The sequence below is a fragment of the Lichenostomus cassidix genome, chromosome 12 (assembly GCF_008360975.1).
Source record: "Lichenostomus cassidix isolate B80296 chromosome 12, HeHo_3.0, whole genome shotgun sequence".
Lineage (NCBI taxonomy): Eukaryota > Metazoa > Chordata > Aves > Passeriformes > Meliphagidae > Lichenostomus > Lichenostomus cassidix.
The window spans coordinates 11653377-11766428 of record NC_139493.1 but is presented as its reverse complement, the minus strand read 5'-3'; the positions used below and the strand labels follow the sequence as shown (position 1 = coordinate 11766428).

General features: G+C 45.9%; 1 protein-coding gene across 5 annotated transcripts; it reads left to right on the top strand.

The window, feature by feature from the left end:
• Window positions 1-23410: 23410 nt before the first annotated feature.
• Window positions 23411-110081, top strand: FLNB (filamin B). Of its 5 annotated transcripts, XM_085072648.1 has the most exons (49): window positions 23411-23486; window positions 37462-37564; window positions 38662-39069; window positions 62291-62539; window positions 63553-63650; window positions 64542-64689; window positions 67805-67923; window positions 68659-68736; window positions 69533-69695; window positions 70972-71169; window positions 72867-73004; window positions 74140-74266; window positions 74807-74943; window positions 75319-75512; window positions 75833-75946; window positions 76458-76601; window positions 76936-77059; window positions 77312-77472; window positions 78015-78105; window positions 78337-78506; window positions 80665-80782; window positions 81482-81744; window positions 82361-82958; window positions 83184-83357; window positions 83737-83899; window positions 84273-84433; window positions 85234-85401; window positions 85948-86037; window positions 86856-86979; window positions 87251-87407; window positions 88949-89138; window positions 90970-91217; window positions 92971-93045; window positions 93753-93855; window positions 94748-94888; window positions 96413-96541; window positions 97021-97194; window positions 97348-97506; window positions 97882-98085; window positions 98702-98854; window positions 99168-99290; window positions 99880-100146; window positions 100381-100518; window positions 100609-100724; window positions 102523-102655; window positions 103674-103850; window positions 106226-106444; window positions 107385-107588; window positions 108296-110081. In XM_085072648.1, exons 3-49 carry the CDS (start codon window positions 38721-38723, stop codon window positions 108481-108483), a joined length of 7959 nt encoding a protein of 2652 aa, XP_084928774.1. In that variant the 5' UTR covers window positions 23411-23486; window positions 37462-37564; window positions 38662-38720; the 3' UTR covers window positions 108484-110081. The 5 variants fall into 5 exon arrangements, with proteins under 5 accessions (XP_084928774.1, XP_084928778.1, XP_084928775.1 ...); XM_085072652.1 differs by lacking the exon at window positions 106226-106444; XM_085072649.1 differs by lacking the exon at window positions 92971-93045 and having other exon boundaries at window positions 23413-23486.
• The last annotated feature ends 2971 nt before the right edge of the window (window positions 110082-113052 follow it).

Genomic DNA, 113052 nt, shown 5'->3' with positions numbered 1-113052 from the left:
GCTTCTGGATATTAATCTTGTGAACCAAATCAGTGTATTCCTCGCATCACCCCAGTACGAGGTGCACCCTGTGGTATCTGACTTTGCAATATTATTTGGTAAAAAACCACTGTAGGCAGCAGGCCCAGGCAGCAACCTGTTCCCATGGCTGTTCAGCACAGCATTAAAAGATTTTTTTTTCCCCTCCAGGTTTTATAGGGATGACTGCTGAAGCTTTATTCTTGACTATTGATAATACACTGTTGAACGGTAGTAAGACAAAAACAGATCCCTGAAGCACAATGGGGAAAATATTCACAGCATAATTCCTTCACTTAGTTTTTACAAACTGACAGCTTTCTCTAACCTGCATTTTTAGTTACAGTGATAGTAGTGTAGTGATCACTTTTATTGGAATGTCATGATTTACAGAAGTCTTCGTTTAATAACACCAATAAACTCATTTTTTAAAACAACTTTGAAAAGGGGAATTTTATTTTGTAAATGCTTTGACAGGTATGAATTATTTTTCCATTCTTACAATTATTAGTGCATTCTTGAATTTTTTGCTGACTGCTTCCAATAGCTTGTTCTGTGATTTGCTTACATCTTGGAGTGAAGCAAAGCCAGTCCTTTGCCCAGGATCAGGCATTTCACTCTTCCCTCAGTCCCACCATGCTGTTTGCACATTGCACATAAATTCCTTCTCTAAGGCATTTCAAATTCAGGGTTGTTCACATAGCCGAATTCTCTGGTGTGCCCAGAGTGGCTCTGATCATTGCCAGAGGTGGATGTGTCTTAGCTCCAAGGCACGAGGGATGTGGATGTGTGTCTGTGCTGTTCTGGGGTTGTGCTTGCATGTGGTGAAACAGGACATGGGCACTGCTGTTCAGTGGCCGTGAGAGAGAGTGGGGATGTAATTGACATTCTTGGGTAAATGGTTCTCAACTGTGGGAATGGGAGATGTTGTCAGGGAGAAGTAATTCTTGTATGATGTCAGGTGAGACATTGAAAATGCCAATGTGCTGCCAAAGCGTGTCATCCCTTCATCGTGTCTGATGAATAAATCCAAAGCCTGGGTTAAACTAAAAGCAATGTTTTATTACCTGATCATATTAGTCAGTAACTTGAGACAAAAGGGTGAAATCATCAATTCATTCTGTTCTATTGGAATAAAATTTAACCAAAAGCTTACCCATATTTGTTTCAGTACCCACTGTTGGGACATGAATTTTTTTTTAGAAACACATACTATGAGTGGTGAAGTACTGCCTTCAGTATGGAATGGATTTACTATTTTAATCTTTTCATGCTAGATCATTTATGACGTTTATATTCTATTTCTATTTCTTGTAAGGAGTTCTTGCTCTGGAAAATAATTTTATTGAGTATGTCATCAGTTTTGATGTGACAAAACTACTTCTTGTCTTGAATACAGTGGCTCTTACTTAAAAAATGTTCCAAATATGCAATATGTCTTTTGGGATGAATAAATGGTAAAAATTATGAGAATAAATTTACATCACAACAGAAAGCTGATATGTATTGTACATAGTCTTTCATTCAGCCTAACTCCAAATTTCAGCACTCCACACCTTCTGAACCTGCTACACTCTACTGCTATAGAAGACAAGTTAATAATTAATGAATCAATTAAAACTTACTTTAAAATTGGAATCTATTTACCTGTTTACTTTGTGCAAATGGGATTTGCAGCCACATGACCTTCCCTCCTCTTTGTGACATGATAAAGCTGGGCTCCACCAGGTCTGAACCCAGGGAGAGAAGGGCTGGAACACGGGGTAGGAATGCAGCCTTGGTTTGTGCAAGAGTTACAGGGGTTTAGTGGTGAGACATCCTCAGGGGATCAGTCATGGATCATCCTTTAAGAAAACCAACAGTCCTACAGTCTTTTATCTGTACTGTAAATCAGATTAAATTCTGGAGCTCTGTTTCTGTGCTGACTCAAGAGAAGGACATTCACTGAGTCACTCACATAGTTTTCACCAAGTTTGAGGAAGGAAAGTCTCCTCCCTGTTTGGAGACTGTGTGGTTTGGATCCACCCCAGGGCGCAGTTTAAGTACACATGGTTGCATTCTGGGCAACCACTAAGTCCTGGTGTAAGACCCAGGTAACTTGTCTTGTGTATTTCTCTGTTTAAAAAGTTCAAGTCAGAGTTAGCATTAAAACATTCTTCCAGATGCAGTTGATGTTTGGGGGTAGGGAGGGGAAGGAAGCTGAGAAAGGTGATAAATATTCTGCTACTCTTCATGGGACACTGTTGGTAGCACTTAATGTGTTGTAACTTTGTCTTGAATTCCTGTCTCCCAACACCACTCTTCCTTAGACCCAGAATGAGTTAATTTCTGAGTATTACTACAGGTACAAGGTTGTGATAAGATTTGCTCATTTTTAAAGGTTCAGTGTCAGTATTGCAGGCTCATTAGGTGTGATATTCAAGGTGTTTGGTGGTGTAAGTGTAGCAGCCACAGCTGACTGTCAGTTTTTCTGTTGCAGAACCTGACTGGAATCCAACTGTAGCTGGCCATTGTAAGAGACGTTTATTGCCCTTTCTTTTTTTCCACTTCATAATTATTGCAGTGGCACATAAGCAAAGACTTAGCCTGCAGCAACTTCACAGTCATTTTTTAATTGCACTTGCAGCCTTGGGTTGGCCAGGTGTTGGTGTGTCTGTGCTACATGTTGCAGCAATAGTATGTCCTTCCCCTGCAGACTTCTCTGAACTGTAATTCTTTTTTAGAAGAATTATGTTCCAGCCAATAATTATTAAAAGTCTCTCTTGTTATTACTTTACATGATGGCCTTTGCAGCAAGCAAGGATATTCCTTGGCACATCCATGTCCCTGTTCAGGAGGACATTTAGTAGACAAATACCAAAAAAATTTTTGGTGTCTTATATGGTGTGTCTCATTTCAAATCTAGAGAGAGTGGTAAAAAATTATTTGCCCCAAACTGATGTTTCTTCCAGTAATTGAAAAACAAATACTGGAATAATTCCATCAGAATGAGTACTTCTGGGATGTTTCTTTAGTGAGAACTGAATTGCTTTGTCAGATGTGTAGGATGTTGCATCTGCTTGGAATGTGAGTCTGTGAGACATCCCTGCTACTGAATGACTGCCTTAGATGGGCAGGGAAATGTGTCAGGGAAACCTTTGTTGGAAAGTTTGTCAGGATGGAAGATGGGCCACAGTGCTGGCAGAGATCATCTTCAGCTGAGGCACCTCAGTTCTGCTCGTGTGCACGTGCACTCATTAACAGTGGTGTTCATTTGCTTCATTTAATGTAAATTGTTTCCAGTTCCCATGAAATATATTTCACTGGAGATTAATCGAACATGGTAAGTTTTCCATTGTAAAATGGAGAACAATAATTACATATTTAGTCATATTCTGCAGCTGTGTGGGTTAATGTTTTCATTTCTTGGACTCTAAGTAAGACCTCAGTGAGATCCTGCTGGCTCAGATACTTCATCAGAAAACTGCTGTATTATTCTTTAGATATTGGCACATACTGGAGTTTTTCAGTCCTTTGGGTGTGAAAATCTCTGAAAATATCAAGTTCTAACAGTGTGATGTGAAGGTGGCTTCCTGCAGCCTCTGAAGTGCAAGCTTGGGAAGCAGGGGTTTGTCCTGATGAGTATGACCATAGGTGTCCATGATCCAGGTGTGAGCAGCCATCTCCACTTCAGGAGAAAGAGGATGATGACTCAGGGCAGAGTCATATCCTGTTCACTCTGCCTGGGAACACTACCACTTCACTCTTCCTGCTTCTCACTAATGAAAGCTGAAAAAGAAACCCCTTCAAGTGTGAGAAAGGCCAATCCTTCACTTATCTATACAGTCTCTTGTAGTGGGATGAAGCTTTGTGCTTCTCATGCAGTTTTAATGGGTAGAGGTTTCGATAAAGCTATTCTAAGCTTTTAAAATTCAGTGTGTTAGAAGGGTGAAGTTGGATCTGCAATTTGAGATGTGTTCTGTGTGCACAGATCTCTGCTGAGACATCTTAGTTTGAAAGAGGGCGTTTAAAAATCTTCCCCAAATATATTGGCTGCCTCCCAATAACTTTTAAACTGGCATTGAAGCTGGACAGGATTTTTTCTTTTGTTTCTGTGCTGCATTGCTTAACACATGCAAAACTGACTGGTTTAAGTGAGGAGCTTCTACTAACAGCTTGAGATGTCAAATCACAAATTTCAAATACATTTCAAAGCATGTTTCTTGATGGAAAATACTTCCCCTACAGCCTTTTGGAAGAGTCCTTACTGGTAGTTTGCTGCTTCTGTTTTTCCTCAAATATGTCAGGCTGGTTTTGCTGAAATAAATTGTCATCCTCAGTCCGTAAAAGCCCTCGTAGCTGTGTTGTCTCTGAGCGTGTCACCCCAGCAGCCCCACGCTGGATATTTGGTTGTTTTGGTTTCCTGGACAATAAGCTGGTGGCCTGGGAAGCCTGGCCTGGCCTGTATCACCATGAGGGGTGGCAGGAGCCTGCAGGAGGAAGTTCCAGGTGTCTTGAGAGGAAGGAAATGAGGGGAAAACAGTGTGTTTTGGGGAACGTTCGCACACAATGCAAGGGAGAGGCATGGGTTAGGGGCACATCAGGAAGGGAAGGGTCAGATGGGTGTGGGAAGGATGTTCCTGGGTTTTACCACAGAGGGGAAAAGTACCCTTCCAGCCTTGAGAGAGCATCCCCATCCTCTGTTGGTGTCTGCTGCCTGCCTCCCTGAGCCAGCATGGTGGTGGAGAGCTCCAGCTGCTGCCCGGGGCAGGGAGAGCTGTCCTGTGTGACCTCGGGAGCACAACAGGGAAGGTGCTGTTTAATGTTTAAAGCACTGTGCAAGAGAGGGGCCTCAGAGACAATATCTGCCTTCCTGCCCTATGCCTGAACCCCGTGGGAAGCCAGCTCCATTCTTATCCCCTTCCTGGCATTGACCCGGGGGTCTGGTGTGACCTGAGGCTTCCTCTCACCCGTGCAGGGCCAGCACCATCCACTGCCACTGGAGAGCCAGGTCCACGGGCTTCCCTTTCCCTGAATGCAGAAGATTTCTCCTGCTTTTTGCAACAGGGAGCTGATCTGGAGCTGTGTTTGCAGCATTAAGCAGGTGAACAATAAAATAGCTGCCAGGGGATTTTAACTGGAGCCACCCTTCAAGTCACTACAGTTTCCAGGAAGCAAAGTCTTTGGTCTGGGCAGTCACAGCTGCAGGAATGTGGTGGGATGGGATTTAGTGGAGATCATGTTGCAGAATGCAGCTGGGTACCCTGCTGTGGGGGCACAGTGCCACTGCAGGGTGGGCACAGCCCCTGGTGAGAGCAGCTCTGCTGGCCAAGGGTCAGCACTTGTGTAGGGCATGTGGAGGGTGCACCTGTGCCTGGCTGCATCAGGAGAAGGTAAGGTCTGGGAAATACCTTTTCTGCTGTAGCAAGACTGATGTTGGTGCCAGCACTTCCCCTGCGTGGTCTGAGCCTTGCCTTGGCTAAACTGTGTATTACAAGTGAGATGCCTTTGATGCATCTGTTGCCTCATTCATTGCCTCATCCACAGAGCTTGGCTTGAGCCATCCTTATGGCTGAGAGACAAAGATCCTTTTAAAACTTAAAAGAATCTTTGTTCTAGTTTTGTTTTGTCTAATTCTCACTTGTATATAATAATGTACATAATATATATGGAAAAAATTATCTTCATTTAAATGTTTTGTTCTCTATACACATGCCAGTGGAAAATGCTTCATCGATACTTCCTGTGATCCTGTAGACCCAGACAATGCAGTTCACAGGACTGTTTCAATCTACATTTACTGACAAATAAAATAGTTTGTTAATTTTACCAGGAGCAGATGTCAGCTTTCTAGACTCAAAGCAAAAAAACCACGAACCAACAAAGGCCCCAAAACAAAAGGAAAAAAATCCTTTAGACTCCGTGTGTGGCCTAAATGCAGCCATCCCTATGCCTGTGCTGCTAATTGGGCCCTGCCTGTCACCCTCGTTAGCCCTTGGGCTTTCAGGCACTGCTGAGAAGGAACAGCCCCATTTCCAGAGCATTGCAAGAGCTGTTACACCATGTCTCTCTGTGGGAAGAAAAATTCAGTTCACACCCTGTAAGTCCAAACTATAAGGTAAAAATAATCCCTTTCTATTCTCTCCTAAACAGAACTGCTCCTGGAAAGCAGAAACAAACCCTAGTAATTGCTCTCTGTCCCTGGAGTCCTTAACAGAGCATCTGCAGACATGACAGGAACAAGACCTGCTCCGGGATCCCTGCAGTTTTCCGCAATGGCAGAGATCAGTTCATGCGTTACTGTTTCGGTGCTCTGTGTGTGCTCAGTGCTGTGGCATTACAAAGAAGATGACTTTATTTTCCTGCTGCAAGGAGGTTGAAATCTTAACATCCTGAACATATGGAAGGAGAGTTTTCTCTGACTGTCCAAAATCTCATAAAATGTAAGCTGGGGGGAGAGGGGAGGCCATGTGCATGCTCTGTATTCAAGAAAAAGCTATTTGTGCTCAGTGTAATGGCAATATTTTTCAGTTGCAACTCTCCTGTGCAGAAGTTTAATCTACCTAATATGGACAAAGTGAGAGCAATGAGAGTTACACCACTTATAACACGGCCAGTTTTCTAAGAACAAAAGAAATCTGTGTCAAGGATGTGATTTGGGTCACTTTTGCACCTTTATTTTGTGTGTGCTTCTATTTATGCCCTGGCCAGTTCTTACACTCCCCAGCGTTGTAAGAAGATAAACATGGTTACTAAACTTTAAGAGGGAAGAAACTGGTTTCCTAGATCTGATCTGAGCACCATTGCCTTTATTTATGTAAACAGTGACATTATCTTCTATTGCGGAACGGGAACCATAAACAGTTACGGGAGAGCAAATTTTAGGAAGTGTCCTTATGAGACGTGTGTGATTCATCTTTAAGTGTGTATATTTAAGAAAGATTCTGTATCCTGAGTCAGATCAGTTCTGTGAATCTGACTTTACTCCGTTTCAAACTGTAATTTACTAGCAAAAATTATTCACTTTTTTTTTTGTTCTTTTAAACTGTGTGAAAATTGGTGCTTGCAGCCTGCTGAGGAGTGTGAAGAGCAGCAGAGCCAGCTCTTTTGTCCCCTTTCAGCCTTCTCCAGAAATCTGCTTTTGCACTCCTCCAAAAGCCTTTTGTAAGTGATGCCTGACCCATCCAGTGACGGTAAGGGCTGCCTTGTTCCCGGGGTTCAGTGTTAGTCAGCCAGGGGATGATGTTCAGGGCACTGATGAACTGCCAGTAAAGCACTTGGTGTCCTACTGGGGGAGTTTGCTGATGCCTATTAGAAAGTATCACCACAGTCAGGTTCAGTCTCTCTTCCATCACACAGCGTGGAGGAAATGCACATCCTTTTTGGCTAGACCTGAAAAAGCAAAACCATACACCACAGTATGGCTGAGTTGCTGCCAAGGGTGAACATCTGCTCTACAGCTTGTCATTCAGCCTTTAAAGATAGCCTGTGAGCAGCCAAGAGCACTGGCCTGGCTGGGTTCTTGCATCTGTTTTGTACCTGAATGGGAAATCACTCTCTCCAAAGGGGAGAGCCACAGACGGGCAGACTCCACCTCTGTGCCAGCTGCACACTAACAGCAACACACAAACCTGCCTGCTGGAGAGAAAAAACCCTATTTTCTCCTCACTTAGATTTTCTGTGCCATATTTACTGAGTAGAACTGCTCTGTGGTGAATTGCTGTGAGGAAAGTCGATGAAGGCTCCCCATTCCCTAGCACCTGTCTTGCTGCAGGGACATGTCTCTGTGCTTCTTCTTGCTGTCAGGAAGTGACTTCATCTGTGCTGGTCAGGCAGGGACAGAAAGCTGAAAGTTGTTTGAGTTGGTTTGTTTGTTTAAAAAAATTAGCAAGTAAGCATTAGTGATTGTTTTTAGTGAGTTTGCTTTCAAACCTGGCCTCATGCCATGAGAAGGGCTGGGGTTAAGTGCTGTTGGACAGCTGGGGGTGCCATGGCCTAGTGTCCTCCAGCCATGTCCTAAACCTCAGAACCTTCTGTCCTCTCTGAATTGTTTCCTCTGTGAATGAAGGCAGATGTTGCATTATACCAGGGGCAGAACAGCATTTCCCCAACCTTCCTTGTGTGGTGGCTGTTGCCACTTTCCCTTGGCTTTAAGCCAAGGCTGGCTCAGCAAACCTTTGGGTCAGAATCCTGATTTCTCTCATCTGGTAGCTGCCTTTTCCTGTTGCCTCTGGCAGCACTGCCAAGCTGTCAGCTGGACTGGGAGAAGTGCTCATGGACTGGTGCTTACCATCAGCCTGGGCTGCCCTGGGAAGGGTCCAGTGCTGCTTTGGGAGAGGTCACCAACTTGCTTTTCGTGGCTCCTGCCAGCTTTCACCTGCTCTAATGCCTGTGTTTCACCCTTAAACCTGAGGAAGATCACATCTGAAGGTGTTCTGTCTTTCCAGCTCCCTGTGGGAAGGTAACTCCCTGATGGCACTTTGTGCATTATTTTGAGCATACCAAGTGTCTTCACCCTCATCTCAAAACAGCAGCTTTATAAAAGCAGATGAACCCAGCTGGCATGAGGGCAGAAGTGAGGTGGTTTGGGGCATCTCACAAACACCAGCTCCTCAGTGGGTCCAGGATTACAGCAGTGTCCCAAACAGATCCTCAGAGTGCCCCTCATTGCCGTGGTTCTGCCCAGGGCTAAGGGCTGCTGTCCTGCCTAACATGTAGGGCAAGAAGCAGTTTTCACTCCTCCTGCTTCCAGGAAGGTGAGGAAATTTGGACCAGTTTTGGAGATGCTGGTCCTTGTTTGGAGAAGATTTGGGATGCCACCTTCATGTGACAATTCTCAGGAGTAGCCTTGAGATACCATTTATCCAGAAGATTTGCTGTGCCTGGCAACTTTAGGGATGTGTGTTTCTTCCCTGGTGTTACTAAGATCCTGGTGAGCCATCTGGAAATTTCATCCTATGATTATTCCAGAATCTGGAAGACCTTTTGTAACTACTAATCCCAGAAACAGATTTTTCCTTCATCCTGTCTGTCAACGCAGCCTTTAACTTATTTTTATGGGCTTCAGCACATGTTTGAAGCATCACTGCCTTAGGATACAATCTATTTTTTCTGGACTATTTCAGTGCTCCTTATATCTACTTATAGCACTTTCTGAGGAGGGGCTATTTGGTGGGTATTTAGTAGGATCTTCTGTGTCCTTCAAAACTTGACACATCTCCATTTGTGCACCTAGAACAGAAATAGGTGTGACTTAGCATGCCATGAGCATGAGATCCTAGGAAATTAGGTTTTGTGGTGCCACTTATTTTGCTGCAATGGAATTGAGTAATGTTTTCATTAGTGAGATGTGGTAAATACTGCATCAAAAATATTGATCCAATTAGAACAAGGTAGTAAAGCAAAAAGACTAATCTAAGCTAACTTGTGTCATGCTAGATTCTTGATATTTTGCTCTTTTTTATAGTGTCTTGCCCTCTGGCTCTTGTTCACCCACCAAGAACTTGTGTATGAAGTTTGCTGTACGTGTCTTAACTGCTTTTGGGAGGGAGCAGGATATGGCTGGCAGGAATCCTGTGTGCAGGAAAAGCTGTTTGATAGAGTGCCATCGGCACTGGGGCAGTTTGGGAAGGTCTGTGTTGTCACCCTGCCTGGAGCCATGCCCCTGTGTTCCTGCAAGAGCATAAGGCCCCAGGCAGAGGTTCAGAGGAGCTTCCTGGAGGAGCCTGCAGGACATGTTTGCCATGGCTGGAGCATGGCAGTGTGATGAGAGGCAGGAATGCTGTGTGTGCACACAGACCCAGTGAGGGGCTCCCTGCAAATCCCCAGGTTTGTTGTGTGGCTGTGTAGGAGTGGGCCCTGGAGCACTTGTGCTCCTTGTGCACTTGCAGAGCATCGTGTAAAGCCACCCTCTGCAAGTCAGGAGCCACGTAGGGAGAGCTGCCTCCTTTTTCTCTCTTGTTAAGGAAGAATTCTCAAGAAATATTTCTACATTTCTCGGGAACAACAGAAAAGCTTGACCTAATTGCTGTTCTAAATGTATGCCCATGGCTTCTGAAAGGCCCAGCAGGATATAAAACCACCAGTTACCAGTTCTGATTTTTGCCAGAACTTCAAAGCGTTTCCTTTTATGCAGTAATCTTAAAACTAGTCCAAGAAAACACTCACGCCATTACTTAGATATTCCAGCTATGCCACCAATATGGAAACTTAAATTATTATATTTTCCACAGGCAAAGCTTCCATCGTTAGTTAAACTTGATGGTCTTCTGCTTGCTTGTAGGGAAGATACAACCTCCTTCCCATGGTCTGAAAAATGGTTGCAGCTCAAAGCTGAGCCAAGAGTGATGACTGAGACTAAGAAAATAGGACCTTAACATAGTAACCAAAGTCCTATTTAGACTTTAAATATTTTTTAATCATTGTCATATCCTTCTCTGGAAAAGAAGCTTCTCATGGACCAGCCAGTACTCATTTAATAAACACTTTGTTATTTTAGTGTTTGAGAGTACAATTCCCATCTTTATCACTTGTGCATCGTGCCCAGACTTTATCAGCAGAGATAAAAGCTTGTGTACCTCCACTGATTAAAAGCAAAATTAGCCAGGTAGGACTCTGTCCTATCCCCTAAGTCTTAGTCACTTCTTGAAAGCACTGTAAGCTGTGGTTCACCTGCCTGTGCCAGCATGGCCCTGTGTGATCTGGCAATGTGTTTGTTTTGTGAGCAAGGCCATTGCACAGGGTTCATTCATGTGTGCTCAACAAACCATGGCTGCTCTGCTCCAGAGATTAGAGCTACATAGTATCAGTACATTATAAAATTGAGAGGGACAAGGGGTTTTTTGATCAGGTTGTTTTGGGACTTTCTTGATAAGTGCAGTTATGTGAACAGGGTGTGAGTGTTTAATTTTTTCTGCTGGAGTGACCTCACAGTAGCACTTGAGCTTGCAGTCAAGCCAAGGTAGGTTTGTCCCTTGGCTGCTGGGCCCAGGGGAGCCCCAGCAGATGCACCAGGTTCTGGGCAGGAGGAAGTCCTGGAATGCCAAACAACAGCCACTGGGGCCAGCAGAGCTCCATCATACACTAAGTGTTTTCAGTGACTACAGGATGTGTGGTCAGAAATGAAGAGATTGTTCAAGAATCATTTAGATGTAGAGAATTCCTCCTGGTTAAGGAAATATCCTGCTGAGTTTCTCCTGGAAAATAATTCGACGTGTAAAGCTGTATCTTTTCCAGATTATGAGGGATGGGATATAAGAGAGAAGTGTCTAATTCTCCAAACTTAGAAAGCATGTGGGCCTCAAACTCTTTTCCCTGTTGGAAAATTTGCTGTTAAGAAAAGGAAATAGATTTTATAAGCAATATTTAATTCAAGCATTTGGCTAATTCTCCTGCTGCAAAGTTTTTAGGTCAAATTCTGATTCATTGATGTGGATCTGGAATGAAAGGGATTAGGAGAGGAAGTAGACTCTGAAGTTAGGAAAACTTTGGTTCCTTGTTCACTTTTTCCTACTCATCAAACGTATATTTGACCTATGTTTCTATTTTAAGTGTTGTAGGGAAACTTACTCCTACGCGTCTGCATTTGCTCTTTTTCTGCCCATTGTCATCAGCTCTGCCATGGGTGTGTTCCATTTTACTGTTGCCAAAAGGGATCCTGATCATTCTGGACATGACATTGTTGTACAAATGCTGGGAATCTCTACATTTATTCCATTAGGTTAGAGAATGGAAAAATGGGTGGTTTATTATTCTTATTACTCATTAAAAGTATGTGTTAAAACAGTGCCCTTTTCACAATGGGATGTTCTGCAGTGGCTCAGGCCCTGAGGGAAGCCAGGGCCAGTACCTTCCTTTTGTTGCTGTGTGTGTGTATTCCCAGAAGTGTGTGCTGTGTTCAGGATTCCTACACGGATCACTTTGGAGATCCATCTGAAAACTTTTCATCTGGCATTACAGTCAGTCTCCCCCTGTCTGTCCTTGCCATGTCTCTGCTGTGTGTGTGACCCTCAGCTCCTGTTGTCCACAATCCCACTCTCTCCCAGTTTCCAAAACCTTCTCATTTCCCGTTGTGAGTACTCTCATTCCTAGGTCTCAGAGACCTGGCAGTCATCAATCCAATGTCACTTACAGTATCCCATAACACCATGAATGATGGTTGTGAGTGCTTTTTGCTTGCTGTGTTCATAAAGCAGCTACAAAGAGACTGCTGGAGGAGCCAGATCTGCATCCCACCCCGGCTCTGTTACTGTGGAGTTGTGATGGATTTACTGCTTTCACAAATGCAGCAAACAGCATTGCCAAACCCAGTGGTTTATCTGGGGCCACCCATGTGCTCTGGAAAAAATAGCTCATCCTGGGAGAAAATAATGATGGGGGGTTTCCCTGAGTTTCCAGTAATTACTTTGAGAGTAATTATGTTGCTCAAAAGAGAGAGCTGCTGCTTGTCTTGTGAGAAAAAGGAGATAAGAACAAGGGGGGTTAAATGTGACAACTCTGGTATACCTGCCCTGCCGGTGCTCTGGAGAGTGGAGAGCACATTGGTGATGAGCCAAATTCACCTTGGGGGCCAGTAATTAGTCAGGTGGGAGTTTCCCACTAGGTTGAGGGTGTCCTGGGAGGTCTCCTGGAATAGGGACAAAAAAGGGGGCTTGGCAGTGCAGAGGACCTTGTAATTTTTCTCCCAGTTTTCACCATGTAATTCATGCTTTGCTCTGTAAAGCACTGTGATATAGTTTGTATACATTATGTAAAATAAGTTGTATTCTATTATATTGAAGAAATACAAATATAAAATAAAGACAAAGGATGGAGTAAAGTAGCTGTGTGGTAACTGGACCCTCAGCCCCCAGTTGCACTGGTTGTCCCATTCCCCAAGGCTGCAGTTGCAGGTCTCTGCCGTGCCTGGAGTGATTTAGGTGTTTTCCACATGACGATACAATGTTAAATACATACTGTCCTGGATGAAAAGGGAAACACAGATCGAATTCTGTTGCACATTGCTCTCCAGGAGAGCCTGTCTCCACCATCCCCGGCTCTTCTGCTGTTTGTGGTACTGTGCAGCTCTTCTGTCTCAGGAGTGTTAAGAAACAACTTCAACAATTTTTAAGGTTGGGAAACCTTAAAAGGCTTTTTCAGGGTTGGGAAAGCTCTAATACATCTCCAGGCACAATTGATACGTGGGCCCTTTAGGGTTAGTGCCTGTTGGTAATGGGACAGCATGTGGCAATTTGTAATCTAGGGAAAGCAAAACCCCGAATTTCCAGAGTTTGGGGGTGGGAGTGAGGCCAGGAGGGAGGTGAGAATGGCTCTGAGCACTTCAGATGGGCAACTTGCTATGGCAAAGGCGGAATCTGCCCAAGAATGCCAAGGGGAACCTTTTATGAGAAGAGAGATGCGGCTGTGAGCTGCCCGGCAGCAGGGCGAGCCCCTGCTGCTGCATTTCATCGCCGAGGCATGAGTCGCATCCCGAGGCAGCGTCACCCGGCAGGCGCTGCGGGACCTGCAGCCTCCAGGGCGGCCGGCAGGAAGAGCCTAAATCCCAGCGGCTGCCGAGCTCGGCTGCTGGCGCGGAGGAGTGAGTCGGACTTTTGGCTCTGCGAGGGCTGCCAAGGAGGTCAGCACAGGGGGCTCCCGGCACAAATCCTTCTGCTCTGTGGGAATTTCCCTCTTGAGCGACTGCTGCCCTTTTTAACCCGAAGATTAATGGGAGGGGGCCGCGGCAAGGGCCGCAGTGCCGGGTATTAGTTCATTAGTCTCCAAGCAAGCATGCAGCCGGTGAGTCACCAGCAGCGCTTCCTGCACGCTGATGCTGTGCCTGGAGCTCTCCCAGCGATCCGCCCAGCCCTGCGAAGGCTGGGAACTCGCGGGACCAGAGCACCGCATGCTGCGACTGCGGGCTGTTAATGCTATAAAATAAAAACTAATCTAGATTAATTACACTGCACATGTTATTCATCTATAATCCTGCGCCTTGGCCTCTTTCCCTTCCTGCATAGCTCCCCATTGTTTTCTGTTCCTCTCTTCAGGTGTCCTTGACTTCCTTTGGGTTTCTCCATTTTTTCCAAGGGCTGGGAAGACAAAGGTGCCTGGCTGGCAGCAGTGCCTGCTCTGCCCACTCGCCTGGGGCAGATCCACGTCTGAGTACGTGGAGGCATAAAGAGCCAGTCAGAGCTATCATTTGGCTTTGGTGGGTCACCAGCAGTGGCTTATGATGGCAGTGAGGTTCTGCAGCACAGCAGGGTGGGTGGCTGGAAGTGCTCCTGGTCATAGGATCATAGAATATCACGACTTGGAAGGGACTTATTGAGTCCAATGCTTGGCCCTGCACAGGACAACCTCAAGGCACCAGAAGTGAAGGTCCTGCTAGGGGATGCACACAGGATATGTCTATTTCCATGATGCTACAAAGATTTGTTCCTACATCCTACAGATATTGGTTGAAAATTAAATTCAGCCATGCAAGGGAGCAGCTGCAACCAGTTCTAACTCTGAAACAGAGCATTGTGTCCAACCAGTTGTCTTCCTCACACGGAAGTGGTGGTGCTGATGTGCAAACTTGTGGTCAGCCCTGGCTGCAGCACTTTGGGCTGAGGCAGCCCCTCACTGCACTGCAAGGGCCTGGAAGGAGAGCAGGAAAGTACGGCCAAAATGCCAGATTTTTCATTCCTAGAACAGATCTCTCACCTGCACTGCTGACCCATGGCCAGGGAAGAGAGCCTCAACCACAGGTCCAGGCCTGGAGGGCTGGGGACATCCAGCTGGCTCCTCCAGCTCATCCTCCACCCAAAGGGATCCTGGGACAGGTTTCTTTAGCAGCAGGTCTGGGGGTTGAGCTCCAGGGACCCACAGCCATCGTGACTGAGCGTCATTGCCTGCCTGTGCAGCTGCCTCTGCTCTGTCTGGAGACTGCCCAGCTCTGGTAAATCTATTGCTGCTGTAGGTACTGGGAAATTAAAAGGTGTCAGCTCGACAGGGCAGCCTGTAGGGTAAGGTCTGGTTGCTGTCTGGAGCCTGTGGCAGCAATCCCAATGACTCGAGTGGGAGAAGCACCAAGTCCCTGATCCCCTGAGATGATAAAGATCTAAGACTTACTAAATCTGGACAAAATAAGCTGTACTTTTGTTTTGCTGTGAGTTGTTTCATGCAAGAAGGGACTTTGAACTTTATACCTCACTGAGGATTGTTGCACTTTCATGTGATGCCAGTGGGATCAGTGGATGCTCTGGTGGGGTTCCTGGGTACATTGCCTAGAAGTCTCCAGTCTCCTCAGCTGCAGTGGTGGATCATGGGCCTCATTCAGGTATTTTCCAAAATGTTCTGAACTGTTTTTTTCTGCAGTCACTTCCAGCAGGTGTTTTTAAATGTGGTGACCATTTGTTCTTTCTCCAGCCTTTGTTTTTCTTCCCTGTTCACCTGTTTGAACACTGTTGCTACAGGGGAATGGATTCAGTTCAGCCACTGACCGGAACTTTTCTCCTTTTATTCTTCACCTTTTCTTTTTTGTTTTTTTATGGCTGCATTTTTTAATGGCACGTTTGTAAGTGTGGACCTCATTTTCAAAATGAAGTGTCTCACTAACTTTGCAAACAGCTGTTGCAAAGGAGAGCTCAGACCAGAGACCTTTCACATCTGTATCTTTGTGTCCCTGCAAAAGTGGTGTTAGCACAGAAGGTTCTGGGGTAGGTACAGGAGGGGCTCATGATCCCCACAGGGCAGTAAACCACTATTTTGAACTCTTGGTCTATCCTGGTGTCCTCTCAAGCTCTTCCACCAGCTCAGGCATCCCAAGCACTACTCTTCCTTGAGAAAATATGCAATTTCTTAAGTGGTTTAAATACAGTAAAGTGGGGAATCTGCATGTTGGTGAAACAGACCTTGCCCACACCTGAACCCCTTCCCCCTGCACCTGCTCCCCACAAGCACTAGCCTTGGGATGTGGTGGCATTTACCAGCAGAACCAACATGTCTGTGGCTATGTTTTCAGTGGCACTTTGTGCATCTGCTTTTGATTGCTTTAAATTACAGCAAGGGGCCAGCTATGTTTAAATGGACTCAGAGGTGAGACCAAAGAAATGAGGCTTAAAATTCAAAGCAATCCGACCTGCCCTGCCATGGCGTAATGCTCTGAGTAAGGCACTGGCACAGAGCCATCTCCCTGACTCCTGGGAGAGATGCTTTAAAAGCTCCTCACATGGGCAGTTCAAATGATGTACACATGGGGGAAAAGAAAATAGTGCTTAATTGAAACTCTGCACATGTATATATGTTTTTAGCATAAACAAAACAGATTGGGCAAATATTTACTTCTGCCCCTACTGCTACAAAGCAAACTTTCCCACAGCTTTTGACAGAGATAATCTGTTTTTTAGCCATGATGGTGAATTTGTAATGACAAGGTTTCATTCTGAATGTTTCAGGATTTCCTGATTGGTTCTCATGCAATTATTTTGATTAACAATGAGGTTTTCAGACCAACTTGAAAGGGTCTCAGAGCCTTAAGAATAACCTGGCTTTTGGTTATTCCTCTCACTGGGATTATTTTATGCAGCTTTCTAGCACTGGAATCAAATTCTTTGGAAATCAAAGAAAACTACATCTTAAAAATATTTCATATCTCCACCCCCCTCTGAGAAGGGCTTTTTAAGTTTAGAAAAACGTTTGTACCCATGTCAACCCTCCCCCCCCAAAAAACCCAAACATAGAACTGGAATAAGAATGAAATCCTGATGTAATTTTTTAATGAAAATGTATATTTTTAATAATGAATGCTTTAGGTGGTAATTTCTGTGAGAAGGCAACATCTGAAAACAAACTGAGAAGTATTCAGGGCATTTCTGATTAAAAATAGAAATGAGATCCCATACTAGAAACCTCTGGATGTTTAATTTATAAACATAGGAGGGATCTTAAGGAATTAGGAAACATCAATTAGTGCTGTTGCTCAGATTTCATTGTTCTGTTCTTATCACTTAGATTTTTTAATTATTTTTTTAAGATGATGTGGAAATCTCAGACTGGCTTTAGAATGTTCATGCCAGCAAATCCCCTCTGCACTGCCTGTCTCTCTACTGCAGGCAATGGCATCTTTCTGCAGATGGGAACAGTCCTCAGAAGTTCCCATTCCAGGCAGAAAATGCCATCAATAGCAAGTATCCTTAAGTAAAAGCAATGTATAACATGCTTGGACCCAGTGCATCCCGGGCAGGGTCCAAATCAGTGGGGATTGCACCTCCTTGAAATGTCCCCACAGCTGCCCACAGCGCACTGGGCTCCTGCTCATGGGCAGGTGAGAAATGAGACCGGCCTCCTGCTCACAAGAGATGCGGTGGGTAACCAACCCTCTCTATTTTCAGCTGGGAACTCGCCAGCGTTTAATGCAGCTGCTTAGCTGCCATCAGGGAGGGCTGCGGCCGCAGTGCTGGAGCTGCCTTGCCCCAGAGGCAGGGCAGAGTCCCTCCGGCGGCTCCACACTGCCCATCCCGGCACTGCCACCCCTCACTGAACTGTCGGGGAAGATGCAAGGCTGATGTCAACCAGGTGAGCCCGAACATTTGTGATGTAATGCTGTGAGATGTCTGCTGCGACAGGTCTTGCATTCGCCATCCATGTCCTAGTTTAATTTGTCACCTTGTAATGGTTTAATAGAATAGTGAATTTAAGCATCGTAGGCAGAACTCAGTGAGGATTGAGAGGGGTGGTTTTGATACAAGCTGGGAAGCCTGTAAACAGAAAAAACCCCCGGTTTTTGCTTTCTGTGAAAGTGAAGCTTTCTGAGTTCAAGCAGTTACCCAACCAAACTGTCCAAGCTTAGCAAACACACCAGTTAAAGGTAAGTACGTGTAGCAGGGTATTTTCTTTCACACTGCCGAAAGTGGAAACATAAGCCATGTGTCTGATGTCATCTCCATACAGATGGGTTTGAAACGCTGGCTCCCATCTGAAACATCATTACTTTTACAGTGGACTTTTTAAAACTCTATTATTGCTGCTAATATTATGTGTATGTATTTTAAAAGTAATTTCCCCGGACTCCAATAAAATGTTCTAACAGAGTTTTGTTCTCTAAACAATTTTAACCTGTGTTTCGCCTTTTGGGGAGTACTTTTGGCCCCCAGGCAACACAGAAGAAAAATTGCTGGCTAAGTAACACCAGATGCAGGAGAGACTGCTGGCCGCTAGAGAGCTCCCAGATGAGAAGGCCTTTCAGGTTGAAATACAAATATGTTTTGTAATGAAAGCAGAAACCCTCTTTTACTTCAGGGCACAGGGACCAGCCATGAAACACAGAAAGGTTTCTTGCTTGGGTTACAGCAAGAGACATCATTATCCATAATTACATTTTTCATACTTGAAATCAAAAGCCCCAAAGCTGCTCTCCCTCCAGAGTAAGGTTTGGAAAATTATCTTAAATGTTGGGTTTTGCTGATCTCAGGGATGAATGAAAAGCTGCTGCAGCCCCTTGATAAGGGTGTCTGCACGGGGATTATGTGTCAGCCACCATCTCCTGCCCCATCAATGGTACAGCCTCAGGGATGCTATGTGTCACCTGGAGTTACAGCACTGCAGTCACAGCCTCCTGCTCTGGGGACAAAAGGCAGGGGGGCACCTCTCCCCTCCCTCTTCCTTACTCAGGCTCCTATTACTGGGGACAAAAGTCATCTTTTGCATAACTCACAGTGCCTGGAAGCTGAAGGGGTCTGGCTGTGGCATGCTTCGATTGTCATTTGGGAATCACCTGGACAGGAAGAGACTCTGACAGGTATGGGGCTGGCTGAGGGTCCTGTTATTTATATTGGCTAAAAGCACTGAATTGACTCAAGGGTCTCAGCAAAGCCTGTGCCTGGAGTGCTCACAAGTGAAGCCCAGCCATAGGGTGAAGGGTGGGATGTGCTGGTATCAGAGCTGTGAGTCACAGGAGCCTCGTGTTGGTTGTTTGCTTTGAGTACTTTATCACCAGTGATGGCCACCTGTGTGGATTCCCGTGGATGCATGGGCTGGTGCACTGGAAAGGACCAGAGGTTGAGCAGGGGTGGGCAGCTGCTGAGCTCAGCACAATGAGAGCCAGTGCACCTGGGCCAGCGAGCACTGTGCCCACAGGGCACTGCAACACCCTGGGTAGAAAACCTCTAATGCAGCTTGGCCCTGCTGCCTGAAATGCTCCTGTCCCTGCCATGTATGGCCTTCCCTGTGACGTCCTGCCCACCTGGCACATCCTCCTTTGGAGGAGGACGGTAAGTTCACACCTGTCCCTTTCCTGCAAGTGCCAGCGCAGCCAGGGAGAGGGCAGCCTGTGGGTGGCAGTGAGAGTGGGCTTTTGTACTGAGCCATGATTTCATGCCTAACAAGTGGTGTTAGAAGAAGCCTTACATGGGGCCAGATTTAGTTTGGTTTCCTGCAGGGCAGGAACCTAAAAATTCCTATCTGCCAGCTCTGAACAGGCTGCAGAGGACAGTGTGGTAGCTGAGGGTGAGAGGGAGCCCACAGCTGGGGATGGGGGACAGGATGCAGCGCCTTGAAACCCAGAATGTGTTTCCATTGCTCAACAGTCACACAGCAGAGGAGTGCAGGAGGAACATGGAGGTCAGGGTTGACATCATCATGTAACCATTTTAAACATCTTGCTGGAAATAGTAGCATTTTGAGTTCCTGATGGCTGCCACTATTCTGTCCAATGCATTTTGGTAGTACCACATGCAGGGGCCAGGGCTGGTGTGCAGAGAGCTAGAAACCCAGTGGGCTGTGAGGGTGAAGCAGAGACACCTTCTTCCCTGTGCTCTTGCACAGGCATGAGAACCACAAAATCCCATCCCCACCACCAGGAACCTCTCTCTGATCAAAGCAAGGAGGAAGGTGAATGCCCAGGGATGGGCATGGCCAGATTATGCCTGGCTGGGATTTCCTGGCAGCAGAGTTTGGACTGGGTTTTTTTGGGGCCCTTTCCCAGCGTGCCCTTGCAGATCTGGGTTTCTCCTCTGCCAGAAGCAATTTCCACCCTGTTCAATTTCCCAGGGGCTTGGTGAGAAAGCAAAAAAAGTGCTGTCAAAGGTTTTCCCCTTCCCTTCCAAAGTGTAAGTCCCTGGGGTCCCCGTCAGGGATTTGGAAGCCACAGGAATGCGTGGGAATACAGGAGACTTTGGGACAGGGCTTAGGGGTGTACATTGTTAAGAGGAGTATTTCATCACGGACTTCTCTGCATCATACTCACCCCCAAGTCTCAGAGCAAAACTGCCCATGCCGACCCCCCACATCCTGGTTGCTCTCAGGTGCGTGTCCTTGTTCTCAGCAGCCTGGAACAAGGTGTGCTCAGCGTCCCTAGCAAAGGACGAGCACAGCGCTGCAGTATTTGCTGATATTTTGCCTTTCAGGGCGTGAAGGAGTTAAACTTTTCAGATGGAAAGCGAACTGAAGATCAGACCAGCAGCCTGGTGACCTCCCGCTGCTGGGACAGCAGCAGCTCCCAGCCAAGCCCGGCAGTTGCATCCATCCATCGGCGCGGTGGGGCGGCGGGAGCGGCGGACGGTAGGTGCGAGGGGCGGCGCGGCTGGGCACCGTGCGGGACCTGCCCTGCGCTCTGGCGGGACCCCGGCGCTGCGGCCGGAGCGCCATGGCAGCGGCTGAGCGTCCGTGGGATGGACGGAGAGCCCGGAGGGCTGCCGCTGTTCTGCTTTCAGAACGCGGGTCGCTCAAAGTGAGCTTGTCCTGACACTGCCTGGGGAGATGTGATTTCTTGCCTTTTGGGACACCCAGTCGGCAGATACCGAGAGTTTGGGAAAAGCATAGTTTTGTAATTGAACTCCTTGCATGCAGCAAGGGAGGATACTGTGGATTTATTTCTCCCTGATGAGGAAGGAATGACGGCCGCATTATTTAATCCTGTCCTCTGATGATGGCCAGCTAATTACCAATAAATGCAAAAAGCAGCAGATATCAGTTTACAGTTTCTAAACAATGAAAGATTTTGATGTAAGTGGAAATTGGGCTTTTTTTCCCTTAAACTGAAAAGATTGTGGTCTGATTCTAAGTAGTATCAGGCATAGCCTGTTGTGCTAAGTTGTCTCCCTGGCTCTTCAGTTTATTGAGCGAGAGCAAAAATTCTCTCGTTCAAAGACAAAATGTCAGTAACCTGAATGTTTATTTTGCAGCAATAAAGTGGCATTGTTTCATGTAAGGATTTACATAAATATTTATCATATAATTTACATTGTAAAATGTAAAAATTTTGCATTATAGAAACAATTCTCTTGTTCAGAAATCATGGCTAAATCAAAAGTCATGATAATTTCTGGTGAAGAAACAAGGCTTACTTAACATAGTTAAAAGAAAAACAAGTAGAACCACAACCCTATAAAATTAAAACCAAAGTAGTATATTGTTCCCCTCACCGCAAAGCATATCCTCAACCTTACGGCATTATATGTTTTTCCTTAAAAAGAAAACAGAAAACATATTTCCCTAAATTTTGAGACTTTTTTTTTAAACTGAAATGCTCTTGGGATGGTGTTTGAAGGAGGTTGCCACGCTGCTAAGCAGTAGTTTTGCCCAGGCAAATGGAACTGCGATCACCACATTTCAGAGTCAGAAAAGCTCAAATTGCTCTTTACTGGCCTCCCAGTCACTAGAACTCAATTCCCCCAAGGTAGTTTCTGGCCAGAGATGAGGGTCTTGATTACAGAAATGCAGGTCTCCTGGTAATTGCACTTGATTTATTCTTCCGTATCACGGAGAACAAGTCAGTGTTATTCTTTGGAAGTATGAACTCTTCCAAATGCTAATGTGTGGGGAGAAAGAAAACAGCAATTTTTATTATCTTCTTAACAACAGCCCACAGGAATGTGCTTTGCAGTGAGTGCAGCTTACGAGTCCTCCTGCCTCAGTTCTGGCCTTTCCTGGGGGCTGTCAGCACAGCCAGGGACCCCTCTGCCGACTGGCCAAAAATCCAGCAGGGGAAGCAATAATCCGAGAGGGGAGAAAAAAGGCCATGGGATACGTTAAGAAAGGAGATCTGAAAAGTCATTAATAGAAATGCAGTGGGGAGCCCCACTCCTGAGGGCACCCCAGAAACAGCTCAGTAAGATCCATGGGGGATCTGGAGCATCTCCTGGGGCCACGCAGCACCTGATGTAGGTGACATCACATGGTTCCCTGGTGATCTGTCTCTTAGAACTGCTGGGAAGGGATGCTGGATGCTATGGCTTTTGTCATTGACTCAGTGCCTTCCCACAATGGTGAGGTTTGCCCTGCAAACATCCCCATCTGCCTCTCTATAATTGATGTCACAGCGAAAATGTCCTTAGGCAGGTGGTTATTTGTCCAAGGGGAGCAGAACCTCCCCACACTGATGGGGTTTATTCAGCAGGGACTTGATACTACTCCCATTCAAGCGGATAATAAAACTCCCATTGATGCTTTTCAATCACTTATGACTTTCTATGGACTTTTGATTACCACTGCCGCCATGCCCAGAGTGTGTGAGTGTGCGGGGGGTGCACAGCGCAGAGGAGTCTGCTGTATCCTGTTTTTGTAAAGGGCTTTTCCTCTTAGTAGTTGTAGTGAAAACAAACATGTGGGAGAACAATGGGACATTTTTTCTGTTTTCCTCTAGATTTTTAAATACAACAAAAAGCCTATTAGAATTAAATGAAGTGTGTTAACAAAAAAGGGATTCCTATATGTTAATGAGGAAAAAAAGCGTAACTATGTGAACATACAATCACAAGCACAAAGGTCATTTTTCTTCTTGATCTCAGCCTGTGTTTTTGCAGTTGAAAGCCTATTCATTAAATACCTTGTGAAAACACTGGTAAAGCAGAACAATGCCTGTGTCATAAAGCTGTTATCTGTAATAGAGGAGGGTCAGCTTCACACCCCAGAGAAACACCCTTGCATGCTGCTGGGCACTCTGCAGGCTTTGGAGTTTGCAACTCAGCAGGGACCAAAGGGGAGTCCGCAGAAAGGATTTCCTTTCTTCAGATAAACCCAGAGGTATTGTATTTGTTGTGTCTAAAATATTTTTCAATGAGTAACCAAGGATAATTCTAGCTGCCGTAAAAATTGAAGTAATACTAAGATGTTAATACTTTCTAGGAGTAAAACTTGGAATCACTGTTCATAGGATGAATTGGTCCCAGGAAACATGGACTAGGATGACGTACAATATGTAAGGTGGGACAACCACCTTCAACTGTTCCTATTTAAATTATGTGTGTTTTAGAGAAACATCTGACATGTGAGAAGTGGAGGATCTACTGTGAGATAGTTAAGGGTACAGTTAGTTGTTCATAAGGTCAAGTTACTCCTGTTTGAATGTATATTTCCCTAGTGCGTGGCTGCTCAGCTGCAGCTTTCTGCCATGAGTCACTTTTCCCCTGGGAAGTGGAAACCCCTTGCCTCTGACATTGCTCTCTCCATGCAGGTGCTGCAGCTCGTGACCACATCTGGCCTTGACCCTCTCAGCAGCAGATCAGGCTCCCAAAGCCCTTCACTAAAAGGTGAGTTTCCCGTGCCATACTCATAATCCTCCTTGCTGCTCTCCTTTTTCTTGCCTTTTCTGAGTGGCAAATACGATACTGGGATGCAGTTTTAAAATGCGTTTATCTGGAATGAGATTATTCATGCGACGGACAAAGTCCAATACTCTTCTGACAGAATAACTTGCACTTGAATTTTAGAAGACACCATATCCAGGGCTCTCCAGATATCACAGACTTTGGTTCACTTTATCACCAGTTTAATAAACTAGAGTCACTGGTTTATTAAAGAAGGGCTGCTTGTCTTTGTTGCTTGAAGTGCAGCTGTGTGTGGACACCAAGGTGGGGACATCTTCCAGACCCCATCCATCAGTGAGCAGGTGAGAAGGGCTGAGGAGATATTGGTAGGACCAGATTTCATCCCAGTGTGTTTTGTTTCTGTTGAGATCAAAGTGCTTTGTGGAAATTATATGAATTTGAAGGGATTATTTTAAGAGTGAGAGAAAGGGATAAGGTGCAATAATATCAAAGTACACCATTCAACATTATTTGGAGTGTAAGATTTTGGATTTTTTTTGAAACAACATATCCTTTCAAGAATTAGTTTGCTTTTATTCAGTTCTAACACATAATACAAAGTCAAAATGAACAGTTTAGAAGTGCCTGAAACTGAGGGGAGCAGCTTTTTGCTATCATTCTCCTGAGAACTGTATGCATCAGGGTCTTGGCTCCAAGTCATAGTGATGCTAAATTTAAAAATCCTTTCAAAACAGGGCTCAACCTTTCTCACAACTCTCTTCATAAAAAGCTCAATGTTGAAGTGATAATGTTCAGAACAAAGAACACTTAGTATAAACATTTAACTTGTACTAAATAAATTACACTTGGTCTTACAGTCACGTTACTGGTGACAGCTTGTACAGCCTGCACCCTTCCCCTGTAATGCACTAGAATGAAGCAAATATACATTGTTGGGAAAAATTTCTTGACTTTTGTCAAAGAGCCCAACTGCTGTCAGCAAACATATTGTGGGAATATGAATCTGGAAACAAACAGATCATTAGAGGGTGAGTTAAGGTTTTGTGATTTAATTCTAAACATGTTGAGTGAGCAAACCAGAGATGTGCAGTGCCAGAAAAACTGCACACCAAAAGGGTTTTTTTCTTTAATGAAAGCTGGTATTTTTATTGAATACAAAGTGCTTTGGGTGACAAAGATGGTTACATATGGAAAATATGAAGTTTTGCTTGTTCTGGAGAATTATGAAGATCATTTGATTAGAAGTAATGTTGTGCCAATGCAAGTTTAACATTCTTTCCTTTGTGGAAATTATTCATCCATTTACAGAACTTTATTAAAGTACAATAATTCTCCAATGTTAAAAAGAAAATATATACAGAGGGTCTCTGCTTCAATGGCAAGTAGTGACCTGGGCTTGTGCAGTCACATCTCTGATGGGATATCATCCATGCTTTGCCCTACTACAACAGTACCAGGGTTGAGAAAATAAAACAGCTTCTCTGATCAGAGCATCCTTTTAGGGAAAAGCCTGAGCTGGAGTTGTGGTACTGCTCAGCCTGCTCTGACTGCCAGAGTCACTTGGGTCAAGGACCATCAGGAAGGCAGGGAGCCAGAGGAGCTCTTTGGAGGTCTCCTGAGAGGACTTGTAAATCATCTGTGGAATCCTGAGAGGGCACAACCGTTCTCAGCCTTTTAGAGAAATGCAGTCATGTGGGGGCAGGAAGGAGGAAGGGAGCCAGGCCCCATTCCCCAGCATGAGACCCTGCATCCCTTGGGATGGACCGAGTGCCTGTGACCAGGCTTGGGCCTCTTCTGGGCTTTCATTCTTGTGACACATCTCAAAGCCCTCCCCCATATCTGGACACATCACTGCAGAACGGATATCCCCATCTGCCCCAGCCCCTGCTCTGCAGGGACTGCCACAAGGCGGTCTGTGTCCTTGTGTACTTTGGCAGATGCTGGAGCTTTGCTCTCTCAGGGAAAAGCTGCTTTGGTCTCTTCCCTTCCTATAGCCAGACAGCTACTGTCTTGGCCTCACCACTATCCGAAAGGCAGCCTGAGCTGCTCTGCTGTACTTGAGAGGAGAAGGCTATGGTGAGGGAGCAGCAGGACATCTCCACTTCAGAGTGCATCCCCAAGCCAATGCAGGCCTGGAAGTCTTCAAAAGAAGCTTGTCTGTCAGGCACCTATCCCTGAAGCACTTCCTTCAGAAAATAGCAGCTGTGCCATTAATTGTTACCTGCACAGTGTCAGTCTAATGAAAAGAGAATATCTTCTGAGACTGTCAACCTTGTCTACCCTGTAGCACATCCAACTACATCCTGGGTTTCCCTAAAATTCAAGGATTTGCTTCCTGTGATCTCCTTTGTATCCCACTGGCACCATTAATCTGAGTACCAATAGGAAATTATAAGACATTTCCCAGAGTCTTTGACAAGATAGCAGAACATTTCCCTTTCTCAGGAGCAGAAAGAAGTTTTTATTGGAGTAAATGCCCCTGCAAAACTGGCTGCAGCCTCACCAGCTGCTTGTGACTGGGGAGACCCTCCCTGTAGGGGGGCAATGAGCTCAAACTTGGAGGTGGCATCAGCTGCCCCTGCTGCAGAAGGATCCTTTCATGACCACGTGCCAGAATCTTTCTCAGTGCCATCAACATGCCTTCTTTTGCCTGGCTCTTCTGCTGGGCTGTCTGCAGTGTGGTCAGAATTCCAGTTATTTCAATACTGCTTTTTATATGCTGTTAATTTTATAACAAGGTAGAGGTTGATCAATACTTTCTGCTATTTTCTGCCTTTTCGCACAACACTGGTTCAAATAGTTATTAAAAAATCAAAACCCCCAGCTAGCTCTGTGAATCCAGCCCAGCACTCAGGGTATGGTTATGGGGAATGCACAGGATGTACCAATGCTCATCTCAGGGTGAAGGAGCAGCTTTTTGCTGCCCTTCATTTCCCTCTGGTTGAGAGCACTGATGCAGGAGCAGGCTGCAAGAACATGGGAGCACTGCCTGGAGATTTTGAGCTGTCGCGAGAAGATACCAGATGATAGTTTCAGAAAATCTGCCCATTGGGATCTGAGGTTCAGAAGTGCTAATGGCTGGGATAATGTGTTGTTTATTGCAAACAGGCATGTGCAGTGGCCTCAAAGGCCTGGATGTCCGACTGCCCTGCTGCATGCATCAAAACCCCTCTTAAGAGTCTCAGTCACAAATTCAGCCTCCAAAGCCAAACGGTGATGGTATCACATTCGCTTTTCATTTCTGTGTTATTTTTTCATAACACAGCTGAGTCTGATTTTCATATAGTTCATTGTTTACTTATGACTTACTATAAAGTTGAGCTTGTCTTATTTATGAGCAGCCATGAAGATATGGGATTTCATCCGCTGGGTGATGACTCATTCATTGGGTTGGACTCTTTAGCTCCTAATACGTGACATATTTTGGACTATTGGATGAACAGCATTTCTGCATGAGCCCAAATTAAATGAGGTGAATGGAAATAATTAGTTGTTTGTTTTTAAAATCATGTTTGTAGCTGGGTTTGTGCTGGTTCAGCTCCCGGCTTGTTCTACCGATGTGCACAAGGGCAGGATGAGTTGCTGTATGCTATGGTGGAGAGGTGATGAACAGCATTTCAGAGTCAGGTGTCTAAACATGCCAGGGGCAACTTTGCTTTGTTTCTGTTGCACAAGGAAAAGCTTTGCGGTGATGGAGCATTTGATACTTTCTATGAACTTTAATGACTGCAACATTTCTTGGGCTGCTGCAAACAATTTGAGAAACTAATTTGTAAAATCACTCATAAAAATCTCATGTACTTTCTGTAATAATAAAGCTCCTCGGCTGGAAAAAGAAATACAAATCCTCAGAAAGAGCAGCTCAGCAGGAGCGTACTTCAGCCGCTCTTGTCTCGGGCATGCTCTCCCCTCCTGTGGGTGCGTCATGCCCCATGAGTTCAGCAGGAAGGATTCATGCACAGTCAGAAATATCGCCCCCAGTAACGCTCAACTACATAAGGCAAATGAAAAGTTTTAAAAACCTTTTCCCCCTCTTCCTGCCCCCAGCTCTGAGGGACAGGACTGGGACCATGGGAAATGTCGGAGTAACTTTGTCGCAGTGAACGGTTGTTACGGCTTATAAGTTTTCACAGCCAGCAGCCCTGCCAGCAGAAATTTATGCCTCCATTTCAGCAGTAACGATGCTTCCCAGAGCTGTCGGCCGGCGGCCGGCTGGGAGGCAGCGGCGGGGCGTGTGGGGGACTCGCCATGACATAACCACATTCTTGCGGCATGAGGAGATACTCCCAGGCCACAGCAGGGGCAGCACAGCCCCTTCCCTGCTCCCACCCCACCACTGCACTTCTCAAGGCCTGAGGAGTGCGAATGAACCCATTGGCTGCGTAAGCTTTGGGTGATTTTGGGGCAGAGTGGCTGGAAAGTTGCCCATTGGAAAAGGACCCAGGGGTGTTGGTTGACAGCAGCTGAACATGAGCCAGGGTGTGCCCAGGTGGCCAAGACGGCCAGTGGCATCCTGGCTGTATCAGCAATAGTGTGGCCAGCAGGACCAGGGCAGTGATTGTCCCCCTGTACTGGGCACTGGTGAGGCCACAGCTCAAATCCTGGGTTCAGTTTTGGGCCCCTCATGACAAGACACATTGAGGGGCTGGAGTGTGTCCAGAGAAGGGCAGTGGAGCTGGGGAAGGGGCTGGAGCACAGGTCTGAGGAGGAGCAGCTGAGGGAGCTCGGGGTGTTTAGCCTGGAGAAAAGGAGGCTCCGCGGGGACCTTATCACTCTACAACACCTGAAAGGAGATTGTAGCCAGGGGGGTCAGTTTCTTCTCCCAGGGAACAAGTAAGAGGACAAGAGGAAACAGCCTCAAGTTGTGCCTGGGAAAGTTTAGATTGGATTTTAAGGAAAACTTCTTCACCAAAATCACTGTCAAGCACTGGAAGGGGCTGCCCAGGTCAGTGGTGGAATCACCATCCCTGTAGGTATGTAAAAGCTGTGTAGTTGTGGCACAGAGGGATATGGGTTAGTGGTAGCTTGGCAGTGCTGGGTTAATGGCTGGACTTGGTGATCTTAGAGGGACTTTCCAGCCTAAGCGATTCTATGGCTCTATGATTTCACCGCCGCGGGTTCTTTTTTTTTTTTTTTTACGGGGATTTTTATTAAATTAAAGCAGTAAGGCATTTTGCTGGGGCTTGTCCGGCGCCGGGAGCGGCGGGGCCGCCGTGAGGGCCGGGCCAGGCGGGGCCCGCGGGCCGGCAGGGGGCAGCAGCGCCAAGGGCTCTGTGGGGGCGGATCGCCCTGAGGGCACGGCGGGCATGGAGCCGGGCTGTGACCGCAGGGACCCCCGGGCTGTGCCCGCAGGGACCCCTGCCCGCTTCATCAGCGCTCCTAGGAGCTGCCAGAGTGGCTGGATCTGCCGGGAAGGGAAACCGACCCGCCCCACCTCAGACAACGAAGCCGTTTTCCAGTTTGCAACTGCTTCATCACCACCCCGCCGCTTCGCTGCTGGAAATTTACTGCTGTCAAGGAACCTGGGAGAGGACTTCTGCTTTGCAGAAGGAAAATTTGCAGTTGCTGTGAGAACCACAGGAAACTCAGCACACCTCTGCCAAGGCTGGCTGCTGAGGGGCCAAACCAGCCAGTCACGGGACAGGGAGTGGCTCATCCGTCCGTACGGAGCTCCCAGGCTCCGGGCTGTGGCTGTGCCATGGTGCCTGTGCCACAGTATCCATGCCAGCTGAGCACCAGCAACACCAGTGTGTTAACAGACAGATTGGTGCTTTTCCCACAGGACCGAAGCCTCTCACTGCGGAGTCTTCCCACCTACTGCTCCCAGAGAGAGTGGGATAACACAGGTGTGCTGGCATGTGCCCTGCTCAGCCCCATGTTTTAAGACACAGTCATAGCAGCTGCTTGCCAGCCAGCGATGGCTGTGCCAAAGGGACTAAAGTCCGTGCAGAACAGATGAAGAGTTTTACATACAAAGTTCAACGAAGAGGAGATACATCCAGAAGACAGCTGCTGTGCAGAAAGCAGGAGAAGGAGACTTCTTATGGGTGCACCTGGCCCTCCTGATGCATCTTGCAAGCCGGGGGCTGTTTCTGGTCCCTAAAGACGCTGCTGCCATCTCCCTCCCCAGGCTCGAGCTTCAGAGAAGTCAAAAGCAAACAAGGGCCCCCAGAGGCACCTGGGCGGCCACCGTGCTGAGCCTGTGCAAACAGCCAGTGCCTCTGAGAGGGCAGTGGTGATAACCTAGAGCTTTGCAGAGCTCCTGCAGCCCTGCCCTGGCATTGGTGACATCCTCACTGCCAGGCCCTCATGGGGCTCCCACATAGCAGAGCTAACCCCAGCTGGATCAGATCACCTCTGTCCTGCTGCATACCATGTGATCACCAGGGCTGTAAAGATAAAACCATTTACCTGGGGCTGCTCTATCTATAACCCACTTTCCTCTCCCCTCCCCCTTCTCTAACACGACTATTGCAGCAATGGGGCAGCTGGAACTCAGGCACAGTGGCCACCCACAAAAGAGGGTCTCAAGCCATGCCCCAACCCTTTCCCCTGTTACATCTGGCTCTTGCTCACTCTGATTAGTAGGACTGGGTTTGGTGGGGCTCTGTTTTTCCCTTGTATATCATACAAGGCTCTTGGTTGGTTTTTTAACGTGTAGGGAAGTGGCAATGCTTACAAAGTTCCTTGCTGGGAGCGCTGTACCAGATGGCTGATGTGAAGTGCAGTGCCAACTGCTGTACTGGCTGAATTGCCCTTTGAAATACACAGTTCTTTGATTGAAAATGGTCTATTTTTACTTTTTGGTCCTTTTCAATTAGACAGCTTGTGACTGGGCTTGTTCTCAATATTATCTCCCATTTCAGGACTGTCAGGCACACAAGGAGCAAGAGGTGGCAGCTGCCCACCAAGCTCCACTAGTAACACCTTTCTGATGGCATCTTATCCCATTTGCATACCTTCTATTCAGGGTTTTTTTGTGGGTTTTTGTTTGGTTTTGTTTGGTTTTGGTTTTTTTTGTTTTTGAGCTGATGATTTTGGGCCTGCTTCGCAAAATCCAGGAATCATCATTTTGAGAAAAGAGGAACCTGGGAATTGCAGGTTTTGTCCTATAAGCCAAAGGTCAAGCCAGAGCAGAGCGAGGATCCCCCCAAGGGAATCTCACATTTTTTTTAGGGAATGTATACACCCAGAGAAGATCCTAGGAATTGGTAAGGCATTGATAGTGCCATTGGGTGAGTGATTTACTCAGCTTTCTTCCTGCCCTTCTTTCTTCCATCTGAGAACTCCGGTTTCTTAGGAAAAACCCTTGCTGAGCTGTCCCTGGACACCCAGCTCCCTAGTTTCTGCTGGGGGCTTTGCCAGCACATACAGCCCAGGGTTTTTCAAACTGCCACCTTCCTCCTGCCTGCCCCGGGGTGGTGTCTTCCATTTGTTCTGGGACAGTGGCAACACCCTGCCCTTTTCCCCTGGCTGGTGCTTCTTGCACCCACACACCCACCCGCCTTTCCTCCTTGAGGGTGTTGCTGGGCAGAGCTCAGCTCCAGGACATTTTTATGCTGCAATATACTTAGTAATAGCAGAACTGACTAACAACTGTGCAGGGGGAAGGGTGGCTTGAGGTTGATGACTGCTAGCCAGGTCCAAGTGCTTTTCTTCTGCCTTTTATTATTCCTAATTCTCGCCCAAATCTATGTGATGCTGTCCACAGAGGCCTCTGCCGTTCCTTCTGCTTCTGCAACATGTTTAAAATGTTAGATTCCTTACGAGTAGAGGAATGGCCCCAAACACATGGCCTCACACGTACAAGCATTTATGGAGGAAGTTAAATTCTCTAATTGCTTGGCTGGATCAAGCCCAGGCTGCCAGCACTGCACTGAGCTGAGCAGCAGAACAATGCACAGCCCTTGTGTCCTTATGCACCAGGCAAGGCTTATCAGCCCATGTAGGGGCTAATAAAGCAGCTTTCAAATGAGTCAGTAGACTTAAGACTTCTTTTATGCAAGATTTCTGTCTGGGAATACTTTTGTGAGAATGTTTAAAAAAGAGAAAGGAGCATGACTTCAGCCTTTCGCAGAAAGCAAATCTACTTAAAGTGCTTTTGGGGTTGGTTATTCACCATCATGAGAACACTGCAAAGGGGATGGTAGAAGCGAGCACTGCAGTGCCATGCCTTTCCTCTGAAATAGGTGGGATGTTGTGTTTTCACTCGCTCTGTGCACTGGCATTCTCACCCCACTGCTGCATCCTAGGGTGTGTGCCAGGAGAGCCAAACAACCTCCCCCTTTGGCTGGACATAGGTCAACAATTTTGTTTATGTCACACAGAAGAGTTTTGGTTTGTTTAAAAAATGTACACTGTTCCCCTGGAAAGTGTTCCTTCCTACGATACATCCAGCTGTTCCAAGGAGGAGCTTGGCTGCTCCTCTGCCGTCAAACACAAGTATTCATCTGTATCTCAGGTTAAAACAGCTCCTGAAGAGTAACTGGGGAACACTTGGAATTCTGTGCAGTCCATGAGCTCTGACAGATGTGAGATGTTTAATTCCAACTTTACACCGTCACTCATGCAAACTCCAACTCATGGAGTAAAAGCATAAGAAAAGAAATTCAAACCCTGAGAAAAATGGGTGTATCATCTTAGGAAGAGAGCTCTGGTTACTCTGAGTGCAAACACAAGCAATAGGTAAGGTTGGAAATAAGCACAGAAAATGTCTAATGAGGCCCGTCCCTGCAGTATCTGCTAGGGGCAGGAAGCCCTGATTAGCTGCACACTGGAGCATTGTGTGGGTTTATATAGGATCTGACTTCCCAGGTCATGAAATCAGATCCTGAGTTATTTTAAAAATGAGCTGCTTTTTCAAATTATTTTTCAACTTCATGTTTGATATGTCAAGTCACATTTATTTGGGTAAGCTATGTTTCGCTCGGACACCCACAGCGCAGCCATCGCCGCATTCCTGGTGCTCAGTGGGGGTTCTGGCTGAGAGCAGGCACTGCTGTGGGGACATTTGCACAGCCAGGCATTGTCCTCAGGTACCAACACAACTTTGTTTGGATTTTGGAAAGAGAGATGCTTATATGTGGCTGTGAGTATATGTTTTTTCATTTAAAATCAACTTCATAAATCAGAAGTAAAATAAAAAACCCTGCAGTAGTTTATCAGTCAGAAAAATAGATGAACCAAGAAAAAGAGATGACCTTCACAACATTTCCATGGGAACAAGCAGCAAGGGCATTCTGGACAAATAAATTAGGTGAATTCCTGCATGAGACACTCCCAGGGAATGCCCTGTCCTTGCTCTTCCAGTGTGTGCTAGATGGATTTCAGTTTGTCTCCTCTGATTTCAGAATAGCAAAAAGCACAAGCAGCCTTGTTCTTGGGCTGTTTACAGCCTGTGTCAAAACCAGAGCTTTAAATTCCAGCTGCGAGTCTCCCTAGGACCCAAGGCAAGAGCAGCACTGTAAGTTCTGGTAAAACACTGTGTTTGCCAGATGGATGGCTGCTTTTGGCATGAGTTTCAGCTTCTGGATACATACATAGTGCAGCAAGACATATATATACACATATATAATGCAGCAAGAACTCTGTGCAGAAAAAAAACAATACTCTTCCAGACACGGAGAGATGAAAAAATGCCCCCACACAACTGCTACTACAAACAACTGTTGCCTGAACAGAATTTTAAATTATAAATTTCAATACAAATTCCAGAACAAGTTATATTTTTCAGCATATTTCTAGAGATTTCTCTGCCTAAAGACATCCCTCTGTCCAATTTGGACTGAACTGCTGCTGCAGGCTCTCGTATTGCTGTCTTTCTTGGATAACAGAGGAGCAAAGAGAAGATGGAAAAACTCAGGACAAGTTGTATCAAAGGTCCTAGCCAATATCTATATAATGCAGAGCTTCTTTGCCTTCCATAGAGCTGCTGAATAAGGAAAATGCAATCCATATGACGACATCCACTTGATTCATGCTTTGACTTGAACAGCTTTTCTCGGTTTGGCTTTGCTTGGTAGAGATCATGGTAATGAAAGGAGAGGCTTAATGACTACTTCATCAATTGAGACGAAACACTTCTATTGTCTTTCAGAATCCAGTAAATAGGTAACGGGTGAAGAAAATGTGTGGTGTGTTTGGAAACCTTTGACGTGAGAGGCTGGGAGGACCCGGCTGTGATGCTGAGCCAGGCTCGGTGCTGCCAAGTGCGCGGCAATGCCATTTATGGTCACTTAGTCATGAAATCCCATCGAGTTACGGTGCCTGCGGCTTCTGAAAAAGCAAACCTTTAACTACTGTGAGCCTCAGCTGCTGGATCTTTAGTGTTAGTGGCTGGGTGCTGGGTTAGTGGATGAGCTGCCCCACGGGGATGTGAGGATTAGCATCTGCACACTGGTTTGAATGTGCTACAATTTATTTTATGGCATTTGTTATGCATGGATTTTGTTTTAATGCACAATGCTGTCCTGTGTTTGGATAAGGCTATTATGTGCCAAAAAATTATAAATATTTAAAATCTCCTGATAAATTTCTAAAGCTACCCGGGTGTTATAGCCTGTGGCCTGGTTATTCTTTTTCCAAGCCATTGCCCTGACAACTCACAAGTTTTGACAGCCCCAGGGTACAAACCCTCAGTGTGCTGCGGCTTTGACAGAAACCTTTGGAAAAGATGGAGGCATCCTGCTGGCTTTTCACCACACATTTCTCCTGAGACATGATGCATCTTCAAAGTAATTTGTGTGGGGTTGGTTGTAGTGTAGGGGGAAAAAAATCGTTGCTCTTTGTGTATTAGCAGCACTGGAATATTTAGAAGATGACATTGCTGGTTGCACAGATCCTCAGAGAGGTGATAACCAAATCACGACCTGCCAGGGGCAGAGAAAAGTACTTCTACCTGCAAAGACTCAGCCTGAATGCTCAGCCATGGCCCATTCCTCCTCTAAGCAAAGTGTGCAGGTGTTGGATTAACAGTTGAGATTAATTCTGATTCTTGTCCCCTTACAAGCAAAGCAAGCTGTTGCTGAACAGTGCGTCAAGCAGAGAGCATGTATAGTGTCCCAAATGGCCCAGATCTCTCATGTATGGCCCATGACTTGGAGGAATCCAAGAACATATCATCACATGAGACTGTGATAAGTTGATTACCCTGAAACAGACCTGACTTCATTAGTCACCCCATCATGTGCTGCCTGTTCACTGATGTCAGCGAGGGCCCGCGCCGCTGCTCCCCACACCCTTCTGCTTTTGCAAGATCAGGCTTCAACAGACCTTTCCTCAATGAAACAGCCGGTGTTAGAGCTGCCATTTCCCTCTGCTGTTAGTATGGTCAAAAAAACTAATGGCCGATTTCCACTGTGGAGTCCCATGGTCCCATTCCAGGGCCCCCAAGGATATGATAAATTACATTGAATTTCCATTAAGGATTGTCAATGATATGAAAAAGAGCAGCAACAGACCTGCAAAGGCCAGCCAACTTTTATTTACCTTTACAGTTTAAACTGTGCTCCTAATTTTTTTTTATTCCTGCCAGCAATGCAACCCCCTCTAAATTCAGAGAGCTTGACGCCATATTCTGGTTTGAGGAACATTCTGCAGTGACTTTTTGCTAAAAATAGAGCATGCCATAATGAATTGCCCTTACAATTTATTCCATTTGTCAAGGCTGTATTTTCAAACACAAAATATTCTGAGCAGTTCCACGATAAAACAGTGAGTATGAGGCAGTGGAAGCCCTCTGCTGCTGAATTAGACAGGGTCTTTTTAAATTCAGCCTTGCAGTGAATTACCATAGAGGAAGAGTATTTTTAAAACAGTGGAAAAAATCATTGCTGTGTTTTTATGACTGCTTAAAGAGAACCAAGAAAGCAATGACAGTGTTCCTCCTTCCTTGTATTTGCATCTAGCAAGTAAAGGAAGAGTGGGATGGAAAGACCGTTGTCACACAGGGCAAATCAAAAGAAAAAAGTATCCACCCCAGAGCACAGAGTTGAAATCTCCCTCCCTTTCTACCTATATGCATAGATCCACGCAAGCATCTACCCATATAAATATGCACATAAGGTATTTCTGCGAGGCATACATTCGTTCATTTGTAATAATATACAGTACCAAGATGGTATTCCAGCAAGTGCAGATTCATGGGTTAGCTTGTTTTTACTTCTCTGACTCCTAATGGAACTTGGAACACGTGTTCACTTGTGTTAAAGTGTCTTCCAACTTCATTTCAAAGGAAACACAGTTTTTCAGGTCAGATGTGACCCCAAGAAGAATCCAATCACAGAGCAGTACAGAGGGACTCTCTCATCGGTAGATGAGACAAGGCATTGATGCTGAGCCCTGCAGTTGCTGCCACAGCTGGATATCACTCTTGTGGCCAGGCAGGTCCCAGACAGGGCACCTCTCCTGATCTCAGACACCCGTGCAGGCGATGGGGTGCATGTAGGGGCTGCTCCTCTCCGCTGCCCGTCAACCAAAAATGTTGATCAGACCATAGCTGCGAGGGTCATCTGTGACTGAGAAGAAAGGAACGAAACAAGATCTGTTTCTCAGAGCAGAAATTATTTTGCTTTTTTTCATTCTCTTCCCATAAAGCAGTCTTTGTTTCCCAATAATCATGAAAGCAGCCAGGATGCAAAAGGCTGAATTCTGATCAAAAGCCCTGTGATGTGCAGGGAAGGGCAGCTGCAACATGGGCTGCTGCATCCAGACCACCAGCACCCCCCCAACCCTGCGTGGTCCCAACAGCAGCAGCCCCGACCGTGCCACTGCCCTTGTACCATGTCTGATGGGGTGAGTTGGGCTTCCATGTCTGTGCCAGAGCTTTGCTGAGCACTTCACATCTGGGTTTGTGCCTCAGTGCTTCTGATGAGATGGATGGATGGATGGATGGATGGATGGATGGATAGATGGATGGATGGAGTGGTGCAAAACAACTCAAAGAAACTGCTGTCCTTATGTGTGCAGAGCATGTCATTTCACAGTATGTCACTGGGATGAAAATTTTCTTTGCTGGATCTATGGAAAAAATTACTGTTATTGAAAATTTTAACTATATATGTAAGATAAAAAGAGAGGTCCTAATACTAATTCTGTCTTTTTCCTGTGTAATTCCTATTCACTGTCTTTGTTACAGAAAAAAAAGTCTGAAGCTTCAACTTTCAGTATGGCATGGGCACAAAATTATATTAAAGAGTGTGCATTACTAGGTGTGGGAGTGAAAAGGAACGGAAATTAAAATATTATAAGCAATCAACTAATCCGGATGTGGAACGGTTGCTAAGGAGTCCCAACTCAGGCCAAAGTCAATAAGCAATTAGTATCTATTAAAAGATGAAGTACAGGATGATGGGAGAAAAGCCCTTGAGAAAAGGCTCAGCTCCATGATTCCAGGCTGGGCTGGACCAGCCTGTGCTTACAGCAGAGACAGCCTGTGCTCATAGAGGCACAACCTGCCCTGGCTGCAGCATCTCTATGCCCTGTCACTGGTTTGTTCTGTAAATGAAATCCCTCAGTTAAAGTAAATTTTTATTTGAATCCCTCCTGCTTGGCTCAGTAATTTGAGGAAAGGGCAGTGGCTGCTGTGCTGAGATACACCTCAACATTTAGGTGTAGTAAATCTGATCTCTGATTTTTTTTGATAGTTTTAGAACACGAGGCAATGCTGATTGGGGAACAATGAAAGTTTAGATGTAACTCCCACTTTACCTCACCTTCATATTTGCTTCTTTCTTAATTTATTGTCAACAAATGCATCTAATATAACTTAGTCTGGGGGAAGGATCTATTAGGTCACTGGAGAAAAACCACAGTGTGATGGTTTAGTGGAGGCATTAGAAAAAAACCCTTGAAAGAAAATAATTTTAAATCTGTATCCTAATTTTCTAGCTGAGAGTGGCTATAGTAATTTAATAACACTTTATTGATTATATTTTATTGTATTTGTTTTTTCTGACAGACTCCTGCACTTTCCAGTGTGGCAGCCTTGATGTAAATAAGTAGACACACACACACACTTCGCTTGAATTGGTGGAGCAGCTCCTGGTAGCAAAGCCAAGACCGTAAGTGTGTGCAGGATCGGATCCAAGGGGGAGGGTGAGCGAGTGGGCACAGGCTTGCCTCGGGGTAGGGACAAGCAGGGACACCTCAGCGCAGCTTTCATTGACCCAGTAAGTGTCATGAGATATCTCAGCGACCTGCAAAAATACAGCAGACAGCAAGGCAGCTGGAGTTCTGTTGACTCTGCTGTCGTCGAATGAGTCAGCCGCAAGTCACAGTCTTGTATGTCAGCTGGGAGTGGCGCGCCAGGAAGTCAGTCGCAAAAGTGGGGGAGAAAGCAAAGAACCCCCCCAAGAATTAGAACTTTAATTGACTGCTTTTAGAAGTTTGTGTTATCTGTTAAATGGCGGATGAAATCGTGTGTCGGCACAGAGGTTGTTGCCCCTTTGCCACATCGCATCTGGTGTGAGCACCCTCGGCCTCTCCCTGCGCGGGCTGTGCGGAACCGAATCCCCCCAATCCGGAGCCCGGGCTCTGCCGTCCCCTCCGCACAGCTCTGCAGGCCCAGCGAGGGGTCACCCACTCCTGGCTTATCTATCCCAGGCCGCCACCAGGCTGGCGGCCTGACTTGTGCCGCCTGAGTGGGGCTGTGGTGGGTTATGCGGGTGGGTCGGGGGCTGCGCTCCTGTTCCTTCTGCGGGTTTCATTTATCTGTGGGGCGAGGGGGCTGCACCCCGACCGAGCATTAGCGCCGGGCCAGCTGCGCTCCTGCCCGTGTCCCGGTGCGAGAAGCCCTCGCTCCAGCCCGTGCCTCGGGGCCACGCCCCGGCCCTGTCCGGCACCTCAGCCAGGTGAGTGTCGGCCCAGCGTGGCCCCCGTTCTGGCAGGGGCTCTGCCAGCCCAGCCCAGTCCAGCCCGGCCCCCGCGAGCCGGTGCGGCGGGGCGCGGGGTTGATTCGGCGGAGGGCGTGCCGCTCCCGGCGGATAAAGGCCGGGCGGCGGCGCGGGGCCGTGCAGAGCCGGGAAGGAGAGGCGCAGAGCGGGCGGGTCGGGGCAGCGGGGGAGGCAGAAGCAGCAGGAGGAGCGGGCGCAACATCAGGAAAAGGAGCACAGCCGCCGCTGAGCGCCGCGCTCTTCACTCTCTCCCTCCCTCCCCTCAGGCGGCCGGGCGGGGCGCGGGCGGAGCGCAGCGGATCGAGGAGGCGGAGCGGGGCTGGCCATGAGCACGCAGGCGCGGGGTCAGGGCGCGCGGAGAGCGGCCGATCCCGACGGCGAGATGCCGGCCACCGAGAAGGACCTGGCGGAGGACGCGCCTTGGAAGCGGATCCAGCAAAACACCTTCACCCGCTGGTGCAATGAGCACCTGCGCTGTGTTAACAAGCGCATCGGCAACCTGCAGCATGACCTGAGCGACGGGCTGCGGCTGATCGCGCTGCTGGAGGTACTCAGCCAGAAGCGCATGTACCGCAAGTACCACCAGCGGCCCACCTTCCGCCAGATGCAGCTGGAGAACGTCTCGGTGGCCCTCGAGTTCCTGGAGCGGGAGAGCATCAAGCTGGTCTCCATCGGTGAGTGCGTCTCCGGCGGGCGGTTTTGTTGTTTTCTCATTTCATTGTGTATTTTCCTGCGCTGGACCTTTGCCTGGTGGAACCGTGACGGGCTCAGGGCAGTGGGGGCTGCGGGCTCCGAAACTGAGGGGCTTCTGCTGCTTCTGTTTTTAAAGAGCTGTGTGTGCCGGGGGCTGCCCCATAGCCCGGCTGTTGGGGTTGGCAGTGAGGTCCTGTCCTCCTCAGCGTCCCTCTTGGTCACTACTTCATAGGTGAGGCTTTGCTTTCAGGTCTTTCCTGAATAAACGTAGTGCCAGAGCGTTCTCTCGCTGTGTAGCCAGTTCCCCCAGGCACTGACCCCTCCAGCAGCCCGGCAGGAATATTCGGCTGGGACGATGCCACCCTAGCCGGGCGTACCTGGGCTCTGGCAGGGTGCTGGAGCCAGACTCTCACGGCTGTGAGGAAATAGCTGCAGCCGTAGGTAGTATGGGAGAGTGGGGAGACTTTTGCTCACCACAGCCCAGTAGATGATGCCAGTGTTCAGATTAGCATTGATGCTTGCCTAAGCACGGTTGCAGCTTTTGAACAGGATTGCACTTTCTCCTCAGTCTTTCTGCTGGGATAGGTTACGGCAGGAAATGTACAAGGCACCCAGCTAAGCCCAGGTAATGGGTGCTTTGAGCTGCTGCCACACAGGTTGGCACGAAATTTGCCTGCCCGTGCCATGCTGGAGCGTGCAGTTGGTAGATAACTGGTGGTTTGGAGACGAAAGCTGTTGGCACGAAGTCGGGTTGCGGATGATCCCTCAGGAATGCATTCGGTGACCGTTTGGGAAATAGCTCAGGTGTGGCCACAAAAGTACTCTGTAAAGCAATAATTTGAATGCCTGAGAGATCTCTGGGAAGGAATGTGAATGCCTTTTCTAGCTCTTTGCCGGATAACTCTAACTACTGTTTCCTGATGAATCTGGCCTCGATGAATTGCATAGCTGAATTTGGGGGAGTTGCAGCTCTCCTCAGTTGTCGAAAACACTTGGCCAAGGTGAAAGCTGTTTCTCTTCAAAGGCTTTAGCTACAGTAACAAGAAAATAGGAACGTCTCCAGTTTGGGGGAGACCTGGCCCTCTCTGGAAACCTGTAGCTGGGTACCTTCTTGTTCCTTTATACTAACTTGTAAAAGTAACTTTGGACAAGAAGTGAGGACTGTTAGTCCCGAGTGACTGATTGTCCTCCTTGGGCAGAACAGCTAATGTACTTGCAGCTGGGAACAGAACTGGTGCTAATTATTTACTTAGAGATGGATTCCCTTCACACACAGTGGGGTTCGAGTTGCAGCTGCTGATTTCTGGGCTGAGCTTTTGCTAACATCAGAGCTCACCTTTCTGTGGCAGCTGCTGGACTAGCTCCAACACCAGGCCAGCACTCCCCTTCTATTGTATTGTTTTCCCTAGAAAAATGTTGTTGCTCCAGCTGCCTTCCTATTTGTCTGTGGAACTTCCCGAGGGTGACGGGTTTGGGAGATCAAGGCTACTCCAGTCAGGTCTGGCTTTCAGTGACTTCCTTTCTGAAAATGCTGCTGCAGCAGCACAGCTCCTTTACATGATTAGACTGAGCTGCAGGGTGGCTGTAATCATTTAAGACATGTCTATTTGTTTTACAGCTTACTTGCATTGTGTTGGCTATTAAAAAAACAAATTATGAAAACCCAAACCCTGAGAAAACTTGAAGCTTTGACAGAATGGAAGGACTAGGACTGCTAATTCCTTTGCCATATCCCAGCGTCTGCACGAAGGGGTGTACAGCTCCATCGGTGCTGTGCCACCTGAGCTGGAGCCAAGCAGTAGCACAGGAGCCCTACTGTACAGTCCTGGATAAACAGAGCCAGTCCTGAAAAAACATTCTGAATGCCTTTTCCAAAAAAGACATTTCCAGTGAGCCTTGTGGTGCTCCGCTGGGTTGAATGGCTGACGCCCTTGGCACCTCTCCTGCAGGTGCAGCATCCACTGGAATCACTACCTGCCCCTAGTGTGGGTTTTGTTTTTTTTTTCCCTGCAGTTTCAGAAGAGCTTGGGGCTTTCTTTTTGCTTCTACTGTTTAGTCTCTTTTGTGTTGAACAAAACCAGGGCCGTTGCAGGCCCTGGAGGTAAAGTGAAAAAAAAGAAACTAGTAAAGACTTTAGGTGGAGAACTTCTATGACCAGCTTGGTCTTTAGAGCCTGGGGTGTTTAGGGCCAACTCTGAGCCAAATCAACTGGGAAAACCTGACAGCTGTGCCGGCTGGATTTCTGGCATTAATAATGCCATCAGAGCTCTGCTAAGTGGATGCAGTGCTTGTTCCAGTTATTATTTAACTTCCAGGAACATTTTGGAAGCAATGTATTATGGCTCAGCTACTGGTGCGGTACTACAACTACATTTTAAAACCTTTTCAGTAGCAAGCTTTTGGCATTCAATGTTTGTCCATTTAAAATAAGTCTGCCTTTACACAGTGTTTGACCACAATCCTTTCTAGATGCACCTTAACAGCCCAGCCTCTCTTGCTGCTGTTACCCCTTGTTTAGTCTCTGCTCAGAGTCTTTTGCTAATTTCAGGAAGCTTTTCTTCTAGGTATGAAGTGCCTTCACGTCAATGCCAAATTGACTGTATGTATGATCTACTGTAAAGACGGCCATGAAGGACATAGGTGCTTTGTGCCATCCACCAAAGATGGGAGTGAATGCACTGAAAAAGCTGCTGTGAGGGCAGGTGACTTCACAGAGCCTTCTGCTCTACATGAGGTGGCTGCTGTGCTGCTCAAGTGTTAACAAGTGTTAAGTCTAGCTTTTTTCCTTGTCTGCTAGACTGAGATAATTGCAAATTCCTGGGTGCTGAGTGGCATGCTGCATGACAGGCACTGGGAGTAGGACGCCAGGAATGTAGAGCACAAGGGCTTTGCTCTTGGCTGAAGGGGCTGATCGACTCTACAGATTACTTAGCAGAGAAGGGAGGGGAGTTGAAGCTGGTTTGGCACTGAGCTTGTCCCTAGAAACCCTGATAACTAGCAATAGGAGTGAACTGATTTAGCTTAGAAACAGAAGAGTTGGGTGGCTGAAGCCTGGCAAATGGTTTTGTGGTGAGACCTGCCAAATAGCACCAGAGCTTGCAGCCAGCAGGTCCTAGGTGCGTAGTCTGCTGCTGCTCGGTGCCTATTGGTAGTGTTCTCATGGCCACTGCTCACCCAGCAGCCTTGTGCCACTGACAGAGGCAGGATGGGTGCCAAGCTACCTTGTTGGGTAAAACAACAAGGTAGCTTGTTGCAGTCTTGGGCTGCTACAGTCAGATTGAGCAAACTGAAAAATGTGGTTTCTCTGCCAGGTTGCACTTTTCACCACGTTTGTGAGCTGACCTGGCTTGCCTCACAATGGTAGGATGTCAAGTGGCAATGGAAGTAAATGGATGGGCAGTGGCATGTCTGCTGCTGTGGCAGTAGGATCTGGTGCTGGCCTTGGTTACAGTTGTGTGGTTTGTTTTCAGGTTTGTCTCTCTGGTGGTCCTGTGTCCTGCTGCAGTGCCTGCAGGGACTTAAGCTATGCCAGGAAGGAGATGGCTGAGGAGAGGATGGGGTTGTAATCATGGTCTGTTGGTACTTGCCTTGTGGAGAGTTTGGTGGTCTTGGCATATCCCAGCTGCAGGAGTACTGACCAAGCCTAACCTGTGTATTGGGTGGGATTTTGGTTAATGACCAAGTACTTGATGCACTCACTGTGGTCTATAGTGTGATAAATGTGAATGACCTGTGAGTCTGAGGACCTTATAGAAATCTCATTTTCGGAAAATAGTTGAAAACCAACTTTCTTCCCTAGGCTGTTGATGTACTAAAGAGTGGCAAAGCAAGCCATACATTTCTAGGGGGAAAACTAGGCTCTTATAAAACAGTAAATGTGTTGTCCTGTAACGCTTAGAGCTGTGTGCTTGAAAACTGAAAAAAGAAAATGTGTTTTCAGCCTGTGTACATTTAAGTGTTCTTCTGTCTCACTCAATGTTCTATTAACACATCATAAGGAGGTAGTCAAAATACACTTGCATTTTGTCTGCCACTTATCTGTGACTTCCCTGGAGGCTGTTTTCTGGAAAATATCCAGTGTGTCTTGGAAGCAGATTTCTGCTTCTTGGAAATGTGACACTTAATCCTTCCCCTTGAAAATAATTTTTGATAGACTGGCAGTGGACCTCTTTGCTGGAGGTGGCTTCAGGTTTGGAGGGTGCTTGGTCTCTTCAGGGCCTTCTGTTTCAGTAGTTGGACTGCTGGTCTAATGAAAAAGTGGCTTTGCCTGACTATGAGTTCCAAGTTACAGGAAACTTTAAGGTAGCTTACACAGACTGTTCTTGCATTCTTTTACATATGAGCGGAAACTTGTAAAGTGATCAAACTTCAGTAAAATTACTTGGGGCCAGTTAGACTAATGTGCTAAACAGCTTTTTCATTTAAAGCACTGAAGGCTATGCCAGCTATTCAAGAAGGTCTGAAATCTTAACTGTTCCATATTCTAATGCCACGTCCTGTATTGACTTACATGGGGATGTTTAAATCTAAATGGGTTAGGATAACTCTTTTCTAGCCTACAACTGTAATCTAAGAATGTGGTTAGCCTTGTGTGTGGTCATGCTGCTATGTTGCCAGCATTGTTCTGTGTCTGCTCCAAGCAATGGGAAGTAAAACAATGGTTTCTGAATCCCCCAGGCTGCAGAGGAATTCTGTTTTCTCTCTGCCCTTCAGAAGCAGACTTTGTTGAGCAGCTAGTTTGGGTCCTGAACAAGGCTCTGCCAAGTTTAGACCACTAATGCATATTTAGCCAGCACACCAGAGTGAAAGTGTGTTGCAAGTGATGCTGAAGTGAGCAAACCTCTGCTGTACTGTGACACTCGCCAGGTCCCTGCCGCCAGCATCAGGTGGCCCTGTCTTCCTTTACTGCCTGGCATGATAGTGGGCTTATGAATATGGCACCTGACTTCTAAGTCATTAGAGTAAAAAAGACACAGAACTTAGTGACCTGGTGTTTGGCTCTGTCACCGTGTGGTACCAGTGTACCTGAAGAGCTTGTCACAGTGGCTCTTGCTTACAAAGCATTGAGCCTGACTCTGGCTGTTGGTGAGGTAGCCAGGCTTTCATAGACAAACTGCAGATGCCTGTGGGGTTTTCTTGCTTTTTGTGTGTCCTCTGATAGTACTGTGGGTCCCGTTCTAGAGTAACCACCCATGGGGAGAGGCAGTGCATCACGGCAGTGATGGGCACACATGGTGGGTGGAAGTTGGTGAGGAAGGGTAGCTGCAATTGACTTGGATGTGGCAAGAAAAACGGAATCAGATATACCAAATGTGTCTCTGCTGGAGGAAGGAAGTGCTGTGTAGCTGAATGTTAACTGCTGCAGGAAAGCACTACCTACCCTTGTAAGGAGATCTGAGCAGTCTGCTGCAGCCTTCACTGTATGGCACTGCTCAGTTTGTTGCAGGCTGAATTCATGCTAATGGTCAATTCATGCTGAATTGCAGGCTGAATTCATGCTAATGGTGGTGGAACAGTATGTGCCTTTGCCTTCTGTTTGGAGGAACAAGAGTAGCTATTTAATGAAAATTTTGTCTGTGAAACTTGTGCTAGCTGCTTCTGTATCTTTTCTTGATTACTGCACTTGTCTCTGTGTGTGTGTGGTGGCAGTGGATACCTCTCTTGCAACCACCCACCGGGTGGGGAAAGTAGAGCTACCCTTGCTATTCCTGGGAACTTGACCTCAGGTTCAGAGTTGAGTCAACTGAGATCTGAGGTTCTGTGCAATGGACTAAGCAAGCTCTGCCTGTTTATTTGGATTTGTGCAATGAAACTCTAGTGAGTTTTTCCCCCTAGGTCCTGCTTCTGGGGACTTGGCACAGATTTTCTTTCCTCACAAGGCAAACGTTTGTGTAGCTTGCACTCCTGCCTGTTTGTGTTCCTCCTGAGTAAGAACTAGTGCTCTGTAATCTTTCTTCTAGGTCATCATTAAGAGATAAATCCCAGTTCTGTACTCAAAAGCCTTGCTGTAAGTGTATGCTGTATCTTAACCAGATAGTTCTCTGGGCTCTGATGTGGTCTCTAACCTGTCTGTGAGTCTCCCTTGTTTCTCTGTCCCTCCTGCAACTAACCTTGAATTTTGAAGATGCCTACACAATACCTGCTACATCACAGTGAGGACTGGATCTGCTGTGGTGGGCTGTGGGTTCAGCTAATGGATTGCAATTCCTTGTGTAAGCACTATCCTGCTGTAAGCAGCTGAAGTCTAGCATCCATAGTTACATGTATGCAAAGTCTACTTCCTACTGTGCTTGCACATGGCAACTGGGATACAACCACGGCAAGAATAAACCAGATTTTTTGTGTTAGTGAAAATAAGCTGGGCCACTTCAAACAGCAGCCAAATGAAGCTTTGCCTAAGTTCCTGGGGAAGCAAGGGTTGCCTGGCACATCCTCCCTTGTGGTAAATACAGCAGCAGACACTGCCCTGGGCTGCCTGGGAGTGGGCAGAGGGTGGAGCAGCTGAATCCTGTCTCCCCTGGTGTGATGGGTTGGAGTTGGTTGGACCTCCTGCTGACACTGCCCTTGAAAGAAAGCAGCCATGTCTCTCTGAAGTGTCTGAGAAAAGTGGCCACACAAGCAGCTGCACTGTCTGCTTACTAGTGGGATTCTTCCTCTGAGTAAGGTGATTGCTTCTGCACGTTGAAAGGAACAGCAGAGGACTGACGCCTAATCTAATGGGAAGGAACCAATAAATACAGAAGGCAGTCTCTTATGTTAAGCATCAATTCAGCAGATACTTCAGAGTTAATTTCTCTGGGTCACTGAAATATAGCAAGTTTTACTTATCAGGCTGGTAAGTTGGTAGTGGCAGAGCTTTGACCATCCTGGCTGGGGCCTTTCTTGCAAAGGGACAAGCTGTCTAACAGCAGCAGCAGGTTGCATGAACTCTCCTGCCAATGTTACCCAGTAACAGCACAAAAACGACTGTGGGCTGCAATGACATCATGGGCTGTGGCTCCTTCTCCCTTGCTTCGGGCCATGCTGTAAATCATGACGCGTTTGTTTGTCAGAGCATTGAATTACTCCAGCATGAGCTGGCCAGGCTGCGTGGCAGCACAGTTCCCAAATGATGGCTCCTCTGAGGGTGAGGTGGGCGCAGACTGCCACGCTGACGCCCAGCCTGCCTGCTGAGAGGGGCAAATTGGGCAATGGCTGTCGCAGCAGCACGTCCCAGTGTCGCATTGCTGAGGGCGGTACTGGCATGGTGTGGGTGCTGTGCTGTGCTGAGCAGAGGCTTTCAACCGCCCTCAGCTCTCCCCGTGCTGCTGGGGTCACTCTTGCTGCCTCCTGCTTGCCTGGGTGGGGTGCCGGTGTTTGCGACACTGACCACAGCCCTCTGCATGGCTGCTCTGCTGCAGAGCAGCAGCTGAAAGCACTGAAGGCAACTGCTAGCCCATGGCTGGTGCACATCGACTCACATTTTGTGCTGAAATCTGGGGGTTCAGCTTTTTGTGCTGAAGCCTGTGTGATGAGCTCTGGGCTGAGCTATTATGAAATGCCAACTCCTGTCCTTTGCATTGATTCTGTGAGCATGTCTGGACCTGGGGGCTTCCCCAGCCTGACCCAGGAGTAGGAAGCTGGTGGCTGCTCTCCTCTGCAGCTCACAGCCCACAGTAATTTCGGGCTACCCTGTGTGCTTGTGGCTGCCTACTGGTTTTGATTAGTCTGTGGCCTCTCTTGTAAGGAGACAATGTATGTGACTGTATTTCTGAGCCTATATTAAAGGGCACTGTTGTGGTTGGTGGGCCCAAAATGAGCAACTGGTGAGCTATGCTGTGTACACGTCTGCTCTGGGGCCCTGCAGCAGAAGGCACAGCATACAGAGCTGTGCTGAGCAAACACCCATGATATGTGCATCTGAAGGTTATTCAAACACAGAAGAGGAAATACTGTTCCCCTCGGCTAGATACTAACTTGCTCTATCTGTGTTGCCTTTAATTGGTGTAATTAACTGTTTTGCATTCCCTTTTCTCACAACAGCCTTGCAGTAGTTAGTGCAGCAGTTTTAGTGGACTTTCCATAGGCAAATACTTGCAAGCCAGGTCTTGGAACTAGTTTAGGTCTCAGTGATAAAACACTGATGAGTACATCTTGGGAGGTGAGCTTTACCTTTGTGCAGACGATCCCTTTGTTATAAGAAGAGTAGTAGGAGCAAGTTTCCCTGGTCTTGGACCACAGGAGTGAAGGGCCTGACCTGGGGGAATATGTGCAAGATGTCTTTGATGCATCTTCCACACTAGGAACTGACAGTATAATAAAGGCACTTTATATATGTCATGGTGCGAGACACAAATCTTGGATTTATCTGTCTCCTTCTTATGCTTGCTACAGAACAGGAAATGCTGGCTTGCTAAACAAAATTGGTGTCTAACTGTCATCTTGATGGTGCAAGAAATCACATGTTACCTCACCATCACAGCTAGACAGTGAATTTCTGTAGGGTTTCCTTTTCTCTGTGAGACTAGAAGTAATTCTGCTTGTTGGTCTCTCAAATAATCTGAAGTCTCTGCATCTTTGAGCCTCCTTCAACACCTGGATGTTCCTGAAGGGCTGCTGTTTGCTGGTGTCACTCTAGTTGGCAGTTGTACTGACTCTCTGAGCAGTTGTCACTTGCTCAGACATGGCTTGTTATCAAATTTTCTTGTGGGGGACAAGCTGGTGTCTGAGCAGAGTTAAAATACCGTCTGTGGGAAGACTTGGGATGTTAATGGTGTTGTTTCAGCTTTGTTCTGGCTGTTGATTACCAGCGTGGTTGCATGCAAATATCCGATAGCTCATGTAACCGCTAGAACAAGATCAATGATCTAATTAAAAGTCAAATAGAAACAGCTTTAGTTGTCTCTGGGGATTATTTTTGGTAACTCTTTTAGGCATGTAGTAAAAATGCAGCTATGAAGTAGAAAAACTAGGCTGGTGACTGCCAGTAAAATTTGTGGTGACACTTGAAAGTGCAGTGACTTCCAGTGCCAAAGTCTGAGCTCACCAGTGCCAGACACTACTACTTGTCAGAAGTCAGGACAAAGACATGGAGGGAGGCTTTTAAACCTGGACCTCAGGACCCTCTGTAGTGGTGCCATCTTCATGCTCTCAGTACTTTGTGATGATGTGTTCCTGTGCTATTTAGTGCTACCTGATGTGAGTTTGATGCTCTTAACAGAGGATGCAGCATATGTGCTGGACAACTGAACAGCAGCATCGAACATGGGTGGCCAAAGGGAGGAGGGTACAGTGGGGTGGCTTAGCAGTGTACAGTGGGGTGGCTTAGCACTGCCCTTGGTGCTGTCCCACCGGATGATCCGTGGCTGCTCAGTGAGCATTGCTGAGCATGCTAATGACTTGCAGACATCTGCAGTTATAGGGATAGAAGCATATGGTACTCCTGGACAAGGGTATTGCAAAGACCTTGTCCCAGAGAATTAATGGCACTGCCATTGGGATTCTCAATGGAGTATATCCCAATGTACTGCTTTCTGGAAGGAAGCAGTTTGGAGCTACTCTGTAAGGGTTGTCTCATGGAGGAGGTTTGCTTTGCTGTGAAAGCACCAGGAGCAGCAGACTTGAGTGAGGACCTGCTAGTTCAGGCCCTGTAAACAGTGGAGATGTCTGGGATGCTGAATGACTCTTGACTCAAACAGGAAAGCCCCCTGAAGTTGGTGGCATAAAACCCTAATTCAGCAAATCCACTTCAAATTTTGCTCTGGTTTTGTAGCCTAGCTATGAGTTCAGTGCTTGAGTAAAGAAATACTTCTTCTGATATAGATAAATAACTGAAGAAAACTATGTCCCTTTGACAGGTTTTAATTGCAAAGAGAAAAAATGAACTTCTCACGTAGTGCTGCAGCTATTGGTTGAAAGTACTTCCTAAGGCAGAGGAAGCTCAAATATATTAATCAGCTTTATTACTTAAACATAGGCTTTAACAAGCTGCAGAATATTTCTTATTCTACCTGTAAGAAAAATAACTTGGACTTCTGCAGCAGTACCTGGGTAGCAAGAGTGTTCACGCTCAAAGGTAGAACATGAATGAAGCACCTCTGGGAGTAAGAGAAACACCTGTGGGGCTCTTGTTTTGTCTGGATGGAGGTAATAGTATGCCAGTAAACATTTTTCATGATGAAATAAAGGAATTGCTGACAAACTACATCATCTAATGCTGCACTAAACCTGGTTGGTAATTGGAAGAGGTATGGGAGATCAGGCAGAGCAGTGTAGCTTGTGAAGTTGCTGCAACTATTCCAGCTCTAGAAAAATTGCCCCTAGAGCCAGTGCTCTCTATTTTTAGTGTTGTTTTAGAAATGTGAAATACAATAGGCTTGCAAATGTGAATAATGTGGGACTGCAGAGTGGAAATGTGATCTTGCAGCTGGTGAGGATTTGGTTAATTGCCTGCACCCTTCTCGGTCAGCATGTGTGTGGTGGAGTGCTGCCCGTTAAGACTAGGGAGAGACCTGTAAGCTTGTCAAGTTTGGAGAGGCTTGTGTGAAGCCTTTAGTTGGAGGATTTGAAGTCCAGTTTCTGGAGAGAAAAGGTAGTATCCCTCTGAGCACTGGCAAGTTTGGAAACTGTTAGCAGCCAGAGCCCGTTAAGGCTGAGCAGCTCCTGACAAAGTTGGATTGGGCTGATGGTGTCAGATGAGCAGAGCTGACTCTGCCTCTTGCTAGGAGTGGGAGGATGACCCCTGAGCAGAGTCCTGGCATGGCACAGGACCCACGGTGCAGGAGGGTAGCTCTGAGGCCTGTGGCTGGCCAGCCCATGGCAGCTGGGATGAGATGGGGACCTGGACTGCTCAGGGCCATGCAAAACTCACACATTTGAAGCAAAGCTTTGCTGTGCAGGGAGTGAGTTTGAGAGGGAGGCTGGGCTACGTGGTTTGCATGAGCGGGTGTCGCACAGCTGGGGCTAATGTGTGCTCAAGCTGTACCATTAATCCCAGATGGTCCTCTTTAAGGTGCTTGGAGACCACCCGTGCAGACTGCCTCTGCAGATTCACCACCGCATTCCCGCTCATGAAAGCTTCTCTCAAAAGAGGTCTGTCTGATAGTGGCTGCCACCCTTGGATGAATTACCTGGGCCTCAAGCCAAGCGTCTATTCCTTATGTTAGCGGCTTGTAGCTGAAACCGTATAAACACAGCGCTGTCGTGTGTGGGATGTTAAACACACAGGGCTCAAATCGCCACTGTGCAGGGGAGAGCCTTGTGTGATGTGCAGATGGAAGTGTGTTTATGGCTGTATTGCACAAGCATACAAAAATGTGTTCAAACTTCATTGTTTCCCCAGAAAGAGGGGAAAGCTTTTTCCTTCAAGATGCAGCTGCACAACATGGAATATTTTTTACTTAAGAATTGGCAATCCAGGAAGAAAGTGCCCTCATTCCTTCTTGGAGAGGGGTGGTCGTGGTTTCCAGTGGAGATGAAGGAGGGGAGGATAGGTGTCTGTATGTGAAAGCTCACGGGAGTTAAATCTGGCTGGCTTACACATAAAAACTTGAAGACATCTTCATAATGGTCATGGAAAAGCAGCAGTGCCTTCCAGGCCATGCAAGTGTTTGTAGTGACTGTGTCCTGCACACCCTCACTTGGTGTGCAACTGCAGAAAGCAGTCTGGCTGTGTGCCACTTCCTCCTGATGGACACTCACATGGCAATGCTGTGGTGATGGCTCATTTTGGGTGTTTCACATGGTCACAGCAGTGTGGAAGGGCAGTGGCCTAGTGAGACAGTTCTGGTGTTGTGGTGTGTGGGTGTTGGGCTGCTTCTGGTGCTGCTTGTGTTGAATGAGTACTATGTCTGAATGTCAAGATGAACTGATGAAACAGCTCAGATTTGGAGGGTATCTCCACAGTGCCTGTGCTTATCTGCACTGGGGGTAGAGTTGCACATGTTGTAGTTTAAGCCCAGCAAGCAACTCAGCCCCAGACAGCTGCTCGCTCACTTCCCTGCAGTGAGATGAGGGAGAGAACTGGAAGAGTCAAAGTGGAAAACTCATGTGTTGAGATCAAGACAGTTTAATAAGCAAAGCAAAACAAAGCATTTATTCTGCAGTTCCTATGGTCAGGAAGGTGTTCAGCCATCCACCCCATGTCATGGTTAGTGGGGAAGACCGGTGACATCACTACAAATGTCCCCCCTTCCTTCTCCTGGTTTCGTGCTGAGCCATATGATATGGGATACACCATGTGGTATGGGATATCCTTTGGGTCATTGGGGGTCTGCTGTCCCCTCCCAATTTCTTGTGCATCTCCAGCCAACTCGCTGGTGGAGTGAGAGGCAGAAAATGCCTTGATGCTGTGTAAGTGCTGCTCAGCAGTAACAAAAACATCCTTTTGTTATCAACACAGTTTTCAGCACAAATCCAAAACCCAGCCCCATTCCAGCTACTGTGAATAAAATTCACTCTATCCCAGCTGAACTGAGCAGAGCATTAGAGTTTAATTATCTTTCCTGTTGCTTCTCAGGGAAAGGGTTGGACAGAGATAGCTGATGTGCTGATGCATTCTGGAATAACTCTGTCATTATACTGCAGAGGGCTGCAGAGCATCTGTAACATGGTACCTGGGCTTATATGCTTCAAAACAAGCCTGCTTTGAGCAGTGCTGTTAAGTGCTTAGAATCAGAGATGATCAAAACTGAGACAAACCACAAATCTTTTGCAGAACTGAAGTAACTGGCAGGGTACTTTCTGATGTGTTACTAACCCCAGACCACAAAATGTGCTCTAGTCCTCAGTACTTTGGTGCTGCAGTGCGGAGTGGAGATGGGTTGAGTTGTGCAGGGCTGCATGAATGGGGATTTCCTTTGAACAGCCCTGTGCACAGTGAATCACAGTCAGTGTAGCAATTCTGGTTTCAAATGGAAAAATTGAGTCTTGGTGGATGTTGTGGCCAAGGATTTCCCCAAACAGTAATCACTTCTGATAATTTCTAATGTGTTGGTTTTGGCTTCACAAAGTCCATCCCTTGCAGCTTTTGTGCCTGGCGTCTGCTGCACAGAAGATGTTAGACAGCCCTATCTGAATAGGCTCATTTATCTCGGCAAGATTTTACATGCTGTTCCATATAACTATCTTGACCTACCCCCAGTGTGAGTAAACACTCTGTTAGTAGCATAGAGGTCACTTTGGTGTCTGGAAACCTCTGGATTATTCCTTGCCTCTTTGGTCTTGCCGAGGCATCTTTTTTTTGCAGCCCTGTCTCTTGCAATTCTTTCATCTCCAGTGCACTCTGGTGCCTGAGGGTGGACCTTGCTGTTGTCCCCTGTAGTGAAGCTTGGTGTAACGTTCCATCAGTAATGTGAGATACAGCACAGCGCTAATGGCTTGTCACCTAATGCCTCTGCAAACCCTTGGGAGGTCTTTGCAAGGACTAGACAGGTTTTTGACCTTGATGAGACCTGAACTAACCTGTGAGATTTAGGATTACCTTAATCCTACAGAGATGGTTACAGGACTCTTAGGCTTCGGAGACAATTTGTAGCTTTGTTCTGTCATTTGCAGTATTCTGGCACTGAAGTTATTTTTATCAGCTCAGCCTTTCTGATTGAGGCTTGGCTTTCTAGTTGTGTATGCACAAGATGTGTTGTGAGGAGGTACTTTTTTTGCTTGCACATGTGAATGAATAGCAACCTTTAGTTGATCAGACTCCTAGAGAGGTATTTTGTGCAAGGTATAGACAGTTCTACAGTTGACTAATATTTTAATGCCTTGCTTAAACTGAAACTCGTTTCCTGTGAATTGGCTAGCAGTGTTGCTGACTCAGGTTAGCTGTCTGCTCTGATGGGAAGGTGAAGCCTTCCTGTGCCATGGCAGTAAATGTACTGACTCCTGGGGAGCACAGACATGGTATAGGATCATTCCCTTTTCACTCCTGTCTCATGTCTGGAGGAGGGAGGTGTAGTTTGTGTCCTGTCACTTGGTTTCAAAAGCTGAGCCAAGTGTTTCTCAGCAGAGTGTGGCAAAGGCCAGGAGGATGCCTTGCTTCCCCCTCCCTCCATCATTTAACAGAAATCCAGTTCCGTCATGTTCACTCTCTGCTGCAGGGACTTTCCTTCTCAAGTTTTTCCTGGATGATTAATTAGCACTTGGACGCCTTGTGTTGTGCTGTCCCATGGCTTCCTGGACCTTCCTTCCACCCGCCGCTGATCCCGGGGCTGTTGGGGCTGAGTGTCCGTGTGGGTGCTATCCTGAGGCCCTTCCCTACAGTCCCATCCCATGCTGCCAGGTGCTGTCCGGGGCTTTCCCAATCCACCTGTGGGCTGTGAGGTTGATGTAGTTGCTCTTATCATGCTGCCAGATATGCTGTCCTGGAGGATGGGTGGCTGTTGAGTCCATTTGAGCCCATGGGGAGCAGAGCTGTCCCATGCAGGCTTGGGCTCCCTTTGCATAGTGAAGCATCAAGAGGCTGCAGATCTGTTCCTGCTCTGCCACCCAGCTTCCACTCATTCCTCCCTGGAAACGTGGATCTTTGCCATCGAGGGGGTTGAACGTCAGCTGCTTGTTCAGTGCCGGTGCAGGATGCCTGCGCTGTCTTTCCCCGGCGTAGGCAAGTGGGAGCCGCGGTGTCCCAGCCACCCGGGAGCAGCACCGAGGGGCGTTGGGATGAGCTCAGCAGCGGGGAATGTGCTTTGCTGGTGCAGGGGCCGTGCTCACAGGGCCCATTGTGGGGTGGTTTTGGCAGTGATGCCATGGCCAGCGTCGTGCCGCGGCAGGCCCGGAGCCCGCTGTGCCGCCGGCAGTGTGCAGGGCGGGAGCCGCAGGTGGGGCACGGGGGTTCCAGAGGTGGGGGAACCCCCTTGTGATGCCTCCTGTCCCCTGGCTGTCGGGTGCTCGGCCGTGCCAGTTCTCGAGGCAAGCCGGGGTTTTGGGGTCAGTGTGGCGCTGGCTCGCTGCCCCGCCAGGCTGGCGAGGGGCTCGATGGCTGCGGGCAAAGCAGCACTCATGGCAACTTGCTGCTCTACAAAGGCTGAACATTCAGACGCCTTCCTCCCCCCACCTCAAAAGGATCTCAGATAATGGGTGCAGCATTCCTATATGTGGCTCAGCTGGGTATCTCTGCTGCAACTGTGAGTGGGGATCTGCTTGGCAGGGAGCAGCCGAGTCCGAAATAGCCACTGTGGATGGCAGCTCTGATTATTCTGTATTGCATCCTTGCTCATTGCTAATCCTATCCCAGCAGCGTGCTGGCAGTGTGGAGCCCTCCTGGTGCTCAGAGGGAGCTTTCACAGCAAGGGTTGGATGTGCACTAACACCTGCCTGTGGCTCTTCCTGGACATAGGATATGAGAAGCATTACTCTTAACTTGGTATGATATGGCACTGAAGGCAGCAGAAACCTAGGTGTGTTCAGACTGAAAGTATTAAGGAATTTGATCATACGCCACCCGCAGTTTGTCTGTTTTCTCCACCCACCCTAACAATTCCGAATTTTGAAATTCTTGACTGCTCCTTCAAGCCCCCTTGAGTGATTTCAGTTTCTCTTGGAGAAGCTGGGTTGGTTGCTGTTGCTGTTATACTGCTGGCTTAAACTTGCTTCACATTATGCCTTTCTGTTCTGGATATGAAATGTGAGTGGTCTCTGAGTACCTATTAAGAAGTTGGGCAGAGCTATTTTAATCTGTATTTTTCTCCTGAGAGCTCCATTGGTTTGATTATTTTTGTTCTTTACTGTATTAAAAGTCTGTATGAAATTTTTCCTGCCAAACCTACACTGAAAGGACTGGATTTGAACTTATTTTTTCAGTTGCCAGTTCCACCTCATGAGATCCTTTCCAGAGGCCCAACATGTACCATAGACAGTACAGGGTGATGGATGCAACAGTGGCCTGAAGTTCTCTGACATGACTGGTTTCAAATCCAGTTAAAATAAACACTCTTTTAATAGTTTAAAACCCTATGAAGTGTAATGTTTTATATCTCAAATCTGAAAATGTCTCACAAAGGAATCTTCCTATTTCTTCCTTTTTTCCCTTTTTTCCCTTTTTCCTTTTTTCTTTTTTTTCTTATTTTTTAAAGAGCCAGTCACCCTAGTAAGCCTAGAAGAAAATGGTTTCTGTCCCTTGCAAAAAAATAAAACCCCGTATTCTTTACTTTGTCCTGTCCATGCCCAGTTCAGCACTCAGTTACTGTTCTTACAACCTTCCAGTGAAAAGTCATTCCTCCTCTGGAAAACCTACCTTGTAAAAGGCTTAGTGGATCTCTGAGTGTACATGGTGTATCACTTAGACTTCCCGAAGATACACTTCCTCAGGTGATGGACTCCCTGAGGTGCATTGGTGAAGCTGAGCAGTGGTTGTGCCTTGGCAGGGTGGGAGCTCAGCTGGGAGCTGGTGAGCTGAAGGTCCAGGGGTATTCAGGTAAGCTGGATGTTGAGGAACACCTGGGGGTCACAGCTCTGCCTGCTAACAGTGCTGAGAAGCAGAGATGCAATGGGACTGGAGCACGTTGCAGTTAGAGGCTGGCAGGTCCCAGCTAGGAATCCACAAAACTGGCCAGTGTTATGCCAGCTCTGTGCAACAGGCACAGGCTGTGCTTCTGTGGGGTGAGCGGCTGCAAGCAGCAGGAGACAAGCGATGTGCTGACCCTGAGGAGCTGGGATGTGGACCTGGGCTTAAGGGACACTGGAGGAAATGGTTGCAGTATGTTCTCAAAGCACAGAGGAACCCCTGTAATTGATTTAAAGACATATTATCCCTACAGAGGATGTTGCTAATGTCTTTAGCAGGCACAGTAAGTCTATGAACACATACTGTATGCTTCAGCAAAGAATTTCCTTGGGCAGCTTGCTCAGCTCCATCTCATCTGCATACTTCTGTTTGGCATGCAGCTCTGCTCAGTGTGGTGTTTTCTCTGTTCCAGAAGATTAAGCCCTAACGATTGGTTAATTTTTTTGTCCCCCAGCTGCTATAACTATTTAACAATAGGTGAGAATAACTAGAGGTGGGGAAATGCTCAGACACCTAAAGACAGTAAGATTTAAAATTCTTACAGTCTCTTCATAACTGATCCATAATTTAGATGAAGTTTGTGTGTGCTGTACAAAATTACTTAGATGTCTGGAAATAAGGAGTAAGGGCTGTTGGTGACACTGCTCCTTTGTTTTGTATTGAGGACAATGCGTCTCGGGTTCTCCCTCCATATAATGCATAGAACAAAAGTTTAACTAGGAAAGACATAAAATATTAAGAGCAAGACCACTTTTTAGAGAAGGTGAATGCAAAGATCAGTGCCGGTTGTGTTTTAACTTCTCTGGGTGAAAATCAACAGCAAAGCTTCTGAGATGGCTTTGTGAGACAGTGAACAAGCTGTGTTGACTGCAGCCTCAGCCATGAAAATATTTAAAAAAAAATAAATGTCACTACTCAAAAGCTGCTTTTTCAGTCCTTCATTTGTTTTGCAATACTTCCACAGTCTGTATGACTAGCTCGATTTAGTAAGGAAACTGTCTGCTTCGGTTGCTTATCTTGTTTCCACTAATTGTCCAACAGAGAATGACTTGCAGCTCTACTGTAGGGCAGAGTTTAAGGAACATTGCCACAGTTTGGGTAGTACTTACGCTTAATCTGAATGCAGAGCAGACTTTCACATGAGCAAAAAATACTAGTCACAAGCTTGTTTATAATGCTTTTTGGGTTTGGTTTTTTTTTTTTAAATTGTAGAATTATAGACCTAATAAAGGTCATATAGTTCTAGCCACGTCTTCCAAGTAGAGTTGAGGGATTTCTACTGGAGTAGACAAATGTGCAAGTTTCAAACCAGTGCCAGGTTTCAGTTCTGGCACTGGCTCTTGGGGCAGCTGTAAGCACAAATGCAGAGGACCAAGCATTGGCAGTTTTCCACTTGGTAGGTTGGGTTGGGAAGTTTTTTGTGGCCCAAGCCATGAAAATGACACATTTGTCTCAAAATGGTCACTCTGCTGGCTCAGACTAGTCACCCTGTAGCTGAAGCCCTGGCACTTTAACATCTTTCTTTTTGCTTTGAGGAGCGTGATTTTAGCAGTCCAAGTGTAACATATCATATTAATATTTAGTATAGAGCAACAATTATAAATCAGTTTGAGCAGTTGAAACTTGGTTTCTTTTCAAGACTGATACTAGTGGTATGTACTGCTGGCCTATGGAATTGCCATAATCCATTTTTTGGGCGGGTTGCCACTTAGTTAATAGGATAATAAAAGGAGAAGAATTACAATCTAGACTTAGAGGTGTGATGGGGGAAGCAAATGAGCTCTGGTTCAGCCTGTTTTCCTCTTCACCCTACTAGGCAGCCACTTAATAGCTGACTAAGAAGCAGGGTACTTCTACATAAAACTTAACATTGTAGGCTATATATAGCTTCTTTTTTTTTTTTTTAAGAGTGAGTGCTTGCTTGTTCAATACTGTTGTTGATTCTGCAGAACAGCTTAAGTCTGGCTGGCAGGTTTTCCCCCACAGTCAGCATGTAGGTTGTGTCGAGATGCACCCTGACAGCAGGACCTCAGCAGTGGGCTGACAGCAGCCCTTCCCTGCAGATGGCTCCTGCCTGCCTGCAGCTGAACGGGGGCTGTGTCTTGCTGATGGCTGCTGCTATTTTGTTGATGTTGGATTGTCATCGGGCACTTTCAGAGGAGGAGAGCTAGTTGGAGAGTTGAAGTTAAAATGCACGTTGAACAGTGTAGGTGGGAATGAAGTTTTGTGTTAAATCCAAACTTGAACGTTTCTGCATTTTTTGCTTCTTGCCGGTTCAGTACAGCATGTCTAGCCATGAGAACTTGCAGACTATCTGAAGGTGGTCACCTTACAGCATTCAGAATTATGGGGTCCACAGCAAGAGTGTCAGGAGGACTTGCACGTCACACCCACAAAATTCTTAGTTATAATAATAAAAAAACCCCAAACCTACCAAAAACAGCATAAAATCCCCTCTCCAAAGCCTTCATCCATTGGCTCTTCTAGATGGCATTTCTAAAGTTGTCTGTTTCCAGTTGAGCTGAAGTCCTCCTGAGTAGTGGTGAGAGGCAAGAGAGAGGTCCTGTGGCATGGATTCATGCTTCATGCCTGCTTCATTCCAGCCCATGCCTGGGCTTCCCATAATAATGTGCCCTTTGAAAGTAGAAGTCCAGTGTCTCTCAGCAGGTATGAGTCAGCTGTGCAGGGACTTTGATCTCCAAAGCACACATCTCCTACCGGGAACCAGGGAACAGTGCTCTCTGGCACACCTCTAAGTGCATCTTGCAGATGTTAGCATAAGCACTGTGACACGAATAAAGCAAATTATGCAGATGACCATGCTTTCTCCAAGAAAGGTTACATTAGAGCTGTCTACAATGGTGCTGTAAAGAGCTGATTCAGCCCTGCTAAATTTTCTTGGCAGATGGGATACAACAACTCGCTTCCTCCAAGTCACAGGAAGGCAGGGACCAGTGGCTGTCTCCTGCATGGAGAGGGCTCCTTTAATCTGCGGAAATGTGGCTGGTGCTATGGAGTAAACACACTCTCCCAGCTGAAAGCAGGCAGTTTTTTCCCATCTACCTAACTGATTGAAGCTGAATGCCAAATGCACCTGGGGGTGGTGGAGATAAATTGTAAGGGCCCAGACTGTTGCCATTCAGAAGCACTGACCACAAGTGTGCATCTCCGTGTTGTAAATTTACTATGAGCTCCAGCGGAGCAATAGAGAAACATAACTTTAAAGGCTCTGTAAAGCTGTAAAATATTGATTGTGTGAGTAGTAAGTATGCCTGAAAATAATTTTTGTAGTAGAAAAGCAGTGGTGGAAATCTGCTGTTTATCTGCTGGTAATCTGTTTTCCAGCCTGAGATGGCCAGAAAGTGTCTTGAAGCAGATCAGGGAACGAAGGGAATTCAGTGGAAAGCCAGCTGAGCTGGGGTACCAGCAGTGCCTGCAGTTATGATTGTTGGTGCTTAAGTGTCATTGGAATATATTATTTTTTCCACTATCCCAACACCTTGGCAGTATTACACTGACAGTATGCGCTCAGAACTGGAAGGGAATGCTTGCAAATTTGGTTGTACTGAGCATTCTCAGGGCCAGCTCTGTGCTCCCTGTACAGGACCTGTGAATGGATGCATGTCTTCCTGGGTGCCACTTTCATCTTAAAGCCCAACAGACCACGAGGAGAATGCACTGAGTATTTTTAGTCAGGTAATGAAAAAGGCAGCACTAAAACAGAGGCTCTAATGGAGAGGCCGAGTGCTCAGGTGTAGCCAAGCTTTACAGCAGTGCATGGAAGCTAAGCCTGCTTTGAGCTGGACTTTGGTCTTCTCTTGAGCGTGGAGGATCCTTTTATATAGTGACAGAGATTGTGAGCCAGTGCTGGGAGTGGGGTGCCTGGAGGAAGGGCATTTGGGCAGATCTGCTGGCTGCTGATAACGTCTTCTGTCCTGCCCAGGAGTTCTTCTCCCTCCCTACTCCCCACCCCAAATGAGAGCAGGCAAGCCCTCCTCCTTAGCTTGGAAAAAATTACATCATGAGATCCCTATGCATGTCAGGAAGCTGGGAGGCTGTGAGAGCTTGCTAACTTGCTAACAAAGTGCTGTTGTGGCAATGGCACCAACCCCAGAGAGGAAGAGCTGTCCTGTTCCTGTGGTGACCTTTTCCTGTCATCAGGGCAGCAGCCCTGTGCCCAGCCTCTCTGGATGAGGCTGATGAGATGGGATATTTTTGCTCTTGCTGGGAAGCCCTGTACAGGCTGTTTTTCCCCAGGTCAAGGACCACAGCCCAGCTGTACCTTTGGAGAGGGCAATGTGGTGCTGGGGGAAGCTCTGAAGACGTCTGGTTGCTGCAGTAACCTCAATGCAGCCACACAGAGACATTATTTATGTGCTATAAATATAAAATGAGCCATTCTTTATCTCGAGTAATGTGTGCATAGCATTGCATTCAAGGTGGTTCTGTCCTGGCATTCCTCCCTGGAAATGCTGGATAGCTTTCTGAAATGATCTTGCTTTGTAGCATACTAAATCATCGCTGTGTCCCTCTAGTAAAAATGCCGATGTCAATATAAATCTGAAACTGAATCTTGGAGGCATTTCTGGAGCAGAGATGGGATAGCCTTTAGTGTGCTGCAGCACCACAGTGTGACCTGGTGGTCAAGCCATGGGGTGGGATGGAGGGCCTCCTGGGACAAGGGGGCAGGTGGGCAGTGAGGGCTTGTACCGATAGCTTGGTATAAGGGAGCATCTTCCCACCACTGACTGGTTTGCAGCTTAGCTGGAAAGAGGACAGAAATGGGTAATAGTAGGGCTTGTTTACTTGTTGCTAGGAGACCCACTGCTTACGTGATGTAGACTTTTACCTTGGAACCTGTAATTAAAACCTGGCGGGGCTTAATCACCTCATAGCTATCTATTGTGTATCTTGGACTGGATGTGCAATCGGCAGTGAGCAGTCATGTGGCAGACATGTATCGTAATTCAGTAAGATTAGTCAAAACTGGTGTTTAAAATCCCATACAAGTAAAATCTGAGTAGAAACCAGACACTAACTATCCAGAAAGTCCAAATATCATTCGAGGCCTGAAGTTACAGTATTATCTGTTTAGGACATACCACTCTATTGTGAAACCATGTAAATATTAACCACTTCGCCTGAGCTTTGGGTTAAAGGGAGCACCCTGGTGATGAGTGTTCTTCGGCACCATTCTGTATAATCACTTGTTTTGAAAGTCAGTAGATCTTTTTGTGTTGATAAGATGGTGCTGGGTTGCTGCTGTGGTCTCTGTAGCTGAAGAGGAGCGGGTAAGGCATGCCCAGTGGGTGTTGTGCGCAGGGAGAGTCATCTTGGAGGACTCTGCCTGTCAACACTCTGAATTCGAGCTGGAGAATGCAATCCAGTTATGGAACACTTTTACTTAGCTAGCTAGGACTAGTAAGATCCCTGTACAGTTATTCTGGTGGCATGAAAAGGAGTCTATATGGTTGTAGTTGTCTTTACTCCAGCATTTGCTGCAGGAGCTGGAGAGCAGGCAAAAGCTTCCAGGTGACTTGTAACTTCTGTTGACTGAAAAGGGATTTCTGTAACAGTTTGCACGGAAATGGAGGGAAGAACAGAAAAATGCTGTGCTGTAGCATGCTACCGTGAATAAGAGGAACTGTCAGGCTGAGAGCATCCTGAAACATTGCAGAAAAGCTCTGGTTTGGATGAGCTTGAAAAAACTGTAGCTGTTAGCAGTGTAATACAACCTGAGTAACAACTACAAGCTGAAAGGGAGGGAGGACATCCAATCTGTGACTCATTAAAGCTAAAATAACTTGCTTGAGAATTCGCTAAACTGTAGTGGTCACTTCTCAAGGCCAAACAAGCAGTAAAGCATCCTGCAGACATTGCTTACAAAAATCTGACCTTGATACCTGGCAGCTTTAAGCTTAGCTCTATGGTGTATCTTAAAGCAGAGCAGCAGCATGGCCACCCTGGTGATAAGTTTTTCTTAAGCTCGAGTGTGACATGGAGAAGCCAAAGCTGGCTCTTCTTGTCTGTAACTCTGAATTTGTAGGGTGAAGGGATGACATCTTGTGTGATGGCGCAAAGAATCCTCCATGGGCCTCCACTGCCCACTTTGCTGATTGTATGCAGGTCTTGATATATCCAGACTTATTCCAAACTCTGTATTTGCTTGTCTACACTACAGAATAGCACTTTTTTTCCCCTACCATTTTTAATGCAAATTATTGATGTGTGTGGGAGATGTGTTTCTGTATATAAATGCTCTTTCTTAAACGGTGCTTTTAGTTATGCCCTGGAGTGTTTCATGCCTGTTGGGATGCTGGTTTTTTTGAACTCCGTCACATGCTGTTTGGCCTTTTTCATAAGATTCAAATGCCATTACAAAATACCAGGTAGCACTTATCATGCAAGTCCAAAATACCAGAGATCTTAAACTGCCAGTTCTCCTAAACTAAGATTGTAAAGCTGAAGGGCAAGTCACACCACCCTTGGAGAGCACTGATCTCTCAAGGCAGTTGGAGAGCACTGAGTCCTTTGACTCTTCTCTTTCCTCCTGCCTAATGTACCATGTGAGGAATGGTGTCTCTACCTGAACAAGTGCCTGCAGTGGCCTGGATCAGTCTTCTTGTCTTTGATTACCTGTGCATGAGTGCAGGCACACTGTTTTAAAAACACACCTCTTCCCTTTAGGATGGCAAATAATCAATTGAATGTCTTTTGTCTTCCAGATAGTAAAGCCATAGTTGATGGAAACTTGAAGTTGATCCTTGGCCTGATATGGACCCTTATCCTGCACTACTCCATTTCTATGCCAGTGTGGGAAGATGAAGGTGATGACGATGCAAAGAAGCAGACCCCTAAGCAGAGGCTGCTGGGCTGGATCCAGAACAAAATTCCTTACTTGCCAATCACAAACTTCAATCAGAACTGGCAGGATGGCAAAGCACTGGGTGCTCTTGTTGACAGCTGTGCTCCAGGTAAGTCCTTTGTTCTGATGGCCAGTATTTTCCTTGCTTGTTGTCCTTGTGGCTGGTCATCCTATGGGAGGAGGTTTTCACTGCTGAGCTGGAGACTGGAATGAGGCTTTCAAGAAAACCAAAAGAGGCCAGAGAGACCAGCTGCAGGAAGCAACAGGCTATAAACTATTTGGCCAAGAGAAATTCTGGCCTGAAGCAGAATGTGTGATTGCATTATGGGAGGCGCCATGTCTACTCTTTGTATTGGGTGCAAGGGACAAAGGCACAAATGCTGGCTCCTAGCTGGAAGAAAGGCTTGTTCCCACAGCAAGTGCCAACAACCTTTCAACTTCAGGGTGCAGTGGGAGACTTCATCTGTTCTCCTGAAATAGGATTGCAGAGGGAGCACAGAGCAGCCAGAAGCGGCATGTTACCTGAAACTTCAATGTTTAGCAAGTTGAGACTGAGCTGCTTAAGGCAAATAATTTGATGAAGTGTGAAAAAGGCAAAATTTCCTCACCTTCTTATAGAATAGCCTTGCTAGTATGATTCCTGGTGCTCATCTAATGCAATCTAGGCTGCTGTGGCAAGCAGTTGAAATTTTCTTTGCCAAATATGCTGAAAGAGAACCAGTGAAACATAAAGGATGGTGGATGTTGTGCTAAATTTAGAGTGGCACCTTCCAAAAGTTATCCAGAGAGGTGGTAGGTGTCCCATCCCTGGAAACATTCGCGGTCAGGTTGCACAGGACTCTGTTGAAGATGTTACGGCTCATGGGAGGGGATGGGACTAGTCTAGATGACCTTTAAAAATTCCTTCCAGCCTAAACCATTCTATTACTCTACACTGGTTGTTATCTTAGATGTGTTTCAGTGAGCAGCATATGCTTGTCTTGTTCTGGTTACTTCCGCAAAGTTCTGAATGTCTTTCTGCAAAGCAATGTAGCACAAGGGGATGTGGAGTTAGCACTTGGTTTCTTCAGCTAGGGAAGCACCTTGGCAGGATAACACATAACAACTGAAATGTGCTTGCAGGTTTGTGCCCTGACTGGGAGACCTGGGACCCAAAGAAGCCTGTGGACAATGCTCGGGAAGCCATGCAGCAGGCGGATGACTGGCTGGGTGTGCCACAGGTAAGGCCACCAAGACGTGGGCTGCCAAGATGTGGGGAGCACAGTGGCCAGCATTGGCCTTGTGACTAGCTGGAGTTTAAATTGAGGAAAGCAGGTGAAGCTGCTTGGATGCTTTGAAAAGTTAGTTAACTGATGTAGAATTGCTTTAGAAAGGGTGCACTGTAAGGAAATGCACTATTACATTTCAGAGCTCTGGCTGTAAGATTTTGTGTAGGTGTCTCTGCTGAAGACAGCTGCTGTTGCAGCATGTAAGGTGGGAGGAAAGGGCCTGTATGGTGGTGTCTGTTCTGTTAGTCCATGGAGTGAGTTTGTTGTGCTGTACTGAATTCCACAGAAGAAAAACTTACTGGCTTAGGAAATCACCTGCAATGATAATGTTCAAAAGAGAGCACTGTATTTACAAACTGGATTCTTTTCATGCTGATAAAGTTGGACAGAATTTCAGAAGTCTTTGAGACAGCTTGTATTGTGGAAGAAGGGGAAGAGACTGGTCACAGATTTTACTTTGCAAGCCTTGCCACTCAGGGCTGTAGCATACAGGGTTATGAATTACTAATTTTTTCAGTATCAATTATCCCCACATCACTTTTCAAGGGGAACATAACTACTGTTGTCCTGCCTTGATACCATTAAGCTTGTTGCAGTCTCCTGAGAACCCCTGATGATCAAGGCACAAAAAGCCCCCAAACCGCACTGGGACCATAATGAGCTTCTTGATTTTCTTGCCTGAGATAATAAATGATGTTGTGTGTATCAAAGGGAAAATAAATGTAAGAAATCTCATTAGCATGTGGGAGTTTTGAAATCTAAGTTTGTGTCAGAGCTCTGCTTCTGTGTTGACATGTGGTAACCAAGCACTGGTACAATATACTTAATTGCACTGTCTTTCAGGTTATTACCCCTGAAGAAATTATCCACCCTGATGTGGATGAGCACTCTGTGATGACTTACCTGTCCCAGTTCCCCAAAGCCAAGCTGAAACCAGGAGCTCCTTTAAAACCCAAACTGAATCCAAAGAAAGCAAGGGCTTATGGCAGAGGTAAGGACTTGGTGAGCTGAAGCTGCATGGAGCAGTAACTCTTCAGAAAGCTGGGTGGGGTTTTCTGCTTATGTTGAACTTCAGACCTACTGTAACTAACCGACTTCAAAGTTTCACTTGTATACTCTTGGTGTGGTGCCTGGTTTCAGAAATACATGGATGTAGTCCAAAAGACACTCCTAGTTCTAACATGTAAATTCCCCAGTCTGAACCTGTTCTGCAAGCTGACAGCCTTCTGTCCACAGCTGTGAGAAGTAGCATGATATGGGGCTAAAACAACCTTGGTGTGGAATTCAGGCCAGCAGTATTATGGCTGGTGGTTGATCTAGCAGTGAATGCTTCTTGTGATAAAACACTCCTTAAAAGAGGAAAAACCTCATCACCTCACGGTCTTTCTGAGCAGGCTCTCTGTAGAGACAATTTTCCATTTTCCAGGCATGATGTGTGTTAGAGTGGCCTAATTCTAAGTAACTTACTTGAATTGATTGGTAGTGTGTAATATTTGGCACATGTACAAAGGTAGGTTGGTAACCCTTGAGACATTAAATAGTTCTGAGCTGTTGTTGGAAAGGCTGTGTTTGCTGATTGGAAGGACTTGCCCATAGATGTTTATGCAACTGTAAATCTACATAGGCTTTTTTTTTAACGGACCGTTAGAATGGATAATTTCGTGTAACTATTGATGAGGTTCTGTTCTAGATTGGTGCACAGTCACAACTGAATAAGTAACAGATTTTAACCTTTAATATGCCTGGTATGTTGGAGGCCATCTCCTCAGCATTAGACTTGGCTCTCCATTGCATCTTAATTTTTAATTTTTTTTTTTATATCTGGGGGTTGCTGTTGGTCCTTCAAGATTTTTAGAACAAATGGGTTTCAGAATTGGGTGTACAAGAGTGAAATTGAAAGAAACAAAACTTTCCTTATTTTTTTCTGGTTTTCTTACTTGCTTTGGGTTTTTTTTAACTTGATTTTTCCATTGAAATATAAGTCGTAGAGTGAATGGATATGGACATTATTTATGCACTTAAGAGCAGTTACTGCAGTCAAAGTGGCTTTAGCACCTATCCAGCTTGGGGTTTATGTCCTTTGTTGGTGCCTTCCACAGCAAACCACAATACACAATCACGTTTTTTAGGCCCCAAATGTGTAAATAACTGATCACCCTCATCTATCAATCTGCCTCAATCTGTCAAGTTTGTCTTTAGTTATGTTTTTATTAATTCAAAAACTGGAATTACTTTGTCTGCTTTCATGTGTGTGTTGCTCTGGAGCCATTTTAATGGAGATTACTTTAGAGTGAGTAGCTCTTCTTGAAAGATTGACGTTTTCCTGAAGTTAATTGCCAAAACAGAGTCTCAAAATATACTAATTGATAATTCTGACTGCTAAAATATGTCAGAACTGGAAGGTGACTCCAGCAGCAAGGGGCTCAGTCCTTGACTGGGCAGGGTCTTTTGGACAGATGAGAAACAGGTTTTTGTGCTTCCAGAAAAAGATGAGTGTCAAGTTGTGAAGTGGGTCAGTCTTAGCTCTTTTTATTACCATTTTTCATGTAAGCTGCTCATAACCTCCCAACACGAGCCTTAGCTGTAGCACACCTCCCTGGGCACTGTAGGGATTTGTGCTGAGGAGAGCTACATGTAGAGCTGGTGTGAAATGAGCTTGCAGAGGGGATGTACAGAGTTGTGCAGGTCATCAGTGGTGCACTAAGTTCTCATTTAACCATCCAAAGCAGACCACTGATAAGAAAGTAAAATCTAGAAGATGAAGTGTAGGCTAAGAAAGTGTTGTAACTAATGCTGTCCTGGCTGAAATTGTCTTCAGAGGAGGATAATCAGTCCTTCTCCTCGTGCTTGCAGAAGGCAGGATGCTTAACTTGAATACCATATCCTAATGCTTGTGGGATGGACTGAAGAGACGTAGAGCAAATTCATAGCAGTTTCAGCTAGATGATAATCTAGGCTTTAGTTTGAAAGAATGAATATGTCAATTGTTAACACCTTATCAGAATGGTCAGATTTCCTAGCAAAAACATGATCTTCCTTGCATTGCTCTCAAGTTACTGTTTTCTGGAGATAAACAAGTTCAGGAATTCTGTTGTCCACAACCACTTCCTTTATAATCTATCAGACATTGCACTTTCCACTAATTGTGCTATGGAGCAGTAGTGCCCACAGTTTTATGAATCAGCCGAGGAATAATTGCCTTGGACGGAAGGGTATATGTGTTTGGGCTAGTCTGGAATCAGCAACTTTGGGAAGTTCTTCCACCCACTCAGTCTGACACCACCATGACAGATGTCATGACCCGGGACTATGTAGAGGGAGATGATGAAACCCTGCTGGTAAATGCGTGCTGTAGCAGGTCCTGTGCTGAGGAATAAGGAAATTGTTTGAAAGTTAAGTGGAAACCACACTGAGTAGCAAGATTTTTATGGTTTTAAGAGGTTCCTGCATGCCATTTGTACACTATTCACTCTGGCCAGGTAGTCTGAGCAGATTTCAAAGAACAGTAAATCTGAGTGCTGTCTGTACTCTGCTGCATTTTGAAAATGGAGTAAGATGGGACAATATGGTAAAAATTGTCCTGCTTAAAGTAAGTCTTTTACCCTTGGCTGTAGGGTAATGCCTTCACCTGAAGCCTTCCCAAAAATTCTCTCCTGCCTCTCTAGTCACCCATCCTGTGGTACAGCATACTTAAACATTTAGCTGTGTGAAGCAAAGCAGCTTCTAAGGAACAGCTAATGCACATATTCTGCTTGCTGTCAGCATCAGCCCTGCACTTGCCAGCAGTGGGGGTGACCCTCATTACCTGTCATGGTAACTTGCTTTCACCTGAATCCAGATACCATCTGGGTTCTTGACTTGGTCGGAGATAGTAAGATAAGTACCAAACATTCAACCAATTGTTAAAAGGCTTTTATTGTAAGAGAAGGACTTATTGTGAGCATGAGATCAGGACAGAGGGTAAAGAGGTGTTGTGCAGGAGTCTGGGGAAACTGGTGCTGGTGGCTTGCATGGGAGAATGGGTTGGACAGCTTTTGGGTAGCCTCCAAACTGTCTTTCGGGTTTTGTGGCAGCAGCTAATGTGCCATTCTGTGTCTGTCTCACAGGGATTGAACCTCATGGGAACATGGTGAAGCAGCCTGCCATCTTCACAGTGGACACCATCAGTGCTGGGCAGGGTGACTTGATGGTCTTCATAGAAGATCCAGAAGGAAACAGGGAGGAGGTATGTACGTTAAGTGTCTTCTTGTATGGAAAAGTATTTTAGTCTGAATGCTGTAGTTTTTGTGGTAACCTTCATCTTTCACAAGTGAGTTCTTAACAAATAAGTAATTTAAAAAGAAATTGCAAAATACCGTTTATCTAAAGTGCAAGAAGCCTCAAGTTTTTCTTCATAATTGCCTTGAAAAAAGTCACTATCTGCAATTAAGCAACACAACTCCAGTGTCCAGTAGTTGCAGAGATTTAGCTTGACTGGCCAAGTACACTCTGACCTGCTTTTAGATAACATACATCAATAAATCACTGTCTGCCTTTACTCATTCTGCAAGAATGGCTAAAGCAGCTATTTAGATGCCATGAATCATTTTGAGTTAAAATGCTGGTTTTAATGTTTATAGAAACTTCTCATCCAAGTGTTCCACTTGATCATGTTACAACATTCCAGAAAAATACAGCTGTACATTGGACTTACTGTCTCCTCATTTTTGGCCTGCCTCAATAGAGCAATTAACAGCAAAGGAAAGGGCTGGGGTGGGGAGAAGGTGGCTTGCTTCCTCTCTTGTAAAGACAAAACCAATGGGGTGTTTTTCCATATGAGAAGAGGGGATAGCATGGATCCCTGCTCTCGCAGCAACAAGTGTCTAACATTGCTGACTCTGGAAATAGTTTGCAGTATCAGAAAAGAGTTCAGCTGGCATGTGTAGGCGCAGCTTGACGATGGATGTGTTTTGTCTCCTAGGCAAAGATAACGCCGTCCAGTGACAAAAACAAGACCTACTCAGTGCAGTATGTTCCAAGGGTTACTGGACCTCACAAGGTGGGTTGTGTGTCAATAACCAGTATTCTCTTACTAGACACACTGCTCTGCTGATAACGTGAGCTCTTAAGGGCTCCCTGTTCAGTGATGGGTAAGAGCCACCCCAGGCATCCTGTAGAAAAGTTAAATTGATGTGGCCTTTGTTCTCCATCTGGTTTTTGGGCTTCTCCCATCTCAAGGGGGAAGGAAGTGTGTGTTGGGAGAAAGTGCATTTGTGTTTGGGTATCAAGTGCTACAGCTGGCTCTCCTCTCATGTGGGGCCACTTTATGCAACTCACAAAGCCAGTTTTGTGGGTTGTCACAGAGATGCAGATGAAAACAACTGGTTGTTTCTATAAGGTATCTCTTTGCTGTTGGTACTGTACACTGTAGGGGTTTTGCAGAGAAGGGTTCCCTCCCTTTCTCCCTGGATGCCCACAGAAACAGGTTTATGATGGATGATCCTGTTGCTTTGACACTTCCCATGGTGGCTGGTTCCCACAGCCGGCCTGAAAACATAACATGCAATTTCTGCTGCCACTTTATTGCTTGATTGTGATCTGCCTTTATTGGTACACCCAGATTCAAGCGTCCATGCTGATATGGCTGACTCTGTAATCAATAGGACTTCAAGGAGGTGGCTAACAGTTAGACTACATGGATGGGATGAGGGTTGTGGGATGGATGGTCCCTCAACTCTGACAGAAAGACTCTTTGTGTTAGGAATGTAGGTGCTTGACCCTGTGCTTGGCTTTATGATGGTGATCTGAGCTCTGCCTCTGCCCAGTGAGTCTGATCTGATGCTGTCTGTCTCTAGGTTTCAGTCCTGTTTGCTGGGCAGCATATCTCAAAGAGCCCATTTGAAGTGAATGTTGACAAAGCCCAGGGAGATGCAAGCAAAGTGACAGCAAAGGGACCAGGACTGGAGGCAGCAGGGAACATTGCCAATAAGCCTACCTACTTTGACCTCTACACAGCAGGTAAGCAGGATGAATGATGATGGAAATCCTGCAGTTTCCTCAAATGTGAGAACCTAAGGCCTTGGAGATACAAAGCTGAAAAGTGGACAAGGATTTGTAGCCCCATCCAGCTCAGATGTGAAATAACAGCTGGGCTGCTCTGAAGGCTTCAGCTGTGTATGAAATATTTGAAGTGTGAAGCTGAGCTGGGGCAGGAGGGTGCTAAGACTTACCCAGAAATTTGCCATGAATTTGCTGGATGGCAGCAGTTAAGTTTCTAGCTGGTTTCTTTCCCCAACTCATTTTAAACAGGAATGTGACAGGTTGAACATAAATGTGAAGGATAAACTGTGAGCAAACTGTAAACACATAGTGTGTTCTGTATTTAGCTCTACAGAAAGAACCTGCTGCAGTGCTACTTTGAGTTCATACTTCAATGATGAACTGGTTTCAACCTCTATTGTAATTATTAGAGGGCTACTATCTTCATTAGGGCATCTCCATCACATTATTTGTTACCTGCTATTAGGCCAATGCTGTAGCCTAGAGGAATGAGTCAATAAGATGCTACAAATGTTAATTCATTTAGAACAATGTGAAACTACTTAGGGCAGTTACTTGTAGCATTTAAACACCAAAATATGCTGAGTAGCATATTTTAAATTACCTTCTGCCTGAGGGAGTTTAGGAATAAAATTAAATGTGGTTATAGTGAGGAAAGTATTATGTTCAGCCTCTAATTGGGAGAGGGAGTGGTCTGAATCATGTAAAGACATGTCTGGCCTCTGAAAGTGTATAGAAAACTGTTTTTGTTGTGTGATGAGTTGAATAAGATGTGAGAGGAGCAGGTGTCTGAACAAAAGTGAATGGATGTAGTCCAGCAGAGAGAATCCTTGTCAGACCAGCATTCAGTTGTCCAATCTCTTAATCTAAACCACTTAAAAGCTTGAGAGATTGAACTGACTGGTAAGGCTGTGGGCTGATCTGCGATAAAGGTGCTACAGGGTGGTAGCCATGGGGGGTAACCAGATTGTGTGTCTATTCAGTACTATGTTGTGAAACCCTGTGGCTGGAGCAGCAGAGCCCTGCCAGTTTGACTTCATGGATGTGCCACCATTGTGTCTTGCCCACTCCCTGCTCAAATGTTTGGTTGCTGTCAGCAAAAGCTGAATACGGAGGCTGTGCCTAGAATTGGGAGCAGAGGATGGCTGAGCCCAGACAGCTGGCGGTGGTCTGAAACATGGTGCTTGTTGCTGGTGGGGAAACCAAGGCTCAGCTGGGCTTGTTTCCTTTGCAGGTGCTGGTGTGGGTGATGTGATCGTGGAAGTGGAGGATCCTCAGGGGAGAAGCCTTGCTGAAGTTGTTGTGGAAGACAAAGGCAACCAAGTCTACCGTTGCACCTATAAACCTATTCAAGCTGGTCCTCACATTGTCAAAGTGACTTTTGCTGGGGAGGCAATTCCCAAAACTCCTTGCACTGTTCTTGTTGGAGAGGGTATGCTTTTTAAAAATGCATATAAATGTAGATGGCCACTTTTCTCCTTGGATGTGATCACAGAATATGCTTGAATCTTGCCTTGTACATTCTCTGTACCTTTCAACATCTTGATCCTGTTTCAGTGGGTCACCTGGGTACTCTCAGGGTAAACCAGTGCTCTCTAACAGTAATACGGCTTTTGTTGCTAGTTTCCTTTCTGCCTAGACTTACAAATGTTAAGCTGCCCTTTGTATTTTTTTGAGTAATTTATGCAGCTATGCAGTGTCTTGCTGTTTTCCACCCTTGTTCCTCAAATTACTATATTTACTGTTTTCCTCCTTAACGGACACCTAATTTGCTTTCTGTTCCATCCTTACGTGCTCCTATGCTTTTAGATCTCTGCTCATCTCTCCTGAGCTACCCTCCATTTGTGGAATTTTGGACTTCACAGCTAATGGCTTCATAGTTGGTAAGAGGTGTGCAGGATGCTCTGTCTTGTTTGCTTTTTGTAAGCTTCTAGCCTGCAGCTTGTCCCAGCCAAAAGGGTTTTTGGTTTTGTTGGGGCTGGGGAGGAAAATTGCAAGTGAACTAAAGCTTTGTGTGACCCAGTCAGTGAAACTGGCTTAACCACGAGCTGCCTGACGCAGCTGTGTAAGTGCTCTGCAAGCTGTTCCCACTCCACGTCAGCCATGCTCCTGTGTGTTCCCACTGAGCTTTCAGAGATGGCAGATGGCACACACTCTCTGCTCACACTGTCCAGTGTAGGACATGGGGTGGTGTTGGCTGCTGCAGGGGTGAGGGGAAAACCTGTAAGCTGTTGTAATGAGTGAAAACCTAATGAGCTGCTTGGCAGACTTGTGCTCCTGATGTAAGCACAATATGTTTGGGGAAAATGCATCTTCAGTTTACAATGCTGGGAAGCTGTGGTTGTTTGTAAGTCTCTTCAAACCTCTTATGTCTCTGGCGTTGAAGACCTCATGACAGCTGGGATTGTGTAATGAAAACTGTTCATAAGTGCATGGTACTTTATTTCTGTAGCCACTCTGCAGGTCCAGAGATGTGCTTGGAGTGAAGAGGCCAAGATAAGCCTAAGCCATGTGTAGTCTCCTGCCCCTACCCATGGCTGCTTCAGTCTGCAGAGGGCTTGGTGGCTTTACTTCTGTGAAAGTGTGAACTGTGACAAGCAGGGGGGGTTTGATGTGACATCTTTTAACGAAGCACAGGCGAAATTCAGCTTTGCTAATAGCAGTTATCCCAGTCATGTGCTTCTGAAAGACCAGCACAATAATACTGTTCACTGGGGCTTATCTGTGAAAGGGACCCTTCACCTCACACTGCAGTGTGCTTCAAGGAGAAAGGCGTCAGGAAGGTTGTGTCTGTGGTAACTATCTCTGTGTGATAGCTGTGTAAAAGTCTTGTATTGATAACTGGCATTGAACGGGAAAGCAGCAGGGCTTCAGTGTTTACTATTCTAAAAAATGGCCTTGGAGGGGGTCAGTGTTGCCTGGCTGCACCAACTGCTGCTGCCTAAAAGCTGGGAGCGTAGACAGCGGCTGGGCAGACTCTTGTCTGTCTGCCTTAATGCTGTAACCTTGTGCTGAAAGCTAAGCTGTGGTTGCCCTGAATCAACATTAAACTAAAGGTTGTCCCAGGCTGACTAGGCTACCTGTATGCTGAGATGAGAGACAGCAGTAATGCCTGAAATTGCCTTGCAGCCTGCAACCCCAACGCGTGTCGTGCCACTGGTCGAGGTCTGCAGCCCAAGGGCGTCCGCATCAGGGAGACGGCTGACTTCAAGGTTGATACAAGAGCAGCAGGGAGCGGAGATCTTGGAGTGACTATAAAGGGACCAAGTGAGTGTTGCGGTGAATCTGTGCTGTGCATGTGTTTTGGAGAAGGGGGAGGAGCAGAGCCTGGGAAAAGGGAGAGCAGGAAGGAGATGAGGTCGTGATGGAACTGATGGGATCTGTATAAGAAGCCAGATTTCAGAAGGGTTTATTGGTACTTTGTGTCTAGTGGAAAGGTTCTGATTTGCAGGGCTGGGTAAGATTATATCTGGTTTTAGTTCTTTCCATTTTAATGCATCAGTTAGCAAAACTGAGGACATCCACGAGTCTGCCTTCCGTAGCCTCCAAGCTTTATGGGTACACATTGCATCTTCATCCAATCACTGGAAGCAAGTCACACACCACGGTCTCTGGCAGAGTAGAAATCCTGTGCTCATAAAGCTGGGAGTGGCTCTCAGAGTAGTATTCCTGGTGGCACTAGCTGCTTGAGCACACAAGGAGGAAAGAAACCTATAGGCTAACAGAAACCATCTGTCAGGATCCATCTCCAGGTTCTTTGGTGTGTCCTGAGCTCTGGATGTGGCTCTTTGCTTGGGAGGATGGGAGCACAGGGGCTGCCGGCTCATGCGGCTGCCAGCAGCAGTCCCTGTGTGGTACTCTGAGCCCGTCACCTCCCCCCGGCTGGGGCGGCACTCAAAGGTGCATTGTATTGCCTTCACCTCCTCCACACACAGAGCTCTGACTGTGTGGCTTCATGAGGCTGGAGGGGGGGAACAGCAACAGACGTATCGATGTAAATTGTAGCGTATTAGGCTTTTCTCCCTAAATTCTTCATCTTGAAGAAAATGAAAAGTAGGCATTCCCTGCATACTTGTGGTTACAAAGTCTGACAAATGTTAAGCTTTTTTGTTTTAACATATGACACGCATCATACTGCAGACTAAGAAAATAAAACACAAGGGAACTTATTAAGTCTGGTAACTTAAAATACTTTCTGCTGTATTTCTTCTGGAAGTGTTTGCTGTCTTTGTCCTAGAGGGCAGCTAGAACTAACTTCCCTTATAACCTGACCTTTTTTTTTTCTGATGGAAGAAATTTATTCTTGCAAGCTAAAATAAATACTAGAAAACATGAACTTGTCTGAGTAATTGAAAGCAGGATGGAAACTGTTAAGTTCAATGTTGAACTGATCTTTCAACAGAGGGCTTGGAGGAGTTGGTGAAACAAAAAGGCTTTATGGATGGTATATATGCATTTGAATATTATCCAGCTACCCCGGGGAAGTACGTTGTCACGATTACATGGGGTGGGCAAAACATCCCAAAAAGGTAAGCTAAGACTAGCTTTTTAGGCATTTTTGTGTCTTGTAGTGGGTTGTGTAGTTGATGGGCTTTTAAAACAGTACTGACCTTTGAAGAAGCACTGGGGAAACAAGTTAGTGGCAAATGGTTGTTGTAACATTTTTAACAGCCTGTTTTAGGCCTGCAGCAGCTTGACAAAGCTCTGAAGGGTAATGTGCATCAGTCTTCCCAACCCAAAATCATGAATTAAAAAAACTAGTAAAATGTGGTGGATCATGCAGCTTGGACTTTGCTGTAAGATTTTGAAGAGATCTGTTATTTCAGTGTCCAAGACTATAGCAAACAGAGCAAGTATTTGACACCCAGGATTTATGGTGCAAGATGTAAGCACATGATGGGTTGGATGACCTCTCTGCTAGAAAGACACTGTTGGGCACTGTGCCACCACAAGGTAGCATCTATTAATTTGGAAAATCCAATGTAAAGCGTCATTAAAATGCCTTGGGAAAAATATAGATGCTGTATTTGTCCTCATGTCTAATACCATGCTTGGTTTTTCTCTTGTAGCCCCTTTGAAGTTCAAGTGGGTCATGAAGCAGGTCCTCAGAAAGTGCGAGCCTGGGGGCCAGGCCTGCATGAGGGAATTGTGGGCAAGTCTGCCGACTTTGTGGTTGAGTCCATTGGCACAGAAGTTGGTTCTCTTGGTATGTTACTTGACTTAGTTTCCCTGAAATATTTATATCTTGCAATGCTAGCAATGAACTCATGAGAAACAATAGGTTTCCCAACAGTAAAAAACCATGCTGGTAAGACATTGTGGTCTAAACACAAACACCTGTCAGAGTATCAAAGGCAGGTCCTAGAGGCAGGAGTGTGTGTGATGGGGAGTGTTATCTGTGGTTTTGTGGGATGAGATCCAGAAGGGGGTGATGGATCATGGATCATCTCCTATATTGCTGAAGAAGGGTAATTGAGAGATCAGGGATGGTTATGGCTAACAAAAAGCTATTTGGGGAAGTGGTGTTAAATTAGCAGCCACCACAAACCTAACATGAGGAACCTACTTGTTCTTTTTTCAGGCTTTGCAATAGAAGGCCCTTCCCAGGCTAAAATTGAGTGTGATGACAAGAATGATGGCTCATGTGATGTGAAATACTGGCCTAAAGAGCCTGGTGAATATGCTGTGCACATCATGTGTGATGATGAGGACATAAAAGACAGCCCTTACATGGCCTTCATTCGACCAGCTTCAGGAGACTTCAACGCTGATAAGGTGATGCACAGGAGTTCACCCATGGCATAGCATGTCTTCGATGTAACTACAGTAGAGATGTTTCTGAAGGATTCTGGTAGCAGACTCTTTAAGCTGCCTCTGCTTAAAGCTCTGAATTTGCCAAGATATTACCCAGCCAGATATTCCCCAGCTTTTTCTAATAACAGTGTTGTGGTTTTGATTTAATGTAATGAAAACTTGCTGAAGTAGTATCACATGCTTCATGGGGTTTGTGGAGGAGGCAGGTCTTCATACGTAAATCACTTAGTTTTGCTTTTCTTTATGAACTGCAAACTAATACTCTTGAGGTGCTCTTTTAGGTGAAGGCTTATGGCCCAGGCTTGGAGAGGACTGGCTGTATAGTGAACAATCCTGCTGAGTTCACAGTCGAAACCAAGGATGCTGGGAAAGCACCTCTGAAGATGTATGCACAGGTAAAAAGCCAAAGGCAGCTATGTGAAACTGCAGCAAAAGGGCTTTAATACTCTTGAGAAAAATGCATTAAGTATTTCTACTCACTCACATGCCACTTAATTCTGGGCATGTGTAATTCACTCAAAGCTCTGTGCTTTGATCTGTGTAATGTAGTCAGGCAACAACTAAAGACAAAGTGACTTCTCTGTGGTGTATGAAGTATATGGCTTTGCTTCGTTACTTTGAGTTTCCTCAGCAAAGCAAGGTGTAATTTCCTTGAGTTGTCATTTGGAAGCACTGAAATGTCTCTGAGCCTGTGAATTTTCTATGTGTTGTAGTGTATGAATGAGCAAGTGTTAGATGAGGAGGACTTACAGGAGTGTAAATTGCATGTTTCTTCAGTATTTCTGAGCTGCAGTTCTGCAAAAAAAAAAAAACTGACACATTTTGGAACAGTCTTGGGCTGTTCAAACTATGCAAACATTTTTTTTTAAAGTACTTGAACTTTCTGCATGTATTACTACTTTTTAGGATGGAGAAGGAAACCCTATTGATATCCAGATAAAGAGCAAGCCTGATGGTGTGTTTGCCTGCTCCTATGTGCCAGTTAAACCAATCAAACATACAATTTCTGTTGTCTGGGGAGGAGCCAATGTGCCCAATAGCCCATTTAGGGTAAGTACAGAGATGAATAATTCTTAGTTCTAGCCAAATAGGACATTGGTGCTGACAACTACTTGTTAGTGTAAGTAGAATGATAAAACCCTTCTGTGAACTTCAAGGACATGTGCCCTTCTGCTCTGTTTTTTAGCAATCTGTCCACTTGTATAAATCTTTCTGTTTTTACAAGCTTGCATGGTCTCCTATCCACCCAGCTGCAGCCTGGGAGATTCAGGGCCCTTCACTTGCTCCTGCTTTCCTGTAGCCCTTCTCCAAGTAATGCTCTGACTTGGCTGTGATCTTGAGTGTGACAGAGATGTGTGATTCTGACCTTTGTGGATTTGTGTAGGTCCTCATAGGTCAAGGGAGTCATCCTCAGAAAGTCAAAGTGTTTGGACCTGGTGTGGAGAGGACAGGCCTGAAAGCAAGTGAGCCAACTCACTTCACTGTGGACTGCACAGATGCAGGAGAAGGTAAAGGCAGGCTGGGCTGTTGCTGTGGTATCAGAATCATGGGTCATGCAAGGAGGGAATTATGTACTGTTCCATGGTGGTTTTCCTTATTTAGTGGAAAAACCTTGGGAAGCAGAACTCTGCAGTGAATTGTAATCTGATCTGTTACATCAGTTAACATGGTGACTTGAACAACTCCTGGAAATGGGAATGGTCTGGCTGTTCAGCTGGCAATAACTGTGCAGTAGCAAAACCCCCATTTACTTTTCCTAGGCGATGTCAGTGTTGGAATTAAGTGTGATGCTCGTGTGGTCAGCAATGAGGAAGAGGACATAGATTTCGACATCATCCACAATGCTAATGATACGTTCACAGTGAAATATTCACCACCTGCCGCCGGGCGCTACACTATTAAAGTGCTTTTTGCAGGAGAGGTTTGTAATCTTTGTTTCTAGATGTTTCTAGACTCTTTATTCATCTGCTCTTTGATCACCGAGCATGTGCCAGTTCATAGCTGGTACCTTCCATGTCAGCTCACATGCACTTGGTCACTGTTTCTATAATAGTGTAAAAAACTAAAGCCTCTTATGTAATACTTGGAGGTATGCAAGTGAGAGGGTTTGGCTGGGGACAGGGAAGTTTAAGTGGAATGTGTTGGACTGGCATAATGAGTGTGGTCTCCATGGTGGGGCAAGGCTGCTTAAGGGTTAAAAAACCCAAGTGACTCTCCAATGAAAATTAGGGAGAAAAGTTTTCTTAAAAAATAAAAAAGGGAGAGAGGCCCCTGCAAATTGTCTAGTTGTAAACTTTGCCCTAGATTTTGACTGATACTACTCAGTAAGGCAATGTTTAAGTGAGGTGAAATTTTACTCAAGAGGGTGCTGGAATTGGAGCTGAATTATCTTAAAATTATTGTCTGTCTAATTTTGGCTAGTGAGGACTGACTTGGTAATTTTTGGTGTTGTTTCTGTTGCAGGAAATTCCTGCCAGCCCATTCAGAGTTAAAGTGGACCCCTCGCACGATGCCAGCAAAGTGAAAGCTGAAGGACCTGGACTGAACAAAACTGGTGAGAGCTGGGTTCATGTAGTGTGGCCAGTACTGGACCACGAGGAGCTGTTGCAGGGTGGTCACAGCCTGGCTGAGTATGGCTGGAATGCAGTAGGGTGGGGTGTCAGGCAGTTGGAAACAATGCCTTTCCCTTGGCTATTTGCTTGACTAGGCTTTGGTACTGAATGCTTCTTGGGGAGTGTTTGTGTGTGTGAGCTCTGTGTAAATTAGAATTAACATTTTTCTTCAGGTGTGGAAAATGGCAAACCAACACACTTCACTGTGTTCACCAAGGGAGCTGGAAAAGCACCCCTGGATGTGCAGTTCAGCAGCTCGGTGCCAGGAGAGGCAGTGATGGATCTGGATATCATTGACAACTATGACTATTCCCACACTGTTAGGTACACGCCCATACAGCAGGTAGGTTTGACACTTGTAGCAATACAAGAGTGAACAACTTGTGTTGCTCTAGTGCAGTGACCTCCCTCCCTAGTACCTGTGCACAGAGGAAAAAACAGAAAAAGCTTGCCAGGGTGTCCTGTTCCCCAGGATCCCTAAAGCCTGTGTTATAGTGGCAATTGGAAAGCAATAATGCAGTTTACTGGTGTGGTTACTGGTAGCTTGCCACTGTTTGCTTTTCTGTGGAAAGAGAGGTATTGAAGCAGTAGCATGCAGCTCACATCATCATTCCATATCTTATCAGTTGAAGAAGAATGGTGGCAAACCTTCCCAGACTCCACAGTGGAGCTGACTGCTGCCCCAACTGCTCTGGGCTGCCACGGTCCTGGTGTGCTGCCTGTGTCAGCAAGCTGCTGGTGTCAAAGGAGCTGGAGTGCATACTAGAGCAGGGACAAAAAGAAGAGTTTGGGTGATGCTGCACTAGTTCCCAGTAGGAAAGTGAACAAGTTGGTGCTGAGGAGGGAAGCTGAGCTGCAGATTGAATGCATCAAAATATGTCTGCATTTGAGGTTTGCCCTTAGGTTGGAAAAAATTGAGTCTGACTTGGTTTGGTTCAGAGGGGTGCTTCCTAGCAACACCATTAAAGAGCTAAAAGTGGAAGCTGTTAATAAGCAGAAGTGCTTTTCCTTATGCTGTACTTGTGTTTGTAAAGGGCCACTAAACACCAGATTGCACAAATCTCATATTTCTGAAGACGTAGGAGCTCTTGGTGCTGAGATGAAAGTGTTGTGCTGCTCTTGTTCTCCTGAGCAACCAAATGAATTACTAGGTCATCTGCACCAGCTTTCTTGAGTGGAGCTATGGAAAAGTGGACTGATAAGGAAGACTGCAGTATTTTTAGCTGATAATGCTGGATTAGAATTCTTGGAAGCACCGTAGAGCTAACGTTTGTTTTTGGATAAAGTGGTTGCGTGATCTCAGGATGTGGCTGGTGTGACTGTTTGGAGAGGCTTTGGCTTGTTCAGTCAGGGTTGTTATGCAGAAGGAAGCACTCCTCTGTACTCCATGCATTTGTGAGCAGTACCAGATTGCTGTGTTTCACCTGAAAAGCAGTGGTAAAACAAGCCAGGATTCCCAAACCAGATATCCCACTTGGATCTTCCATCTGGAGAAGTACTATGGGTCATGGAGGAGCTGTGGACTTACAGGGGATACTTATAGATTGTAGTTGCAGGAGAGCAATGATTAAAAAGAAATGAAAATAGATTGCTCAGTAATTAGAGTAGCTTCATTGTCCCTCCAGGCTGTGAACACATAGGTCTTTCCTGGACTCTGTTTTTCTCAGGTTCCTAAGCAGTAGCTTATGAATGAGACCCTGGACTCTTCAGAGCAGGGGAAGGACAGACTAGGTAGTTAAATTCCTGAGGGGCAGCGTCAGCTGCAGAGCAGCCTTGGTTTAATGCTGTTTATTCGGCCTTATCTGTCTCATGGTGTTGCTACAGCTACCCGTGTGTGTGTTTTCTAAAAACAACCAAAAATAATCATGGAAGCTATTCACTAGCTTGCATGAAACATCCATGATTATTTCACTTGGGAGCCGAATCAGCCAAGAATGAAAAGTAAGCAAACAGTGAATATAGCTAAAATATGGACTGCGGTAGGAGAGAATAAAAGGAGCACACATCGTGGGCTGGAGCTTGCCATGGCTGTGCAGCATTCCAGCCAAAATACACAAGAACATTAATCTTTCTGACTTGTAGAGCTTAAACCCCTGGTATTTCAGATGCTGTAATAATACGGCCTCTTTGCAGTCTTAGCTTTGGTCTCTCCATGCAGTGGAAGGGGATACCTGGTCTGGAGCACTGGGACATTCATTCAGCTGTCGGGTCTGAGCGCTGAGAGGGTGGGAGCCAGCCTGGGCTGGAGCCTTTGCCAGGAAGCTTGAATATAGTCTAATTAAATGTTGGAAAGAACTGTCTTTTTCTCACTTCCTGTATTAAATAAAAACCATTTAGTACTTTGAAGGACTGCAGTGGTGTGAGAGCTTTAGTGTCCATAAACCAGTAAGTTTGGCTGTGGCCAGATAAAATGGATTAGTTGATGTGGTTATGTACTGCTTGGGTGTTGGTGTGTCTGTACAAAGTGAGGAACTGAGCTAACTTGTAAATTCTCTGACTAGGGTCCAATGAAAGTTTTGGTAACCTACGGTGGTGATCCTATCCCTAAAAGCCCTTTCACAGTGGGTGTTGCTGCTCCGCTAGACCTAAGCAAAGTTAAACTCAATGGACTCGAAAACAGTAAGTACCTGTGGGCTGGAAACCTCTGAAAAGTCTCTGGAGTCTGGGTGATAGCCAGCATGTCCTGCTGGAACAGGAGCAGGCAAAACAATCTCTGTTTTAACTTGCTACAGGTGGGGATCAACCAGCTCCAGCTTATAACTTGACTGCTCTTATTTAGGTGGTCTTGAGAACTGAATTTTAATTTAGATTTCTTTTTTTTTTTTTTTTGGCAAAGATTACATGGTAATGTGGACAAAACATGTGTTGGGGTTTGGTCCTTTGTGGTGAGCAGAGCCGGATGCTTCACCAGGCTGAGCACTCACTGATGAAATCTGTTTCCCTCAGGGCTCGATGGCTGTTTGTTCAAATGTATCAAACTGCTGCATTGCACAGTGTCATTCATAGAGTCTTTTTGTTTTCCAAAAGTGGAGGAATACAAGGGTGTGAAATATTGTTGCTTTCCTGAAATGAGCCTCTGATACTGTCAGACCACATCTTAAAGGCTTGTTTTCCCCTGCAGCTTTGTAGCATCAATTAACCAAAGCATTTGGTTTTGGTTGGTTTTTTGTCTTCCTTGGCTTGGGAGATTTTTTTGCCTGCAGAGGGATGCAGACTGGACAGGGCTCTGCCAGTAACTGCTCCCTCAGTGATATGTGCATGGGAGATCACTTGGACCACTGTCTGATGTTAAGTAATGTATGGGTTTTGTCTTTTCAGGAGTGGAAGTAGGGAAGGACCAGGAGTTTGTAATTGATACCAAAGGAGCTGGTGGGCAGGGTAAACTGGAGGTTAATATTTCCAGTCCTATGAGGAAAGCTGTGCCATGTCTGGTGGAACCAGTTCTGGGTAAGGAGTGCAGCACTGCAAAATACATCCCACGGGAAGAAGGACTGTATGTGGTGGATGTGAGTTATGATGGCAACCCAATCCCAGGGAGCCCCTATACTGTTGAGGCCACATTACCTCCAGATCCCTCCAAGGTAAGTGAATGGTTTAGGGCTGTAACAGCAGTTGATACCTGAAAACTGAATTGTGGGGTTCTGCATGAGGATTGGCTTGGTCTTGGCCAAAACAGACCGAGGAACATCCTTACTCAGAGCACTCAGTGATTCCTTCTGCAGCCTCCCTGACTTGTAGAGTTCATTCCTATAACACTGTAGTTGAAAAAAACATTGAACTAATCAGAAATATGGCATGCATCCTACATAGTGTGGCAAATTTAAGTATTGCTCCTAATTTAATAGAAGTCTGTCTGATAAGCATCTCTGATGTATTAAGATGCATTTTTCTAAGGAAATGTATTTCAAGAAAAATATGTGTACAGCCATCAAATTTTTTAACATTTCAACCTTTTATATCCCATGGCTATATAAAACCAGCTATGGTAAGATTATAAACATCCTTGCCTAGAAACCTCTTTGGAGGGGAAGTACCAACTTTACAGCAAAAATAGGATGAGTGGCAAAGGAGACAGTGCCTTCTGTGTATTTTTAAGAGCCTGTTTATCGAGTCTCACATACAAACAAGTCTAACTAGGTGGTCTTCTGGCAATAACATGAAAAAGGCAGTTTAGCTCAACTGCATATTCTCTTCTAGGTAAAAGCTCATGGTCCAGGTCTGCGAGGGGGCCTCGTTGGAAAACCAGCCCAGTTCACAATAGATACGAAAGGGGCAGGAACTGGAGGTTTGGGTTTGACAGTAGAAGGCCCATGTGAAGCTAAAATTGAATGCTCGGACAACGGCGATGGAACATGCTCTGTCTCCTACCTGCCTACGAAGCCTGGAGAGTATTTTGTAAACATCCTCTTCGAAGAAGTTCACATTCCTGGCTCACCCTTTAAGGCAGATATAGAAATGCCATTTGATGTCTCTAAAGTCATTGCCACGGGCCCAGGTCTGGAGCGTGGTAAAGTAGGTGAGGCAGGGCTGTTGAATGTCGACTGCACAGAAGCAGGTCCTGGGGACCTGCGGGTGGACATGGTGTCAGATACTGGTTCCAAAGCTGAGGTCCAGATTGATGACAACAAAGATGGGACCTATGTCATTACCTACGTGCCACTCTCGGCTGGCATGTACACAATCAAGATGAGATACGGAGGAGAGCAAGTGCCCAAATTCCCAGCCCGGGTCAAAGTGGAGCCAGCTGTGGACACAAGCAGAGTTAAAGTGTTTGGGCCAGGAGTGGAAGGAAAAGGTGAGAATAAATGCCGTTATCAGTGTTTGTAGGACTTGCAGTCCTTTCTGAATATTCTGAGCATTGAAAGTTGTAGAAGCCTTGTGTGTTTCCATGGTGATCCTTGGACAGATGCAAACCTAATTATGTTCCCAAACAAGTTGTTTATCATTCTGCTTCACTAAATGTTTTGTTGTTGGGAATATATGCACTTCTTGAAGTGACTCTTTGAAACATTTCCTGCAGATGTCTTCCGAGAAGCTACAACTGAGTTCACTGTGGATGCTCGACCTCTGACAAAGACTGGTGGTGATCACATCAGGACACAGATCACGACCCCATCTGGCACCCCCACTGACTGTCTCATCCAAGACAACGCTGATGGAACATATTCAGTAGAGTACACGCCGTTTGAAAAGGGTAACCTCAGGGTTTGTTTTCTTTTACTTGAAAGGGGAAAACCAAGAGCAAGCAGCTCTTCTACCACTTTCATTTGGCAAACTCCTGAGGTCTGCCAGTAACTTGTTGGCATCTTTGCAAAAGGTCTGCCAGTAGAGGAGCTAGTTCTGCAGGAACTAGCTCTATTTTAACTTGAAGAACTGACTTCTATGGTAACTTGGCTTTAGAAGAAAAGATGTGTAGATGGCATCTCAGTTACGAAACACTAGTGAAGTCTTGTGAAATGCAGGAGGAAACTCTTACTCGTATATTGACATTTGAATCTGTAGCATCCTGTAGAATGACGTTAAGTGATGAGTGTATTTAGGGAATTCAGGACATGTTTCTCTCTTCTTAACAGGTCCACACACAGTCAGCGTGACGTATGATGGTGTGCCTGTGCCGAATAGTCCCTTCAGAGTGAATGTCACAGAGGGCTGCCATCCATCACGTGTGAAGGCACAAGGACCTGGACTCACAGAAGCTTTTACAAATCAGCCAAATGCCTTTTCAGTTGTCACCAGGTGACTGGGCCTGTTTGATCTTGAAGGAATATCTGAGGGGGGAGAAGTGTAGTGCTGTGCACAATGCAGGATGCTAAACTCAGTACAAATATTTGTGAAAAGGTTGAGTTGTGTCCAGCTGATAACTGCATGTGCTACCTCATCATCTACTCTGCTCTGCAAACATTCAACATCAGGGATTGATTGTTATTGAGGAGAAAATTCTAGGAAAATGTGAGGTATAGCTTTGAATGCCAGCACATGCTGAAGGCTGAACATAGAAGTCAGGATACTGCATTTCCAAAAAGGATGAAAGTACAGCCATAGCATGTGAAGGCTACAAAGCTGGTGTTAAAAGCAGATGATTCTAACAATGCATGTTTCTGTCTTGCAGAGGGGCAGGAATTGGTGGCCTTGGAATAACTGTTGAAGGACCTTCAGAATCTAAAATTAGCTGTAAAGATAACAAAGATGGGAGCTGCAGTGCTGAGTATGTTCCTTACGTTCCAGGAGATTACGATGTTAACATCACGTATGGGGGAGAGCATATTCCTGGTAAGAGCTCTTGCTCAGTGGTTTTCAGAGGAGGGAAGAAGTCAAACTGAGGACTGAGTTCTCAGTTGATTGCATCTCCCTTGTGCTATGGGATGTTGATGTGGTTTTGACTTTCTGCTTTTCATCAGAATTCAGGCAGAAAAGGCTGTGGCGTTTGCTCGAGTGGGTACAGATGAATGGGACAGGGAAAGGGACACTAACCCTTGACAAATAACTGATAGTATGCACAAATGGTGTGTAATACTTTAGGTCTTGAAAATAGCCCTTTGGTATGTGGATGCCTTCAAGATCCTGTTCTGCACTAAGAGGGTCTAATAGGTGATCCTGTCATGGGGATTTTATTAAACACTGCCATTTTTGGTGACTGCAAAAAGCATAGTTACTGTTCCCTAAACCAGACATTTACCTGTGCATGCATTGGCACTGGATGTTTCTGGTTGGTCCCATTCTCTTTGACAACATACCACACTTGGTAAGCTATGAAGGAAACTTGTTGCCTCTGGGATGCTTCACTTGTGCTTCTGGCCTCTTTCATGTTTGTTTTTCTTCCTGAGGTGTGAGAAGCAGATGGATCAGAACAGAATTGTTGTCAACAATTCTGTGAAAATATAGAAGCTCCATCATTACACTTCTGGCTTTTGCAGAAGCAGAGGGGTAGTGTGGAGTCTGTGGGGTTGTCATTCCTGCCTGCAGACTGATAGAAATAAAAATGTGTAAAGAAAAGTAGGGGGAAAAAAACCTTTTTGTTCTCTGTAACTGTTAGCTTTGTGGTGTTTAACACTTGCTCTGTCAACTTCCAGGCAGTCCTTTCAAGGTTCCTGTGCAGGATGTTGTGGATCCCAGCAAGGTGAAGATAGCAGGACCAGGTCTGGGAACAGCCGTTCGAGCCAAAATCCCACAGTCCTTCACTGTAGACGCCAGCAAGGCAGGAATAGCACCCCTTGAGGTGGTGGTGACAGGACCCAGAGGTAAGAACCAAAGTATTCCATCTGGCTGTGCCCACATCTGTGTTTGGGCAGGTAACATCATCCTGGCCCTGCTTGCAAAGGTAACAATGCCACTTGAATCAGCATTTCCCTCTGTTCCTGTTCATCCTGCCCCTTGACAGCTAGACACTGTCTTTGATAGCTTTAGCCTAATCTTCAGGGCTGGGAGAAGTAATGTGAGTAGCCGTCACCAGTGAATAATTGTGCATTAGTTTAAGTCATCAAAAAATAAATCGAAAGTCTAACATGTGAACGGTGACTTGGGGAACCTGTGTCCCTGGATTTCAGGAGTCTCTAAATCATGGTGAAACTGCTCAGTGGTCCCCAGAGAGCAACAGGGCTCTCGAGTGATAGCATTAATGGTGTTTGCATTAACCTAGAAAGCCATGCCTCAGTGACACAGTATCTTGGCAGTGAGTAACTGCTGTCTGCAAGTCTCACCTTGCTGGGAGCTGAGAGCTGCCTCCTCACCAGAGTGTTAGGTCCCACTGTGCAGGTGCCCCTCAGGTAACACTTCTTTAATTCTAGCGGATGAGACGGATTCCCAGGGATGGCGCTCCCCATTGAAAGCAATTTCGGATTTCTTTAAAGGTGGTCCAAAGGGTGACACTGAGACAGGTTTGAGCTCTCACTAACTACTGGCAATTTTGGCTCTTGGAAATCCAGTTGGCAACAGCAAGAATCATCTGGAGGAGGGAGTGGGATCCAACGGTGTTGCTTTTAGGCTTTGCATGGCAGCTATATACATTTCTTTTGTGCTTGCTTTACTTCTAATCCATTCTGTGTTTTAAAGCCAACTTGTAATTGTAGACTGCTTTGTGTGTTGATCTGAACTGATATGTCACATAATCTGTTGTAGATTTAGCTTAATGCAAATTGAAATAATTGATCCTGCTTTCTTAGGTCTTTGGCAGCTTGCGGGGTGTTCCTGCCTAGGCAGCGAGCCTGCCTTTCCAAACACCTGATTGTGAAAGACTCAGCTGATGAATGCTACACACCAACTCGCTTTAGGGCTCAATTCTGTGCAGTGAATCCCAGTAATATGTAATCTTGTAAAGATAGTTCAGACAATTACAAGCATTACTCATTTTCTGTCTTGAAAGATCTTCAATGCACTTTTAGCAGTTGCTCTTGACCTAGACTGTACAGAAAGGCAGATCTTTCTCCAGTATTTTCATGCTAGCTTTTGTTTACAGCAAGAAGATGGGAGCCCAGAGAGCAGTGGATAACAAATCTATCTCAAGTCTATGGCTTTGAATACAAAATAAGGGAAAGTGATCATTGGTCCATGCTTGCTGCTTTCATTAAAAAAAAAAAAAAATTGAAATTCAGCTTGTTGCCAGCTGTAAATGAGCAGTGCATCTTGAAGCTTTGTGCAGCAAATGATTGTATTTTAATAGCACAAAAATAGCTGAAAAAATGTGTTGCTTTTTTAGGAGTTGTGGGACCTGTTAATGTGGTAGACAATGGAGATGGCACCCACACAGTGGTGTACACCCCTATGCAGGAGGGACCCTACATGATCTCTGTCAAATATGCTGATGAAGAGATCCCTCGAAGGTAAGGCAATGAGAGAAACTGGAGAGCTGAAGATTTAACAATCCAGTTGTGTTCTCTGAGCTCATGACCACCATTTAAAGGACTGGCTGTGGTCCTTTCTACTTAACCAGTGCAGCTCCTTGCATGACTTCAGGGTTCAGTAGTGTTTTGGGCCCACTGCCCCTGCAGCAGATGCTGTAGGAGTGGTGTATCCATATGTACCTCAGTGTGTATTGCAGCAACTATCAGCCACTGACTTGGCAGGAGGGTAAATAATGGGTTTTTCTTTAAGTCCCTTCAAGGTGAAGGTGCTTCCTACATATGATGCCAGCAAAGTGACAGCAAGTGGACCAGGGCTCAGTTCCTATGGCATTCTAGCCAGCCTGCCTGTGGAGTTCGCTGTGGATGCTAAGGATGCTGGGCAGGGACTTCTGGCTGTACAGATCACGGTAAGTAACAAAACCAAGCGGGACAGGAAATGTGTTTTCTAGGTGGGCACGAGTCTCCTTTCAGAAATGTCCACAGCTTTATCCTAACATGCCCAGTGTCCTGGAAGTGGGGCTGCTGGCTGGACCCTAAGGTCTGGTACATGAAAGTCTTGCATTCCATTTGTGAAGCTCTTGAGAGTGCTTTTATGAAACTTCTGTCTTAAAGTCATCAGCTGGCTCTATTTGGTTCTTGTTTACCCTTACACTCTGCAAGATTGTGAAATGCTTGCATCTGAAATGGAGACATTTTTCTAGTAGTGTAGTTCAGCAAGGCCATGAGATAATGACCACTCTGAGGATTACATTATGATAAATTACTATGCACATCTCCCTCAAGGTTGCCAGAAGTCATAAGCTGCTTAAGGAGATACTGCAGGAATGTTTTGACTTATCTTTGTTACTACTCTTTCTTAAGTTTCTGGTGCCTGGACTCTGTGGCCTTGGCAAAAAGGTCTCTGGTTAGTGGACCATAAAACACAGCTCAGCTCTGGCATGCCTAGGTCATGGCATGGCTGGTTGTACTTGCCCTTCTGCATTCTTGCTCCTGTCCTGTGTCAATGCCTACTCAGGTGCACCAGAGCAGTTGCCATTATTCTGGCATACAAGTGTGCCCTTAAAGGATCCAAAATGCTTATCAGAGCTCCCAGCCTGGCCAGGGCTTTGAAGATCAAGTTCCACAAGTCCTCTATGGTGGAAGTGCATAGGTGATCCTCCTAGCAGCATTTGCATCTTGTTCTGAGCTGATGAGAAATGTCAAATGTTTCACAAGCCTTCCTGTAAGAAGTAAGCTCTTTTGTGCTGTCCCTAAAATCTCAACTCTTTTGCAGCCTGTACTGTACCCCAGGCAGTGTTAAGTCATAAAATAGAGAATGGAGTCAACATGTAGTTCCCTGTAAGCAGGCTTGGAAGACTTTCTAAAATGCCTTGTGATTTGCAACTGATGAGAAATGGTAGTTGAAGGGGCTGCATAGACCCTTTTAACTGTAGACTTTGCAGTGTGCTAGCAGCGGGATGCCTCTTGCAGGAGGGTTAACAGCAGACTCCAGTAAAGCTTCCCCCTGCCCTCAGACCTTTCAAGGAGCAGCTGCCCAAGGCTACCCAGTGCTTACTCAGGACAGAGCTGCACAGTGTGACTCCCCAGCTGTGCCTCAGGGACTTGGGAAGTGTTCTTCATTTCAAATAGCAGTATGACAGTGAAACCTGAAACATCCTACAATTAATAAAAAGTTCATTTAAATGGCCTGCTGCTCTTATTAGCATTCTCATATCAACCAAAGAGTAGTTAATGATAGCACTGATTGTTTTATAGTGGTCTGATACCTTTCTGCTCCTAATAGTCTATTTTTGTTTCTAGTCTGTGAGTGAAATATATTAAACTTCAAAAAGCTGCAGTTCTGTATCTGTTTAAAACCACCTATGTACGGTTGTGAACAGATTCGATGCCCAGCTAAAGAAATTCAAAACCTTCATAGTGCCTAAATCTTCTGGTTTGCTTTCCTCAGGACCAAGAGGGCAAACCCAAGAGAGTGGACATCCATGACAACAAGGATGGCACTTACACAGTCACCTATGTTCCTGACAAAACAGGCCGCTATACGATTGGCGTTAAGTATGGTGGAGATGATATCCCAGCCTCTCCCTATCGGATCCGGGCATCTCCAGCTGGGGATGCCAGCAAATGTTTGGCCACGGGTGGGTGTCTGACTCCTGTCTTTGCTGCTGTTTATTCTGTGTGTAAAGATGCCTTCTGAGCGTGGTACAGTTGATGTGATGGGTGTAGAAGACATGCTAGAGACTTGTGTAATCTGGCTGCTCTTAAAGAAGGGATTTTCCTAAAGATAAAAAAGTGTCCGCGCTGTGGGTGAGCAGGGATCTCTTGCAGCCTCCAGCAAAATCTGTCAAACTGCCTGAGCTGTTGTAAACAGCCAGATGCAACTGTCTGATGCTTATTTTGGCATTGATAAATCCTGCTGAGAACTTCAGTGAGGTTGATTTAAAAATAACACATATGTGTGTGTCCACTACATCGTGCTCCTTGTACTGCAAGAAGCTTTTCATTTCAAGTGAGAACAGAATTAATTCTGAGGATGTAAATAGCTGGCAATTTGCTTCTATATTCGCGAAGTTTGTTTAGTCTGGCTGTTACTAGTGGAGGTGTCTGCTGTTTTTCTGTCTGGTCAAGGTTGGCTTGGGTCTAAACAGGCTTTTGGGAGGAAGAGAACCTAAAGATAAGATACTACTATGACTCAAAAAAACATTGCCTTCGTGTATGGGAGGGATTCCAGATTTGTTGCTGTAGGAGCACGCAGCTTTGCCCCTTACCTGTTCTCAGGATGGGTGTTCATCACGTGGCTTTGGGCTGTGCTCCCACCTCCCAGGAGGCAGGGAGCATGAGTGACAGGAACTAGTTACAGGAATGCCACTGAACATTAAGTCCCCTGATTGTTGAATAAATAAATAAACTAGGCAAGTCCAAATTGAACAGGGAAACCTAATCTGTTGTTGTAGACCTGTGAGAGTATGTGGGCATTGTGCTGGACCTGGGCATCGTGCAGTTACAGTGCACCTGAGGCCTGTCCAGGAGCTGGCTGCTTTCAAGTTGTTTTAAACAGAAATACATTCCTGGCACAATGCAAGAAAAAAAGACGTATCCCCTTTGCCTCAAAATTTGTTTAAAAGATGCTTTAATGGGTAAATCTGATACTCTTCCAAGTAACTCAAGTCACTAATTATTTAAAGCAGCTGAGATGGAGATTGCTGCCAGATGCCAGCTAAAATTTCCCCTTTCGAAGAAGTGCTTCTGATTCAGTGCTGTAAAGCTGAAATACAATCACTGTAGGAGTAAGTGCTGGAATACTGCCAAGATATTAAACCAGCAGGTTTGTTGCCACTTGAAAAAGAGCCATTTACCTGGTAACAAGTGCGGGTCAGAAGAAGGAGTACTCAGTATGTACTACTGCAAATAAGACATAATAGCTCTCATTTAAACACAGTGTTCTTCAAGCTAGATCTGATTGCTACAATTTGAGCATTGTTGCATGATGTTCTTTTTTTGGGATGTGTGGCAGAACAGTGGAAAATCGTTTGTGGACAATGGTGGAGGAAATGTGGCCATGGCTGCTACTGTGCCCTTTTATAGCTGCTTACGCAGGGAGGGTTTATGTTAAAGCAGTGCAGCTGAGTTGCTGGCTGGGCAGAAGAAAGTGTCTTTAGCTCTGCATAAAGGAGCAGGATGATAAGAGTATGGGTTAAGGCATTGCTTTCTTCAAACTTAGCTCTTTTCCTCTCTGTTCCCATCCAGCCTCTCTGATTGCAGAGGAGAGGGAGAGCTGGTAGCCAGCTTTTGCATACCGCTGTGCTGACCAATTTTAAAAATGTCCCTTGTTGTACATCTGCTCCCAAAACCATATCTGTGGGTCTCTGGGACCAATGTCTTGGTGCTGTGCTCCCCAGGCGCCTCACAGGCGGCCTGCCTGGGAAAACTGTCCTCTGAACACTTTCTGTAATAAAAATTGCCTTGTAGGTCCTGGAATTGCACCCACTGTGAAGACTGGTGAGGAGGTTGGTTTTGTGGTAGATGCCAAATCAGCAGGGAAGGGAAAAGTGACGTGCACCGTCCTCACGCCAGATGGGACAGAAGCTGAAGCAGATGTTGTTGAAAATGAGGATGGGACTTACGATATCTTCTACACTGCTGCCAAACCAGGAACCTATGTGATTTATGTCCGCTTTGGTGGGGTGGACATTCCCAACAGTCCTTTCACCGTCATGGTAAGCCAGTTCTGCTCCAGAAGTACCTCCCACTCAGATTCCTGCTGCCCTGTTTTATTTAGCAATAGGTTAACTCTGTGTGTAAATGTTTGTTCAGACATTTATTAGGCTAGCAGGAGCTAATGAATCCATGTTTCTTGCAGAGCTTATTTTGAGCAGGCAATACAGCTAAGTGAAGCAGGATAGAAGCCGTTAGAGGATGAAGACTTGGCTTCTCTGAAGAAATTTGTTTTTCATTTCCTGACTATGTAGTTCTTTTTCTAAATGATGTAAGGGTGGTTGTAATCAGCTTCTACAACTAATTACGTTAGCCATTGTCAGATACCGTGCTTTGCCTTCTCTGTCTCTCACTTTTTATTAAGTTGACCCCAAAATAAGGAACGCTCTGCTGACAGATCCCAGGGAAGCAGACTGTTAGCTCACACTTAAAAATGATTTGTAAGTGCTAGTTAAACTGTTATAGCCAAATTCCCCCTCCTTCTAATTACCTTCCTTCCAATGTGCAGTACTCCACATTTAGCAAACAGTACCCCAGCCCCCTGAGAAGCAGACTAGGTGCCTCTCAGGGCTCACAGAAGCCCTTCTTGTGAAAAATAGCTCTCTACGTTGGTAAAACAATTCCTGATCTTGTAATCTCAGCCAAAGCAGCTTCCAGTGCATCTCGGTCCATGAAATCACAGGACTGCACTTGGGCCGAGTCTAGATGGAGCTCATGGGCGAGTCCATGGGGCCAGGAACACTGGCTCTTCCTACCTGTCATCCTGGCAGATTGCTTCAGGTGTCTGAAGATTTCCTTGAGAGAAATGACTCCCTTGGTCACTGCTCAAGGCTCACCACAGGAAATGCCTCTTGAGGTCAGGGAGCCCAATCCTGGCCAGCCAAAATTCCCACTTCCTAGCTGACTGATACAGTACATGTTTGACTTGTGTGTCTCAGCTGGGGACAGAGCACCGAAACAGCAGCATTTCTGTTTTGCATCGGTTTTCTTAGAGGAGTCCATCCATGCAGAAGTTTCCAGTGGGTTATTTCATTAGGGTGTTTTGCAGTGGTATAAAGGGGCAGGAGGGGATGGGATGGCTGAGCCTGGGGGAGCTGCCTGCATGTGTGTCAGCCCCAGCCACTTGTGTTGTAATGGGAGAGATGGGAATTCGCAAGTCATTCTCTTGGCATGCCTGGTGAGAAGAGTGGCTGCGCCAAGGGAAAACACATTTGGTGTCTTGACGACGCAGTCCCAGCTATGAATCAGAAGAATGGCTTTGCTGCTATGGCTGGATGTGGGCTGGGTCATTCACCCAACTGCATGAGCCGGAGCAGCCTTCCCACGACAGCCGGCTCCCCTGCCTCCCAGCTGGCACATCGCGCTGCGCACTACTTGGAGACTCATATCTTGGGTTTAAACCTTTCCCTTCCCTCACTGTATCAGTCCCATAGGAAACAACTCTGATACTCAATTCCACCAGTGTTCAGGCTTGGCTTTCAGCTTCCCTCTGAAGCCTTCAACAGTAGCATACACTGGCTTTGTCCCTTTGCTGTGCCACTGGTAGCTTCCCCTAGCACCTGCAGATAAGGGGAGTTTCCCAGCTTCCCTGACTGGATCCAGGTCTTTGCTATGGCGAGAGGACTGGGAGGGATACATGGTGGGAGGAAGGTGTTGAACTGGAAGGAGCAGTGTGTACTGAACTGTGAAAGGTGGGAATGCCTCCATGCCAGAATAACATCTAATAACAACTAACCTGCCTCTACCCCTGCCTAGGCTGTAGATGCAGATGATGTCGCCGCACGGTCGCAGGAGCCAGTGGGCGCTTCACCGCCCGGATTCCGCCCTTGGGTACACAATTTTTACATTTTTCAGCTGTTTTTTCCCCATCTGTGTTCCATTTCAGATGACAGCCTGCTTCTTGGGACTGCTTAATCACTCTGGTCATTGTGTTCATTCTTTCTGTTTCATCAATTGTTCTTGGGATCCAGACCTTGTTTTTTCTTTGCTGCTTGAAGGGAATCTCCAAATAAACTCATGTAAACATGAAGAGGATCATTGCACCCACGGCTTCCACTTCTGAAATGTCTACTGTTGGCAAAAGCACCCTGAGTGCACCGCTTTGTTTTCCCAGTAAAATCGCAGTGTCTTGAGTTCAGAGTCACATTGTGAAACTTGTTTCTTTTGTCCATTTTGTGTTGCAATCATTCTGCCCCATTTAAAAATCACTTTCTCTTCCAGGCCTTAAGCAACTAAATCCTTTCAGATGGAGCCACTTTGGGTCTTGTGTGTGCTACATTGTCTTCCATCCCTTTGTGTTCCATTTTTCTCTTTTTTCCAGCATGTCTTCCATCCGCGCCGTGTTTGATTTGCTCTGCTCTGCGGTGTGGTGTTGTGAAGGAGAGCTTGGCCGGACACTGCTCTGGTTGAGCCCAGTCCTTGGCTGGCTGCAATAATCACCGCACACTCTCTTCTGCTTTTGCTTGCAGTGGAGTTGCTCAGTTCTCATGTGGCTGTACTGTCCTTTTTGAAGTGACCCATCTTTTTGCTTGCTTTAGGTTACAGAAGAAGCTTATGTCCCGGTTGGAGACATGAATGGCATGGGGTTCAGGCCCTTTGATATGGTTATCCCATTTGCTGTAAGGAAAGGAGAAATAACAGGTACCTGGAGTGCCTCTCAGGGAGGTTTATGCTTTTTGTTAGTGTGTTTATCCGTTTGCAGCTAACAGACTGGGTGGTCTCGACCACAGTGTGTGGGGGAGGTTTGTATCCTGCCAGCAGCTTAGTTGTTTAATTTCACATGGAGTGACAATCGCTGAGGATGAGTAGGATACGCCCCTTCAATGGTTTGAGTTAAATGAGGGAATTCTTGGTGCTGCTTTGGCCCTCAGTGCTAGGCTGTGAGCTACTGTGCTGTAGGGCCCGTTGATGCTTTTTCCCTTCTGGAGCAGCTACATTCATCCTTGATAAGCTCCATTGTTTCTTTCATGCAGATGCTGTAAAGCAGTCAATTCTGCATTCCTGTTACATGCCTTCTCCAAAGCAGGTGACCCTTTTCTACAGATCTGGCAGCTGAGAGCATTGCTCCAGTAGCACCCTGGTTGCACTAAGCTCCTGCACACAAGGCCTGTGCCTGCTCTGTCCCCTAGCTCACCATTCCCACCCCAAACCCTGGCCTGTCCCAGCTTGAAGGAACAGTCAATATTTCCTTTCCAAAAGTGCAGCGGAAGAGGGAGCATCTTGCTATGAGGTAGATCAGTGCTTTTTCTGTGGCTTGCTGTGGAAAGCTCAGTAGCTGCAGCAAACAGCCCTGCCTGTAGAGTTTGTAAGGTCACAGGACTGTTTGCCAGATGTCTACCACTGCCTTGTATTCATGTAGCTTAAGTAGAAAACATGTCTGGTTAGTGTTCCCATTAGTCTCCTATTTGTGCCTGTGGGTAAGGAATTTAACAATTTTAAATGCTTGTTTAAAATGGCTAGACAATTCTCTGTGGGTGGGAGAGGGGAAGCAGGCAGCTTCTCCTTCTGTAACTCCCATGGTGGCCTTTTGTAGGTGAAGTACACATGCCCTCTGGAAAGACGGATACACCAGATATCGTGGATAACAAAGATGGCACAGTAACAGTGAAATATGCTCCTACTGAGGTTGGGCTGCATGAAATGCACATAAAATACATGGGAAATCACATCCCAGGTGAGTCTGACAAAGCAGGTGATGCAAATCTGAGTGCAGAGTCCTGCTGATGTTCTATAGCTGTGTTGTATATGGTGTGGAAAGACCTGCCCAGGATATTTTAACATTCAGCAGCCCTTTCTCTGCAAGCAGTCCAGAGAGAACTGAAGCAAAGGAGTAAGTGCTGGCACATATGAGCTTCCATTGTGGTTTAATAGTACCAGCCAGGCTTAAAATGGATTTTGGGTTTGAGAAACTAGCTTTTGTGGCATTTCATTATGAAGAAGAAACATACAATTTTCTAACTACTAGTTTTTTCAGGTTGAAATTTACTGCCATGGTGCTCAGCAAAACTACTGGTTACAGTGTGTGTTTATCCTTAAAACTGCATTGGCAAAAAATCTCCAATCTGTGGAGAGAACTGATTGGCTAAAACACTATAGTTACTCTTTCCATCTGATTGCAATAAAATAAAACACACATGCACACTATGCTGTAATCTTTCTTTCTTCCTGGCTGCTTCTTAACAAATAGAAACCACTGCCTTTCATTCCATTTCTCTTCTTTTGTCCTTGCTTCAGCAGCTCCCCAGCGGAAGCACCGCCTCGCCTGGAGGCTGTGGCTGCCCTGCGGTTCTCCGGGCATGCCAGCTGTGGGGGGCTGGGCAGAGAGGGGCAGAGCTGGAGAAGGATGTGTAGACATGAGACAAAATACCTTCAGCACTGCCTGAGAGGGACTGCTGGTTCTGTTGGTACAGAAACACAGGATAACTTGGCCTGGAGTAGGGAGCTCAATGATGTGATGCATGCATGATGATGTGCTGCTTCAGTCCCTTCAGCACTTTATGGATATAGCACCTCCATAGGTGCTGACCTGTCTGATCTGTTGGTTCACTAAGACCATTACCCTGTGCTGGGATAGAAAGATGATGTGCCATAATGTTTCTTTTTTGAAGATTGTCATGGATCAAATTTTTTACTGTCTCAGCTGCAAAATCTAACTTTGTAGAGCTGAAGAGCTATCTGTGCCTTTTTTTGAAACCATTATTGGCTGTTGGTGACTGTACTTTTTGTTCTTGTGCACCAGCTTAGCTAATCTGAGGCTGGCAAATACATTTTTGGATACCCTTCAAATATGCTAGTTCAGGTTCATTGAGTCAGACAATGTGCTGTGCTAGTTGCTAATTCAGAGCTACCAAAATTCAGATTCAGTGCCTGAAATGAAAGCCTGCTTCTGAGTCATGTTCTGATTTAATGTGCTAAAAATAAACTTGCAATGAACAAGACCCTTTACGACATCATTTAGGCTTATCTCTGGTAACTAGTGTAACACTTACTCTTCCATGACTGCATGTGGCACAAATTGTCCAGAAGTGTCTTTTGAGGATGGAAACGGAAGCTTATTTAGTTTTTAGTGCATTACAGTTACAATAAAGTTTTTCAGATACCATGTAATGAAAAGAGCATTCAGGAACATGGGTATTAGTTCTTGTCTAGACCACTCATCCTTAAAAGTGCTTCTTTTGGGGTTTTTTTTTTTCTTCAGAGAGCCCTCTGCAGTTCTATGTCAATTACCCCAACAGCGGCAGTGTATCTGCTTACGGACCTGGCCTCATTTATGGGGTTGCCAATAAACCAGCAACTTTCACCATTGTCACAGAAGATGCAGGAGAGGGTAAGTCTTTTCTTTAAACTGATCCTACCCTAAACTAGGAGCTTCTTGACAGTGCAGTGCACATTGGCTTTAATTTGCATTCATCTGTCCAGCTATGAATCTCTGATGTGATAAAAATGACTTGCGCAAATATCAGGCTGTAGCTTGCAGTAAAAACTGTTTTGTTACCCCTTCCTGAGAGCAGTAGATGTATCCTGTGGTACAGAGTGCAAATTATTTGTTTAATTAAAAATAAATTGAAAGCAGCTTAAATCTAGTGTATGGTGACTGGGTGAGGAATCACTGCTAAGTAAATATAACAGACTGAATAGAGCTGTGGCCTTAATATATTGGCCTGAGCTGGTTTTGCTGCTGTCCTTTGAAAATACACATTTAAGCTACATTTTCAGTGCTAAGTACTGGATATTTCTCTTTGGACCAAGTCTTTGGACTTGGTGTTCACAAAGATTTACAGAAGTGCCACTCTTCTTTTTTCCTAGGTGGGCTGGACTTGGCTATTGAAGGACCTTCAAAAGCAGAGATCAGCTGCATTGATAACAAAGATGGGACATGCACAGTCACCTACCTGCCTACTCTACCTGGGAACTACAGCATCCTGGTCAAGTACAATGACAAACACATTCCAGGCAGTCCATTCACAGCCAGGATCACAGGTATAAAGTTTAAACTCCTGGAAGCACTTCATATTAAAAATTAACTTCTGTTAGTATGTGAAACCTGATTTGTGGCAGGAATTTGAAGTCCTCTGACTTCTTCTGTACTTCACCTTGTAATGTTTTGTAACTTGTTTCTTTTTATGTATTCAGATGATAACAGAAGACGGTCTCAGGTTAAGCTTGGTTCTGCTGCTGACTTCATGTTGGACATCAATGAAACTGATCTCAGTCTCCTAACAGCCAGCATTAAAGCCCCATCTGGTCGTGATGAGCCTTGTCTTCTGAAGAGGCTGCCCAATAACCACATTGGTAAGCTCTGAGATTACTATGATAGCCTTTACTCCAGTTTGCTTTGCTGTGTAAAATGACTGACTTCTGTGCTCCTTCCCAGAAGAGTGTTGTCCAACCAAGTAGTTGGTAGTGTTTGCTACAGTTGCCCAAAGACAGAAAAGTATGAAGACTGACCTCTTGTCTTAGCTTGTATGTGACGTGCCAGGTTGTGATTGAAGTGGTTTTTGTCAGCATACATGAATGGTCTTGTGGTCCACTTGAGAGAGCAGCATTTCAACATGAGTAAAGAGAGTGCTTTTCCAGTATTTAATTTCTTGGTGTGATTAAGGTATTTAAATCAACTATAACATGAACAAAAACTGAATAAATTTCTCATATTTCTCTGCTTTGTAGGCATCTCATTCATTCCACGGGAAGTAGGAGAGCATCTGGTTAGCATCAAGAAAAACGGGAGCCATGTACCAAACAGCCCTGTGACAATCATGGTGGTCCAGTCTGAGATAGGGGATGCCAGACGGGCAAGAGTTTTTGGACGTGGCTTAGTAGAAGGACGAACCTTTGAAATGTGTGATTTCATTGTGGACACAAGAGATGCAGGTTAGTTCCCTCACACAAAGGGACTGTGAGATGCTGGGAGATGTGTATTGACTCTATATGAAAGCACTGCCTCCTTTGGCATGCAACCACCAGGTCACAAGCTGCAAAGCAGCAGCTGCCATTAAACACAGTCGTCATTGTCAGTTATTAACCACAGACAGTGGTATTAATTTAGAATATGCTTTGCAAGGTCCTGGCTCATATCTTTGTTACATAGTCCCCTGATAGCCAACAGGGACTATCACTGGGGCACTGATGAAACTTTTTCATTTGATGGTGCTGGCTCTAGTATCATTTGGTACAGCAAGAAGGAAACGAGGAAGATATTTATTTCCCTCTTGGTTTAATATGGACCCCTGGATAACTGTTTAGCTTGGAAGATAACTTTTCAACATTAACAAAATAAAAGGGATATGGTCAGAGAATTTTAAGAGCTGAATGCATGCTGTGCCATGGACATCTGACTGATTAAGAGTACAGAAATGCCATCATGCAACTCCCATATGTCCGTTATAATACAAACCTACCAGTTAGTACCTGCAATGAGTTTGGACTATTTTATGTCAGATTTAGAGTAAAGCTATGGAAATACAAGGCTAACTTACCTGTATCATAGGTTATGGTGGGATCTCACTGGCAGTTGAAGGACCCAGCAAGGTGGAGATCCAAACTGAAGATCTAGAAGATGGGACTTGCAAAGTGTCCTATTTTCCAACTGTACCTGGCGTGTACATTGTGTCCACTAAATTTGCAGACGAACATATTCCAGGTAAGCAGAAGTGTTGGGCAGATTTTTGGTTAGTACAACAAAAGTCTTAGCTGGCTGACCAGTGCTCTGGAACTGTGGGTGGGCTGTGTGATCTGGCTTGGACCATAAATCCCAAAGATTAGAGGAAGTCTTCCCCAAGGAGCAAGCATCTGAAACTGTTCTGGTTTATGTAGGTGTATTTGACTTGGACCTGACTGTTGGTTGGCTATAAAAGTTCCCCTATGATCCCCTATAAGTCAAGGAAGCTTTCATTTCTGCTTTCAATGGACTGTGTAATGAGCAGAGGGGAAATGACTTGCTGTGATACTTACAGGCAGCCCATTTAGTGTGAAGATAAGTGGTGAAGGAAGAGTTAAGGAGAGCATCACACGAACAAGACGGGCTCCCTCTGTTGCAACAGTAGGAAGCATATGTGATCTGAACCTAAAAATCCCAGGTAAGCAGCAACATCCTTAACCCCAAAACCACACCTTGCACGTACGTAGCATGGGTGTACGTGAAGCAGTGAAAATACGAACTTAAGTGTAGTAAAGACATCCTTGTAGTAATATAGCTTAGGGATGGAACACTATTAATGTGTCTTTCCAAACAGTTAAAAATAAGCATAACCATGATCAACATATGGAGAAATAAATAATGGGGAGGCCTTAAATTAATTTATTCTGTGTACAGCAGGCTGAAGAAGGGACTGCACAGCTCACTCTGGCTCCAGGGTTTTAAGATCATCTTGTTGGCTGTTAAATGTTTGTACTGCTGTCTGGAAACTGTGAATCATGTAGGCCAGGCTTAGCTGGCTGCACTTACCCAGCCACTTCATCTGCCTCTGTAGCACCTGGGAAGCTGCAGCTGGCCAGGTTTGCTGCTCAGAAGCAGATATGTAGCTGAGCATGCAGACTGGCATCTGCGTGCTTCTTCTGTTATTTGTTCTGGGTAATCACTTGAGCTCAGGTCTTGCTTCCAAAAGCAAAGTACCAAAACCCTTTGTCACTTTCTAATGTGCATTTTTTTTATTCTCTTCTTGCTAGAAATTGACTGTGCTGATATGACAGCCCAGGTAACCAGTCCCTCTGGGAGAAACTTTGATGCTGAAATTGTAGAGTGTGACAAAAATACCTACTGTGTCCGCTTTGTGCCACAAGAAATGGGGGTCCACACTGTGGATGTCAAATACAAGGGGCAGCCAGTGCCAGGCAGCCCCTTCCAGTTCACCGTGGGCCCACTGGGCGAGGGAGGAGCCCATAAAGTGAGAGCTGGAGGCCCAGGGCTGGAGCGTGGAGAGACAGGTGTTCCAGGTGAGTCCTCTGCTCTCACTGCGCTCCAGAATCTGCTGTGTGCAGGTCTTCAGTGCAGTGTTTTGGCTAACAGGAGCCTCGTGGAGAAACTGCTAAGCAGTATCTCCCAGGATGGTGGGATGAGCTACTATTCTTCAAGTATGCTCATGTGGAACTTTAGTCTGTTAGGAGGAAGCTGCAACCCAGCAGCAACAGTAGACTTACTCTTGTGTGTGCTCCCATGTGCTTCAACAGCTGAGTTCAGCATATGGACACGGGAAGCTGGAGCTGGAGGACTGTCTATTGCTGTAGAAGGCCCAAGCAAAGCAGAAATCACTTTTGATGACCATAAAGATGGATCTTGTGGTGCATCATATATAGTTCAAGAACCAGGTATGTACTGAGATCTAATCATGTGGAAACAACACTAAATGTGACTTTCAAACAAACTAAAGACACTCACTGCTTCTCTTCTCTCTGCAGGCAACTATGAGGTGTCCATAAAGTTCAATGATGAGCACATTCCTGAAAGCCCCTACCTGGTTCCCGTCATCGCTCCCTCTGATGATGCTCGCAGGCTCACTGTCACTAGTCTTCAGGTGAGACATAAGGAAACATCTCTACAACTTACCACAGAGACTGATTTCGTCCTTGTTCTCCAAAACCAAAATGGTTGTCCTTTCTTCTTAGCAATAGCCTTGCCTTGGTTGGTGCTTGTTTTCAAGCTCAGTTTGCAGCCAGAGAGATTTTTGGCAGCTGGCCCCTGGGTAACTCTGGCTAGCCAGAGTTCAAAGCCCAAGAGTTACGAGTGGTAACACTTGGGAATTAGGAATAAGAGGCTCCAGAAATAGCATTGGAGGAACTCAGATATGTTGCCCATGGCATTAGCTAGGGGAAGGCCAAGGAGAACTGAAACTCAGAGGTGAACCACCAGTGATCATGCTGGTACCAAGTTTCTTGATTGGCACATGGATGAAGAGCTGTGTTTCCATGGGGGAGGTAACACAGGGCTGCACGGCTGGGACATCACTGCAGCCTGGCTGGGCAGACAGAAGTGGCCCCACCATGAGGTCAGGGTGCAGATTTGCTGCTCTGGCTGATGTCACAAAACCACGGAGTCACAGCTCAGATGATTCATGAACAGTAGTGAATCTCAGAGTGAATCACAGCTTTGTAGCTGGTCTGGGCTCATATGTTAACCTCACCATATAATTTGTGTGTGTGTGTGTGGTTACAGGCATTAAAATACAAGTAACATTAAAGGCCTGACTGAAATCTCCAAAGCCAGAAACTTGGATGTGAGACTGAGAAACTGTGTCTAAATATACTGTACCTCAGTCGTCTTTGAGTGGTGATTAGTACTTCAGTTGAGGCTTTTTTTTGGCTATGTCCCAGCTGTGATCCCCAGGAGTTTGCCTGGGCTGCAGGAATTCTCCACCTGGCTGTGTAAATGAACCATGACAGCCTGATCTGATAGTATCTCTTCTAGCCAGGAGTTACAAGGGCGTTAATTAGTCACTGTGGTATTGATGTTTGCCTTGTGTTTCATTTAAAGACTCTTTGACAGGAATACTCACTTCAGTTAAGTCCTGGAGAGGCAGATAAAGCTGAGTATTTGGTAACGGAGTGCATTATGCAGCATCAGCCTCCACTAAACCCACATCAGGGTCTTGTTTATACATTTTACCTCAGTTCTACTCAGTTGCATTTATTTCCCTCTTCAGGATTTAGTTGAAAACAAAATCAGGTAAAGTATGTTAAAGATGAGATGTTGCTGCTGGATAACTGCATGGGCTGTGATGGTTGAGGACCACTGTGGCTAGGATGCAGAGCTGCCTCGCCTTCTGCTCATGGCCTGACAGCACCACAACATCTGGTTTCATGTTTTAAATTACTTTCTCATGTTTAAGACGTCTTGTGGTGGCGATCTAAATGCAGCCTCTTGTGGCAGATATAAACATGCATATTACTCTTTCAGACAACTGGATTATCAGAGGCTTTTCCCTGAATGAATCTGGAATGAATGAATGGGCTGGAAATGGAGCTATAGCTTAAGCATCGTTTAAATCACTTGCCTGAATACCGAGGGCTGACCTCAGTGATAACGGGTGACTCGTATTGTAAACCTGCCTCTCTTTGATGTGGCACAATCCTTTGGCTTCCAAAAACAGTCTGTTACCATGGTGAAAGTCAGCCTAGCCAACGTGGGTGACTCCTGAATCAGTCAACCCCTTAGAGGGAGAGAGCTTCTGATTTGAGAGTAATGCAAGTCACAATTTTATGCCTTCTGTGAAAATCTAAAAAATCCTCATGCTGAAGTGGTTATTTCCCTGCCACAAATCTCGTGCTGTCTGAAATGAAAGTTTAAATTTGATGATCTGACTGTTGCATTCTCAGGAGTCTGGATTAAAAGTTAATCAGCCAGCATCCTTTGCTATAAGGCTGAACGGGGCAAAGGGCAAGATCGATGCTAAGGTCCACAGCCCCTCCGGAGCTGTCGAAGAGTGCCATGTGTCTGAGCTGGAGCCAGGTGAGCACTGTTTGATGGTGATCAAAACAACTGCATGACATCCAAAGCACTTGCTACCCCACAGGGAATTCAGCTCCTTTGGCTTGTGAATAGTGTGTCCCAGGGATGAGCACATTGCTTGGAAAATTACTTTTGGTGTCAAGAGCTATTAAATCAGGGTTATATCCATGCTTTTGCATGAACTGACTGAGCCCCAACTTGTGTAAGATAGAGATATTTAAGTCTTGGCTTGCCAGTGAAGGTACAGTGACATTATTAATAAATGAAATATGATGTGGTTGTTGAATTTAACCAGGGAAGAAGTTTATTTTTCAAAGCTATGCTTCCATCTTTGACTAATAGTTTATTTTTATCTCACACTCACTCCTTCACGTGAAATGTCAAGGAAGCTGTCTATAAGCAAACACTATGGAAAGCTCAACACCTGTTTCAGCAATGAGCTTTTCTTTTTCACTTGAAGTCTGTATGGGTTATGGTCTGTACTATGAACAGACAGCAGCTGTCCAGCTGGGGGAGATCAGTCGCTCCTCTGGGTTAACACACAATCAAAAATGTGAAATATCAGCAAATTGCCAAATGACTTCATTAGATAAAGGTGTGGTGTCAGAGCGGCATGCTCAGCTCTCTAGTAAGATTTGGCCTGCTCTGACCAGCTGCTTTTCTTCTCTGCACTGCTGCCTCAGCCATCGACAGATTGGGCTGTGATTCTGTTACCATATTTAGCGCATGAGTGAAGCAAATAACTCTAAAACTCACCCTGCAGACTAGATGACAGCTGAGATAAAGTCCTAGTGAACAAGGTGAAAATGCAACCTGTAAAACCTTATGTGATAAATACAGCATTTTCCTGCTTAAATACGAGCTTGGTAGCTCATGTAGCTGAGTTCACTTAAACTGGGACCAAAAAAAAGCCTTTCAGGAGCTTGGGTTGCTAACCAGCCCGGTGGTGGGTTTAATTGGTGGTTTGTGGCTGAATTGTTGCCTCTGATTTGTCATAAGGGCCCCTTCTCTCTTGCAGATAAATATGCTGTTCGGTTCATCCCCCATGAGAATGGCATCCACTCCATCGATGTGAAGTTCAACGGGAGCCATGTGGTGGGCAGCCCGTTCAAAGTGCGCGTGGGTGAGCCTGGCCAGGCGGGCAACCCCGCCCTAGTCACGGCCTACGGATCCGGCCTGGAGAGCGGCACCACGGGTAACCCTTCTCCTGCAGACCTGCTTGCACTTGGCCTTTGAGACACACACAGCCCATTTCTAGGCATACTATTATGTGACTACCTGCTGAGGCAGCTGAACTAACCCACATTCTCTGCTGACCTGAGCACAGGCTAATTTTGCTTTCTAGCATGCTCCTCGTGTCTTATAACCATCACTCACAAGTCTGCAGCCTATACTGAGCTCTTAACAAACTTAAAACTTCTGTAAATCAGCAACTGCAACACACATTCACTGAACTGCTGATTAGCAGCTGGGCTACAGCTCTGCTGCTTAACTCAGCTCCATGTCAGTAGTCCCTCGAGCTCCAGTGATGCTCTGGCTCCCTTTCACACATGAACATGACTCTGAGTTGGTTGTCAAGATGAAGGAATCTTGTTTAACTTGTGTTAATTAAAGGGGTATGAGGGTGTACCTTGGTACCTTCCCTTTGGTGCTTGCACCTCTAAGAAATCTCGAGTGAAATGCAGTAGGATGTGTAAACTCTAGGGAGAAGGTGGCTTGTTCTGCTGGTAGTGTGCTATGCATGCTCCAGATGCAGCATGAACAGTCTCTTCTTGGAAATCTGACACCTTGTTGTCTGTTGTGGCTGCCTCATCTGATAGTTCTCAACTCAAGAATGTAGGGTTTAGGGTTTGTTTTTTCATTTCTATGATTTGTGGTTTTAGTAAGAAAGTATGAAAACATTCTGGGATATGCACTTTGATTTATTTGTGTGCTTGTTCAGGCCACACACACAGGTAAATAGCAGAGTAAAAGTGATTATTTTTCTTTCCTTTTGTTGTGTAAGGAAATAGGTAGTTTGTCTTGTCCTATCCACCGCTGTCTGCTGTGGATTCCATTTCATACCTTTTTTCTCCCTGTGGAAAAAAAAGATACTACAGTTATTCAGTCAAAGCTTTTGCTGTTCTGGAGAAACCAAGCAGTTGGTTTTGGAAACATGCAGATACACTCTATAAAATAAAGATATAGCTTTGCTGCTTTAATAGGTGGAAACAAAAGCACTCATTAATACCAGCCAGTGATGCATCAGGGACAGGGGAATATTTCTTCATCTATAAAGGTGCTTGGGGTTGTTTTTAATCTAAATAGACTGTTTAATTTCAGCAAAGCTACTCTGTTCCCTGTTGTTGAATCCTGCCCACTGCCAAAAGTGCGGTGCCCTGGGAGCTGCTGAGCAGCATTTCTGAACAATGACCCAGTGTAGGGCTTTCAATAGCCAGTGGCTGAGCACCTGAACTCCCCGTCCCCCCGGGAGGGCTGAGCGTCTGCAGCCTCCAACAATGCGAGCCTTCATTTGGGGCGCAGGAAAAGCAGTGCCTCTGGAGTAAGAACTCTTAGCAAGAAGCTGTGAAGCTTGCTGGCTTTGAGAATTAACTTCTCTCCAGCTGAGCAGAGCTGATGCCTGATCTCCCGGGCAGGCGGTGCCAGGGGGATGGGCTGCTGGAGCACTGGAAGATGGCACAATCCTCTGTGGGAGCTGGGCTCTTCCAGCATTGCGACACAGCAGCCTCTTTTGTGGGGAGGCTAGAAACCTCTCCTGAGTTTGTTCCCATGTCTGCATGCTTCCATCGCAGCAGCAGTAAACTTTCCCATGGCCGTCCTGGTTTTGAGCGAGCCCGAGCACTTTATTCCTCATCAACAGTGTCTCATGCAACAGCCCAAAGATCATAAATATTTGAGGCCAGAGTCTGACAGTAAATTATTTGAGGGCTGAAAGCCTTACTTAATTTTTTTCTTGTGTTGCTGGCATTGTGTCATTGGCTTAGTATTAGCAGCAATAATTCAGCTGTGTTAACCAGATGCTGTAATTAAACAAGCTTTTGTTTCCACAAACTGCTTGGAGTGCTGTTGCTGAGCAGTTCAAATACCCATCTCCTCCAGGCCATCTCCTACCCCTTTTCTCTCCTGCTTTATTGTGGGCCCTTAGCTGCTGATTTACAGTCCAGGCAGTGAGACAGCTCCAAGCTCTCCCAAACCTAGCTGTGCTGGAGCTGTGTGGGTGTGGGCTCTGATGCCCAGCAAAAAAGCTCTTGTTTTCTCTCTAAGCCAGTTTTTTGATACCAAATTATTTCCATTTCAGTCCTGAAGGGTTCTCATGACCCCTTCTCCCACACAGTCACATAACCTAACTGGAGTAGGGAGCAGGATGAAGCTGGGGAGGCTGCCAGGGATGCAGAGCTCCATTTGGGGCTGGCCTATGTGAGGCTGCTGGGGTGGATATGGTGTCCCTCCCTGCCTGCAGCCCTGGGCAGCCTGCTCTTGCACTGAATTACCCCTTATTTAATGCCTGAGGCTGCGTGTGTAACGTCGGGTGTGAGGAAGAGTGTGTCTCACTGTGCTACGTCTTTCTAGGACTGCAATCGGAGTTTTTCATTAACACGACCAAGGCTGGTCCAGGTACCCTCTCTGTTACAATTGAAGGGCCATCAAAGGTGAAAATGGACTGCCAGGAAACTCCAGAAGGTTACAAAGTCATGTACACACCCATGGCTCCAGGAAACTATTTAATTGGAATTAAATATGGTGGACCTAACCACATAGTGGGCAGCCCCTTCAAGGCAAAGGTTACAGGTAAAAAACTAATTAGTATTTACTCTGTGCCTGAAGCAGTTCATGTCATTCACCAAAAACATCCCTCCAAGATAATGTGGTGTTCTGGTTCAGAAGCCCAAAAACATGAGAAGCAAAACATTTCTCCCCATCACCTCCAAATCCTAGATGAGGGGTCTCAGGAGCAGCTACAAAAGCAGTAGTCATGGAGCTTGACTCAGTGATGGGCCATAAAACAGCTTTATGGGGTAATATTAAGTCCTGATCTAGTGCTAGGGTGTTGCATTGGTAGCAGGAAAATATGACTCACCCATTTCCCCCCACTCCCAAAGCCTGAAACCTGCTCACCTGTAGCATGGGTTGCCTCTCTTGGTTTCATTTTGGTGCAGGTATTGCCTAGCCAAAGGTTAGTTCTGTCTGGGAGGCTTCTAGATGAAGTGAGGAAGGCTGATTTAGGAAACTTGTTCCCTCCCTAGCACTGTGTTTAAGCACAGGCTGGAGCTCATCTCTACTACTGCCCCTGAGCTAGTGACCCCTCTTGTGGTACCCATGGCGTGGTAATGTTCTTGGGAGAGGGTGGCAGGGACTGCACTCCCCCAGGCTGGGACACGCTCTGCTTTCAAAATGGGTTATTGCACAATTGCACCTGCTTTTCTGCCAACTCAATCCATTTTTGCCATTTGGTGATTGGAGCACAATTAACTCTTCTTAAGCAGCCAGCTTTGCTTCATGAATCCTGAAGTTCCTGTGGTCCTTTAGCCACTTGAGGGCTCTGGGATGGGATTGTTGCCAGCAGTGCTGGAAGATGTCAGCTTAAAAACCCAAGTAGGAAATTGCTCCTCTCCAAAAATGTGTTTTGGATGCAGAATGCATGCTAGTCACTAGGAGGGTTTCAAAACCTCCTTATGCATGCCTTTCAGATGGGGCAAATCTGAATGTCAAAAACCTTCTCTGTTTCTAGGGCAGCGACTGGTTAGTCCAGGCAGTGCCAACGAAACCTCTTCCATCCTGGTAGAGTCGGTGACAAGGTCATCGACTGAAACTTGCTATAGTGCCATTCCCAAATCCACCTCGGATGCCAGCAAAGTGGTTTCCCGGGGAGCAGGACTCTCAAAGGCTTTTGTGGGTCAGAAAAGTTCCTTCTCTGTGGACTGCAGCAAAGCAGGTATGTATACAGGAACCAGCTGGATGTTCAGGGTGGGTGTTTCAGCTGGGCATTTTTTTTCCATAAACCAACTTGGAGAGTTAAAATTCAGAGCTTGAGGTAATGATCTGGTACTAAATAAAATCTCTGAATACTATAATAAGCTCACCTAGTCAGTCCTAATACAGAGGCTGTAAAGATGGCAGTTCCTCTCCAAGTGGCTTCATATGAGTGAGGGGCACCTGAAAGAGCCACAGGGTTAGGGCATGAGAGCAAACAGGGTGCTGAACTTAAGCAAACCTTGTGGTGCATTGTAGCATGTAATGTATAGTGTTCCTGTAACCTTTTGATGCTCATTCATCATCTGGGAGCTCTGTGGGTGAAGTAGAGGCCAGCTGTGTTCACTGGCCCCTGCTATTCTAATGAAGCACTTGTAAAGCAATGCCAGCTTGTTTTCACAAGCTGCATTGATGTCTCCTGTGCTCCACTTAAATAATGGTAACCTGTCAGGTCTGGGAAGAAGCACAGATAAACCCTCACCTCTATGAGGTTGAAAGCTTAGTAATATAAAATTCCTTCTTATACAAAATTACTCTGAGGTATGGCTCACCTACCACTCTGTGAATTAAAACAACAAAATCCATGTGTTACAGAGCCAATATATTATGGTACAAGCATGCTGGCTTGTTTAAGCTCAGGAATATTAACAGTTGTGTGTTCTGCTTTAGGTTCCAACATGCTGTTAGTTGGCGTCCATGGACCTACAATACCATGTGAAGAGGTGTCCATCAAGCATTTGGGCAGCCATCAGTACAATGTCACCTACGTTGTCAAGGAAAGGGGTGACTATGTCCTGGCAGTGAAGTGGGGTGATGAGCACATTCCCGGGAGTCCCTTCCATGTCACTGTTCCATAAACCTGTCGAGCATCAGGTGGTCTCTGCCTTTGCAGTTCAGATGTAGAGTTGTACTGGGTGCAGTCCTGTTGCAACATGCAGTTTCTAGATACACAAAGCTCACATTTCAATAGTCAGACATAAACTCTGTTTTTACAAGCATTTCACTTCTGTCCTACTTACCAATCTAATGTCAATCTATTTAATATCTCCTCAAATTGTACCTTTGTAGTACTGTCTGGGTCACTGTTAATGTTTGGAGAATCATATGGATGACTAGACACTAATTTCCCTTGCGGATGTTAAAGACTTTAGGTGTTAAATGAAAACTGGAATTTGTCTTTGTAATTGGGTATCTTAACTACTGATTTTATTTGACTGGAGACTTTACATTTTAGTTATGGAATATGACTTGGGCTGTCCCCAGTTTAAATTCTTTTCTGTAAAGAAATGAGGTAAAACTGGTACTATAATAGGTGCCCTTGTATACTTGATCAATTTTAATGCTTAACAGTATGAAAAGCTACTATAAGTAGCTTTACCACTCAAATTTAAAATGTTTCTGAAAATGCTTTGCTAATGGTTTACATTTAGAAAAAGTTTATCTTTTATAGCAAACCAAAAGCAGACTGAAAATGACTTCCTGGAAGCTTTCAGCCTCTCTATGTTAATGCTTTGTAACTCTATAGACAGGTAGCTTTTTGGCCATGATGCTAGCCATGTGGTTTTTAATGAGCTTGGGATGCTGGTGATGTTTCTGTAACTTTACAGGTAACCCCCCCACACTTTTTTAAGAACAAGCCCTGGGTTGGCTGGGTTAAGCGAAGCCCCTGAACTTGCTGAGCCAGGCATAGCTGTCACCTGTGTGACCCAGAGTCACTGCAGTCTAGAGCACTGTGGTGGGTTGGGAAGATGACCAGTGGTTTCCATGGAGGCTGCAGGCCGGCCAGTGGCTGAGATGGGGCAAAGAAGCCATCCTGGGAATGGTACCCACATCTGCAGTGGGACACAGGGTGGGTCTGTGAAGTTACCAGTAATAGCAATACCAATAATAGCAATATGAGTGAACAAACCCCTCTAAGGTGTTTTATTGTATCTCAGTCCAAGGACATGCCTGAAGCACACTCATCTCTCCTGAAATCCCCTTCGTGCTGCAGCAGGTGTGGCTGCTGAGGGTTCAGGAGTGGAAACTTCCTTGTAACTTATCTGTTTGTCCCAGATTACTCCATACTACTTCCCAAGTGCATATCTGAATTGCTGTCAGCTGCTGGGGCTTTAGTAAACTATCCTGATGAGCTCTAACTCTGCGATTTGGAGAAGGTAGGATTTGTTGAAAACCTGTTGAAATGTCACTGTCCCTCGGGAGAATTTTTCGCTTACGGTTCTGTAGTTATGTGTGGATGCACTACTCTCCAGCACAGTCATTGCGAAAATAAAGGAAGGTTGGGGGGTTTTTTTACTGTGCTTTTTTTTGTGCCTTAATGTGAAATGCTCACTACATTGTAAACTAGAAAGTAAAAACAAAATAAACTGGAATGAAATGCAGGATTGTAAAATTGTATCTTATAACTTATTAAATAGAGATGTTTGCTTCATTAAAATGTGCATGTTAAAAACAACATTGGATTCTTTTCATATGTAGTCAGTAAAGTTTCTACTGAAACTATACCACACAGAAACTTCAGGCAGACCAAGTACCCCATGGGCTCTGCAGGTGGCTGTGAAAATTTGGGCAGAACCTTAGCACCATTAATTTTTTTTCCTCTGAAACCTTGTTTTATCAGCTTAAACCAAAATGGCAGAACTTTAAGGCATGGCATAAACCTTACAGGGTACAGTGGGAACAGTGTGGATGAGGCATTATATAGCTATGCTGGTTTGCTCCTGTGCAGACCCAGGCATGAAGGCAGCACTGTGTCCCTAGAGCTGCCACCTGGGCTGTGATCCCTGGCTGCTCCCAGCAGCTGCTGCTCCCCAGGATCCCAGGGGTTGTTTGCAGAAGGTGTCTCCCAGCACATGGGGCAAGCACCTCCAGGCACAGCCATGGAAACCAGATGTTTTCCCAAACACTCCCTTGCTGAAAGCCCCGGTGAAACCTGAGATGCAGTGGCTGCCAAGGACCTTCCTGCCCCAGGTTTATCAGATTATTTCCTTCTTATAGTAAACTGTGTTTCGTAAGCCTTGTCCTACGTCAGTGTGAGCCTCCTATTGAATGTTTTTAAACAAAACAAAAAAACCTGGATACAGCTCTTGGGGTGAGTAAACCTCTAGAGCGTCTCACCTCTGTAATTCCGAGGTCTGAGTCACCCTGCTGGTCTGGCTCTCTCTTGCCTGATGCCCCTTGTCTTGGTTTAATGAGACCACCTCACATTAGCAGGAGTTGTCTGTGAAGTTGATGGATCAGCTCAGTTGATAGAAACGGACTGCCAAATCTCACCTCCTTAGGTGTTTCTCTCTGCCTCTCTTACTTTTCCTACATCTCTTTGCCTAGAACTTCTGGGTTATGGTGGCATTTCGTAAGTTTAAAGGGTCTCAGTTGGGCTAAGCTTGTGCTAACTAAATACTAAATTAACACTGAGTACTGCTATGCTAAGGGGTTTTATGTAGCATTGTATGTTGTATTTCCTTGTTTGCCAAAGACTGTTAAGTTTTGAGCATTTACTTTTGATATTTCTGCCAGTAAGCTCTAGTGTGATTTTCACCTCTTGAGCATAGCAGGTGGGGACATGGCCTTTCTACTGAGAGGAATAGAACCCTGAGTTAAACCCCTGAATCTGAGGATATCTAAGGCTCCAGTGCTTGACAGCTGCCTCCATTGCCAGCTGCACACCCTTTAATCTGTGCCAGCTATGGTGATGAGCCCCTCTGGGCCAGTGCCAATCTGCCATCAGGGGCTGAAGTTAGGCTTGAGGGATCCAAAGAGCCTGGAGCTGCAGGCACAGTGGGGCTGCAAAGGGCCTGCCGGGGCCATCGCAGCAGGGCCCTGACATTGCTGCTCCTGCCTCTTTCTGAGCTGGGAAACCCAGGTAGTGTGCTGGGGTAATTAACTAGGGTTAGGGTTAGGGTTACACCTAGGGTTAGGGTTGAGAAATCCAAAGGGCCTGGAGCTGCAGGAGCACTGGCACTGCAAAGGGCCTGCCAAGGCAAACGCGACAAGGCGCCGAGCTTGCTGCTCCACACCTTTCTGATGTGGAACCCCCACAGGGGTGAGCACCTCGGCCCAGCCACGAGCTGCCCTGTGGGCTGGGCTTGGGCTGCAGAGAGCTGTGGAGCCTGCAGCTGCAGGGACACTGGCACTGGATGAGCCATTGCAAGGACATCCATCACTGCAGGCTGCTGTCAGAGACTGGAGGTTGCCTGTGTCGGAACATCTTGGAACAGCAGTGCCTGTATCTGCTGGGAGGGGCCGGCCAGCTGGGCTTTGCTGGAGGTGAGGCTGTGCCCTGCACTGCCCCTTCACGGACCCCAAGACCTGGTTGGCATTGTTTCTTGGGTTACCGTCAATAAAATCTGAGCTCTACTTCAAGTGACTGTGTTTGCAGAGAGTGGTGCTTTGGGGGACATTCTGCTCTTATTTTGGCACCTTGACAGGGGTTTCTGACTTCACTGGCTACCTTTGCAGGCAGTTGTGGGTGTTGTGTCCCAGTTCCTCCTGCTGGGTAGAGGTGCAATGGTACAAGGGGCACTTTTTTCCCCATAGGGAGAGGACTGGCATCAGCTTTTTGCCTTGAGCAATATGGAAGGGCTGTTGTACCAATTTTGGTTTTACTTGAGTCCTTTTTTTTGTTTGTTTGTTTTGTCTCTCCTTGGTAGTGTTTTGCATTAGGATTTGGCCACTTTGTACCTGTGAGTCCCATTGGGAACTCCTCCATCCCTCTTCAGCTGTCCCGAGCTCTCAGCGAGATGTGGCACTGCAGTAGATATGGCAGTGCCCTGGCAGCCAGCTGGAGCCCTGCCTGCTGCTGGCCAGTGACACTGTACAGCCCCTAAGGCAGGGCACTGCCACCTGGGAACACATGCTGGGACCCACGGCACATCTGGAAGGTTCACCGGGTATTTTGGGGGGTGATGGAAGGTAAATCCATGCAGCACAGCAGTTACCATGGGATGGTAACTCCAGACCATTCCATTCCCCCGCCTGGTGTTGGTGGGATCATTGGTACATGTCAATTGGCAAAGACATGGGGTCTTTGGAGATCATGGCCTGGAGCTCCTCACAGCCTGTATACCCAGCGTGTCCTTCACTCCATGTGGCTCAAGTTTGTCCTGTAGCCATCCCTGACCCTGGGCTGTGCTTGTTCCTGCCACACCCTGGCGTCTCACCTGCACTGGTTGCCCACTGACCTTCTCCTTTGGTTTGGGGAGCTGTTGGAGTTCCCTCTTCAGACCCCTCTGGCTGTCCATGGCCTTGCCTCTGTGTTTCTGATTGCCATCTCTTCAGCCTGCATGACAAATACCTCATATAGTGGGGCGTTGCTCCAAATGAGAATTGCCTTTCACCTTGTGCAGCTGTGAGTATTTATAATAAATTAAATATATGCATTTAAATAATTTTAACAACTGTAGCTGTTTTAAATATTTAGTAGTATT

Bases quoted from the DNA above. Each gene is read 5' to 3' on its own strand.
- FLNB (XM_085072648.1), top strand. From the start codon at position 38,721: ATGAGCACGCAGGCGCGGGGTCAGGGCGCGCGGAGAGCGGCCGATCCC. The intron at 75,947-76,457 runs GTAAAAAGCCAA...ACTACTTTTTAG, and splicing joins CTCTGAAGATGTATGCACAG to GATGGAGAAGGAAACCCTAT. The intron at 83,358-83,736 runs GTAACCTCAGGG...TCTTCTTAACAG, and splicing joins GTACACGCCGTTTGAAAAGG to GTCCACACACAGTCAGCGTG.